The 122,905-nt window shown below is 41.0% G+C and overlaps 1 protein-coding gene across 9 annotated transcripts; it reads left to right on the forward strand.

The window, feature by feature from the left end:
* The first annotated feature begins 205 nt into the window (after positions 1 to 205).
* On the forward strand, positions 206 to 106,159 carry MBNL2 (muscleblind like splicing regulator 2). Of its 9 annotated transcripts, XM_058800000.1 has the most exons (10): positions 206 to 335; positions 37,193 to 38,020; positions 72,122 to 72,286; positions 75,281 to 75,481; positions 76,637 to 76,900; positions 82,496 to 82,549; positions 83,241 to 83,394; positions 86,587 to 86,622; positions 88,037 to 88,131; positions 103,230 to 106,159. In XM_058800000.1, the coding sequence occupies exons 2-10, from the start codon at positions 37,847 to 37,849 to the stop codon at positions 103,242 to 103,244; spliced, it is 1,158 nt and encodes a 385-aa protein (XP_058655983.1). In that variant the 5' UTR covers positions 206 to 335; positions 37,193 to 37,846; the 3' UTR covers positions 103,245 to 106,159. The 9 variants fall into 9 exon arrangements, with proteins under 9 accessions (XP_058655983.1, XP_058655981.1, XP_058655986.1 ...); XM_058799998.1 differs by lacking the exon at positions 88,037 to 88,131; XM_058800003.1 differs by lacking the exon at positions 86,587 to 86,622.
* The last annotated feature ends 16,746 nt before the right edge of the window (positions 106,160 to 122,905 follow it).

Genomic DNA, 122,905 nt, shown 5'->3' on the forward strand with positions numbered 1-122,905 from the left:
TTGTTTTGCGGAGGAGACGCTCGGGCCCGTCCCGGAGGCGGGCCGGGCTCCAGGCACAGCCCCGCGGGCCGGCCCGCAGCCCCGGGCCCCGCGCTGCCGCTGCCCCTTCCCCGGCCCCGGCGGCGGCCGGACGGCGCGGGCTGCGGCGGGCGGGCCCGGCCCCGGGGCGGTGCGAGCGACGCTCGGCCCCGGCAGGGAGGGGCCGGACCGCCCCTACGCGAGGAGCCGCCGCCGTCGCGGTCGCGGCGGGAGAGGTGACAAGCCGGCGCTGCGCGGAGCCGCCTCCGCCCGGCTGGGAGAAGCGGGTGCACCCGCGCTCCGCGCTCCGCTCCGAGGTAAGGCAGCCGCCCGCGCCGCCGCCAGCCCACCCCCGCTGCGGGGCGGCTGCGGGGCCGCGGCGCGGGGACAGCCCGTGTCCTCTGGCCGCGGGGCCGGGCCGCGCGGGGACGCGGCGGGTGCGCGGCGGCGGCGGGACTTCGGCGTGCCCGCGCCCCGGGCGGGAGTGGTGGCAGCGGTGCCGCCGGCCCCGGGGGAGCCTGGCGGCCGCGGCGGCCCGCGGCGCCTCCCTGCGCGGGGAGCTGCCGCCGCTGCCCGTCCCGCCGCACCTGGAGTCGCCGTTCCCCCGCTGCCGCCGCCGCCAAGGGCGCGGGAAGGCGCCCCGAGCCCCGCGCCCGTTCGGGTGCCCGCTGCCCCCGCCGCCCGCCTCCCCTTCGCTTCCCTGGGGCAGCCGCCGCGGCGTGGGACGGGGCGAGAGGCGGCGGACGCTGCTGCCGGGCCGTCGCGTCTGGTTCAGCGGTGGTTTATGGTTTTGTTAACTCAGCATTTGGCACGGCGTGCGAGCGGGAGAGCGGCGAGCGGGAGTCATAACTTTGTGTTACTTCTGGAAGGGAAAGGGAAAGGGCCCCGTGGGGCCGTGGCCGCCCCAGCGGCTTCCTCCAAATCCTCCCTCCCCGCTCCATGCCCGCCCGCTGCATCCCTGCGCCGGGGGCTCGCTGCAGGCAGCGGGGAATAGCGCTGGGCAGGTTCGTGGGGCGAACACGACACGGGACTGCCACCCGTGAAGGTGAATGTGACAGAGGGGGAAAAAACTCAGAAATTAAATGTTTTTCCTACTCCTGGTTTTGTGTGGATACCCTATATATTTATTCCTTGCACGCACATATTTGTCTGCATATGCACAGAATATGCACATGTATTTTTTGAACTGTGGGAACGTTGCTTATAGGCTTCTGTTTCCAGATGTTTTGTTTTCTGTTTCTTTTGGGCATATTTACATTTCTGCTGGGAGGCAAACAGACAACAGTAATGTGGCTGAATATGTATTTGAGCAGTAGCAAAGAATAACTTGTGTGCCTTTAATTCAGCTGCAGAGGATATCCATGTGGGATTAATATACTTAAGTGATCGTGTCACACTGACGTATCTTGTTCAGACTTGTAGATTTTTAAAGCAGTGTGGACTTGTAGGTAGTAGCGGAAGTGTAATTAATTTTAAACATGTGACTTGGCCTAGTGCTTATGATTTTAACGTGGTATTCGTACCTCGGTAAATATGCATAGATTTAGCCATCTGTCCTCTATTTTCCCTTCGTGTGTGCACGTACCACGCTGCACAAATGAAAAAGGTACCTGCAGTAAGCTTTAGGGCCAAATACATATTTCATCTCTTCTGGGAAATGCTCTAAAGTTACTCTCAAGGACTAGTGGAAAACATCTTTCATATAGTTTCTGAGTATATTTAAAGTTAAAAAAATAGTTGCTCCGGCATCAATTATGTCAATTTGTAGCTTGTATTTGGCACGGATACTATTTGCATTCGTCGAGTACAGTTGATACTGCTGCTGGAAGGGATGTAGTTTTTCCCGCTGTGGACAGGGCCCTTTTGTGCAGTGTAAACCTCATGCTTTTAGAGGATGCATGAACCTCTGGGTAGAGCCAGCCCTGTGGTTTCTCTCTCCCGTGGTAAGGTGATGGTGGGGTGCCGGCTCCAGTGGGGCTCGTTGGAGATCATAGCAACAGAACTTCTGCCACGGGCTGGAGCTCCCAGTCAGGGCATGCCAGTCCGGCACTTGCCATGGTTGCAGGCATACGCTATGGCTTATCTGCATGGCAGTGAAATTTGGAATAGCAGTGGGCCACCCTGGTGATTTGTACAGTGTGGGGGTCTGTCTGTCTGTCCATGCAAGGTAACCTGTGGGATGGTGCGTGTTTTCCTGCAGCTGAAGAGATGGGCTGTTCTGTTGTGGAATCCCTGCTGTCACCACAGGAGTGGTACCTATCTGCATTGTGCACGTAGGTGGGTGGATGATACAACACGGGTCACTTCAACATACCTTCTCCTCTGGAACTTATCTCCTCTATATTTATGGCCCTCTCTCTGAAGAAATGGCCTGGATTTAGTCAACAACAACTCTGCCAAGATCTCTAATCTTTGGAATTGGCATGTTTGGGATTGTGATGCTGAAATCTTCATCTGAGCATCATTTTCTTAAATTTGGCTTTTACAGAATAACAGTTGTCATAAGAAGATTAAAAATAAAGTCTACTTGCTGCTAACACTTGGTGGGTGAAATTTTCATCTCTTATACTCCAGATGCTCTGCAGTTTCTCTGCTGGTACAGTCTCTAGAATTGTACTGTGCAGTACTGAATGCTTTTTCTCCTAACCTAGGGGTTCTTAAACTGTGGTAATACCTACCTTAGAAAAGTGGTACATGAATGCTGCCACCAATGGTGTGTGACTGTTTGGGGAACTTTCTCAGTCTTGCTTTTCCTTGGGTTATAAGCTTGGCTACAAGGCACTGGAAAAAGTTCTGTTAACTTTTTGTCCTGATTTATGGCAGGAAGAAAGAAAAAATGTATTAAATTGGTATTCCCATTGCTGCCTGATGGTGTTAGATTTTTTGCATCCTCTGGGTAGCTCTTGGAATCTCAGCAACACTACATGATTATTTTACTCCTTATGCTGCCAAGTAGAATTATATAGCCTAATTTATTTAGATTTGGCATGTACTCACTGAAAGTCATTCCATGCTAGGTGAATGAACGGTTTTCTTGTTTATATTGCCTTCAGTCCCCTCTCCCCTTTTAGTAGGGCCTCACAGGTCTTACTATAGCTCTACTTGAGGATTTCTGAATTTTGTTGAATCTGGCAATAAAAATAGAAATAAAGAACTATGAATCACATTAAACTTGTTATCAAAGAAGGTATTTTCATGCTGTCAGTTACCAGGGTAGAAATATCACTCCTCATGGCTCCAGTCAGTCCTACAATCACATTTACTGCTCTTCTATAAATTTTTTTCTGACAGTTTATTGTTAGCTCTCTGTGGCTGAAGTACTCAGGACAGATGTGAACACACTGCCTTCATCTTTGAAGAATTACAAAGTCTCCTAATTGGCTTCCAGATCACACTGTATCTTTCTTCATAGCCCTCTATCATAATTCAGACTCTTCCATTCTACTTATTATTCCTTTCCAGATGTCTTTTAACAGTCGAATCTTTGCTGGATCACTTTTCCCCTGATGAATTTTATTTATTTTCTCAGAGGCACCTAAGAAATAAAATGACTGATGGATTATTCTTTTCCCCTCCCATTACCTTTCTTCAATATTCTCCCACGTTCATTTGCAAGTAGAGCTACTTAGAAAGTGTTCATTAAAATGTCATTGAAATGAAAGTCAAGGCAGAATGTTAATCAAAAATGCTTTTCAGTTTCACATCACTCATTTCTCGTGAATAAACCTTCAAAAACAAAAACAATCTCTTTCTTTTCTACTGCTGATACTTTCTTTCCCTGTGCATTTTGCTGTCTTGATCATTGTGGTTGGATTATTTGTGGTAACTGCGTTTGACACAATCGATTGGCTTAGGGCTTTAGAGAAACACAGTATCAAAACACTCAGCTGGCTTTGGAATACAAATATATGGCTCAATCAACTACAGGTATGAGGAAAGAGTAGATCTCCTCAAAAACCTTGAAGTGCTGAAGAACTCAACAGCTTATCTTGCCGTGCAGCTGCGTGGCGCCACGTTGGGCTCGCGCTGGGTGACTGTCAGGGCTGTTCCTCTGCAGAGCCCAAGGCAGCCCTGCTGGGGCCTCAGGGAGCTGTAGGACACTGGGTAGATGTTTGAGCTCTGGGAGGATGCAGCCTGGAACATGGGGGGATGATGGTATCACGCCGTGTTCCTAGGGAAGGACACAACACGCTCCGGAGTAATCGGATTTCCTAGATTGGAAGGCTTCATGGGCTGCCCATGGGGACACAGATGACTCTTTGCCCAGATAGAGCTGAGACAGCAATGCTGTTATTGAGTAGTGTTTCAGTATGAAAGTATAATGTCAGTGTAAAGTCCAGAAATACTTCTGACCTATGACCAGCTGGGATCATGTATCTTAAAGCAACAAACCTAGGGTCTGTCTGTGGCTGCAAACTCTTGACAGGGCTTTCCTCTGTTCTCCACTGAATTCCAGGTTTAGGTTTAACTTCAGCTATTCCTCCTTGCTTGGATGGTGCTGCAGTTGTTTGTGCTGAATGTTAAATAGGTCTGTTGTGTTTTCACACTGGCAGAATTTGAGACTGTTGCTGGCTAATTCACCTGGTGGTTTGACACTGATGTTAAAAACTAGTGTATAGGGAATTGAGCTTAGTTGGTCTCTACAGGGGAAGGAAGAGGTGATGTGGAAGCACCTTTCTACTGCTGCCTGTTCTCCATTGCCCCTAGTTTATCTAGGAAGGACCTAAACTGTATTTTTGTGGGCCCTTTTGAGGTATCCCCCCTGGAGAGAGACAAATATTTCATGCCTGATGGTATCAAAAAGGAGGTCTGTGAGGCTGAGTTTATATCGCCCCATACCTCCTCTGAAAAGAGATAATTTGAAGTATGGGAAGGTCCATGTCCTTTCTCTAGTTTGATGTCCCTGGTCTGTTCCATTGTGCTTACTGAAGTGAGCCAATAGTTGGTTTTGTTGCTTATCTTTTTCAGGAATGGGAGATTTGGCACTAACCCGTGGTTGCTCAGGAATGGTATATCCACCGTGAGTATCCTCGGCAGTGGTAGGACTGTTATGTTTTCAAGGAGGAAGAAGACTTCCAAGTATTTTGTTAATGATTTCAGACTGGAAGGAGCATGGTTGAATTCTCAGGTCTCAGAGAAAAAAAGACACGCTGTTTTAAGATTGGGTGATGTCTAAATGTGGTTGCCTTGAGCTGTGTAAGCTGGCTGTTGGTGGATATGGGCGAGGCACAGTTTTGTTTCCTGAGAGGGCTTTCCAACTGTGCGCAAGGTTTCACAAAGGGGAGTATGTCCTTGCTGTGCAGTACAACTGTATGGATGTCACAAGCCTTGAGCATGGAAACCCTTAGCATAGGCTTTGATTATTGAGCATTTATTGGCCATTTCCTCATTTGAGAGTTTTTGTCCCATGTCTGTGGTGAGATACTGACAGATAACATCAAGGTGATTGTTGGGTATGTCACTGGAGCAGTGTTTGTCAGGAGTTGACTGTGGTTTTGATCATTGCTGATGTGTGGTCCTGAGCCCTCGGCCCCTTGCCCTGCGGCTGTTGATGAGATCTGCAAGATTTTGGAGTTTCTTAGTCCTTACTCTGCTTAGGCTTTCTCCGGTTCCTGGGAAGCTGGCCATGCTTTCACTTCCCTGAATGAGGCAATGCTCTTTGCATAACTGCAGTGGTGTTGTGCTATCCATAATGTTCAACTTCTCTGTCAAGTGTCAACAATGTGATCAGCTTTGCAGGTTGTTCCAGGTGGGGTCTGTGAAGGTGCCAAGAGGACTATGAGGAATTGGCTTTTCTGAAAAAACACCAGGTGATAAGGTTTGGGGACTTCATCATGTTCAACCTTGTATCGAAGTATCTGCTGAAATTCTCAAGCTTTGTAATTCTGGGACATTCTACTACCTTCCATTGCAAGATATTAATGCTAGCCTTCCCAAAGCTGTTTCTTTATTGTAATCTTTGAGTGAATAAATTTTAGCTTTGGCTTTTCAGGTTAATGAAATCTAATAAAGATGCTTTAATATAAGCACCTTAGATTTCACATCTGCAGAACAGGTGAACAAAGTGCTTCTTGGTGTCTGCTTGTCTTGGACACTGTATTGTGAGGAGCAGGGAAAAAAGACATGGGATTTATATCTCATCTGGAGTGACCTTTGGGTGATGCAATGTATATCATGTATTTCACTCTCAGGATTGTGTGTTGCCTGTTGGCAGTTGGAGCTAGGTCTTACATTACTCAATTCATTCACTTAATTTCATAATGCTTTGTGCTCTTTGCTTCCTGTTCGTAGTGGAGAGTATTTCTTCTGCTTCTTGCAGCTACCAGAAAGTATCTGATTTCCCTGGTTCTATCCCTCTAATTCCTTGGAAAACCCAATCCAGTTTATACCATGGCAGATGAAGTGTGTCATATCATTTGGACTGCTGGGTCCCACAAGAGAGGCATGTGATTTGTCTTGGACGCACAAGCTGTTGAATCCTAGCAATGGTTAGACCTGGATATGCCTCCTATGGGAGCTGTGTTGAGTGTGGACAGGAAGGATGAGGGCAGGGTAATGTTAAGATTAAGGCACATTCCATCAGATGATGGTGTTGGTGGTTTCAGGCAGTAATTTTTTATTTTAAAATAACCTGTCCTTGCTGTTGTGAGTTAGAGGAAGGGAGGGAGAAGAAAAATCTGTCTGCTTCCTGAGCTGTAAAGGGGCCACTTGACTAATGGTGTGGCAATAACTGGAGGCCAGAGCTGGGTGGATCACAATACTCCTCCCTCACAAAGCAGCAGAAGAGTTTGGTCATCTGAATTGTGGTGATGGCCCTGGGGCTGACAGGAGGATTACTACAGCACTGTACTTGCTTTCTGGAAAGCTTACGCCATACTTCTTTACGAATTTCAAAGATGACTGAAGTGTTTTTCCTTATGTGGTACGAGCAGTTCCTAATCTGCTAGAGCTGGTCCCCACTTCTGCTGAGTCCCTGTCTGCTGCTGGAAATGTACTGGGGGGGGGGGGGAAATGTCATTAGTGCAGAACTGTGCAGAAGGCTTTTAGGATTGAGATAATGAATTTTCTAAACAGGAAGAATAATTGAAACTGCTGTAGTTCCACTTTGCTTACTCCAGCAAGATTTTGTCAGCGGGTTCTTAGTTATTTGTTGATTTCTACATAATAGACTGAAAAAGGAGCAGAATGAATGGATATCCATAAAGGTTAGATTTTTTGATTTGACTCTCCCTGCCCCCCCCTTTTTTTTTTAGCTGCCAGTATTCTTGAAGTTACGTTGTCTCAAAAAGAAGTCTTTAGAGATGGCCATAATCAGAAACATCTGGATAAAATTTGTGGGTTTTTAAAAGACCCATAAAGAACTCCTATAGAAAATAAGCACTAGTAATTTCATTTTTTATTGTTAGGTGGCTTGATTTTAGATACCTTTGTAAAATAGAAGTGCATTCAATATGCAGAATATCTGAGAGTACTGAAATAGAAAGGTCTGAAATTTTATGGACATTTCTGTACAGAATGCAAGGCTTTTAACATATCCCTTCTGTCAGCAGTACAAAGAGGAATCAAAAGAAACAAATGCAAAACATCTGAGTAGTAGTCCCTTGTATGTGCAGCCAGTAGTAAAGGGAAAAGCAGAAGTGTTTCTAGTTCATCCAGTGTTAATTGAGCACATGGTCACAGCTTTTGTCAAGGCAGTACTTCTAGCTCAGATGAAGTTCCATTGCCATGTCTAGGTCCAGTGAAAAGTTACTTTTATGAGTACTTGTCTAGGTTGAGGGAGCTGGGCTCATTTGTTACAGCTATTGGAGGATGATTATGAAAATAGTAGGACCAAACTGTGCTTTGTAGTGCCAGGTGACACCAAGGGAGAATGGCAATCAGTTGTTTCTTTGGAGATTCAGGTTGGATGTTGGAAAAATCTTGTTACTAGTTCAGCAGTGCAGCACACCAGCAGAGCGTCCAGAGGAGCAAGTTCCTGCCCTCTGAGCTTCTCAGGACTCATCAAGGCAAAGCCATGCTGACCCGGGCTGCTCTTGATGATAGTTTTCCTTTGAGGCAGAAGCTGGACTAGGTAAGAAAGCCCCTTAGGTTCCTTACAATCAAAGTTTCTAGGAGAATTCCCCCCACACCTTCCTTCTCAAATAAAGAATTTTTTGGACAACGTTGTACTGAGCAGACCATCTACTGTGGGATGCTTGGTGGTAAACTTACTTTCATGTAGTTCATCCAGTAATGTTTCAGTCTACTGTACTTAGATAAGTATTGTTCATCTAAGCATTTATGACCTGAGGATCAGCAGAATATTTTTGTCAACAGCCTTATTTTGTTCTTACCTGTCCCTGAAGGAAGGGACAGAACTCTTTGGTGGTTAATGCAATCCTGCCCTAACAGGCAAACCTCTCCTTGTGGGTCTGCTGAAGATAGCTTTGGGGCATGAGGTGGCCTTACAGTTGCCAAAAGGGCAGGTGGTCTGCAGTGAAATTTAGTTTCAAATCTTAAGTTTATAAGACTATACACCCCACAGCAAGAGACCAGTGCAGTCTTAATCTTGTACTTTTCCCCTGTTTTCCCCTTTCCTTAGTAGTACTACCTTTAGGTAAGCCAAAGGTAGCAGACGGGATATGTTCTAATTGTATTGTGGCTCTACTAATATGTGTTAGTGGTTTTATTTATCCTTATTAGAGCTGATATGAGGGGGAACAGCCAAATGAATGGTTTTGTCAATTTATAACACTTTTTTTTTGAGAGAGAGAGAGAGAGGGAAAGGGGAGAGTTGAAGAAAAACAGAGAATGGATGAAGTAGCTATGTTAGAAAGCTGGATGCTATCCCTTTATAGGCATTTCCCTACAAATAAACTCTCCTTTCCATCTCTGGGTCTCTGGTGAATGAAGTCCTGTATGCATTTTGAAATTTGAAGAATTTTTTTCTGTAATTTGTTTCATTTTTCTGGTGGTGGGATTAAATATTGACATGTGCTACTTGAAACATGCTATTTTCAGAGGTCATGCTGTTGGATGCCATTTTATCCCACACAGTACTTCTGCTAGAGGACCTTGTTTCTTGCCCTGCATTACTCATACTTGTTTGCTTATTTTTTTCTATGTGAAAACAATTCTTGTTTCTCTTTGTGTTTACAGCTACTTATTTCTTGGTTTTTGTTACATGACATTTGGGAAAACTGAAGGTTCATGTTCATGTATATAGTATTTTGTGGCAGAGTAATTAGGCAAAGATCCACATGTAATGTTTAAAAGCATTATGCAACAAAGTGTTCCTGACACTTCACAGTCATCAGAAAACAAGCTGAAACAAAGCAACCTCTTTTGAGGTGCAAATGGAAATTTGGTACAAAACTCATGACTGAATGCATCTAAGTCTAATGTTTAAAGAAAAGCTTGTCTAAGTGAGCACAAACTCATAGACTTCACAAAACAGAGCTGCCTGTTAACCAAAAGACTAGTTGCTTGCCAACAGTTCACTTGGCATAGCTTTCTCCTACCTGTCATCCATACTTCACAGAAAGAAATAAAACCCTGCACTTACATATTCCAGGCCCTCTCTTCTTGCCAAGGTAATGCTTTTTTAATTATATAGAGTCCTCTGCTCTTACATGTGTGGGTTATTAATTGCTGTAAAGGGGCGAGGGATTGAAAGCTGCTCTTACTGATTTTGAAAAACAAAAATTATCCAATTGGCTTTCATTTTCTGTGAAGTTTCCTGGAGCCTATTTTCTCTGCTTACAGTGGAGATTGCTTGCTGATTTTGCTGCATGCCCCTGAGCATCTACCCTACAGACTCAGGCTGTTAAGAGGCAGCTTGTAGAGAAATGGGAGGCAGCATCACCTCCTAAATTAGGTTGTTTTACACCTGTATTACAGTAGTGTGCAAAAACAATAGTGTAATTTTAATGAATTAGAAAGAGCAAGTTGAATTATTTTTGTGCTAATTGAAGATGGGAAAATTCAAAATGTAGCTTAGTTTCAGCAGCATTTTTTCCCTTTGGGTTCAAAATGGATTAATAAAATAGAGCTTTTGATTTAAAGGATAATTAGAGAGTTCTCATTGCATCACTCATTTAAAGATGCATTATTTGGAGCCATTGCTTGAGTTATATGCATGATTTCAAATATATTTGAGGCTGATAACTGAATCTTCATAGATTTAAAAAATACTGTGTTTGCATGTAGAAAACTTATTTGGAATACATCTCTCATATAGTTACATGAAGTGCTAATTTTTAGTCATTTACGAGCTTCTTGGTGGAAAACTCTTGCTCGTGTGTCTTCCCAATATGTTGGAAATCCCCAAGATAAGGAGCAGAAGTTTAGGATATGCATCCTCCACTACATTCCTTGAAACACAAGAGGGTTTTCCTGTGCCCACGTGACTTTGTGGCTGAGGTTAGTAGGTTTTATGAAAAGGTGATCTATCAAATGGTTTCCTCCTGTTGTGGCTTTGAATAGGAACTACTCCAGATCTGAGGCCAGAACAATGGGTATGGAGGAAATTAGTCATGGAGGGGTCTGAGGAGGAAGGAGCATGTTTTTATCAGCAATGGAAGAACTTCCCAGTACATGGGGGTCTCACTGAAGATGATTTATGCATCAGTGGGTAGGGCTGGATTACACCTTTGCATTGTTTCCAGCTGAGTATTAAAAACCCAAAGGTACAACACTTGCTTTCTTCTTCATTTGACACATTTGGGAAGTATTCTTTCTAACCACGTGGGTTTGTAATACATTTTTATGAAGGCTTAAGCATTTGGTGCTTATTTCAGCTGAAGTCAAGGAGGCTTCCATCAGGTAAGTCCCTGGCCCTGGCATGTATTGTACAAATGAGGGGGACATGAAGTCAGTTAGCAGAGAGAGATTTATCTTGAATTTATGATACATGTTTCTGGCTTAAATAGTGCTTGTACTTTTACACTGTGATTCCTTGTGATTCATAAAACATATTCTGGACAGGGTTCAGCAGCTGATGATAAAGGGTTTCTGTTTTGTATATAACCTTTTTACATTCTGCTGGAAGATTTGGGAAGATCAGTTCTGATAGGAATATTTCTGAGGAAATGGTTGCATTTTTGGATGGGTACAGGTATCTAAATATATGGCATCTAAAATGGCACTAGACAATTTTATATCTGGGACATCTGTGTGAGGATGGCAAATATAAGACATACCAGTAACCCAGTCCTCCCAGTGATGGCCACTGAAGGCCAACAGAAATTCCCTAGGCCGTCTACGAGAAGCTAGATGTCTGGGTTTGGATTATTAAAATTTCAGTTTTAATACTTCTATGATTTGGTGTTTCAGATGAGCAAACTGAAAACTGCTTTTTATTCAGCTGTCATGAAGAAAAACAGAATCACTTTCCTGAAAAAACTTTTGCATAAGTCAGTGTTCTAAGAGTAAGGCAGTGTAGGTGGTTTGCCAATTTATTTTTCTGAGCTTATTATTTTGCCAGTTTATAGTATCTGCCTTATAGAGTCAGCAAGATAATGTTTATTTTTCCAACCTTCCCTCTCCCCAAAAATGTCCCCTCGGAAACAAAGCAGGAAATCAAGAGGAGAATCCCGGTTCAGCTCCTCTTAGGTTGATTTTGTGTCCATCAGTTGTTCAGAGAAGGAAAGCGTGAGTGAGTGCAAAGATTGCTGTTCAGTCAGGGGAAAAAAAACCCTGGAACATGTTCAGCATAGCTTAGAGAACAAGCTTATGTAGCTTATATAGCAACATAGCTGGAACATGCTTATGGCAAGCTGAGGATTTACACCAAAGCTGTAACTGTACATTGTCAAAATACAGGTGTCCTTTAGCTCTATGCTAATGTCTTTAGTTATTTGAACTGATTTTGAAAATCTAGAGTGCTGTCCAGTGTATGTAACTGAAATATCTAAATATTTATGTTCCTAATAAGGCTTCTTCTGTAGTAAGATTTCATCTCCTACATGTTTAATGAAGGACATGCCAGAAGAAGCCTAAGGGTGACCATCTCAGGTAACCAATACAGAAACACAGATGCTTTTAGGGTATGATGGAATCTCTTAGAATAGCTACTTTGGGATAGGATGAATCACAGCCCACAAATGCCTATTTCTCTTCAGTGACTATAAAGAGAGAGGGGGAGTAGAGTGACTCAGTGAAATGTGGTTGTTTATATTTGGTCAAATGTATTTCTAGCTAAGTGCATAAGGCTACAATCCTGAGGCAGCTCAGCTCTCCATGGCACCTGGCGTATGTGCCTCAAACACTCAGCTACAAAAACCTGAGTGGACTGGATGTGAACTGCAGTTCCTCTCTGGCTGGTGCCTTCATCACCCTTCCCAGCTGGAGCCACCCTCTAAAGGAATTGTGCACATATACTTAGTTTTCATCCTGATGGGGAATTGGTGTCATCCTAAAATAAAGTCAGGATGCAGACTGGATGTGTGCCTGAACCCATGTGTTTGGATCTCACAATTTAGACATGGCTTAAACTCCTTGTGCAAGCAGCGGAAGGAGAAGGAAGCATTTGGAAAGCCTCCAGGAGCCACCTTAATTTTGGTAAGATTGATTCCTAACATGTGACTTGAATATGTGCTTGCTTCTGTGGAGTGTTTCCATTTTATATTTCTCTCAGCATATATATGATGAAAATAGTTTTCCTTTCTGTGCACAATCTCCAGTTTTCCTAGGTTAGGGAGATGTTGGGATGTCAGGGAGGTAGGAAATTAAAACAGTTGAAAAGCCAAACTTAAAGTTCTTGTGATTAAGCCTATTTTTAAAACAAAAATTAGACCCATTTTTTCAGAACCTGTTCGCAGTTAGTAACTTGAAATTTTGATATTACTCTCTAAATTTTTATCTTATAATGATTTCCACCATCCCTTCAGCCCCAATATAGGTATTGAGGTATTTTGCAAAAGCTGGCAACAGTGGTATTATGCATGAGTGCCTGGTTTTAAAATCTTGGCAGCTGCTTTGACTTTTCTTTATGCTGTCATTCAGACCATAGCTACCAAAGCTGAATTTTGCTTGTAGTAACAGTTGTGGGAAGTTACTAAGGGAAGAGTCTATTACTGACACAGGAAATGGCTTTACAGTTCTTTTTGTCATTGCCAAACTCACCAAAACGTCACTGTTGCCATAGGTCATCTAGACACAGCTCAAAATCATCAACCTGCTACAACTGAGTATCACATAAATTGCTTGGTGGCTTCAGTGCTAGTGTTATATATGTTCCATCCTTCTTGCAAAACTCCCTTTAAATTGACAAGTTTTGTTGCTTCTGGAATTAGACCTAATTGCTGTGATTCAAGAGTAAGGAAGGAAAAATAACTGTGTGGGTTCTGCATTTTTCAGTTCTCCTCCTCTTTATTACTTCCAAAATAGTTCACTTTTCTCCAAAAGTTGTATCCAGACCATTCAGAAAATTGTGTAACAGTCACTGATAGAAGCATTTTTCCCTTGATTCATTAATTACAGGAGCATATCAGGCAGAGCAGATGGCATTTTTTGAGTTGGGAATTTACCTTTGTTATTCTTTGTTGAGTTTGACATGTGAATTTCTCAGCTTCTCTAAGATGATATTGTTTTGCAATTAAATACGTAATATGGTTGTATAAATCAGACTGAAAATTGAATTTCTGGCCTTTTTCTTTGTAACTGATGTGAAAAATGAATGGGTACATGGGCACATCTCCATTTGAGAACTACTCACTCCTCAACGTACAGAGCAATTATTTTTAATTTATATTTTTTTTGCATGAATGAAGTCATGCCTTACTCTGGTACTACTCAAGTGCCAGTTCTGAGAAAAAAACAGACATTTTCTCTTGAGTTTTTTGATGAGTCTTAGCTAAAGGGTTCACAAATGGGATATGATGTATTTTCAGCATGCCCCATTGGGTTGAGGGTCTTCTGATCCTCTGTCATGGGAGAACCTATAACATAATAACCAACATGAGGATCTGGGTGGGTGTGTGACTGGTAGCTTTGTGTTTGTGATTCAGGAGTCCTAGGAATGCTGTCTGGAAGCCCCCCAGCCCCGTTTGACTGCAGTTAGAACTCTGCAGGGGCTGAAGGCAGTGTGTGCACTGTGAAGCAGTGGCACAAGAAATTGGGCTGTGCAGGCAGTGCTGAGCCCGTGCCTTTTCAGGAGTTGTGTTAGTAGTGACTTGCCTTGGGTTTGTGGCAGGGAAGGGTTGAGGGAGCTTGCAAGTTGGAGCGAACCAATGGGCCACAGAAGCTCTCGGTGGGGCTGTGGTATGGATGTGCCTGGGTCTGTGGAGAGGGCAGCCAGCTCCTGCTGACTGGGGCTGCTTGTGCTGCTCACTCGGCCTCGTCTGGCAGGGGCACCATCTTCCTCTGTGCTGTAACCTGCTCGCCTAGACCAGCCAGACCCTGCAACTATTCCTCCCTTTCCCTCTCATCACTGTCTCCCTCTTCTGCCCAGCCTCGTGGTGTGTTTTGGCCCACCTGCCCTTTGTGACAGTCCCCTCTGCGGTGTGCTCGGAAGGGCTCTTCTCGCGCACCAGCCGAAGGGTCACGAGAGCAACAGGCGAGGTTGTCTTCCTGCTGTCAGCTCCAATGTCTGGTCTCTGGCAGATGGGAGCAGCAGTTACAGGGGAAATCCTGCTAATCTCCTGTAACTTGAGCCCATTACATGCTCAGTCGCACTGTGGGGCTGGTGCCTTTCCAGCCACATATGGACGGATGGCTGAAGGAATCAGACGCTCGCTGCAGAACACTTTCCGAGATTTGGGCTGTAGGGATCAGAAACAAAAATTAAAAAGATGCTGTGAGTAAGCTGCATATTAGCAGGTTTTAAAGCTTTGTTAAATAGGAAAATATTTTCGTATGCATGGCAAAATATATAAAAACCCCTCCATAAAAAAGAAAAAAACCACCCTGAAAAACAACATCAAAAAAGCACTTTGCCAGATTTCAAGGCTGCCTCAACATGGGCAGAGGAGCCAGAGCTCCCCAGTGAGTTATAAGGATGGCAGAGCAACATGTTTTTGTCGAGGTTATCTCAGAAATAGGCAAACTGTGTTTTGGCAGAAAAGTCAATAAATCCTGCAGCAGATGTCCAGCATGGAAAATTTTTAACAAGGGCAGCTCAAGTTTGGCAGAGTCAAAAGAATGTGGAAAATCCTGATGAGATGCACCAAGGGCCATCGGGTGGAGTTACCACCCTTGTCCCCAGGGTCTCTTGAACCCACCAAAATCAACTATTTGATTTTTTCAGGAGGATTGTTTTGGGTTTTTTTTAATATAGGGCAGAATAGAGAGGAATGGAGGGGGTGATTGAACAGAAATTAAGGGCTGGCTGGCAGGAACCTTCTTGGCAGGAACACGTTTCAGCCATGCCTGGAAGGGGAGGGTTTTCACAAATTGTGTGGGAGATGGTGGAACCCAAAGGAGAGTTGCTGCTTGCTGGATAGAGGAATAATGGATTTTTGGGAAGCTGTGTTTATAATATGCAAAATAGTCCACACGAAACAATAGGGCCTTGGGACAGAGCTGCCAGTGAATGAGAGCTTTGTTTTCCTCTTGTCTATTCATATTTCTAAACTTTTAGTGGCATTTTAAACACATTTTACACATTTTTTGTGTAATGTCTTGAATTGCCTAAACTGCTGCCTAAAGTACAGTTACCCTGCAATCTTTATCCCTTTTTGGATAAAGATTGACTTTCAGCTTAAGCTCCTTTTTGTATTTTTCTTAATTGCAACTCTCGTTTAATAATCCTTGGCTGCTTTGTTCTCATGTTTTAAAACTTTAGAAAAATTTATAGGAAAACTGGTTGACAGCAGACCTTGTGTACCAAGCGTGTCGAGCTGCCCACAGCTTGACTTGAAAATGGCAACTGGTATCTTAGTCCTTATGCCAGAACCTTGACACAAATGAACATCAGTTGCAAGCTAATTGCAAGGACTCCAGTTTAGATGCTGCTGGTGGGATTTGCCTGCCATGGATATGAATTTAAACACCATCATACAGATTGTGTTTTCATTGAGGAGCATCCCATACCTGCAGCCCCTAACAACCGGTCTGAAATAATCAAAAAGATGTTATGGTTGTGTTGCTGTTAAATGCAGACACAGATTATGCAGTATTAAAATGAGAATATTGCTGCCTCAATCAGAGTGTGTTTTGGCTGCATGTTAAAATAAAAGACAGATGGTTTGATTTATTATGGTGCATGTCTCACCTTTGCAAACAAGACAGCACCACTGCAGTTTTGCAGTTTCAGAAATGTTGTTTGTGCATGCGTTTACGATTAGCAAAAGCTTTGAAAATCCTTGTGCGAGAAATGCTGAAGCTGCTGTTGCAGTGGAGGGAAAGGGAGTTGTTTGCTTTTGCTGTGTGTGTTATTTCACAGAGCTATCGCTTTGCCTCACCAGTAAAACTCCTTCCCTGTGCAAGGGAAATTCCTGGTTCATTGGTATGGATGCATTGTTTTTACACATTAGAAGTGCTGTGTTGCTGTGTCAATCATCCCGTTAGGATCAGTTTAAGAGCAGTAGGGCTGACGAAGCTGGGTGTGATTGGCTGCCATATGCTGGGAGGGCTCTGTGAGAAGGAAGGGCTGCAGTCTTTCAGCAACAGAGTTTAGGCTGTGTCTGCTTCATCATCTGAGGAAAAATCCCCCGATAAGTCACAAGGCTTTCCGAGAAAAAAACCCAAAACATTACAGGCTGCTCATCGTTTCGTGTGAGAATTAGTTACCATGATGCGATGGGGAAGATGTGGCTGTTTGTTTGTATCAGATGTTCCTGCTCACGTTGGGAATGTGTCGAATAGACGGGGCTAAACAAGGTAGGAGGATCGTTGTCTTTTATCCAATGTTTCAAGAGTTTGCTGCAGTATACTGCATACTGTATGTGTTGCTTGGGGGACTGAGGGAAACACTGTTTCTCCTGTGAATGGATTCTGTTTGGGTGAAATAGGTGGATTTTATGGTAACTTGTTTTCAAAGGGTATTAATTTCCAGTGTAAATAGCTCTCTTCAGAAATAGAACATGAGTATATGCATATTAAAACAAGTAAAAAAAGAAATAGGTCAGTGTGTTTCAGAAGTGCTGCTACCCTAATTGGATTTTTAGCTGGGTTGTTGTCTGGAAGTGCAGCCTAGCTTTAAGAAGGAGAAGGAGTCAACCTGGAAATCTGTGAAGTTTATAGCAGCTATGTTTGAAGATTTAGGTGAATTAGACTGGCTGATCTAAATAATTCTCTATCGGAAGCTTTAACTGAAGCCAAGACTGCCTGGTTTAGATTTGTAGGAGTATACAACAAGATTACAGTATTTTACCCTGTTATAAAACTATAGGGGTTTTCTGACTGTGCTGTGATTCCTTGTGCTCTTCAATGAAAGCCAGGGAAATTTTTCATAACGTAGTTTAGCTTATTGTAGTTTATTGTAGAAAACTGCCCTTTCCAGGTCTTTGTCTAGGCAGCAAAACAGAACCTGTACATGAAAACAAGGAAAACAAGGTTAATAATATGTGCTGCAATTATCTGATCTTTATACATTTTTAATGAGAGAACACACAGCTAGCAGAATAATTTAATGAGCAGGCTGGCTTTTAGAGCAATGATTTCACTGTGCTAAGGCACATCAACTTTCTTCCAGAGGAGGAGCCTCAGTAAGGAATGGAGAAGATTTATGTTAAATGCTCTAGAGAGAGCAGAAATCTGTAAAATTCTGGAAGAACAGAGTAGTTTTCAGTTGTTCCTATTATTTATTAGATAGAAGGCAAACTTTACCATCATGTTGCAGGAGGGCTCTGAGAGCATTTCCTCATCCTGTTATACGCTGAAGCCTTTTCAACTTTCTCACACTGCCATATGCATTGATGGTACTCAGTACCTTTTCAGGATGTCACCCAGTTAGTGACCCAAATTAACATGCTGACTTCAGTTGTGTTATAGCAGCATCCTTTATATGTACTGTACATATTATAGTTGGGTTTTAATTTTTTTCCCCGCTAAGATTACCTATTGGTGAGACAAGAAAATGTTGTATTCTTATTTTGTAATAGCCATGTACATTGCATACTTGTATTCAGCTAAGATGTTGATAGAAAAAATACTATACATGTATACATGTATACATGTACTCAGGAGGACTAAAGATCAATTTCTTAAAGAGAAAGCAGGTAGAATAACCTTTTGCTGCCTAAAAAAAACTTTTGGTGATGTAATTTTGGGGGGAAAGTTTCAAGATTTCCTTTATCCTAGGAATGAGTTACATAAGTTTTAACAGTGTTGTGGCAGGTAGGCCCTTCTAGCCCAACTGTCCATAGACCCACTGTCCATTGCCCCTCCCGTTCTTCAAGGAGAAGTACAGGACATGCACTCAGGACTCCTGATGTCCCCTCCCAACTCCTCACAGCTGACCCTGCTCAGGGAAGGTTGATATGACTTCCCTGCTCCCCGGCCAAGGACTTGCTGGACTTGCTGGAGATGTGTGGTGGGTTGTTGACATATACTCAGTTCATGAACCAGTGGCTTTTGAAGGCTACAGTCTTCTAAGTCAAAACAACCTTGTGTCTTTTGAGAATTTCAAGATTTGGTAACAAATGAAACAAATGTCAGGATGTAGAGCATTATTATTACAAATCCATAGGGTATGGATATATATGTTTAACTCTCTATCACTATTGATGCTTAAATGTGTTGTTTGTGTGCAGACTGTGTTAAGCATGCGAGGCAAAGACTGATAATTAGAAGCAAGTAAAAGAATCTTTTTCAAGAGATTTCTCTGTAAAATATGAGACAAATATTTAGTTATTGCAAATAAAACTGCTTTCATGCAGAGCTCTCAGAGAAAACTTTTCAGTTTCCTGTTTTGAGACAATCTCTTACTTTCAGAAAAATTCAGTGTCTGATTTCTGTGCCTTGTAGATCTCAATATCTGGAGTTATCTTGTTATGGCTGACTACCAAAGTGAAAATTTGCATTCATCACTTAGTCAAGTAGTTTGTATCAAACTACTGACAGACATTCAAAGGACAAAAGGATTTATAAAAATTATTTCCTGGTCAAAGTGCATAAATATTCTACTACTTTATATGATTAGGTAAATGAACCTTCAGCTTACAGAGTAGAGGTGGTAGTAAATATTCTGTATTTACATTTATTTGGTATTAAAAGTATTTCAGACCAGATTCTGGTGTCTGTTTAATTTAGTGATATCTTTTCTGCTTAATTGCTCTGTGTATTTCATCAGAGCTATTAGTGTGGTAACCTTCCAATGTGCAGTCTGTCTGTTTTCAAGGAATAATGACTTTGTTTAGAATTACTCTATTTTCCGAAGATAGAATTTTCTATTGAGTTAGAGGTCCTGAAGTATAGTGCTTGACAATAGAGCAATTATAAAGGCAAATCAACTTCTTAGTGTGTAAATGTACATTTTACAGAAATGTGAGATAATTATGTGCTACCATTTTAAATTTTTTCTTTCTGAGCAAGAAAAATGGCTCTTAATGTTGCGTGGGATTTCTGGCACTCAGGTATCACCTCAGCTGTGAATGAATTATCTTCTCTGTTGCTCAGAAATGTATCAGAAATAGTCTGTACTGTGTTTATTTGTGAAAGCTCTGTAAAATGTTCCATTTTTATAATACTGAGAGATGAGAAATAGAGTGTTTAATTGAAATAGATTATTTTACATACAGTTTTAACACATTGCTAATATTTAAATTTCACGTGATAGCTATTAGTGATACTGTGCTAGAAATTTCTGACTTTGAGGATTGTTTTTTCCCTTCCAGGGAAGAAACACTTTTTTAAAAGTCAAATTATTTTTTCCCTTTTTTGTGAATATGGCTGTTGCAAAATTGTAGCAAAAGATAGCTAAATCACTTTTTAAAAAATTTCTTAGTATGTATTTTCTTTTTAAAACCTGTGATTGTGAAGCTAATTTGATGTGTTTAATACAATGTATTATGGTTAACTAATGTGCACCACTGCTATGTAACTGGTCTGTGAACAGGCTGAAATTATAGCCTGAGGAAAATAAAACTCATTTCAAGAGAGTGTCAGTGCTGAAAACTAGTTGAAATAATAGCAGTATTAACTGTTTGACGAATTAAACTAATCTCCTTATACATTATTAGCAAATGCAGCGACAGTTGTTGGTTATTGGTATATAGCGTCTTCTTTTTAAAGTCTTTTAAAATGAAACTTTTTTGGCTCTATTTGGAGCAGAGAGTGCATGAGGAGAAAGAAGTTATGCATCCCCTTTCTGGGATCTGCCAGCTTCTTAATCGCCACAATTTTTTATTATTCCTTTGTAACCGGGCCGCTAAAACACCGAGCTCTCTCTCCGACAATGCTGGCAACGTCAAGTTCTTCGTTCCCTATTTCAGGAGTGCTAAAAAAGGAAAAGTCTGGGGCTCTGAAGATTGAAGAGCATACCTAACAGGGGATTATATGCACAATCCTTATAACTAACACAAAGAAATACTAATTATGTAGGGGACTCTTTGTGCTACTGATGATTACTAAAGCTGTTGAGAATTGCCAATTTGCTGCTGCAAAAGATTTGTAGGATTCCTGGAGTCGTAAGTCTGGCAAAAGACCTGGTGGGCTTGTGATGCCTGAAACTTTGCCAGCTAGAAGAGCTCAGCTGTAAACAAATTGATAAACACAGAGGTTCATGCTCTTTTTATTATTTATTTTCTTTTTTTTTCCTTTTGTTTTTCCTTTTCTTTTCTCCCTTCTTTTTCATACCTAGATATATGCCCACAAATACTTACACACATACATAATATACACAAACTCGTAAAAATAATTTTTCATCTTCATGATTTTTGTTATACAAAAACAATAGCTAATAAAGACAGTGGGAGGGATAAGTGATACAGTTACTGCATAAAGAAGTGGATCAAGAAATAGGAACAGATGGTTCATATCAGAGTCTATTAATTTTTTCTATTTTAGATCAATGATTTTTTTCATCAATTTCTGAGTGGATGATAAACATTTTGGGAGGCTTTTTAGGGAAGATCTGGGTATCATACATTGCTGAACTCATAAATAGAGACAAGGTCAGTCTGGAGGTTCATGAGCTGTAAAATCTTCTCTCCTGCAGGGAATACAGCACCTCTGATAGTAGACAGAATTAGAGAGTACAAGTAAGGAAAAATGCAGGAAGGTTTACCTGTGGTAGTTCTATGGAAGGAGAAAGCTAAGATTTGGTTAGAAATGCCTTTTCCTTTTTTTTGTGGGAATTCTGAAGGCAGCTTTTCAGTATGTTTTTATGTGTATGATTGCTCTTAAGAGGCCTGGCAAATAAATTTTTTGGTTTTTAACCCTCTAGTGTTCACTCCTATCCAAACTGAATACTTTTAAACTTGAGTTTCTGAGGAATTTTATGCTGTTTTGGTTTTTTCCCCCTACTGCCCTGTTATATATACTTCAGGTATGTTAAATGACACAGTCCCCCAGTCCCTAGTTTTCTGAATCTGTCATGATTTATGTACTTTACAGGTGTCATAGGCAGTGTTTTGAACTTAGTCTAAAACTAACCTACAATTTCCAAGTGACAAGTTTTCCATTCTTTTCTGTTGTTCAGAAGGATGATGTTTCAATGCTGGGTTTCTGCAGATCAGGTTTGTGCCTTCCCAGTCGTCTTTGGCAGCTCTCTGTGGGACACTGCTGCTAATGTCTAGGTGGGTAAAGTGGCTGCCTCGTTGGACTGGCAAAGCCCTATTTTAGTCCATTTAAATATGTTTTTGGTATTTCCTTCCACTTTTCACTATCTACAGTGCTGTTACCAGCAGCTGTATGCATATTTCAAACCTAGAGCTGCCTTGGTTTGTCAGCAGACCCCTCTGGCTGTGCCCCTGGCAGGACAGGCAGGCTCACTGCTGGCAGGAGCATACCTCCACACCCAGTTAATGATTCAGGACTTCAGCACTGCCTCACTCTTATTTACTTAAAAGGCTGTGATAACACGTGTGGGATTTCTGTGATGGCTGTGTTCACCTGTGGCTGTGGGGAGACCAGTGCCAGCTTTCTCACCTGCATCTCCTCACCCCGTAGCCAAAAGGTGCTGTGGCCTGGGGCACCTCCTGCAGCTGGCATGAGGCTTGTGCAGAGGAGGACGCCGGTGCGTGGGCTGCTGGTGCTGGGGATTGCGGTGCTGCAGTCCTTATTGGCATGCTGAGCATGCTCTGGCAGCACGGCGCGCCGCTGTCCTGGAGTCTAGTGCTTGTCTTTAAAAACTTTTTTGCTTTGTGTGTGGGTTTTTTTTACAATTCCCTTGTGTATTTTAGTTCCCCGCTGCTAATGCTGCGAAATGCTTTGGGGATGGATTACTTTATTGCCATAATTTTAAGGAAGTTGGGGTGGTGGCTAAAAACTTGAAGATTTTCTCTGTCACATTGTAGATGGCATGAAAGGCTTTGAAAGTAGCTCCACTGATGTGTTTATAAAGCCAGTGCACTTTCCACTTTCCCCCCCTTCCTTTTTTTTAAAGACCTCATTTAATGCTCAGGACTGTGCAGTGAGGCCACTTTCAAAGGCTTTAGTATCCACAGTAGCAGCTCTTTGAAGTGGAAACACCAGCGGGGAACAAACCTTCAGCTTAATCCTTGGTGTAAAAGGTCCTAAGTAGTAAGAAACCACAACATCCCTCTCAGTGGGAGGAGCTGGAGAGTGATACCTGCAACTGAATCTGTGTCCTGGACCTCATCTGTGGGGCTAGAACTGGTTGGACATTTCTGCAGGGCAGGAGGGATGCAGTCCCTCTCACCTCTCTGGCTTTTCACTCTCACTCTGTCCCAGCTTCTTTCCCCAGTTTCTTGAGGAGGAGGACACAACTGAAAGGCGAGAAGAGTAAGGCCTGAGAGCAAACATGTTTGTGCTTGGGTTTGTTTGCTCCCTCAGGTTGGTAAATCTTTCTTCTGGAGTGCAGAGCCAGTGGCAAAATCCAGCTGCTGGGCATTTGTCTGTCCAGTTAGGACGGTGGCTTCATGGTGCTTGTCTCCCCTTTGGCACAAGGAGGGTGAAGGAAATGGGGCTTTTTGGTCACCAATGACTCATTTAAGTGCTCTAAGCTAGGTGGGATGAGTCTGTCATCTCTGAAATACATTTGTTTGTTAGGGGATGAAAATGTTAAGTTTCTTGCAGTGGGGCTTGAGGATCAGTGTGTCCCTATGGATTTGTAGCCAGTCTTGGTTGCAGGGCTGGGCCACTTGTAAGGAGCTGCCTTCCAAAAATGAGGAAGGCAGAAGATGGCAGTGCCTTGACTGGCACGTGGCTTGAGCTACCAGGGGTGAGAAGCTTTTTGAGAAGGGTTTTCCTTCTCGAACATAGTAGCCATTGTTGATTCTGATGACTATTTAAATAATATGATTTTTAATTGAAAAGTTATTTTTTAACTTGTTGGTATTTTTGACTTTCAACACATCATCTGCCATTTAACTTCACCCTTGTGCTGTTTGCTGTGTGCAAAAACAGCTGTCTTTTCTGTGGCTTCCCCACTGGTAAATGACTGAACACTCCTTGCCTCCTAGTCAGAATCTGGTGATCCTCATCATCAGCCTGTATGAATTTCATATTCTTTCTGTTGTCAAAAACCTCACTGCTGCCTCTTTGTACATGTAAGCCTTTCTGCAGTGCTGATGGTGCTGTTACTGTTCTCTCACTCTTTTATCATTCCAGAGTTACATGCTCCATGTCTATACACACTAGTGTAATGCCTTTTTTTTTCCTTTGATAGTGCCAAATGTTCTGCTTGTTTTATACTCCATCAGCTGCTGAATATTTTGCAGAAGTCTTCACTGAATGCCTCTAATGTCCACATGATCTTTCCTCTGTAGCAGTGTCCTGTTGGAACCTAGTGTTGTGTGTTTGCTATTCATTATTTGTCTTTTTTCCCCCTCATCTGCATTATTGTGCCTATCTTTATGTTAAAACTGATGTCATTTTATCACCTAACAGACTCATTATCATGAGATCCTTTTCTAACTCCTCACAGTTGGCTTCAGTTATGACTTCGCAAAAATTTTATACTAACTGCAAACTGTCTTATTGGTTGTGGCTGTTGTTGCAAAGCAGAGAAGGAAGCTCTCTTGGCAAACCTAATTATGAAAATTACAGTATATTATTAGAAGTAAAACATGATATTTAATCTTGGGAGTTTGTTGTGAACTTCTGCTCTGACTTTAGTCTTCATACTGTCTGCAGTGCTTAGCACTTTTTGCTGCTCTTTTAAATTAAATTTCTTAAACATCCATAAGGCCTAAGTCATCACAATAACTGAGTTCCACAAAAATGATCAGGTTACAAAGATGAGATGATTAATTTGCTTTCATTTTACTTAATTTTGAGCATTTTGGGATTTGTATTTCCTAGCTCTTCCCTACCATTGTCACAATTGTACTTCTTAATGAGAGCTGGCAGTTGCTTCTAAACATACTTGTAGGTGGTAAGGTTGTATGAAATGCACTTGATGTTTTCAGATTTCCAGTGAAATGGGCAAGAGATAGCTGTGCTGCAGTGGCTTCTCTTCTTAAACTTGAAGATTCTTGTAATAGGAATTAAAACAGACTTAGTAGTAATATTCTGCTTTGATGAGGATAACCAGCTGTATCTCATCCATCTGGGTCTCCAGTCACCAAAACATCAGCATACTTTTCACTTAGGGGAAAGGCATATGTGATGATTATAATCTTTGGAGTGCTTCACTGCAAGGTAAAAATTATTTTCTTGAAACAGGACATTAAAATTTGTGGTCAGGTTTCGAATCTTCTGATTTCAAATTTATTTTTTTTTTAATTTGTGTGGCTATTTTGACTCCTGTTTTGCAGTTAGGAAATTTCTGGTACGTCATGCAGGATTATTCTTTAATTGTTTTCCTGGTGGATTTTGTTCATGTGGTGAACAAATATGGGACCTTAAATTGTGGATTCCCATTCAAATTTACAGAATCATAGTAATTAAATTGACCAGTCCCCCAATATGTAAATTGAGTGAACTTTTGCTGTAAGAAAGCATAGAGCTAGAATACCACTGCATCTTTGTTGTCCCTCTCTTTTCAGAGTATATTTTTTGGGGGGATTAGGGGATTTTTGGTGGTTTTTTTTGGCAGGGGCTGGTGGATTTGGTTTGGTTTGTTGTTTGTTCTTTTTTTTGTGGAGCCTTTTTGTTTGTGGATATTTTTGCTTTTGGATTTTTTGTTGGGTTTTTTTTGTTTGTTTCGTTGTTTTGGTTTTTTTTTTTTTGTTGAGACTTTTTGTATTTTTAGTGGGTTTTTTCGTTTGTTGTTTTATAGCAGACAGTCCTATTCAGTTGCTGTAAAGTGGTACCATGATTTCTGGTCTTTCAGGTCATGGGCAGAAGGATAAATGTGGAGAAGAGCCATTCAAGTAGGTTTTCAGGATTTCTAGAACCTATGCATTGTTATAAAGTGGTTATCTCTGTGAAAGCCAAATATTGATAGTGTAAACTTTGCATCCCATAAAGTTGTAGAGGATTACTAGAGGGCATAACTCTGACCTAGAGTGAGGTTGTTCTTTTTTTTGCTCTTTCTTTTTTTTTGTTTGGGTTTTTTTTCTGGTCTGGTTTGATTTTATGTCTCACCTGTTTTATCCTGGAAATGCTGTATGAAATGGAAGAAATTCTTACCAGGTATCTGGGATCAGAGCATGTACAGGCTGAAGGTTAGAAGTTATAAAGTCTCTTATTTACAAGCTAAGGAAATATTGCACTAAAATAAGGCACATTCAAAACACATTTAAGTAATTTTTAAAAACTTGTTTCTGGATTAGAAATGTGTGTAAGCATAGCAGAAACAGTTCACTTCTTATGTTTCTATAAGTTTTTTTTAATCTCTGAGTTGTGTTGATGATGTTATTTATTTGACCAATTCAAATTTTTTTTTTTCTTTTGCTATTTTTTCACTTTGTGACGCAGAAATTTTGACATTGTCTTTCAAAAATGCCAGGCTGTGCTTACCTGTTCTGCCACTGCCAGCAGGACAGAGAAATCTCTGTAGTTACCAGTAAGCAGAGATAGTAGAAAAAGGTCTGGAAGCGGGCTCTGTCAAACCATGTATAGGAAATGTGCTCATTTTTCACTGCAAAACATTGAAATTCTTTGTGTCAAAGCATGAAAGCACTTGATTTTTCAACTTTTTTTTCCCTACTGCTCTCTTCACAATAAATAGCTGAGTTAAAATAGAAGTTGTAATTTGAATATTGAGAAAATGTTTCATTTAAGGTGGGGACATGCCTGGCTCTGAGACATAGGCTAACACTGCCTAACCTGTATGGCTGCCTAAATCCATTCCCTTTCCAACTTTTAAGCAAAGAGAAATTAAAACCAAGACTCTATATGTTGAAGTTGCTTTTGAAAGATGCTGGCCGGAGTTTTTTGTTGTGGTTTGAGATTCTTTTCCCTGACATAAACCTGAATGTAGTTTATCTCCTCCACTGTTACAAACAAATTAATGATATACATGGTAGAAAAATGAGTATGAACTCATCCAATGTCCTTACTGTAGGCAAATAAACTTTCTGAGTTGATTTCTGTGTAGCCTTTCTACGTTTAAGTACTTTATCTCCTGTTAGTTGTAAATTAAAAAAAAAAAAAAGAAAAGAAGTTACTCTCTAAAATGAAACTGAGTTGAAAAGTAACTTTCTTCAAGTGGCAACGGGTGGTGAGCTTTTTGGACTGAGGCAGACATGTTACACAAATCAAAACAACAGATCGATGTGACCCATTTGTATTGGGTCAGTGCTTCTTAATTGGTGCTCAAGCAAAAGGGAAGGTCAGTAGCGGTACTGCACACCAAACCCAAAATTCGTCATCCTGGAGCTCAGGGGAAAAAATGTTTACTTGGTAGGCAATGTCTGCAGATGGTTACTGTGCACTCCTTCCAGTTGTAACTCCGTTATTTGCCTCAGTACTAAATAGAAGTATTCAAGACTTTCAGGAAAACAGACATTCACCACAAGTTGCAAGTCATATGAGAAAAGCTTGTCTCTTCTTTTCTGCCACTAGTTGCAAAAACAGTTTTAGGGGAAAAGCATTCTCCTTCTGAACTTGTCATAGCTATTTGACAGCTGAATAGTGGTTCACTAAATGCAAATTTATTTTATTCCAAAAAGAAAAGCTTGCAGAATTTAGCAGAATTATGTATTATCAAATAAAACACAGGTAGCCTTTGAAGTTTTATATGTTGGTTTTGTTTAGGGTTTTCTGTTATTTGTTTTTTCTTGTGGACAAATGCATGAATTTTGAAAATGAAGTTTCTTACTGTCATCTTCACATGGAACGTGATTAAATATTTTCTTTATTCACCTTGGAGGACCAAAGGCAGGAAGCCATCTCTGCTTACAACACAAAAAGGCAGTCTACCTTCAGAAGAGACCAATAGAGACCAACCTGTTAAATACTACCTTTTATTTCTTCAAGGCCATGCTAAACCTCCCCTTTCTGCTTTTTTCTTAACTGGGAAAGATCTTTGAAAAAATGGCTTTTAATGGGAGATTTCAGCTGCTGTTGGAATGTTAGTATAAAAGCACTATTTAAAAATATTTTTTTAAAAATCATCTTTGAAGATTAATAATTTAACTATCTACTATTCTATAGGTGACTTTAAGGTTAGGTTGCTGTTCCATCTTTAACTGCTGTAAGATATGAAGTATTCTGGCATAGGCACCAAATCAGGCTTTGCAGTATGTCCTGTGAGATATTTAAGCAGTAAAGCACTGAATATGTTCTGCTTCATGAGTATTCCTTTAGTTTTGGAAGTAAATAAAACTGGTGTTGTCTATTATGTGCACGCTACTAATGGAGCAAAAGGGGAATTGAATCCTTGTGATAAAATGGACTCTGGTGAAGGCTTGCTTGGCAACCCTCTGAGTACTAAAGATGCTACTGAGGTTTTTCTTTTCCCTGCCAGAAGCACTTTGCCATTGTGATAAGTTTGTCCTTCCAAAATATGTTTGAGATGCTTGTGAAATGCTTTGGGTAGGATGCAGGAGTGCCTTGCTTAGGCTCCTTTAGGCAGGCTGTCAGGTTTTCTTCCTTCCCCTTTGGGTTGCTGAGAAAGATCCCTGCTTCTGGGAGTGTTCCTAGGTGATGCAGCTTGGGGTGCAGAGGAAGGGGTCTTGGTGTTTCTTCCTCTTGTGGTAGCTTTTAAATCTTTTTCTCCAAGCTCCACTTCTCCTGGAGCTTGTAGTTTAACACATTCAGGAGCACAGGTGAAACAACACAGATTCTCTTGAAGTCTTTTGTAATCAATCGTCTTACTCTCCAGCTCCAAATGTGGTTTTCAAATTTTTGTGAATCTCCAAAGTCCTGAAGTGTTTCCTATCATATCCATGCTCCTCTCCTGAGAGTCTCTGCTTTTGTCAACAATTGTGAGAGCAGTCAGGCTTCTTCTTGGTATCCTGCTTTTCATGCACATTATAAAGGATATTTCTGACAGCAGCATTTGTAAAAGGGATTGAGGAAATCTGTGGAAGTAAAATTCAGGGAGACCTATTAAATGCAAAGACATCAGTTACAGGTTGTTGGGAGAAAATTCATGGAAATATCATGCCCTGCCTGCCCTGGTTCTGCACTCTTCTGAAGACATCTAGTATAAGTCTTAGTCACAGGCTGCATTTTGGGCAAGATGGACTCTGGCTCATCTGCTAGGGTCATCCTTTTGTGTATTGTTATTCTGTGCTCAGGTAAAAGGTGGAGGAAATGGCACAGGAATGCGGGTATTTTATCTCAGAATGGTGATGCTGCTTGAATATAGTGTAGGAAATCTGTTCACCAGGATGGGTTAAGCACTTAAGAGGCAGTTTGGAGTTAATAGCATTAGGTAGTGTACTTGCTGCCCTCACCTTAGGAGCTTGGTTTGGATGTGCCATGCAACTTCCCAGAGCCGGGTAATTTGTGGAGTATATTATTAATAATGCTGTTGGCCATCTTAAAACGTGTGCAGATTGTGAATTCAACATGTCATTAATTGACATGCAGTCTTTGGTTTATTCAGACTTATCCTTGTCTTTCAATGCAAAGGGGTGCTGTTTGTCACATAAATACCTCAGCAAGAGTTCTGCCTTCTTGGCTTAGAGCAAAACTGGACTAGAGAAAATAGAAAATTTACAACAGCCTGAGCTCCTTTAGACTGTGCTCCTGTGTAACAGCATGTTATCAGTCCTTTGGCAGGTGAGAACAGTCATTTGATCACACGTTCCCTCCACGCCAGTCTGTAAAAATTTCACAGTACATAAGCACACTTTTCTATAAATATTTTACAGTCCTAAAAAACGTAAATACAATGCATGTCTGCTGCTGGGTGTGAGTGGAAGCTCCTAATGCACTGGGGTACCCTTTCCTGGGGAATTGGGTTTCATTAATAGCTATTACATGTTTCACTCTGCCAAAAGCAAAACATTTGTGTCCACAAGAGGCCAAGTGGTAACGTCATTGCTGCCGGGGATGATTAACTCTGCTTGCCGAGGCACAGAAACAGAAATTGCTTTTGCCCTCTTGTCAAGGTGGGAACAGAATTTTGCGTATGAAATTCATGCACATAGAGGAAAAATCAGGTTAATTTGGACTTAGAAAGTGTTTAAGTTAAAAACTGTGAGAAAGTCCAAGCCAAGAGAGGAGGAGTAGAATAAAAACAAAATTAGTTTGCTAGAAAAAAACTCTTCTGCAATCGCATTTTAACTGAAGCACAATAAGCATTAGTTTTTCCAGCATGACTTCGAAGCAGTTTGATTTTTGAAAATACTCTTGTGGTCTGTAGTCATCCACTGACCTAAAGTTCAGCAGAAATATTTCACGGTCCATTAGCAAAGTAGTACAGTGGGTTGCTGAAAAGGTCCCAGGCTGTGTGGGTTGTTTCACAGTCAGTGGTACACCTTCCTCCTCACCTACTTCCCCAGGGACAAAGGACATTAGTGTTAGTATATTGTAAAGCCAGCTTCAAAGGGAAGCGGCAGGTTTTAACAAGAAGCTCATTGCCATGCTGTAAATAGGGAGGGACATACTAAACAGCCTGAACCTGGCACATTAGTGATCGTGACAAGGAAAATATGGCTCATTTAGCAAAACTGATTTGAAGGTCATGCTCAGTTTAAATAAAGCAGACTGGTGTTTTCTAGTCTGTCCCTGGCCTGAACTTCAGTCAGCTTAGCTAAAATAGTTAGGATTGTCTCTATGCTCTGTAAAGTGTTCATCTGAATTACAGTTCACAAGTGTTCATTGCTGGTTGTGTAACAGGCAAAAGGATGTTGCAATAGTTGATCTCCAAGTCAAGCAAATAAAATAAATAATGTCTTTTTTGTAAGTCCTGGCACTTCTGACTTGAGCTGCTTCATGTTGAATTAATACAAGACCCAGGATTAGAATTTTAGTATTTTTGGCTACCAGCCACCTGATCAAACAAGTGGGCTGGTTCCCTGATATGGCAGTTCTGGCTTCTTCCTCATTTGAGCAATACTGGTTTCCTCAGTGTGACATGGGAGCTGCTTAACATCTTAAAATGAAAAAAAAAAGCTTGAAAGTGATTAAAGAAATGTTTGTAAGTTTTGTTTGAAATTTATAGAAGAATTTATACATGCTCTACTGTAGTTGAATGGCTCTTCTTAAAAATGTTATGGTGATAGAAAGATTTCCCATTTGTATTTGCCATCAAAGAATGGATGATGTTTCATGGAAACCTGTCCTGTTTTCTCTTGTTTCTTGAATTTAGTGATTATAATTTTTTGTGACTCCGCAATAGTTCGGAGGAGAGCCAAAAGCCTGATTCTGGTTTTAATGCTGTCTTTTTACATAACGATGCAGACACTCCTAAACTCTACTGTGCATTGTTCAGTCTTAGTAGATATCTAGAATAAGTGTACATATAAAAAAGTATGAATGTTAGACATTGGTTTAATGAGAAGAACACAAAGCTGGCATAGTACTCACTGATGAATGATACCTCTGTACTGATGCATCACTTCTGGTCCTGTTTCCCTAGTTTGGAAAGCTGGTGGGATCAGAAAAGCCTATCTACTACAGGAGAATCTCTTGTATGTTCTTTCTTTAAGATGTAGTTTATTCAAATGTGATTAACTGTCACATTATTTGCCTGTAAAATCACTTTATTTTTTATTTAATTCATGTTGGCATATTTTGATGTAGGATCCTGTTTGTATTGGCTAGTGAGGAATAGGCTTAAACTAGCGCGTGGTGCCTGAGAGCCACCTTGCTTTCCAGGGACAGGGAGGATATCCTGTGGGATACAGCACTGCAGCTAAAGGTGCTTGCAGAGAGGAGCCAGACCTGCTGCAGGTGGGGTGCCTGTCCTGCCTGCTCTGCTCCCTGCTCCATTGGAGTGGGATGTGAGCAGCTGGCCATGTCTCTGTTGAGTTGGCACGTGCGAGGCAGGGGCATTGTGCTGCTGTGCCACCCTGCACCTGATGAGGCAGATCAGAATGGATCCAGCCTGGGATTCAGCTGCAGTCTTGCTTTCCTCAGCAGGGAGTTTGGGGGAGCTCAAGAGAGAACTTCACAGGGGAGTTGAGGAAATGGCAAGTAGCTGGCATTTAAAGTGGCAGTGGAGTGAGCTTGTGGGGTTGTGGCTGTCCTTTAGTGGGCAGCTTATCTTCTGTTTGGAGGCTTTGAATGCTATTTAAAGCGCAATCAACGTGGGGGAAAGGACATTTAAGAGTGTATATGAGGTTTAGTTGAAAAATGGAAGCAAAGTTCCACTGTCTTGTGGACTAAAGCACATGCCAATGTCTTCTAAACATATGTCTGTGTCCTCAATGATTTGAAAGTGGAGTCCACTATGCAGCTGCAAACAAGAGGTATGACTTAGTGAGATTTGAATGCCTTTTCCTGGAATAAGGGTAAGGGTTCAGTAGCTGTCAGTCTTCAAATATCTCTATTTCCATTGTTAACGTTCAGGATACGTAACTTGATCTGGTTACAGAAGCATTCCTATGAGTTAAACTTATGCAGGGAATCTTTCCACTGGTTTTGTCTGTAAACATAGTGAAATGCAAAACTAGTTTCCTTTGCAAATATGTCAACTGCTGAAGAAGCAACAACTTTTTGAAGGAACACAATTCTTGTCAGTAGTCTGAGGATGCATCTGTGTAGTGGGGCACATTGGTTAATCTGTGTTTTCAGATGTCCTGAGGCATCTGGAGAGGGTTGTGTTTTGTTCCACATCATCTGACCCAGGTAAAATCATTGATTCAAAACTAGTAAGTCCAGGTTGAATGAAATCGCTAAACTATTTTTTTTCTTACTGATCAGTTTATTTCCTGAACAAAAAGGAACATCATGAGAATCTGAGTCAAAGTAGTATGTGGTCAAGACACTGCTGAACTTGTGCTGTGGGATGTGAAGTTAGTGATGCTTATGGTTAACCCTGTCTAAGGGTAGAGCCTGTTTTTCTTTTTCTTCCAGCTTCCAGCCAGACCTTAAAATTTTGACATTTAACTCTTTGGGCCTGGTGTCTCCTGCAGGGTCATTGTTGTTGTTTCTTTGTTAAAAAGTTTCTGGAATTTAAGACATGATTTTCTGTGAGAAAGCAACATGAGATTTTGTTTATGTGTAAATGGATAAAAGTTGTAGAAGCAACCTGCTTTGGGCCAACAGCTTAAAATTGTTTCCCTGGGGTTAGAAAGTTGACCTTGGTTTTCCTGAAAAAGATCTCACATTTGGGTGAGAAAACAGTTTGTCCCTGAAGAGTGGCAGTATATGTGTGCTGGGTTTGAAAACTGAGTTTTCAATACATTGTGTTGGCATTGGAGTACCCAGCAGGTCATTTGTGGTGGCTGTAGATAGGTCCTGAAGGTTTTTCCCACCTGAGGTCACGTGTTTAACTGAATTTGGGCAGTAGTCTGTAAGTCAACATACTTCTCCCTGCTAGTGACCTAGAGAAGGCTCACCTTGCTTTCACAGCTTAGTGAGTCTCTGGGGTTTGAGGAGTGGTTTTTTTGGTTTTTTTTTTGGGTCCTTGTCTTTAAAACAGAGCATTGTTTACAAATTATCAAACTTGTATAATAATAGAAATTATCAAACTTGTACTTGGCTAAGTATATTTAGTACATCTCTTCTGTTTGGGAAAGAAGAGCTTATATACTTCAAACTGCACGGTCCCCTTTAAGTACAACTGAGGGTTTTCTAACTTTTTAATTCTTACGTTTCTGGTATATTTATAGAAGAAATATATGGATCATGTTGATAAATTTTGACAGTAGGAGCAACAAATTGAGACCCAGTGTTGACATCTCTTACTGAAGATTTTAATGTGATGAATAATACAGAGTGTTTAAACCTCAAAAAGTGTAAAACTGTTTTAACACCTTCTGGGTGGACTTAGTGGTTCCTCTAGATATCTGTGGTGAGATCATGTAGAAGACTGTGCTCCTTTACTGGATGTCATCACCTGCAGACATGACTTTTGGAGATGGGGTTGCTCATTACTACGTGTTACCTACTGAAGCATGAGTATGTCATGTCCAGGAAGTTTCAGCTTCACCATTAGACAGATACTGCATAATCCATTGCCACATGATCTGGCTGATAAGTAAAACTGTACCAAAGCAACTCATATTTTGTAGATAGTAAGAGCTCCTATTTTCCAGCTGAAAGATCCAGCTGGTTCATAATAGGGCAGGGCTTTGTTTTTGCTTGCAATTCTCAAATATGAGGCTGCCCTGTATTTCTCTGAGAACTTTTTCTCTGGGCTTCTAGTGTCTGTGTGCTTTGTCTTGTCTACTAATTAAAAGGATTTTTTTCTTAACCATGACAAAGGCCTTCTAGTCCTATGCCTTGCTAGCTTTCTCTGAAAGGGAATTGATGCTTATCTTAAAAGGGATCCAAAGCTAAATAACTTTTACAAATACATGTCTATGAATTTCATTTCACTTAACCTACAAAAAACTGCATTTGTACGTGTGAATTTTTGATCAATTCCATTGATTCAACTGTGTGAGAGACTGAAAATAAACAATAATAGTTGTAAAAAGACAAAAATAATTTGCTCTTATGTTAAGTACTTCCTTCATCTTCAGTAAGAATATTTTGCAGCTCAGTTGTTTGTTTGTAAGTTTTGATAGTTTGTTTAGCTACAGTGGTGGGTGTTGTCTTGAGTTGGGATCATTGATGGTAATAACAACAAAACAACTAAACAAAACCATAAGGCAAACAAAATCTTCTGCCAGGATAAGGGACACTTGGTGCTGAGGGCTTTATGCCAGTGAGGTACCATTGGTCTTGTCAGGACAGCTAACTTCAGCTGATATGCTGGGACACAATTAGAAATAGTGGGAAGAGGAGCAGAGTTTGCATTTGCAAAACCCACTGGTTTTCTCCAGATGGGTGGGTTTTGCAACACGCAAGGTCAGGGTTAACCATGATGTTAATAATGGTGTGTGACCTTGCAGGCATTTTATTGAGGATTGTTGTTGTTATTGTTGTTATATTTTCTTATAGAAATTCCATTCATTTCCCTTATTTACTTCCCTGTTTACTCAAACTGCTGGAGTTTTTTCCCTGTAACCCAGTCTCTTCTGCTTTCCTTCTAAAATTTCCTCTGTCCCTCTCTCTTCCAATGTTCACAGCCTTTCTCCACCTTTCTCCATTTGCTATGAAGTCTGTCCCTTCTTTTCAGTTTCACAACCAGCCATTTCCTTTTCTTACCTTCCTCTCCCATTTTCTTCCTTCTCTTGAGCACTTTCCTCATGTGTTGAATTCTACTTTTCTTGACTTCTCCAAGAAGAATAATTTTATTCTCTGCTTTGTCTTTTCTCTCCCTCCTCCTCGTTTTGTGTCCCTCATGTTGAAGTTTTCAAGATGGCATCTCTTCCTTCATCCTCCTGGTGCAGGTGATGGGCAGAGGAGGTATGACAGCTGCCTAGCATGTGGTTGTGAACACATAGGTCATATAAGTGGTAGAGATAAAGCACTCCAAATTGTTCTATCTTCACCATGTTTGAACTTGCCTCCTGCTGAAGGCATGGCCTCCTTCAGAAAGGAGACAGGACTCAGTTCTGTCTCCTGAGTTTTTACCAGGAGGAACTCCTGACGCACTTGATGACTCTTGAGAAATCACGTGGCATTGTTATGTTGGACAAGACATGGATTTTAGAGACAAACTTTTCATGCTTTCCTTTCTTTAGAAAATCTTCATGTAGCATGAGAGTAAGAAATAGGAAGATACTGTGTTTCACTCTTGTACCTTGCACGCCCAAATGCTTTTTGGTGTGAATTCTTGCTGTAGTCTCACAAATCTTGTATGTGATTCTGCTGTGCACTTCTTTTTTAAAAACCATGGTTACTGCCATTTCTATACTGTGTGCTGTTTGCTTTGCTGCCACGTGCTGTGTCTGGTTTTTTTCAGTCTTAACACCTACTACTTGAGAAACAACTTTGTCAATTTTATGGTGTGCAGCCCTGCAGAGTATTACTACTTGTGACTTTCAGCAGTGTGCAGTATAACATTTACCCTTTTCCCAAAATTTCCGTCTGTCTCCTACATCTATTACTGAAAACCGTTACTGACATTTCTGAATTGGAATGTGTGGCTCTAGGGAGAGTATTTCCTCTTTTACATTTAGCCAGCTAAATCATCAGCCCAACAAGCTATCAGCTCAACAAGCCCTTGTGGAGAGGCTCTTCTTGTATTTCCTCCTCTCTTTCCTTTTCATCAGTTATGAGTATTTTCTCACCTCTTTGTATGCTTTTAGCTTAATCTCATTCTTCATTGATGCTGTCAGATAACATTGATGGAATATTTAATTTGTGGAGTTTGTAATTTATGTGCTCTACTATAATTGCATATAATTATTTCAAAATGTACTGATTCTCTTGCACCTTGTTGTTCTTCATGACCAAGTAAAGCTAAGTGTCTTCCAGACCCATCTTACTGGACTTTGGACTTGAAATTGAATTTTGAGCAATTAGCATTGCATTGCCTTTATTCATGCTAGCAGTAGGAACTTTTGGTGGAAGTATTGGTCACATAGTAAAACACCTTTTGGTAGCATTGCTAAGTAGTAGAAAAGCTTTTTGATGCAAAGACCTAGAAGTCAGAACTGGGATCTGATCCTGAACTGGGTGTGAGTAATTCTTCCTTAACAAACAATACTGACTTCAGTTAAGGCCAGTGAATGCAAGCACAGAATGGTAATTGTTCTGACATGGAAAATCTGACAGTGATTTTAGAACTATTTTTATTGACGTATTTTAAAATCTCAGTTATTCCAGTCCTTCCCCTTTTTTCATGCACAAAAATAATCCATCAACTGTTTCTGGCTGGTATTTGCAAAGTAAAAGTTGTGTTCCTTTGAAGCTAAATCGAAGAAAACATCGTATTCATGATTTCACTATCTATGTATAAAATTTAGTTAGTGGTTAAATATTTTTGTAATATCTAACCCTTTGATTTTCAAATCTGTTTTTTCTGTAAAATATCCTACGTATTTTATAGTCCCCAAACAGTTTAAGTGCCATCTTGGAATCTGATGTTTTGATTCTGAAGGATGTATTTGCAGAGGTACACAAAGGCTAATTAAATCAAAAGAATATTTATATAAAGACTGCTTCATATTAGAAAGGACTCATTGGTGCACGGTGACTTGGTGGTTAAGCCCTTTCATGAAGCCCTTAGGGAACATCATCTGGGTTAATGGGAAAACTCACTATATTGTCTGCATTTGGAGGGCTTTTATTTCCTATAATTTTGGAATTATATTTTCTGGTTTCTTTTTGTTGAGAAATAGAGGGAGACGCAAAAAATCTGAGCAGAATACTACCATCCTGGTTTCTAAGGAAGAGCAAGTAATGAGTAACAATTTATAATGTAGTAACACAGTCTAAACGGCCTAGTGATAAATTAATGGAAACGGATTCTTGTATACAGTTTTGGAGACTAAGCACATTTGATTGAATTGTTTCACAACTAGTGTGCCTAATTATTGTGTCTGCCACATTCATCTATTTAAATCATTCCCAACTTTTGGATTGCTGCCTGGAATATTACTGCAGTACGTGTTTCAACTGGTTATTCCCCTATCACATGTAACTTCACAAAGGAGGATGATTTTTTTTTTTTTAAAGAGTGAACTTTGGCTGTATGTTTATAATATCTGATAAAAAGGGACTGTAGGTTTCATAATGTTGATTTGAATGAGTTGCACATGAACTGATGCTGTATTTGTTTTGTCAGGTCAGTGACTTAAAAAGTGCCTTTGCCAAGTCACTTTTACGAGCGAGGACTGCTACGCCCGTGTTCTCAAAATCCCGTCTTTGCCAGCCAGACATTGCCTTCACCTTACACCTGGCAGAAGATACCTCAGCTGTCTCCATTTGCCAATTAGTTGATGGGAAACTGAAAGCAGAAAAAGGATTATTATTATTATTATTCCTGGGACATGAACAAATGACTGCGTTGCTTTTCTCGTGTAATCAATACCGGCAAGCAACCATCAGAGGACTGCTATTCTATCAAGGAGTGCCATTGCATTGATGGACCTTGGCTTTAAACCAGTGCATCCGTGATTACAATCAACAAACCCACGTGTTTTACAGACAGAAATGCGACTGAGCATGTGTTTTCCCAGCCAAAAGTCTACGAGCGGGACTTAATGATTGATGAGTGACTGCTTGCTGATAAACTTTCTCTGCTTGTTCTGCTTTGTGTGCGTTGGACGTCGTTAATCGTCCCCCACTGTTTGTTTTTTTTAACTTCATTTTCCATTAGAATTGAAGTTATTTTTTACTGACTTCCTTCCCCCCCCCCCTCCTTTGTCATTAGTTTTGGAAATTTCTTCAGTATAATTCACCTGACAGCAACTTGCTAGCTCAAAATCAGCTTCTCATCATGGCTTTGAATGTTGCTCCCGTAAGAGACACAAAATGGCTGACATTAGAAGTGTGCAGGCAGTTTCAGAGGGGAACTTGTTCACGCTCTGATGAAGAATGCAAATTTGCACACCCCCCTAAAAGTTGCCAGGTTGAAAATGGAAGAGTTATTGCCTGCTTTGATTCCTTAAAGGTAAGAAAAAGAAACTGCATGTGTAGTGAAAATGCTACTACATCGTAGTGAAAGTAAAATAGGAAATGATGAGTGATTCGTTCCTGGTGAGATGTATATTGAAACAAATGTTGTTTATCATAATGTTTGTTTACTGAAGCTTTTAAGATTTCTTTCTAAGTTTTTTTTTTTTTTTTTTCAAATGTCACTATGTTATTTACAAAAATTGCATGTGACTGTGGGATACAGAATTGGTTGCAGCTGGTAGGACAATTGTATTCTCCCAAGTATATTTTATGAATTATAATTATTTCCTGGTAAATGAAAATACACAGTGGCACAATACTCTGCCATTCCCAGAGTCCTAAAGAAACAAATCATATGGAAAGAGTGCAGATTTTTTCATTTAGATCAACATAAGTGAGAAAAGCCTATCCATTAGTTCAGATTTGACACAAGGGTTATTTACTCTTGGTATTGGGGACTCAGGTAAATTAATAGCATTGGTAATTACATGTATGGATAGTGCAGATATGAGCATAAGTTTAGGAGGAGCAAAGGGATTCTCTTGTTTGGAGGATATTTAGCAATTATATTGTTAGGACATGAGCTTCTTCAGACTTCCTAATGACATCAGGCATGCTTTAGAAAACTATTTTTAAAAGTTCTGTGAAAACAGTTCATGTACTGCATAAAAGAAGATTAATGACCCCCTGGGATTTGAGGAGTACACAGTGTTTTCCATGATGATATATTTGTGTTCTCATGTTAACAGAAGGAGAAAGCTTATTTCATATAAATAATTAAAGGGTAGAATTGAGAATTTCAAATTTTATTTTGAAAGTTTTACTTATGGCTTTATCTTCTGGGCATGGGAGAATGTATTGGTTTGCTATTTTAGCTCTGAGGATCAAAAATTCAGTTACCAACAACTCTTTTACTGTGAAAACATCAGTCTGAAATATAAGAAAACTCAGGGTGGTTTATTTCCATTATAACTTTTTTTTTTTATGCAATGCAAGATATTGTGTTAGGCATCTGCCTTCTGTTTTTTCTCATTTTTTCTTTTCTTTTGAAGATTTAGAAGACAGTATCTCAGGGGAGACATTTATGCGGGGGTTATGTTCTGTAGATCTGTTCTGTAAGGCAGAAGAGCACCTTTGGAGTCATGGCAGTATGTCATAGAGGGCTATTAATGACCTTAATCCATGGATTACTGCACGATAAACTCTAACAGCTCCTTTGTAGCTGTTCTTGTATGTTGGTTGTCTGCCAATGGGTTTTTTTTTTAAACAAGCAGACTAGTGTCTGCAGCAAGTGGGCAATACTCTGATTTTACAAAAAATAAGCAGTTCAGTGGAAGGGGGTTTTATGTACTATTTTTATGTGCTGCAAAGTCTCGAGTCTGTGGCTGGGAGGCTGGAGATAAGCAGCAGAACTCGGTCACCCCTGGGCTGGCAGGACAGTGGCTCTGCAGTGAGGGAGGTGCTGCTGCTGCATCATGCTGGCCAAAGCAGTGATGCACCTGTCCTTGATGCCTGAGGACAGCATCGCTCTCCCTGGTGCTACCAGCCACTCACAGTGGAGTTGCCAGCTACTCCAGCTGGAGACTTTTGTTCAGGGATGGTTATTGTCTGCAAATAAAAACTGGAGTCACAGACTAAGCTAATAATACCATGAAGAGAAATCCTGAGGGATCACAGTGGCTAATTTACTGACAACCAGCATCATTGCTCAGTGGAGAGAAATCCAAAACCCTGTAAGAAAATGTAGTTAAAGCAAGTAGCTGTGTTTTCACCTAGTGTGGGAGGACATCTGTCCTGAAGGGCCAGCCCGCTCCAGCCCAGCTCTGGTGGCTGAAGTGGTGCTGCTCTGTCCCACTGCCCATCATCACCCTCTCTCATGCACCTGTGCCTTCCATCTTGCACCTTCTAGTTGAGTCTAACGGGTTAAATTGCTAATTGGGAAAGATGGGATTATAGCAAGAATTCAGATTGTGGCCTGAAGCAGCACAGGTTTCTTCCTACCAACTCTGCTACAGGTTGAGGGAAATCCAATAGTGGGATGACAGTGCCTTCAACTGCGGCTCCTTGGCTCTGAGCATGAGTTGGAATTGTGCATTCCCAAGTGTTACCTGATCCTGCTGTGCACGGGAAACCATTTGGGACCACTGTGGGTGCAGGGCTCTGGGCTGTCTGGTGTCCTCACAGTCTGGTGTCCTCACAGTCATAATCTCAGTTATTCAGAAGACTGCCTGTAAATTGACATTTCCACAGCAAGAATGTGTGTGCCTGGTTAGGTCAGTTTGCTTATATTGCCAGTTGAGGGACTTGAGGTTAGTCACATAAACCTATTCGGTATGTAGCTTTTGGAAGTACTGGTGTTAATCATACAGTTTCAGAATAAGGCTTTGGCATTAACAAGTGGGATGACTTTTCATGTAAATGAACAAGCAAAATAGTCTAGAATTATAGATAAAATCAGAATTTAATTTAAGAAAAACAAGAGCTATTTTCCTTGCTGAACATTGAACCACAGTTTAAATGCAGGCAATTTTTTAGCATTTATTTACATAGCATCTAGAGCTCTGGAGACTTAGCCTTTTAACTGTCTTGGTTTGGTATACCTGCTGTAAAAATAAATTATACTGAGTCTTTGGATAAACATCTTTCTACTCAGAAAAGACAATTTTATTTTTTTTTAGTCTGTGCTGGAGTTAGGTTACATTTAGGTGGTGCCTGGTAGTTACAGCTGCTCCCTTAGAAGTCAGTCAAACACAAGATACAGGACTCTGAGACAGACTTTCCTTTACACACTGACTGATCAAAAGAGTCCCTGTTCTGGATAGGGACATATGCTCCCCTGCATGCCATCTTCTCTCCAGATTTCCAGGGCAGACAAGGGAGCATGCTATCAGTGTCTGCCAGCTGGGTCAGACTACCAGAGCACCAGCAGGAGGCTGCAGGAGAGAGTCCAGTGGAAGGTGACAAAGATGATGAAGAGACTGAAGCATCCCTCTCATAAGAAAGTCTCAGAGAGCGGGCACTGTTCAGCCTGGAGAAGGCTCAGGGGATCCCCTCAATGTGTATAAACACCTGCAGGGAGGGTGCAAAGAGGACAGAGCCAGGCTCAGCTCAGGGATGCCCAGTGACAGGGCTCGAGGCAACAGGCACAACCTGAAACACAAGAGCTGCCTCTCAATGTCAGGGAACACTTTTTCACTGTAAGCACTGGCCCAGGTTGCCCAGAGAGGTTGTGGTGTCTCCATCCTTGAAGATCCTCAAAAACCGTCTAAGATATAGTCCTTGGGCAGTTGTCTCTTGGTGACCCTGCTAGAGCAGGGGGTTAGACCAGGTGACAGCCAAGAGGACCTCTTCAACTATCCTGTGACTGTGGGACCAGAAGCACCTTCACACAGACGTTGCTGTAGTTTTAGGATTTTTCTCAGCTAGAAAAGCTGCCTTTGGGACCAAAGGATGTAATCCCAGCCAGGGACACTTGCCTCTAAGTCCTATCATGCCTTCCTTTGTGCTCCCACTGCTGTCTTTGTGATTGTGCAGTGTACCAGGCTGGAAACAGAAGTTGTTGCTGTAGTTGCTGCAGAAGAGAAAAGGGCTATGTGGCACCAGCAGAGCACTGGGTCCCTTCTGCCAGTGACAGTGCTGTGGCCTTAGGCTGCCCTTTTGGAGTAACATGATTGCATCATAATCCAAATTTTCCTGTATTAAAGAAGTATCTTTGTAGTTCCGGTGGTACCAAGTAAAAGGTCAACAAAATTTAATGGACCTTGTTTACTTTTAATTGAGAAGGCGTTTTTGGCTCCCAATACCTATCCTTGCAATACTTGACTTTAGACCCAGCAAAAGTTGCAACAGCAACCCATTGGACAGATTACAGCTTTGAGGAGCCAAAATGCTCACTGTGGAAGACTGTCTGGGCTCTGAATATCCTTCATCTGTGAGATGCTCCAGGCTAGACAGAAATAGCTAAAGACTAATGAGCCTGGGTCAGATTCAGGCCAGAAACCTGCTGGTTTCAAGCCAGCTTCTGCTGTATGGGCTTCTGAGAGGCAGCTCAGCGTTTGTTTCTCCCTCTTTGGTGAAGGACAGAGTCTGCTGTGTTCTGAACAGGGCATTTGTGGGTTTTTAGGAGAATGCAGGTGGATCATCCCTCTGGGGTGGGTGTAGCAGTTGGACAGATGTGTGCCCATTAGGTGGCCACAACGTTGCTGTCAGCAATGAGGCTCCAGCTAGGAGAGGCCCCACATGACTGGGTCACCAGACAAACACACCCGAAACTGTACTGGGCAAGTGACCTTGGTGAGCTTAATGTGAGGATGAAAGTGTCTCTGGGCTAATCCGGGTCACTGTGCTTGAGGTGAACGAAGGGGACCTTTCCTGGCGGGGCCTGAGCCCTGGTGGTGGGTGGGAGGATAAAGGGGCTGAGGAGACACTGCCAGAGCCTTGTCTGCTGCCATAACCATCCTGAAACCTTTTTGGGGCCCGTACAGGCTCCCCTTTGGATGCCCTTGGAAGGGTCTGTGAAGTGAAGTGACCTGTCTAACACAAAAGTTTGAATTTCAGAAACTGCTTCATTTATGATTTTATACTTCTCCCTGGGTTGAAGTAGCTTAATGTAAAATTGAATAACATGCATGTATAACATTTAATATATCACATTTAGATCCCTCCAAGTTGGACACTATAAGCAAGTCTGTTTTCAAGGCTTTCTTGTCCTGGTAGTAATAAAGAACAAAATCCTTTCAAAGGAATACTAGTATATAATATAATGCATGAAGACAAGAACATACAACACTTTGCTGTATTTGAATTGGAATAATTAAAAAAAAGACACATTAAAACAAATGGAGATGTTTAGGAGGGGGAAAAGGGGAAAGTTTGACAGATAAAATAAAATCATGTGCATTTTGCTTAGAGTTAACTCTTCTGTTTGCAGACATGTCTGAATTTTCAGTGCTGGTGTCATTTCTTGACCCAGATTTGTACCCTTTCTGCCGGGCAGCTACTAGAAGGATATGTTGTCTAAGTTAACACAGGTAACAGAGATGGTATCTTGAAGATACTGTTGTTGCAAGTTTTATGGTGGTAACAAGGAAGCAAAGCTTCTTTAGGAGCTCCTGGTAACTTTTTAGGTTTTTCATTAGTCTCTAAGCCCTTCAAACTCTTCTATTTATTGAGCCAGCAGACTGTTGTGAACGGGTCATCTGCATTTTCATGAAAGCCTATAAAGAATATATCTATCTGGTCTAATTTGGCACCACAGAATAAAAAGTACCTGAAAGCTGTGCACAGACTTGCTTACCAGATTAAAAGGTTGCTGGAGAAAACAAAAAAAAAAAAAAAAAAAAGGAGAAATTTTAGGAACATCCTCTATGTTGAAAGATCTGGAACTGAAAACAATCTTCTTAAGATGGCCCCAGCTTTATTCAGAAAAGGGGGAAAATAGGCTTTGTAAAGTGGGCAATGTGTTTGTACAAGGATGAGCTCAGAGTTGGGAGGCAATAGGTGGTCATTTGTCTTCCTGTAATTCTTTTGTGGGTCTCTGAATGTTTTACAAATGTCAGGGACTCAGGATCATTTCACAATTTGAAATAAGTGGTACCTGCTCACATTTGGCAGGTGAAGCATTCTGAACAGACTATAGATGAGCATGGAAAAAGGGGATTAGCTAGTTTTGTCTATACTAGAAAGCATTTAAATGAGTGTTTATAGTGTCCTAGCTGGCTGAATTTTTGTCCATCACTTGGTTATATGGTGTGACAGAGTTCAAAGACAAGGTGAGTTCAAGGACTGTGCCCACAGCTGGTGGGAAAAAATGCCTGAAATGGGCAAAGTAATTTCTCTTGGGCAACAGAGTGGCTTATACCTCCTGGGCCCATGAATTCTGCCTGCTTTGCTTCACAGTGACCCAGTTTCAGCAGGATGTTAGGGAATAGGCTGCCCTTTTCAGTAGTTGTGGGCTCTGGGGATGTGGAACTTGCAGGGTGTAACTTTTCAGATGGAGGATACAGAATCCAGGTCTCATTTTTCCTGCAGAACAGCTTCCTTTTTCACCCACCTCTGTTTTTTCTTGTAAAATGTCCAATAATCTCTAGGTAGTCTGAGAACACTACCTGGCAGAAGCTTTTGTGTGTCTGAGTTACTGCAAAGTGTGGGCTTGAAGAGAAAGTGCCAATCAAGGCCAGTTTTAGGTAACTATTAACTCTGTGGAATTAATTGTGACTGAATTAACGCTGTGGGCTCCCTCTGTGTTCAGAATATCAGTGGCCATCCTCGGGCCAACCAAAGCCCCATTTAGCCCCGTGACCCAGTCATGGCCAGTAGTGGGTGTCTTGGAGGGGGTGTGTAAACATGCAGTGGCTTCCTGGAGTGCTCTGCTGGCTCCTAGGGATGTGATAGCCAGGGACATTGAGAGCCAGACATGTATGCTTGTACCTAATAGCTCTCAGTCACCATCTTTCCACTGGATTTGTCCTGTTCTTTAACTATGTTCACATTCAGCATGCACAGCAGCCTCCTTCACAACTCTGTTATGTACAGCGTGGAAGACAGCTTCTGTTCTTTTCAAACCTCCCCATCCCATGGATGCCCCCAGTTCTTGTACTGCAAAACAGAAGAAATTCTCCTCTGACTTGTCCTAAGGGTGAAACTGGATGGGTTTTTTTCCACTGACTTCACTCTGGAAGGGGCATGTTTCTCCCGGGTGACTTCAAAGGAAGCCTTATGAGAGAAGGTTTTAAATCTGCTCTGTGAAAATGCTGTTCTCAGGACAGGTACAATTCCCAAAGGCCCTGCTTTTTCAGGCTATGGCAATTTTTGCACTCAGAATAAAGTGCTGCATGGAATTATGCCATTCTATTTCCTGAGACTGTATTTTATCTTATACCAAATCCATGCAACTGTGAACAGCTGCTAAAAAGAGGTGGTTACATCCAGGCCTATCACAGCTAGCTCCCCATTTTTATCTCTGTTCAGGTGGTCCTGCAGCCATGCAACTGGAGTTGATCCAAAGGAAAGGGAAAAACTACATTAAATATAAGTTGAAACTACACATTTGGGCAGCACCATCTTGCATAAACTGAGGTAAAAGGGATTTAAAAATGGATAAGCTTTTTTTGAAGACCTCTCCTTTATCTCTGAGCTTAAGGACTCTTAGTATTCCTTGTTTGTTTAATCACCTGTTCTTGTTTGTTTTCTGATAAAAACTCTCCATGTTCCCCTGTAGTCCTCAGCAGGCACAAGTTCCTTTAATACTTCCTTTTTCCTGTTTGTCTCCCTCGTATCTATTCATGCAGCTGTTTCCATGCCAGCTCTTCTGACTTCAAAGGGTTAAAAGGAAGGTAAAATTAAAAACCAAGTAGCTGAACTGCTGGGCTGACGTACTTAAAAATTCATGAGCTTGACTTAAATTGGTAAAGAGAGAAACTGCAATAAGCCTTTAGCTGTTGTATTACATGGTGTTTAGCTTTTTAATTTTTTTTAAATCTTATTTTTTTAAAGGCTGTTGATCTCTGCAGAGGGCACCATGTTCTTTGCTAGGGTTTGTCTCTCTGCTGAGAGGAACATTTTTGATTTATCTCAGAAGAAAGTCTGGAGGCACAGCTCATCCCAACCACCTGTGGTGCTTAACCTGCAGGAGCCCTGGTGAACTGCTGGAGCTAAGCCAAGGGCTGGCCTCTGTGGTAGAGGGCCACTAGCCATCAAGGCAGCTCAGAGGAGCAAGTCTTAAGGCAGAGACAGGGTTAGCAGGTTCAGACCCAGGCTGTGAAGAGCAGAGAAGTTAAAACAGTTGAAGTTCATTACACAGCCTGCTACAAAAGCTGTGTCTCCTTCAAGGCCCTGTTTTGTTTCCTCTTTTGTCTTTCTCAGCAGCAGCACCAAGAACACAAAGCCATCCTGGCTGTCACTGCTATTACCTGTCACCACCTGAGCTGCCAGATTTGAAAACTGCACACCTTGTTTTAACTTAAGTTCCATTTTCAAAGGAGAATGCACTTGGATACTGAGTTACCCAGGCCTTCCTTCTCTCTGAAGTCACAGACAAAGTGGCTTCCCAGTGGTGCAGTTCAGCGGCAAAGCTCTCTGTGGTCAGAGAGGCGCTTTTCACCAGCAGATGTGTCACTACAGCCTGTCATCCTCTGGCCTGTCAGGGCCACCTGATGAGAGGCACAGAGGTGTTACCAGTGCTGTTTCCAGATGTGGGCTAGGGAGTGTTACCAGTGCTGTTTCCACTGCTGGTTTCAGTGTGTTAGAGCTGGCTGAGCAGGTCACCTGGCCTGGGGATGAGGATGAGCACAAGAAGCAGAAATGGTTGAAAAAAAACGCAGTTAAAGAACAGTCACTAAGGGAGGTAGTACAAATCTGTCATCCTGTTCACTGAAGTGTGTTATCCTGAAGGACCAAAGGAGTATGTAGCAGGTCCTGGGCAGTGGTCTTGCTGGGTTACTCTTGCAGCTTCCTGCTTCCAGAAGAGACTTGCAAAGAACGTTTGCAGGTGCTGTGCCATACCCCTTCACATCAGAAGCAGCTGCCACTCGGTTATCAGTCTAAATCTTATTAGGCGAAGAAGAGCAGCAAGGCAGATTAGTTATGGCCACAGGAAACCTTGGATGAAAGGGCATGGTGTTTGCCAGATGTTCTTCAGATTTTCAGGCACTCCGGGGTGTTTCATATACCCATCAATTCACTCTGTAGATTTTGTTGCTGCACAGATCCATGCTCCCCTAAGCCTTATAATAACCAGTTTGTGGGTGTAGTGAAGGCAAAATTCAATCAGAGTCTCTGACTCATCCCATCACTAGGATTTTGAACACAAGAGCAATTGCTCACTGCCCACTCCTCCTCCACGCTCCCTATTAACTCAGGTCACTCACTGTTCCCACAGGCTTGCTCTCTCCAGGTCTCCCCACCTACTCCTTTATTTTTCTGGCAGGTGGCTCCTCTTTCATTCCAGGTGCTTTTTTTTTTTTTTTCCCTTGGCCTTGTATACGTAGCTTTCGCTCAGCTCGGGCGTCAGCTGTTCTTCCCAAGCTGTTATACTTCAACTGCATCATAAAATACAAAAGACAGGGTTGTGCTTGTCTGATGGAGAAGCCTAGCAGAGACAAGACCTGTATTCCTATTGGTTCAATTCATCCCCAGCATTGGAAAGATATTTAAAAATCTAAAAAATCAATACAAGAGGAATTGGGGAGTTTATCTGCAAGTCTGTTTGACAACTGTGCCCTCTCCCAACTTACCTCCTTATATGAGGACTGCCACCTTTTTTAGAGGAGATTAACTTCATTGGAAACCTATTGCAATAAAAGGAAAACTGTTGTGGTTTTAGAGATTTTGGAACATCACTGAAAGCCCCTTGTGAGATATGAGTCCCACAGCTGAATTGCAAAAGGCAATTAGAAGTATCCCTTTTCTGTGACCTTGATGTTTGTCTTGTGGCTGTGGGCGTGGTGTGCCACCCATTATTAGATTCCTGCAAGGTCTTGACCACAATAAAGAAGAAATTAATAATGGTGAAAATAAACTGTCTTCTCCTCTGCTTTGTTAATGAATTGTGTTACAGGGGGATGTGAGCAGTGCCTCCAGAGTCAGAAGGCCCTAATGCTTGGAAAAATCAAATCATCAAGCAGTAAAGACAAAGAGGTGGGGAATCAGTGGAATACTGCATATGAGAAGCATATGAGGGCAGTAGCAGCTGTGGTGCAAACCCTGGTGTGTGCTTGCTGGCTCAGGGGCCCCAGGGAGGTGTCCTGTTCCCTGTGTGCTGCTGTCACCCTGCAGACTCACACACTGCTCCACAGCCCGGCGCTGGTGCCATGCTCCTGACTGACTGACCTGGTGCAGTCACTGCACTGTAGATCTTCCCTTTCTCTTGAGGTGTTACAAGTTCTCAGACAGCTGCAGGGATGGCCTGGCCTGGCAGCCCACCAGGTGTGCTGCTGTCACCTCACCTGCATGTCCAGTAGGCCAGGCAACTTTTAAACTTTGTAAAAACCCAGTTTATTTACTCTAGTTTGAAATTCAGTTTGGGCCCTGAACATTCCACAGTGAAGCTGTGCCTCTGACTGAATGGTTTGTTTGCCATCTTAGATGTTGTCAGGAGAGGAGCTTACCCAGTGCAGGTGTACAGATACTTTGTGGCCATAAGAAATGGCCAGCTGTGATTCAAAGCCAGCTGAGCTGCTGGGACCTTCTCTTTTGGTTCACAGTGAGCCAAAAAAATAAAATTCAGCATGTCAGACATTGAACCAAGCCCCGCTGGCTGTTACCAAACAGGCCCCTATCCTTCAGCCCCAGCTGGGTAAAATGCACAACAAAAGCAGCTTTTTAAGCTAGATATAACATATGAAGATCAGGAGATGTATCATGATTGTTTGAGGGTTATTTCAAGGATGATTTGCTAAATTAGGCCATCACTTTAAAATTAATATATATTTATTTGCTGGGGATAGGATATGAGTCTTTGGGCTTGATTGAGCTGCCTAATCAGAGGCATCTGATTCTATTTGAGATGCCCTGGATACTCTTGATGGCTTTTCAGTTGTTCGTCAGAGACACTTCTCTTGTCAGAGAAGTGTCTCACCTTTGTTGGCACCATGCAACATTCCAGGATATCTCAGGGTGCTCCAAGTGGTCCTGCTGACTTCTCTGTGGTAACAGAGTGAAGCCCTTCTTGAGAGGCAGTGTTAGCTCTTTTACAAGCTGGAAACTCTGGTATGAACTGCTTTGGGTAAAAAGGTGGACAGTGCATTTGCCATAGTGATGACCTGGCTAAGAAAAAAGCTGGGATATAGGCCAGACTCAGGAAAACCTGTCTTCTGTAGCAGAAGAATGCCCTTGTGGAGACCAGGAAGGGGATGAACTAATGAGTAATTTAGAATTCACCCTTAGTAACATGAACAGCAAATGTCATTTCATTGGTTTGAAATGGTTGTGACCCATGTAACTGGGCTCATTTTTGCTACCTACGAGAATGGTAAATCTATGAAAAAGAAAACCTCTCTAGAAATGTTATGGCAGTGAACTCAGCCTGTTAAAAATAAAAAGATGGACAACATTTTGCAAATTTAAATTAAATACCAACCATTACTACTGCTTTATGAAGATTTTAAAGCTAGAAATCAACCAGAATATGCGTTTGAAAAAAACATGAAATTTACAACGAGGAAGTCTTGTTCCTCTGAAGTATAATTCTCCCTTACTTCATTTGCAGATGTGAACATATGAACATCTGTCAAGTGCAATCAAATATGCATGTAGTTTGTTGATTTCAGATACAAAAGAGAGAAGAATATTTCCTTTTCCAACAGTATCTTAATGGTAATTTTCCTAAACTAGTGGATAATAATGGATACCATGAAAATGCAGGCTATTCCCTGCATGCATTTGGCCTCACATTGTTCTTCAAAGCACTGGTCATACCATATGTGTAAGCATCACTAAAAATGCAGGCATGGGATTTGCATGTGCAGAGTTGGAGGTGTGTGGATATTGCAGTGGAGATACTGTAAGCATCTTATCATGTGAGTAAATTAGTGTTGGTATGAAGGAATATGAGGGTGATTGTGTGCTTCATGCTGAACATGTTGATGCTATTGAAATTCCAGCCTGCCACAGTTCTTGGTTTAAATCAATATAAATATTAATTTGCTGCAAAACTCTCATTCCTTCGGTGAGAGCTGTGTTAACTGATTAGTATGCATGAACCAGTTTGTGTTTGAAGTGCAGCAAATGTCTATGAGTCTCCTTCTTTAATTGAACCTTCTGGCTATAATTGTTTTTAGCCTGGATTCTTGAGGAAATGAGGCTTACACAGTCAGTCTGCTTCTCTTTCCCTCCTCCCCTGCTAACTTGTAAACCCACTGGCCAGTTTCAGTCAAATTTGACAGAAATCATAGTCTCAAGGATAGTAAGGTTCATAAAAGTTTTTTAAAAACAGGTAGCCTAATACTAGAGTGGAGAAAGAGAGAGATCCATAAGCTCTCCCTCCTGGAAGAGGTTCTTAGAGCACGCAGACAAGGGGAAAACCTTGAAACTCAGTTAACCACAAAGAAGCTGGGGTTTGGAATCTGCAATCAAACCTGTAAAGCCCTGCCTTCATTCAAGCTGATGTTTGCAGCACAACCCACTTAATGATAGTAATGGTGTTGGGCAGACATGTGGCAAAGGACTGCCTACAGCCATTCCCCCTTACCTTTAGCCTCTGCTTGCTTCTTGAGCCTAGTTTTCATGATATTTTCCATATTCAGTCTTTTCAAATAGCAGATTTATCTTACTGAGTCGTTGGTATTCTTACCATGACTTTTTTTTTCTTCAGGGAAAAAGGAAATTTCCACTAGGAATGCAGATTTAGGTCTTGTAGTTGTGCAAGGCAGTGAAAGGCTGCCTGATGATAGGTGGGGAAGGTGACATCCCTCACTGACACTGGCTGTTGTATAGACAGCACCACAGAAATTCTGCAGGCAGTAAGAGAGAGCAGGAGAAGATGTAACACTAGAGTCTGTGGGGAGTGCTCATCTGGAAGGAGGAGGTTTGCAGGTACCATCCCTGCTGCCAGGCTTCTGGAGGCATTTTTTTCTTTAGACAGTCACTTGAAGGAAAAGAAATGGAATACTGTCCTGGAAATAAAGGTGACTGTGTTTTATGTAAGAACCATATGCTGTTTTGTCCTAAGCTCATAGCGTCTCCATTTGGTTTTGGGGCAGCAGCCCTCTAGGGTTGCTCCTGTATCCTGCAGGAGTAAGCTGGTCTTCTGCATCACTCAGGGCTGGTGTAAAAGATGGTTACTCTTACTGTCTTTACCCAGCCTTGATATTGTTGCAGTATAGTTGAAATCCTCTACTGTTGGACCTGTAGACAGTGTTTTAAATGAGTACTGCTATTAAAAATCCCATTTATCCAGCTTTCCTTAAAGTACCAACAGTACTATAAGCAGGTTTTCCCTTATCAGATACTTCAGTATGCCAGCTGTTAAAATATATGTAATGTGTTTAACGAGAAAGGGAGTTTATTATTAGGTAATTAAATAAGGCTGTTCTTTCTAATTAGTTATTTGCCTTTCAGTTCTGGATGTTGCAAACAGATCCACTGTGATTTGTGTCAGCTGTATCTTGGTGTGCAATTTGCTATAAAGCAGCTGTGCATCTCAGCAATGCATGTGAGAATCAGGGGTGTGAAAGTAGCCAGCAAGTTTTTAATGTAAAATGAGAAATGTTATCACTGGCTAATTAAGTAGCAACTGAAGGTTAATTAATTCATAATATATCTGTATACGTGGCCAAATTCTATTTAGTGGATCAACTTACTAATACAAATGTGGAAATATCAAATGAAAAGTAGTGCAATAAGTTAATAAATGTGTAGCGTCTTTAGAAGCCATAAAGAAATGGTAGCAAATTGATTTTTGGTTCAGTTCAACAGAAGTTAATTAACTGCTTATACCTAACAGGTTGTGTTGTTTCCAGCGTCCTTGGGATCCCAAGCGGATTTATGGCTTGAAATGAGATGTGGTTAGAGCGGTTCAAAGGAAGAGAGGTTGACACTGGTGAGGTAGCAGGGCCTAGCAGTAGACTCTGGAGCTCTGTGCATACCAGAAGAAGGCCACAGAGAGGACAGCACAGTTTGGAAAACTGTGTTGGTTTTTCAGTGAAATTCCACGGAATACAGCAGGCACAGAGAAAGGGGAGAGCTGCAGACAGATGTGCTGCTGTTGCGTGTGACACAAGGCAACCTTCTCTCTAAACTCATTGTTTCCTGGCATGATGAAAAACCCACCAGGTGCAGAGAGCATGGGAATACTGGGGTTGTTATGAGGATGTTTAGATGGTATTGCATGTTCTCAGGTTTGGCTGTTTCGTTCAGTCTGGCTTGGAGAGCAGCATTATCATATGGAAAAAAATTACTGTGCAACTATAGACAAAGAAAATGAAAAAAAAGCCCTCAAGTGGTCCAAACGGAAGGCTGAAACTTTCTGATATGTTATCTGCAGGATCATTATTTAAATTCAGTTTGATTTTTTTTTAAATTTTGCATTTCTTATGTGCACGCTGTGTCTAATTAAAAACCTAGTTTAAATAGATAACCATAATTTATCAGTATAAATACAGCAACTTTAGCATGCTTTCCCTTCCTCAAAGAATGTGGAGAGGATGTGCTCCAATTTGATGTGATTACAATTTCCTAAAGGTGATACTTTTTTCTGTTCTCTGTTTAAGGCTCCATTTGTCTGATGATGCAGCGCAAACCTCTTGAAAATCTGTGTAACCTTTACAGTATTTGTAAATCTTAGTTATAATTGGCAATGACTGGCTTTCTCTCATATTAATCTTAAAATTTATGAGTAGTAAATGAGAAGATATCCATCTTATATTTCAACACACCTCTCTTGCAAAACACCTGAATCTGCCTGTTTTGAGCTGAAATAGTCAGTCTTCAGTCTACAAGTCATAATAAGCACTTGCGTCATGGTTAACCTTGGGTATTAGAAGATGTTTTTTAAGTGATGGTTTTTGACATTATGTTCTCTGTTATTTGAAGGAAATTGTTTAACAACACTGCCCTGTTGTTTTCTCCTTTGTGAAAAGGATGCAGCTTGGGGGGGGGTTGGTTTTTTTTTTTTATTTTTTGCTTACCCTCCCTTTTTCTTTCAGAAATAGGAATAATTACTAAGCTGTTCAAGGTTAGTAAGGAGAGTCAAACCTTTCTATTAAATGTGCTAACATAACTGCGGAAAAAGCAGACCAACTTTTGTATTTACATGTCTTTCTTTGGGTAATATTTATAGATCATCTTGGAAACAGAGAGCGTGCCTGTCAGTACTCACTTGTTAAAAAAATGAGAGTATTTAAAAATATGTGGAAAAAGCTGCATCTCTGACACAACTTATTATGCACCTAGGAGTCCATGAATTTATAGCTCACATACATACATACAGATACACAGATGAAATGTTTAGTGCATGCCTCTCCTCAGCCTGTGTTTAACTCAGTCAAAAAACCCCTCCACACTCTGTTTCTGTGTTTGTAAGACAGTCTTTCCTTTCCCTGAGTCACCTTGGCAGCCCTGGCCCATGTCTGCTTCAGGTCTAACCCAGCTGATTTGGACATTGGTGACCAGAGCCATGTGTGGCACTGCGAGTAGAGTTGCCACAGGACAGGAGGAAGCCTTGCTGCCCTTCCCCAGCAGTCATGGTTTGATACATGCCTGGGGCTGTGATTGCCTTTTCCATGGTGTGTCACTCCTGTCTCCACCATCAGGCAGCAGCTGATCAATGCATCCATGATGTTCTCTTCTGCCATGGCCAGCTCCCTCTCCAGGTTATAGCTGGACGCCTTCCAGTCTGTGTCTGCACTTATGGGTGGGGCTCTTTTCACATCCTAGAAATGCTCTGCTCTTTCATGCTGATTCTTGCTCTCTGAATTTCAAGTTCATCATCTTCTGTCATACCCTGATGCTTCTGTCTTCCCATTCCCAAATAAGCAAGAGTCATTACCACATTTCATTAGCTTAGCTGGAGCTTCTGAGAAACATAGATCTAAAAAACATGGATCTGGTGTCCTGGAGATATTAAGCTTGACAGTATAATCAAAGTAGTTGGTTCCTGCATCTCTGATTTCATAGCTCTTCCAGCCTGTGTCCCCATGGATGACTTCTGCAACTGATCCCATATTCAACTAAGCCAACTGTAAACCTCCAGTTGATTTCATGGGGCACTTCACTGTCCCCACACTTTATGTACTTTTTAAAGTGCATCCTGGTTTGCCTATTTCTTGTTTAGTGCCTCAATGGTTCTTGTCTGACCCAGGGAATTAAGTGGAGCAGGCTTTCCCTCTGACTGAGGTGTATACTTTTTGAAGATGTATTTATAAATCCATTAATTTTAATTGTTTGGAAGCTTTTGTCTGGGATTTCATGATGTGAATCCCTACCAGTAGATTTCCATGAGGGCCTTTTCACAAGAGAAAAACCATTGACATTGATAGTCAAGGGTTCTTCAAAATTAGCTGCCCAGTGATGTGCATCACTGTGTACTTACACTGGTTTTTTTTAAATAGCAAGTAAGTTGCTGGTTTTTTTGTTGCTCCTGAGGGCTTCTTTAAAAAAGAATAAAGAAGGAAATCTGTAAGATTTATCTTCCTCTCGGTTCTCTTTTTATTTTGAAAGGAATGTTTCATGCTTTTGCAAAGGGCGTGTGTGTTGGACTCCTTGTTTTCTTTTGCTTTTTTCCCCTCTTCTGTCAAAATTCCATCTCTGTTTTCCATCAAGAATATGTGAAAAATATTTTCAATATATATCATTAAATAGTTTCCTTGTTCTTATACTACTCCCTAGGCATCTGCTGCTGACTGCTTTTGGAAACAGGATACTGGGCTTGATGGACCTTGGTCTAACACAGTACAGCTGTTTTATTTTCTTAAATGCTGAAGCATTTGTAAAAAAAAAAAAGATTTCTATTTATTTACTTGTATGCAGCTGCAGTGGCTCTTGAGAAGCAGAGTCTGCGGTTTGCTCTCGAGAGTATGAAGACAAATTGTACAGAGGTGTACAACAGCTCATCTAAGTAATTATAGAAGTGTTCCTAATTGTAACCTTCTGTCGAGTGCAGAGGCAACGAGCGTGTGTTGTAACAAAGTGAGTGACTCACAAGAATTCTGGATGTCTGAGAAGAGCTGGAGACCACAACAGCAGAGAAAGAGGGCAGCTACCCCAATTTGCACTCTGAGGAAAATACAGGGTGATAGAGGGGAGCAAAATCTGCCTCAGTCTTGGTAGCTGTTGTTGCCACTGCTCAGGAAAGGAAATAGGAGAAAACTGGGAGAGAGGAGGTGTCCAAATTCCCTAATACCATATCAAAATTGTTGGTGGTAAATATTTTATTAAATAGTCAGCTTAGCAAGACTATAAGGGCCCATAGCTAGAACCTTTCACACTTCTTTTTGAAAGTTCTGTTTTAACATTAATTTTGATACTTACATGTAATAAGAAGTTAGTGGTTATGCTGTTGCTGTTGTTGTTTGGTTGGGTTTTTTTAAGAAGCAGACAGAAACGTGAACTCAGTTGCCTTATGATATTCATTTTTTTGCTATTCCAAATTTATGTACCACTGAACTCATCAAAGCATTTGTGGTATGATGCAGTGAACCCACATGTGGTTGTTGTTAATGACACTGGACTAAGGAAAATGATCGTACAATGAGAGCTTGAGAGACAAATCTGAAAAGATTCCTGGGCATTAATTTTACCTGCTTATTTGGCCATATGTAAATATGAAAGTTTTATTAGGATTAGGATTAGTGTTTCCAGAATTTTCAAGCAATTTCTACATTTAGACACCAAAGTAAGACTTCTACTTTACTGTCACTGTACTTTTACCCATTTTATCATAGTTAATGGATTTTGTAATGAAGTACATCATCATCATCTGATTTAATTATTTTCAAGACAGTTAGTGTTTTTTCCTTAACTGAAATTTTATTGTATGATGCATTCACCTTCTACCTTTATGTTCTTTTTTGTATTTTTAAAAGGAGCTAGAGATTTTGCAAGCCTTGACCCTTTCTTTATGTTATTGTCAGGGCATTTACAGATACTGGGCTTTGTTGACTTGTTGCTCTGGAGTTAGTTAAAGTTGGCTGAATAGCTGTCCTAAATACTTCCTGGCTGTAGTACTTGGAATAGCAATTTCCACTTCTCTGGTGATGGTGCAGTAGCCAACAGGCAATATATTTTTATCTGACTCCACTGTCCTTGAAGCACTTTCATTTTAAGGAACGCCTACATGTCTTTTTATTTTAGGTTTAAACAAAGAAAAAAATTATCTTTTAGATTAAGAATTTATTTTTTTCCTCATTATACGGCAGCCTAAAGAGATGTAGGGATATCAGTGTTAGTCCCTGATCTGTTAATGAACATGATCAAAAGACAAGACTGGATGCAGTTTGTTTTGTATATAAATTATCTTTCCGAATGTAAGACGATGTTTATCTGAAGTCCATTAAATAGGTGCTTATGTAGCTAATTATTTGAACACACAAGTCCAGGCTGGCTCACCTCATGTTTTGTGGGAGCTGCCAGTGCTAAGGTACGAGAAGTTGGGTTGGGTTGGGTTGGGTTGCTGGCTTTTCTGCTGGTTCCTCAGAGATGGGCATTGGTTTGTAGCCAGCACCAGCAACCCCACACCTCTCAGCATGGCTACTCAGAGCCATCCTGGATAATACTGCTGTCTTGGGGGAAGAGGCAGTGAGAGCTGGGGATGTTGAGTCTTTGTGTGGTGCCGGAGAGCTGAGGGACTTCACCAGCTTGCTGCTTGTATCCACGAGCCATGGTGCCTGCTTGGGCTGTGCGTGGGCATGGAGAAATGTTGCAAAGTGAGTCTCTTGCTTCCAGACTGACAAATCTCAATTACCTGTACTCTTCTGCAGCCTTAGGGGGTTTGTGGGGTTTTTAAGGGTGTTGGAGAGCAGTGGCAACCACCATGTTTCCATCATTGCAGGATTGTCATCATCCTCTTAGCTGCAGTCAGAGATCAGAAAAACGCGTCATCATCCAGGGTCTAGTGTGTATGGGTGACTTTGTTTTTAACAACACACATAAAAGGTAGATTTAAAGTGTTGGAATCATGGTTTTGAGATGTTTATGGGTTATCATCTCTTGTGTCTGCAAAAAGTAGATGATAAATTGGCAGACAGCTATTTGATGATATATAAATTGTTGTCTGGTACTCAAGTAGCTTAACATTTTCCAACTGTGATCAGATGTGTCTGAAATTATTCAGCTTTATGCCAGGAGAGCTGCAGTTCCTCATTAATTCTGGTACTCCATGAGTAGTTAACCAAGTCTGTGTAAGGCTTTACATTTCCAAAGAGCCATGTTTAATTGCCTAGCAATTGGCCTTTATGTTGGTGTTTTTTTATTAAATGTTGAGAAAATTTCTTTGTATCAGACTCTCTGGTGGTTTTGCATTGTTTCCCTGCAGTCTCCAAACTGGAAATTCCACTTGTTAAACTGGGTTAGCTTTTACAATCTCCTTTGTTGTGGGATTCTCCCTTGCTTCCCCCAGTACATTCCAGAAATTGTTTGCTTGCAGGCAACTCTATTTATAAGCTTGTTTCATTTCTGTTTGATGTTTGAAAAGGTTTTTCATAGCTCTTACCTTTTCTTTGGTTTCTATGATATGCTAATCATATGTTCTTTAACTAGTTAAAACTGAACACTTCATTTGTTAAATATAGCCAGCCAAGGGAGTCCTTCAGGCATGTATCTCTATTCTTTACTGTCTCTCTTTCATTGTTCTCAGGATTACAGCATGGGAAAACGAATAAGGTATGGTCTGCAGTATGATGGGTGGCTGTAGATATGATGAACCTTCTACTGAGGCCTTCACGCCTTTAAAATTCACTATGTTTCTTCTTCTTAAAGCACAGCTGATTTTAAAACTGATTTGATATTTTCTATCCAGTAAAACTTTAAAACTGAAACTACCATTGGTGGGAAGAATTCAGACACATACACTCTGACGAAACACTGGGTTTTCAGTGTGGGAATGTAAAGTAAAATAAATTAAAATCCTGTTTATAAGTACTGAAGGAGACAATTTCCTTAAAAAAGTGTCAACAGCACTTCTGTAATCTTAGTGTTGATTTTAAATTAATTGAAATACTTTTCCCCCATTGGCAGTTTATTCCTTTGTTGTGAAATTGTCAAGGAAGACTGACATTATTTACTATATTCCACATTATGTTTTGTAGGAAGGCAAGATACATGTAATCAGTCTGCTTTAAAGGTATCTAAAAATCTAAAACCAGAGGAAACTCTATAATTGTAAAGCTAATAACGACGTGCTTGGGGTGCCTTCATGTTTAACTCATTTCCAAAGCAATCTCTGTGTCAGAAGCCATATTTTTAGAGAAGTAGAGGTACTCTTTATAAAGCAGTTTGTATGTGATTGGTCTGCCTATATATATCATCCATGGATTCTGTAGCATTTGGCTTGCCTACCAATGAAGGGAAATGAGTGCAGTCCTCCCAAGCTCCTCCATCTTTTACCTGTGTGCTCACAATCGATGCAGCAGTGCCTTGGGTTGGAGCTTTGACCTCATAGGAAGATGCTCCATCTGTCTCACAGGTTGTCTAGAGGATCCCTAATGACTTCCCATATTTTTTTTTTAATGCCCTCTTACCCTACAGAACAGTTTATGTGCCCCCAAGAGTGGCTTGAAGATGTAAAAACACATCTGGCAACTTTCTTTGGCTTTTATTGTTTTATTTATTTGCTAAGTAGTATAGCATAAGGATTTAATAGCCTGAAGACTAATATTTTATAAGCTGCCCTGTGAATGAGTGGTGGGAGATAAATAATAGCTTGTATCAGGAACTGTATCTTTTGGCATGATTTTAGATTGCACTTGACAAAGAAGAACTAACTCTAGTCTTTGTCTATGCCAAAATAGCTTTTATTGCTACATACTCCAACTTTCATGCAGTCACTGTTGATTGAGAGAGTCCCTCTCTCTGCTCTGCTGGAAATAGGCTACTACAGCCTGGTTTAAATGGTTATAATGTTTAAAATTTGTTTAATATGTTACTATTAAATTGAAGAATCCTCTAAACTCCCTCCCACCCTCCCTCCATCCAGACACCGAATCCCCAGTGATTAAACAAGGGAGTTGACTAAACCCTGTCTAGTCGCTGGTTAGTGATCTCATATTTTGACTATTTCTCCTGATGAATGGTACCCATCCATCACAATTTTTCTTTGCTGAAAAGCAGCAGGATGGGAAAAAACACTGAATTGGCCATTTAAATACTTCTTTTCCAGACTGTCTGCAATTACAAAGGCTTTTTGAAAAATCTGAATCAAGATGGTTTCAATTATGAGTAACACTTCTAACCATACTGCATTCTAACCTGTATGTCCTTTAGGTTGAATCTGACATGCCACAATTATTGTAATCACTTTATGATGTGCACATCAGATGAATAGAATATAGAAACAAATACTGAAGGGTTTCTGGCTGTGAAAGAGCCACTCTTGTGGAAAGCATAAGATCATTATACATTTTTTTTCTTCCATAAAACTTTGTTCTGGTTTGTAGAGTTTTAGTTTACTGTGTTCTTCAGCCTTGTGACATTTATAAAGAATATTTACTCTAAATATTCTCTAAAGTAGCTGTGATGAATGAGTTTCCTGGGAGCAGTGAAACATGGTTCAGCCACACTACCAGGCCGGGTGATGAGCCGAGTATGTTCTCAAAGTCTGAGTGCAATTTTGAGGTCTTGGTGGTTGTGGTCTTTTCCTTCCTGCTCCAGAGAGGAAAGTTCTCAGCACTTCTGGTCTCTCTATTCCCACTTGGGAGCAGAGAGGGAGAGGGCGATATAATCTTCACTTAGAGCTTCTCACTTGGTTGTTGTTGTCGCTTTGGCATAAAAAGCAGTGACGGAAGCCTTGGCTGTGCTGTTGGCTCCTGACCGCATCCTGCCTCTTCCCTCCCAGCACCCAAACAAAAGGAAACATTTGACAAAAAGAGGTTTGATGGGAATCTCTGTCTTGTGACTCCCGCACAGATAAGATGCGGGCAGTGAAAACACTTTACCCACAAAGGAAAGTCATAAATTATGTCGTACTTCGGTTCCTGTTTGCAGAAGAGTATTTCAGGCCATGGGTTTCTCCTGAGAAACAGAGGAGTGTGGTGCCAGACCTGTGAAGGCTTCCAGGAGATAGAACACTGAAAGTTGTCAATTGGCCACTGTTGCAGTGTAGCCTGCTTGTCTCCCATAGAAACTTTAGGAGAAAGGAAGAACAAGTAAACAAAAGTGGTTCCTTTTGCCAAGTGAGTTTGCACATGTCATACTAGATGTTGTGAGAGCCTGTTAATACTTTATGAACATCTTTTCCCTGCTAAGAGCTAAAGGTGGGAAGGTATCATCTTCAAAATGCTAAAAAAAACAAAGTAGACCTTGTTCAAGTCAAATGGGTCAATTCAAGTCATGAATCTTTTTCTTTCTGTATAAATCACTGTGACTTTGCTGTGACCCTGGAAAGTCTTGGTACACTGGTACATGATTCCTTTCAATGCAATTTAAAGTAGAACAAAGTGTTTGCCTTGAAATTATGTTCATGTGCTTATAGCATTATATTCTCCAAAATGCTGTTTGGTAGCTCTTTATTCTGTCAGTGGAGTGCATCAGCTTTGAACATAGAACAACTGCTTGTATTCAAGTATTTCTGGATGAATGGTCCAACAGGTTGTCTGGATGAATGTTTTGCTTACTGCCATTGTGCTTAAATACTTTTATTGCTCCATAAATGCTTGGGGTTGCTGTGATCATTAGCTTTTGGTCAGGCATGTTGATGAGGCACACATGAGTGTTTTATTACCAACAAACAGTGCGCCATCATCATCACCTTTTAATCTTCCCCACCACTTTCCAAATAATATCCTCCTTTACTGTGGTTTCTAAGTCTCTCAAAGTGCAATTATCTGGGCTGAAACATTTCAATTACTGACTCAGAGTGTTTATTTAAAGTTTTGGTGAAACACTTGAACCATCTTTGAAAAACAGTTGAGACGTAAACACCTTGGTTTTCCTTCCAGTTTTTTTAAACTGGCTCAATAATAAACTTGATTTCTCATTGTTTATAGCTGAACCTTGAGATCCATCATCACAACTGCTGCTCTGATATCAATAATTCGCCTTCTGCTATTTTTGTGAAATTTCACCCAAACTTGGTCATTTTGCAAGTGTGAAACCTCACCATCCATGCACGCCTAGCAGGGGCTGTGTGCAGGCAGTCAGGTCCCACATACACTCAGCTGTTTTCAGACCAGTGACACAGCTCTGTGTGGTGTCAGGTGCTGGTGCCAGGAGCAGGGAAGAGGCTGAAGATGAGGAAATGGAGAGAGACAGGGGCAAGGTCGGGGTTTGGCCAGGTGAACTGGGTAGGAGCCAAGAGTTGAGGAAATTGTGCTGGAGATGTGCTGTCCAGGCAACATTAGTGCGTGCTCTCTTCCAGCCCTGTATTTCCCTGTGCCTCAGTGTGAGATGGCATGTGGAGGGGTCAGGTCTCTGCCCAAATGATGCTGGTGCAGCAAGAGAGGCAGGCAGTGGCAGGGTTGGCAGGAGATGGGCTCTTGGTCAGGTGTTTACCTCTTCCTCTGGAAACCAGTGAGTGGGTCCCTGAAACTGGCATCATAGCTGCTAGCCATCAGGTGGGTGGACTCCCAAATCCCAAGGGCAGTAGGTGTCTAGTGAGGCATTTGCATGTGCCGCATGGATGCAATGGCAAAGTGAAAGGAGGACAGACACCTGCAGCCAAAATCTGCAGGCATTTCTCAACTGTTTAACCATATTTGGTCTCAGTTTATTCTGCACAGAGTGGGAGTAATGCTGTCTAGTATCACAAGAAGACTGAGAAATCCATTAATAATTTTAACAGAGCCATTGCTAATGTGATCCTGTAGAGCCAGCCCTATGCATGGGCCCAAAAGGGAGTGAGTAGCTTGCACTCAGGCCAGGAGGTAAGTCAACATGTTGGAGTATTGACCACTGACTGTCAGGGTTAAAAGAAATACCATTTGACTGCCTATTTGCTGTGTGGAAAAGGCTGTGCAAAATAGTAGGTGTAGTTATGCGTTTGAAGTTGGTATCACTGCTTTTACTGATGAAGACAGGTACCATGGAGATTATCACAGTATTCCAATGTCATTGCTATGTAATAAATGCTAGGGAGTCTAGCATGTGTGTTCCTCCCAAAGTCATGGATATATGCATTGGAAAACCTAGAGGCATTATTTTAATTTGAAATTAACCTAGAATTTTATTTAGTCAGTGCTGAATCTGTCTTAAGGAAGAGAATAATTATCTGCTCCTTCAACACAGTGTTGAGAAGGTATAACCACTCTCAAGACCACAATCCCATATTCTAGTATTGGAATGAATATAGTATTCAGGGAAAGTAATAAGACATCCTAATATGTCTTATCTTTTCTTATAACCATGATTTAGCTGCCTAATTCCATAAGCTACCATTTCAGATAAATGTAACTGCATTATATTTCTTGCTATTTTTGCTAGATCTTCTGGAAGCTTCCTAATACCTGGTGGAAGGGGCTAAAAGCAAAAAAGAAAAGGGGGTGGAGGGGAGGTTTAGCTTACTGGAATGCCAGGGCTTCATTCTTTCTCTTGCTTGAGTTTATGGACCTTTTACCATTGTTCTTTCTCCTCCACCTTTTTTTTTAAGCTGATTTAGTTTGTTGATTCTCTGGGTATTTCTCACTGCTAACTCTTATGTCCTGCTGCTTCAGAGCAGGGGTCTCACTGGCCCTTTTGCTAGTAGTGCTGTTTTCCCCATTCCCTGAGGAGAGAAATTCAAGGTGTGTCAGACTGCAAGAAAAGACGGAAACTAAAATGTTTCACTGATGTTAAGAAACCAACTCCCAGAAGAGCAGGAGCATGAACTGGGTATAGAAAAGGTGAGGAAAGGTACCCCATTTCCCCTTGGCTTTTCAGGTCTGGTATACTTGCTTCTCTCCGTAGACAGCCCCACAGAGATATGGTGTCTTTTAATGTCAATAATTTGTTTGCTGCTTCTCAGAAGTTAGAAAAATTAAGAATTTTATGTCTGATTCTTCCTTGAAAATGCATATATATATATATATATTCATTTTTAGGTGTTTGTTTCTTTAATTTCTATTTGTTCGCAGGAACTTTCCAATCAGTTGAGAGCTGGTGTCAGACTCCAGCCCTTGCTGGCTGGTCCTAGGAGCCAGGCTGATGATTTATTAATAACGCAGCTGCGGTGCCAGCGCTGCCACTGGGAGTGGGTAAACACTCCTCCTCTGCAGAGGGACAAGACTCTGTACTTTTCACCTCTGCAGTTATGTAAGGTGTCCTTGGCCATCTGTGTGTTTAACTTGGCCCTTGCTTTTTCCATTTGTTTACAAAATGATTGGCTGTGAAACAGGGAAGAGTCCCAGGAAGCCCCAGCTGGACTGGGAGCCCGAGCAAATAGAGGGGTGCAGGGTGGCCTGGCTGGAGTGAAAGCATATTCCCAAGGAGCAGCACAAGGGCTCACCAATGACATACCAGCTCACCTGGTGGCAGTTCCATGCTGCTGGGAATCCTGCTTGAGAGCGGGGGGCGGTGGCATGCTGGTGTCCAAGGCAGTCACTTGCTTCTGGTGTTCATGAAGTCTGCCCTTCTCTGTAGCACACCAGTGGATCCCTTAGTATGGGGACTTGGTACACCATACTGATGACCTTTTCCATTTGGTGACACTATTCCAAGTAATGGGCCTTTTGCAAGTCACATTTCACTCGCTGCAACTTGCAAATGAAGCACCTTCCCAAGACTTCCTTGGCCAGGTGAATTGCTGTAGGAAGCCAATGGAATCACTTTTATAGCACTCTACTCCCATTTTCTTTCTGATCCAGTCAACCAGGCTCCTCAATGCCAAGGCATATCTTCTGCTCATTCTTGATGCCACATGGGTTTTATGGCTTTTCCTGAGGTACATTAAGATTCCTGGTGTATTGCTGAGGGAACCATTGCCAGCATACAAGCCCATTGCCTGGTCCTGGCTGGGGTGTTCATCCTATGGGCTTAATAGGCATCCCATCAGCAAATACCTCTCCCCATTACTCACTATTTCTTTTCTAACCTGGATATGGTGGAGGGTATATGCTGTGGACATTGGAGTGTCTGTGTGCTGACCCACAACACCTTTCCTTTACAGGCCACTGAGAGAGAAATATGGTGTCTCAGGGCTTGACTGTCAGTTCTGCAGTTACCCTTGCCTACCTTATCACTGCAAAGTGGTGTTTCCAAAGCAAGGGACTTTAATCTCAGTCCTGTTCATATGAGCAAGCTTGCATTAAAGTCAGCACATGTCTACTTGAAGGTTTTTGTGGAAACTGGAGAGGAGGTGGGGAAAGGGATATGTCAGGAAGTGGTGCTGTGCCGTACCCATCTTCTTGTTCAGTGTTTTGCTTCTCTGCTACACCACTGTTACTTTTTCTCTTGCCATCTGCCCTGCAGCCAAGCAACTTACCTCTCTTTGTGTTATTAATTCTGAAATTGCTACTTTTGAGATACTGAGGTACTCTTGAAATACTGAGAAAATTTGAAGAAAAATTGCCTCTTATCAAGCTCTTATCTTCTTTAACTGTTCAGTCAAGTTAAATTTAATGGTGTAGTATGTTGTTTACCAGCAAAATTCTGTGTCACCTTGACTTACTGTGTGGTCCAGCCCGCAATTTACACATCTCTCCTCTGTCTTCCACAAAAACACTCAATCCTTGAGATGAGCAGATGTGTGAGAGCTGCCCAGCTATCAGTTTACTATGTGTAATGCTCTATTCTGAGACTCTATAAAGGTTTTAGACATATTTTCTATAATGCATTTTCTTATATAATGCAGGAATCAGTGCATATGTTGACTTCTCTGGCTGGGCAGAGTTGGAGGGCTTAAATCACTGCTCTGCTTTTGAAACCCAAATTGAGTCCCATGGCAGGCTGCATCTAGTCCTCCCACAGGGGAGCTGTGTTGGAGACCTGCACAAGGGAGCTTCACACCGTGTGAAGACTCACCACCCATGTAATAGAAATCTGACATCTGAGGAATTTTATCTAAATAAGGTTATGCTTCCCTCCACTGTCGTTATGTTCATTCTGTTGGGTTTTTCCCTTTTACCTGTTTGCTGCCTCTCGTTCCCTGGAAGTTGTCTATGTGAATTAGAGCGAAGATTTATTTCAAGGATTGTCCACAGTTGCTTGTGATGTACTGCTGATAGATGCTGGTAGCCAAACGATGCTAAGATAAAAATTACTGGTTGATTTTGAGTGCCAGTAAAGGGGGAGGAATGGGAAAAGAAAAACAAAATGAGCTAGATAATTTGTAAAGAAATAATCTCTATTGCCCTATTATTCTCAAATTATTTTCAAGGCAATAAACACAGAAATAAAATAAATTGATATTAAACTGTTGTCTCTTTGTCTGAGTGTTCTTCTTATTTGTTAGAATAATCTTGAGGATGTTGTCAAACAACTTAGAATTTTGTACGTGGTTTTTTTTTTGAGTCTGCTATATCTGCTTGACTTCTTTGTCTTCTGAGCAATTTAATATTGAGTATGCTTCCCTTGATATTGCAAGGGAAATTATTAAACCATTCTCTATAGCTATGTTCAACATTTGTTTGAAAGAGCATCTTGAGAGACTCAGAGCTCTTTGTGCATTGCAAATGTGCTCTTCAGTAGAACATTTTGTCTTTTTCTATTTAAATAAATACCTCCTATTAAGTCTTTAGTGGTAAGACTCTTACATCATTTAGACATTCCATCTTTTTGTAAGGCTTCCATTTTTGTTCAATATTTTTCTATTTTTTCTGTCAGTTACAGGCGGTTCTTGTTCTCTACTTTTATGAATAAAATGATCATTTTTATTTTACCAGCTTACAAAAGACTGAAGTCATTAAAAGAGTAGCTAATGGATTTTCTTAGCTAGTTGGAAACTGAATCAAACTGAAGTCACCTGAGAATTTTTTTTCCTTCTTTCTTTTCTACCTTAAGGTAGGAAAGTGAATTTGCCTTCTACTTTTTCTTGGAACGGAAGTGTGTAGGTGCGTATAAATATGTATGCACACTCACTAACTTTGGTGGGTGGACTTGCAAGGTGGCTTTATAAATACAGAACTAAGTTCTCAGCAATGTTTCAAAGTTGGTTTTCAGTTGTTTTTGTGGGTAGCTTTTGTCTAGTTTTTTTTCCCTAGGAAAACAGATCCAAGAGCCGAACCATTTCAAGTGTAATGTAAGAGATGCTTGTGTGGTTTTGAAATATACTTTTTGCTTTAGGTTTTTGTGTTTGTAAGATGTATGGCAAACTGTAAAGTCTGAGGTATTTGAACTCACCATCAAAAGCTTAATATTTCTATTAGTAGTACAGTTTGGTCCTTTTGAATTATTTTTCAATTTCACAAATAGTTCAAGTGTGCCCCATTTTCAAGATATATTATTCTGATCTCCATTTTTTTCTATGAAATTATGTAAAATTCTGCTTAGGCTAAAAAAAAGTGTTTTCATAAGCATACATGTTTGCAAGGCAATGTACTCTAGATGTGAAATTATGCAAAATTAATTTTTTTTTATGCCTTAAGGAAGAAATAAAATGCTGCATTACATTTTTTAAAATCTCTGACTAGTCATTCTTAAGGCTTAACTAAATCCCCTAAGTCCTTGGACATATGCATAGCTCTATGAGCATGTATAGTCCTACAGATTGTGTGAGGTGGTGCATATTCACAGCAAGTGCAAAGGGAATACTTTAGTGGAGCTGTGGTGTCTGGTTTTTTACTTCCCGAGTGAAGTTAGGAAGCAGATTGACCTGCATAGGAAAACTGAATTCATGGATCGTGATGTTAGATGGAAATGCTTTTTAATTCAGTCCAAACTGGAGTCTGAGGGTTTTCGATGACTGTTGAAAGTGCCATTGGTGGTTGAACTCTCATGTACTAAAATATGTAGGGAAATGGATGCATTCAAATCCTGTAGAACAAGAGGAATCATCCCTCTCTGTGTATGAACACAGTGTTCTCTGTATTGTTTTGGGTTTATTTTTCCTTTTTGATATTTCTGCATTTGAAAAATAACTTCTGAACTGGAAGTTTTGGTCTAGTAGAGTTAATGTGGCTGTCTATGCATAGGAGCAGAAGCTTAAGTATCTCAAAATACCTGCCCTCCTATTGACTGGGTCTATTTTTAGCCTCAGGGAGCACAGGATTATCACTATTGAAAAGTTCCTGGTTTATGTAATTCTGAAATTTTTTAATTGATTGGGTGAGGCCAAACATGTTCCCAAACAGAATTTGCTGAGAGGCTGCTGAGGAGGAATCCCAAAGGAGAAAAAACAGTTTTTGCTGTTGACAGAAACTCTTCCAAAGAAGTGTTTGTGCCTTAGGTACCACCCCAGCTGCTGACACTGCTGTCTTTGTGGCTATTCTTGCCATGTGCTGCCACCACCCTGGACAGTGGCCTGTGCTAGCTCTCATTCTGCTGGGATTTTGACAGTATGAAATGCTTCCAGTAGGCAATGTTTAGCTAACCAGCATGCCCACAGCTGCAAAGGCATTACTGTTTTAAAACGTGTTCTGATCTTTACAGGCATGTGCAAGGCGTGCAGAAAATTGCAGAAGTTTTTTTTTGAGTGGGAGAAATAGTTGTGGCATTAGGTGATTATTACTTTTTAAAAATTTGTGTATGTCTTTTCTGACTCCAGCAAATGTTTAGGTCGCATAGTGTCTATCCGGAAACCAGAAAATCTTCTTTTCCCTTGTAGAACGAGTTGCTCAGATGCCTTCTAAAACCATTTATGTCTTGGAAGTCATATACTTTTCTTCTTTTCTCATTAGACTGCAATTCAATCTTGAGAGTTCATACAATTTCATCTGCATTTTAGGTTGAGCTTGTTTTCTTAAGGAAACAGGTTTTGCATAAATGCACTGTCTGTATTTTTGCCAGCGTCATCCTCTCACCTTAATAACCTCTGAACAACGTAGCCAATTTCAAGCAAAGCTGCTAGAAGCAGACATCTCAAAGACATATCTCAAAGTTCTTACTGGTTATGCAAAAATCAGTGTCTGGGTAGAAGCAGATGCAAAGTTTTACCCAATTAAGGAAAAGGCAGGAGCGGGCGCTAGGCCTCTCCCGAGCGCGGTGTGCCGGCAGCGTGCGCACCTTGGCCGCTCCTCGGGACACACACGGCTCCAGCCTGTTGTAATTATCCTGTGAGTGGTTTCCTGGGCATAATTAGGGGAGGTGGGAGGAGAAGGGGGAGAAGGAAGGAGGGAGCTGGGGTACAGTAGGAAGAGAGTTGAGTAGGGGGAGCTGGAAGCACCCTGAGGAGCGACGTTTGGAACAAGGGACAGACGCCTGCGAGGCAGCAGGCCTCCTACTTTCTGCTTCTCATTGGAAAACCTGGTTTTTAACAGTGTGCTGTGAGTAGGGGGAGTCATGCTCTGTTATTTCTCACTAATAGCATCAATAAATTAATTGCCTGAAATTCTGTACCTGAGCAAAATAGTTCTAGAAGCTTTAATTGATTCTTGCCTTAAGAGATAGAAGAAACATTGTTTTGCCTTTTTTTTCTGTTTAAGCATCTTACTTTTATGAAAGATAATTTTAATAAGTAAAACTAACTCATTATTACACATAAACAATTCTCAAACCTGAATTACTTATTATTGTTACTATCAGAGCAACTGTAAAATACTGAGAGAAGTTGTGAATTTATGAAATATTAAAAGACAGGAAATGGATCCCTATGTGGATCCTTTGCATGTGTTAACATGCAAAGTTATGGGGTGTTACTTTTACATTCACCTAATTTTGCTTATTTTAAATGTAAAATTCTAAGCACATATCTAGCTTTTTCATATACGCTAGTCTGTGGGCTGTCTTGTGGCATTGATCTTAGACAAACTACCTGTTGTTCTTAATGGGAAAATCTATTGATTTAAAAAAAAAAAAAAAGCCAATGGTGTGACATGGCTTCTTAAGGGATGTTTATGAAATTAAGCTGGTCAGGCAGCAGCTCCCCAGACCATTGCCCCTGTAGAAGTGGAATCTCTCTTTCCTGTGCTCTGGTGTTGGACACTGAAATCCTTTGAGTTCCCAGCTCCTCGATGCACCCTTTCCCTCTCTCACTGCTTTGCTAGAATGAAACCTGTGGGACAGCCTGATGCAAGCCACAGCATGTTCTAGTCCAGATAATTAGCGGTAGAAAAGTAGTTTTCTGTTCAAACTTTCCATTACCCGCCTGAAACGCGGTGCTGGGCAGTAGGCTGGACAGCTGTAGAGGACAAAGGCAAAGAAATAAAAGGTCAGAGTTAGGTACCATCCTTCCAGGATGAGGGGAGTAACAGACTGCTGGGAATGTGATCTGATGTCTGTTCATTGTTTCTAGCCATTGCAGATAAGGAGACAGCTCATTGACAGTGATTTTTTTGCATGAATTCCCATGGGAAGTGCACAACCACTTATGATGTTCTTGTTGATAACCTTCACTTCATGGGTGACAGGAGTTTCTAGGGACCCAGTTTCAAACCAACCTGTCTGTGCCCTCGGTTTCAGGACTCTGACTCATATCTGGGAACAGGTTAAAAGTTGTAAGAAGCAATTATTTTTCCCTGCCTGAGTTTGTGCCGTCCTGTGCCAGAGGGACTGAATGTCTGTGGAAGAGCTCCTAAACTGCTGTGGTTTTAAGATGAAGCAAGCCTTGCTACAGAAGCTTTATATTGATGCACCTGAAAGTTAAAGTACCTCTTTTTGTCTCTGCATTTGTGATGATGTGGCCTTCTAGCATATTAGTTTTTTACAAAGTGGACTCATAGGTGGTGACCCAGCCAATACATTGAATACCCCTGCATGTTGTATATAGTTGCCTGTTCTGGTTTTTGGTTGATATGTGCTGTCATGTGAGTTGAACTTCGTATTTGACTTTTTAATAAACAAAAAATTTCAGGGTCAATATAATTTCATTTGACTGAAATGATATTACAGGTTTGAATTTTTGTTTGTGCAGTGATTAGTAGCTGGGAAATGGAGCATATGGGAAAAAAGGAATGAGAAATTCCTCTAGATGTTTTCCTACTGCCATTGTAGGTTCAAAGAGTAAAAAAGCCAGTCTCAGAATTTATTTAATTTTGGTAGTGAGGGTGGATTAATTTACTCACTATTTTCAGTGCTCATTCCACTGCAGTTTATTTTGGGTCATTTAATTTCAACAAGGCTTGATCTGTTCAGAGGGCTTTCTATAGCAGCGTGGTGGGACCACACAGCTCTTTTATAGTACGTACGTTCATTGCTAACCAGGAGCTCAAAGAACTGGTAAACGATGCACAGACATGAATAACTTCAGAGAGGACAGTACATTTCTGTATGGTTGGATTATTTTGAAAGTTTTCAGAAATAACCAATCTTTTGTGCACTGTGGGTTGCTTTGCAGAGCTAGAAGTGATGGTATACAGTAGCTGTGTGCTTTCAGAGGTAAGACTGGAGGTCTGGCTGAAGGCACTCTTCAGGTTTAAGGTGCTTCAGAAGCTACTGTACATGGGAGTGCTCTTAGTCCTTGTTTAAGGAAAAGTTTTTATTCCACAGGTTGATATTTCCATCAGATTCAGTAGTTTGATATGATTTTGGTTTTTTAAATTTTAGATTTTCTCTAGGAGCCATTGATATACAAAATAGGCTAAGGTAAAATAGATATCAGTTAAAAATGTCTAAATCAGTTGGCCTCATCAGCCAACAAAAAACCATATGCTCATTGTCTGTGCTGGATCTGCTCCAGTTTAGCATTATGATGGTAAAAGCCACATTCCCCCCAAATGAAGGAGCCAGCTTTCTTTCTTGTCCATCAAATCACAGCTATTACTGGTTCTGCTCATGCCAGCTGACAGAGTAATGTTCCTTTTGTGTAATTCATTAAATCAGGCAGCATTAGTGATTCTCTCAACAGAAGGAAGGCCTAATGTCCTGAAAGTGGTTGCAACTGTACTAGGAGATTAAAACAGCACTGAGACCATTGTTCCTGAGTGTTGAGACCCTTGCTTGTTCTTAAATTTTTAACTTTCTTGCATTTTCTGGCTTCTGCTATTTATCATACTCCCAGCAGCAGCCAGGGGCAGCTCAGGAAAGGGCTGTTCTCAATAGTTTCATAGTGTGGAAAGGGCTGTTTGCATTCCCATCAGCCTCGACACAGGAGGAGCTTCCTGACCATGTTTAACTCACCCCTTAACAGTTAGTCATGACGTCCTTGTAGCAAATTAGAGGCAGAATCCACTCTGTTTTGGTGTGTAAGTCAAAAGTATAACAGTAACACTGGTTTGGGGACATTTGAAGCCCATTGAAAGTTTTGCAGCAGTGTGTGTGTGTGCATACACAGAGTCAGTGTATGTCTGTACCGTGTGATATTCCTGCATAGGGATCTGGATGCTTTCTTGACTATGGAAGGATACTCCTGCTTGTCTGCAAATAGTAAAGCCCTAATACCTGTGAATGGGAAGTTTAAAAAACGCTTCTTAAAAACATCTCTATTTGGAAACAACTTATACAGGTTGAGTGTATCCAATGCACTTTGACTAATGCTTTAGGCCCTCTAGTCACAGCTCTTAAAACTCTGTGGTTGTTTGTGAGCCGTGTCATCAAGGAGCCTCTGATCTCAGCAGGTCCTGCCCTGCAGCTGCACAACCTCCTGGTGCACCCTACAATTTGCCTTTCTGGGGGAAAATATATCAGTGCATCCTATGCTGCTCTACCTGTGTTTGTGGTCAGCTTGTACGTCCATCTCCTCTAACCCAAGCCACCTCAAGATGACAGCCCACCTATATTTTTAGTCTCTTATTTTCTTGTAACTGTCTAAAAACTCCTCCTTTCATGTTGATTGGAGCTGTCCTTTTGCTGTGTACCTTCAGATTTAGGACCATGCACTGCTTCTAAATTTAGGCTATAAAACTACCACCTTTACTTCTTTTATACTTGAATGGAAATAGTTCAAAGTTGTGCTGATGTAATAAAAACAGGAGGCTAGAAGGCAGTGAACTGGAATAAGGGTGAATGTATGAGAGAACACAAGCAGTGAGTGGCAATTTTAGATCCTCCCTGTCATGATCACACAATTATTTTTAATAAGGCTGCATTTCTCTTAAAGAAGGTTTCAATTTGTTATTCATCACGTGATGTCATTTAACAAAAACCTTTTATGTTACAGTAACACCAGATACTCTAGCCAGGATGTCATGAGAGGCAGTTCAGGCAGTCTGGGCCGTTTTGAGATCATTAATTGTATGGCAGTGATCTATACTTAACAATGAAAATGCTGATTCACAGCCTTTCTCCCTTTTTTTTTTTCCAATGGCTAATAGCCTTAATGATGAATCAGAGGTGGTGGGCTGAGGCAGAGCTCAAGGCCATCAGCTCCTTTCAGCCCTCTGCATAGTGTCCAGGAAACACCCTGTGTTTCATTAGTTCTTGCTTAGTTTATGATGTAATATTTTGCTCAAAGGCATTGAACTATCATCAAAAGCGGCCGACTAATTACTGTGACTTCTTTTTCCAGGGTCGTTGTACAAGGGAGAACTGCAAGTACCTTCATCCACCAACACATTTAAAAACTCAACTGGAAATCAATGGCAGGAACAACTTAATCCAGCAAAAAACTGCAGCAGCAATGCTCGCCCAGCAAATGCAGTTCATGTTTCCAGGGACACCACTACAGCCAGTGGTAAGTATATTTCTCTGGTGGTCTTGATGGTAAGTAAAGTTGAAGACCCTGTTGACCTGCAAAAGTTCTCTAAATTGTATCAATAAAAATAGTCCCTGTCTGTTTATTTAAGGAATAGTCAAGATGCTGGAGGTATGCTCATTTATATTTGCATTTCAAGATGCAATGGAGTGTTGCTGTAGACTTGTTTTATTTTTCTTTCATTCCATAATGATTTGCATTTTTTTCCTCTTTTTTTTGCCCCTTAATGCATTTCATGTCATGTTTGCAAGATTTTTACCTATTAATCCTTCTGGAGGTGAAAATTTGTATAATAACAATAATTTGCTAGTAAGTAATTTGAGTAGGAACACAGAGTTTCTCAGGAGTCTATGGGTCTGAATTTAAATATTATTTAATCCCAGTACCAGGAACAAAGGTTACTGATTAGCATTTTCTTACTCTGTTGAAGTCTGAAGTGTCTGAGGATAAGCCAGAGAATTGGTGGTGCATGCACTTCACAAACTCAGTGTTTTGTCTCAAGGTGATTCATTCTCAAGGTCTCAAGGTGCCTGAGACACTTCATATCCAGGAGGTGATATAGAACTAGAGTCTGGCACGCATGAGCAGCATCTTTGGGTATGCACTAAAGAGATCAGTTGCTCTGGGCAGTCCTTGCAGTTGGGCTTCTCAGTGTAGCAGACTTCTAAAGCATGGTTTGGCAAGTAATCTGAATTAAACTTTTCACACCTGGCTGCTAATGATTTTTCAATCTAAATTCCTAGTGTAAGGCATCCCACTAGAGTGGGATTTTTTCTCTAACTTGAGGCATCTGGAATGTTGGCATCAACTTCTGCAGTGAGTTTCCAACGTCCATTTATAGTTTATCAAAAGACATTGGCACTCCTAATTACTATTTGCTTGGCTTGTTCCAGACATCAGCATTTGGATTAGATGATTAAGTTTTCAAAGTGCCTTTGTCTTTCCATGGGCTACCACAGAAGTGTAGGTATCGCAGAAGAAGACATCTGCATCTGGTCACAGGAAGCTCAGCCCAGATGCCTTTTTCAGTAATGCCTTTTTATACTCAAAACATCCACTGTCAGGTGGGATTGGGCATTGAGTGTCAGGACTCCCTGAATTTCTGGTACATGTCCATCAAATTGTATCTGGTGATGTTGGCCTCCTAATGTGTCTTGATATTTCTTGGGGATTTACTGCTTGAGTTTTCACCAGAAAAAGTTTTGATGAAGTAATGGATTCTATCACTTAATATTGTGAGAAAAATTGAAGTGGCAAAATTATACTTTTTTCTTCTCATCCATTTCATCATTTGAACTTTACAATTTCATTTACATAATGTCTTCTCTACTGATTGCTGTGATAAAAATGCCAGATCTGTCTCACACAAATTGCCAGATTAAGATGACTCAGCCTTGACCAAATGGATAAAAAGTGAAAGAAAATTTTATAGAAGTCATTTGACAAGTGGATTTTTTCATGAAATTATATCTGACACAAAGCTCTTATTTTTTATTTCACATAACATGTATTGCTTTCAACATAGTCAAACCATTGTTTCATATAAATGTTCATTATTATGCTCTTCAGAATTTAGCTCATATTTGACATATGAACTGAGTTGCTTGATACCAAGCAGATTTGATCACTGATTAGAACACAGCATAATATATTTTTTAACTCTTAAGTGCATTTAGATGCCATTTCTGTATAGTTGGTTATCCTGGTTAAACTGTATACTCAGTGGATCTTATTGCTGCTAAGTCATATCCATTTATAATTTAGCAATTGGTTCCAAAGACAAAAAAAAATCCCAAGAAAACTAAATACAAACAAAAAAGAAAACAACTGCCTTCTAGCTGCTGCATTTTCTCTTGCGTATTTTCTGCGTATTTTATGTCATGCAAGCCACTTTAACGAGAAAGACACTTCTCCTTTGTTAAAGTGTTTTGAAGCCTTAGTGTTGTGCTGTTGTGGTTCTAGCTGCTGGCTTATTTGTGAACCTAATTTCTGACAAAGCTGATCAGAGATGTGTCCTGTTTTTCCACAAAGTTTTTCCTCACTTATAATTATAGCTTCACTCTCTGGGGTACTCAGCTCTGCAGAACTAAAGCACTCTGCAGGTCTGAGCATGAGCTGAGCGTGGTGATGTCCTGCCTCCATCCCCTGGGGAGCTGGTGGTAACAAACCCGCTATTCTGCCTCATCACGGCTGTCGTAGCATCACACAAATGCTCTTTCTTCTGGTCATGACTTCACTGGCTCACTGTAGGAAGAAACAAAACAAGATTTTTTTAGACCCGTATCATTCCCTCCAATCAAAGTTTTTCGTATGATGAACTAATATAAGCTTGAATAATCCCTTTCTAAATATTGTGTCCAGCTGAGATTATAATATTTATTCTGCTTGCCACTGGTGACAGCTGAGCACACAAACGTTTGTGAAGTTGTGTTTTTTCAGTGTATAAGACACAGTAACATACAATTGCAGGAGGTGGCAAAATACAGTGTGCAAACATACTGAAAGTTACATGCCAAAGAGCTCATTATATATACTCTTATTAGAAATATGGCTTTAATATAGTTAATAATGCTTCAGCTATGAAATCTGAATACTTTGAAAAACAGCCTATTTTTCCAAGCAAAACAGGTATTGAGAAAAAGCAATAAAGTCTATGTTATTTCTATATTTAGGTGTGTAAATAAGCCTGCAATGTAAGCTGGACCTCCACACTGATTCAGGTTCAAAGTAGGACTTCCTTTGCATCTGCAGACTCTTTTCTAATAATAGAGTTACAAAGGTAGTTCTTCATGTACTGCTGGAATGTGTTACATGATTAAAAGAAGAGAGGGTGCTGTGTATTTTGCCAGCTGTTTAAAGTTTTTTCAGCAAGAAAATGAACCAGTGCCAGAAAGAACAGCAAGCAAAGAACAACTAGTAAGCTATTGATTAAGGAGTTTTTGTTTCACCTTGGTGTGTGTTTTCCTTTTCCAGCCCACATTTCCAGTGGGTCCCACAATAGGAACGAACACGGCTATTAGCTTTGCTCCTTACCTAACGCCAGTAACACCAGGAGTTGGCTTAGTCCCGACTGAGATCCTGCCCACGCCGCCTGTCATTGTTCCTGGAAGTCCACCGGTTTCAGTCCCCAGTTCAACTGCTACCCAGAAACTCCTCAGGACTGATAAACTGGAGGTACTGTAGACACCACTGTGACTAGAAGCACAATCTGTGTTAGGCTGTGCGAGAGATCTTGGAGGATATGACTGTTGTTTTAGAAGCAAAGCTTAAATTTAGTTGCTACAGATAAAAAACTTGTAACCAGGCAGGATTTCTGCACTTGCAGCCAGTGGTAATTAAACACTGGTATTTTTAAGATAGTTTTTGCTTGTATTTAATACACAGACATCAACATGAGTTTTCATTTTTTTGCAAAGTTCATCATCTCAAAAAACCTGAGGTATGCGCGTAAAGACATCCCTTGATGAACTATCTAACAAGCACATTTTTTATTTCAGTAATAATTGTGCTGGTTTTTCTGCACTGATAATAAGGGAGTTTTATAGCTTTATGGATTGGTATTAGGGGAATGGTGTAGCACTTCAGCCCTGAGCTCCCAATGGAGATGTGGAATATTACCAACCCTGCGGCAGTCTGAAGGGACAATCCCTCAGCTATGTGCAGAGCCTCCCAGCAGTTGCTGGATCACTGCGTGGCTGGACTCAGTGGAATCTGTGATCCGAGTACACAAGGAGGCCAAATGGCTCTTGCAGAAATGAATATCCTTTCCCAAAAGCCTAAGCACCAGTGTCTTGAGCATATTTCTTCTTAGGAAAATAAGTGTGTTCATTCTGCCTATTTTTGAAAATTATTTTTAAGTAGGCTCTCAGTTTTGTTTGTAGGCTCCATAAAAAATGCAGTGCATCTGATGTGTATTTTCCCTGGGTTTCAGCAAGAGGAACTCCTTCCCTACCAGCCCACCTGCAAGAATACAAAGTGTAGTCAGAAAGAGACAAAATATTTTGTGATTCCCAGCTAGTTTTGCAGGAGCAGTTACGTAAGTATCCTTCCCAGCTGCTTTTTAAACAGGAAAAAATGAAAGGCATTTGGGAATGCTTCTGTTATTTAACCACAGTACCAGAGAGCTACCTAAGGACCCAACAACATAAGGATAAAATAGGCGCATTCCCCTCACCCACCGAAAGATGCAGGGTTTATTAAACTGAAGTTGCTGTAAAACTTGAACTAGCAGGGGAAGGGGGCAGGCTGTCTTTTGGGGGCGTGGGAGCCTCCCTGCCCTTGCAGGCTGCAGCGCGCTGTGCCCTGCAACGTGTGTTGTTTTGCGCGTAGGTGTGCAGGGAGTTCCAGCGCGGGAACTGTGCGCGTGGAGAGACTGATTGCCGCTTTGCGCATCCGGCAGACAGCACAATGATTGACACAAATGACAACACCGTAACTGTGTGTATGGATTACATAAAAGGTCGTTGCATGAGGGAGAAATGCAAGTATTTTCACCCTCCTGCACATTTGCAGGCCAAAATCAAAGCGGCGCAACACCAAGCCAACCAGGCTGCAGTGGCAGCCCAGGCAGCTGCGGCAGCTGCGACTGTGATGGTAAGTGCTGGCATGTATGGCTGCCTTTTTTTGATGCCTATTTTGCTGCAATTTAATGCTGTTTGCTTATACTTTCTTTTCTCTTTTGCCTCTTTTTTTTTTTTTTTTGGTGAAAGATAAGAATTTATAAAATTATTACTATTGCTTGATGGGAGGAAGCACTTTCTTTTCTTTATGCCCTTGTTTTAATGCTGTATTTCTATTCAAGACAGTGAAGCAAATGACACTCTATACCACTTCTGTTCTCTGCCTTAATTATATGTAAATTTGCCCCTCATATTTCCAAACAGAAACAAAACTGATAAGCTTCAGTGTTCCCAGGAAAACAGGGACACATATGCTGTTTTAGCTCTTTGATGGCAGATATACGTGTGGAAATTTGGAAGAAAAGCAAAGAGGGAGTGTTTGCTTCAGAGATCAGTAGCAGAACAGAAACCTGTATTGAGATCAGCACAGTCTGCCTTAGAAACGAGACAACCAGCCAGCCACCTTGGTCTCACTGTGCTGGCAGTGTAGAAAAACCAGGACACTCATCTGATGTACCATTAGTGTCTGCCTGAGGATGAGAAAGAACTGCCCTCTGTGGATCTACAGCTATCCCCAATGACTAAAAAGTGTTTCCTGTATATTTTTAAACTTTGGTTAGACACATTTCATGCCTAGAGACTTCTTGCCTCTCCTGCTATTATGGGCCAGGTCCTTGAATCATGAGGTTTTAAAGTAGTAAACTGTAATGGGAAGCATTAGGAAAGAAACATTGTGGCTACAGACAGAAGAGAGTGAGTGATCATAAATCTGATTTATTTTCAGATATTTGAACCTCTTACTTAAAACTCTTCAGACAAGACAGCCCACCCCTTCACCAGGATTGGATTCCTCTTACAGTTGCTACCAGGAAAGTTGATGAGTTTGCAGTGGTATTAATAAAGTTAAATAAATTGAACATCCAGGATCTGACTTGAGAGACAAAACTGCTGGCAGCAAATCAAAGAGTCATTGTCCTCATTGCTGTCAGTGGACGAATAATTAAGCAGATGTGGTTTGTGGACTTGTGGGCAGTGCATACAATAGTTATAGACAATACAGTTATTCTCTGGTTTAAAGGCCTACAAGAAACACAATACAGTACAGTACATAACTACCCCAAGCTATTGTATTTAACACATTAGAAAAGACCAGACTTTTCTGAGCAACAAAGGGTAAGTTATGCAAGAAAGTAAACCATCATACAGAAGAATATTTCTTAAGTTTCAATATTCTTTCTCTAATAGCATCACAGCCTTTGTTTCAAATTGGATGATTTTTAGTTAAAGTTTCCCGTGCTTGCAGAAATTGAATACCATCTGGAAATTAAAGCAGAGAAGATTGGGTTTTTATTCTGATTAGCTTCTGTTGTGCAATATTTATTGTTCATTTAGAGAATGTAATATTTCTAGGCACTATACTAAATAAGAAAGGAGAGAGATGAGTGGATTAATTTTTTTTGCGCTTTGGTAATGGTTGCAGATATATATCCTGGGGTTTTAAATAAGGCTTAATTAGAGTTGCATTAGCCTCAAAGCAAGATGAAACACAGAATTGAAATGTTATCAGTCTAATATCACAGGAGAAAGCAACAGGGATCTGTAATTCAGGATAACATTTTGCAGAGAAATATGTACAAAATATTCCAGCCTGTTTCCCTTGCTTAAGCAGGGGAGCTAGAGGAGATTGCCCAGGATATGCCTGTTTGGTTTACTAATGTCTCTAAGGATAGAAACTCCATAACTTGAAAGCCCGTTCCATACTTCCAGTAAAAAGAAATGGTGTTGTATTTTGGGTTTTTTTTTTTTTTAATCTTACATTTAAATGGAATTTCTTTTATTTAAATTCGTTTCCATTGCCTCTTCTCCTGTCCCTGGGCACCACTGGCTCCGTCTTTACCCTGGAATCAGGTATTTGTATATGCTGATGAGATTCCCCTGTATCTTCTCCAGGCTGAATACAGTCCCTTCATCATGTTTCAAGTCCTTTATGGGAGTGTTTCCTAGTACACCTGTATTTTTCTTGTACTGGGGTGCCCAGACCTGGACAGAGGGCTCCATATGTGGCCTCACCAGGGCTGAGTGGAGGGGAAGAATCACCTCCCTCCACCTGTTGGTGATACTCTTCCCAATGTAGCCCAGCATTCCATTAGCTGCCTTTGCTTATGAGGACACATTGCTGGCTTGGTGTCCACCAGGATCTTGAGGGTCTTTTCTGCCAAGCCTTTGTGGCCCCCAGCATGTACTGGTGCCTCATGCTGTCCCTCCCCAGGACATCATGGGGGGGGGGGGGATGATATTTGTTGGACTTTGTGAAGTTCCTCTGTGCCCATTTCTCCAGATTTCCTAGGCCCTCTGAGCAGCAGCAAGTCTATCTTGTGTATCAACCACTCCTCCAAGTTTCACACCGCTGGTGACTGGCCTCCAGCTGGGCTCTGTGTTGCTGGTCACATCCTTTTGAGCCTGGCATGTGAGACAATTGTCAGTCCCCCTCCCTGTTTCCCATTTAGCCCATGATAAATAAATCTGTCTGTGAGGATGAAATGGTGTTGAAATCCTTCCTGAAATCAAGAGAAACAATATCCCTTGCTCTCCCTTCACCACCCTGCCAGTCTCATCATAGAAGGATGTCAGGCTGGTTAAGCACAATTTCCCTGTCATAAATCTATGGTGACTACTTCCCGTCATTGTCTTGGCTTTCAAGTGTTTGCAGATGGTTTTCAGGAGGATTTGCTCAATTGCTTTCCCTGGGACTGAGGTGAGGCTGGCCAACCTGCCAGTCCTCAGACCTCCCTTCCTGCCCTTTTTGAAGATAGGAATGTCATTTACTTTCTTGCAGTCTTTGGGAATTTCCCTGAGTCACAGGAACCTTTCAAAGATACGTGAGAGTAACCTTGCAGTGACATTGGCCACCTCCCTCAGCACCCAGGTTGCATTCTGTTAGTTCCTATGGCTGTGTGTACATACAGCTTGTTTAAATGTTCTCTAACCTGATCCTCCTCCCCCAAGGGAAAATCTTTTTCACTTCGGACTTTCCCACTGGTCTCCCACTGGCCTGAAAGCCAGTCATGCCAGTAAAGACTGAGATGGAAAGGATTTTCCTAACCTCAGCCTTCTCCATGTCCTGTCACCAGGTTGCCTGCCCCACTGAGCAGTGGAAACACATTTTCTCTAGTCTTCTTTTTGTTGCTCAGAAGCCCTTCTGGTTGTCTTTCACATCCCTTGCCAGATTCAGCTCCAGGTGATCTTTGACTCTCCTATCATATCCCTGCGTGTTCAGGCTGTGTCCCTGTTCCTCCTGAGCCATCTGTCCCTGCTCCCACCTCTTGTGGGCTTTCCTTCTTTCATTTGAGTTTAGTCAGGAGCTCCTTGCACATTCATGGAGGCCACTGCTGTGTGGATCTTGTTTGTATTCCAGGAGACATTATAGCATACCAATGTGCTGTAAGGCAGGCAAATACTATGCCTTGGAAGTTTGATCATTTTCAATATTATCCTTATTTCCTTTTTGTACCCTCTTCCTCTCCATCCGGTATTGATTAGTTGGTTGTTAGTTATGTAGATCAAATGTTAAGAAAAAGATAATCTGATGGAACAAAAAGAGGCAAAGGAGGTGTTACTAGCAGGATGAAATAAAAGAAAATATTAATGTAAGAGAGCAAAATGGGCAGTTTGAAAGCTTGAAAAGAATGGGAGACTACATGGAAGCAAAGTTGATGAGTAGGTTTAGAACAGATCAAGCCTTTGGGTTGGGAAGACTAAGACTGAACTCACTGGGGAATATGAGGGGAAAGCCAGAAGAAAGCTTCAAAGTAGGGAGGTGATGTTAAGAAAAATTGGAGAAAGGCAATAATAAACAGAGAGATAATAAGTTAACAAGTGAGATTAGATAAGATCTGTATTTGGATAAGAAAGGTAATTAACTGAAACACTCTACTCTTGGTAAAGTTGATTTGAACTTGTGCACTTCATCATGGCATAGTGCTGAATTCAGTTGCACTGCGTCACCTCCGTGTGGATTTCCCTCTGGGGTGGAGGCAGAGCAGCTCTGACAGGGCTGTGCCCAGGCAGTGCAGTGATGTCCTCTGCAGTGGTACCTGCTCAGTGTCCTGCTTAGACAAAGTCTGTGCAGATCCCCACTTCAGACTAAGTGTTTCTTGGTGTTTCTTGTTGTGTCTGGGTCCTGGGCCCAGAGAGATGAGCAGATCCTGTAGATCAGGGTATGTAATCCAGAAAAGTGCTAAAGAAGAGATGTGGAGGGCACGGACAAGATTCATGCTACATAGACAGGTACAAGGAATAAGTAAAATTTTGAGGACTGCCCTGCAGAATACCCTGTTGGCAGCTGATAAACTTATGACCACAAGGTGTTTGCAGGCATTTTGTGCCTTGTCCTCTTCCTCCACCTCAACTTTTGTTCCCTATTTCCACATACTGATTTCAAGGTAGACGAAATCTGCATATTCTGAAAAGAGCTAAATATCAGCCTGTGCTTAAGAATCAAAAGTAAAAATTTCAACTTCTAAGTAAATTTCTCTTTCCTTTCTAAAGGTTTGTAGGAAGTATTTACACTATAAAACTTGAAAGTAATTTTTATATGAGGAATTTTTTACAGAATGCTGTCATATCAGCCATAATTTTGAATTTACTATGAAAGAATACATAAATGTATATGCCTATGTACTATGCCTAAATACTTTCTTTTGAAAAGATAATAATGCTAGACTAGTATCATAACTCATATGTTAATGTTAGCTTATGAACTGGGAGCCTAATTTTAATCCCTGCTCCTAAAGCTAGTACTGAAGGTTGTAGCAAAATTTAGAAAGTATGTTTTCAATTCTGAAAGACTTTTTTCCCTCTCAATGTAATGTGGTAAGTTACAAGATTAAAAAAATCTACAAAAATGACCCAGCTGTAGGAGCAAAGAAAAGGAATTAATGATAAGTTAGTGTAACTGGACATCCTCTGCACTGTGTTTTGTATTGGTGAATAAGAACCACTCTCATTTTGACCATTGAATGTTTCTCTTCTCTAAATTAAAAGACAATCATCACCTTGATATTAATAGTATTTGTAATGCACTATAACTTTCACTAGTGTTTTGTATTTGAAAATGTAACCTCCGAAATCAATTTTCCCACTTCAAAATGTGACCGAACTGACTTATCAGGAATTCCAATAGGTGTATCCTTAAAACTTTCTGCATCTCTGTGTTTATATGATGCTTAATAGTGTCTGCAAGCTGCTGTTTTACTCAACTTTCCTGAATTTCAAACATCTATATTTTACTCTCTTATATGCTTTTTAACTAAGGTATAGTAGATGCATTTTTGCTTTGGTACTAATTCAAAATGTAATATTCATTTCTTTAGAAGACATTTTTGTTGTTGTGCATGCCTAGTGTTTTGTATGTTGTATATTGCATTCAGAATATTTTTTTCCTTCTCACCTATCCACAAATGCAATGCCGTTCCCATGACGCACCTCTGCTTGCTGTTTACCTGTATGTTAATTCGCTTGACTCCCATTGGCCCACTGCCATCATGTGCTCGCTGCCTGTTATTAAAAGACTCAGTCGACTGCCAAAGCAATGAAGCGACCTCTCGAAGCAACTGTAGACCTGGTACTTTGACCTTTCACCTTTTGCTTTGCATGTAGCTTTTTTTAATTTTATTTCGATTTATTATAATTTTTTTTTTGTTTTTTTTCCTTCAGAGAAGCAACTAATGAAATTTGTATCGCTTTACTTTTCAAACATCAACCGGAAATGATTTCACATACTCATTAATTTACCGGAAGCTCTATTTATCCATCTCATTCTCATACGTAATAGACCGCAAACGATTTAGTTTGGTTCCTAACACAGTTTCATCTTTTTTAAATCTCTCATGAAAAGTCGAATTGAGATAAAACTGCTTTTGTAATTGAAAATGCATTACGTAATCCATTAATCTGTATAATAATAGGAAATGATATTTAAATTTAAAAATAAAAGAAAATACTTGGCAATGAAACACAAGTGGTTTTTTCTCCCTGTACTATTTGAAAACCTACTTAAAGGCAATGCCATTTTCGTTGCTTTAAAGCAAACGTTTCTTTTCAGTAGTTGTGCTGCTGCAGTTCTAGGTGAATAGTACCATGCTTTTGCTACCAATAACAAAATTTCACTCATTTTACATTGCTGTGCTTTGAGTTAATATGCATGGCGAGGCATCCTTAGCCGCTTTAAAAATTACTAAGTTTTTATATTTATGTATATGTTATGGACAAGTTTTTAAAAATTGAGCCATTTTAACTAACTTTCTTATTTGCAGGCCTTTCCTCCTGGTGTTCTTCACCCTTTACCAAAGAGACAAGCACTTGAAAAAAGCAATGGTGCCAGTGCCGTTTTCAATCCCAGTGTCTTGCACTATCAACAGGCTCTTGCCAATGCTCAGTTGCAGCAACATGCAGCGTTTATCCCGACAGGTATGTTGTATCCACATTGAAGCAGTTTAGTATCCCTAGGTAGCCTCTGTGTCAGGCACTTGCACTTAACAGAAGGTTTTGTTATGCTCCCTTCCCCACTTGAGGTGAAGCCTGCACAGATGATTGCACATTATTTTAATTCCTCTTGCAAAGGACAAGAATTCAAGCAGAAATTTCAACATGCTGTTAAGATGCTTTTTTGCTCATTCGTAGCCTTGCTCATCGTTCTCCGGAGTTTGCCCCTTTTTGCCTACTGTAAATTGGCTGGATTTTGACTCGTATCTGTTCCCACTAACAAAACTGCTGGGAAAAGCATCGTGCTTCAGAGATGCCACAGCATCCTCCCGCTCCCTCAGCTGCTGTCTCGCAGCCGTGGGGATTTCCCCAGCCCCACACAAGCACCCTGAGAAGGGGAACACCAGCCATAAACTTCCAGTCAATACCTGCATGGAAGCACTGGCAAACAACATCACTCCCCACAACTGCACTTAAGGGTTTTCAGGCATCAGATGCATTTTCGTGGTTTTGGAGCACCACCAGAACTTTTTCTAGCACTTGTGGCTCATAGCTGGGGTTATAATTCTTGATAGAGATGATCTGAAGATGAGTGAATGTAATTTGCATTTCAGTGCTTGGAGCTCTGTGAAAATCAGAGCGTTCAGCGATGGCTTGACCTGCACCCTGGCTGGTAGCAGGTCAAGAGAAGGGGTGTACTGGGTGCTCATGTAAGCAGTTACAGCACAACCCTCTAAATTGTGTCAGTCAGCCCCACTCCAACTTCCCAAAGGAGAATTTCCCTCCTAAGGAATTCTGTGATTTCATTCATAATTAACAAATTACATATTTTAGTGTCAGGGTGTTCTCGAGTGTGAACTTCAGAATAGTTTAAAACCACGTGTTTGCAAATGTGCTTGACTTTTCAGCAATGTTATTTTAGTTTATAGAAATAATGTCGGTTAAACAAGGAATTAAAAGGCAACACATGATGATTTCCCAATCTATCAGCGTTCCCATATGTTTTTAAAGATAAAAAACAAACACAGATGGCTTTGACTTCATGGAATTTTTCTATAAGGCCTCAGTAACAACCTTGGAGCCTGCCCCCATATTTGTAATAGTAAGTAAAAGCATAGCCTTATTTTTAGCACATTGGTGCACCAGAATATGTGTGGCAGAAAACACACTGACATTTATGGGAGTGTTTGAAAAAAAATAAATAAATGGTGAGACCGCCTATTTGGTCATGAATGGAAGACTGCCCTGTGCTTGAAGAACATACAGAAATGTCCACAAATTTATTTTACATTGAAACTATGAGAATTTGTAGCATGATACGTATTTTTCCTTCCTAATCACTCCCCTTCCTGGCTTATTGCTCTTATTTGCAATTGACAAGGACTTCAAATTAACTATAGAAAATGCAGTAGTTTAAACCATTTTCAGTGAGAAACCATATGGATATTTTACAGACTTTTGAAATGTTCATGCTTCCTTAAGTAGCTCATTTTTTGTACTTTTTATTGTCCATCCCTCTTTCCAGCTAACTGTTGTAATTCTAGTTCTAGCTGACCAGTTTGTGGTGGTAGGAAGGGTAGATCTTGAAACCAACCGTAAGAGCCAGGTTGTTGTCAAGTCCCAGCAAAGTGCATGAAAAGAAAGAAGAAACAGTGTATAAAATACCAGATGGAGACCAAGCCACAGAGTAGAAAACCTTTCTTAAAGTGATGACAATCCTGCTCTTTTCAAACACCATCAGCTCCAAGGAAGGATATTAAAGAGTGGAGTGGGGTATGGGAGGAGTTCAGGAAAGAGAACACCCTCTATAAGAATGGATGTCATGAGCTTTCCATTAAAGATGATACATCTGATATTCCCACATTTCCTGGGAAGGTTGGATTTGGTGGACGTAAGGACTGTCATGCAACCCACATCTAAGGAGCAATGCATGACATCATCTGTTGGATTTTAAATGATTATGTGATATTTTCTAAACTGGTATAATTTTCAAATGTGTTCCTTGTGTGTGTGTGCGCGTGTGTGTTAAATTTTAAAGACAAGTTTTGCTGCTGGAATATATATAAAACTTAATTGTTTTATATAACTTCTCTGCTTTATTAACCACTGGCTCCCCTAATAAAAAGTGTGGGGCTTGACTTAGCATGGCTTACCTCCGAAGTTCTGCACTTTGTTTGTTTTACATCAGTTTGATTGCTTTGTCACCTTCTCCTTATTGTTCGGTGAACGATCTTAAAAACAGCAGATCTTTTCTCTCTTCCCATTGCTGTTTGTTAGTGTTTCTATAGCCTCTAGCGGAGGAACTTTGTGTATTCTCTGGGGACTGTTCTTGGGTAAGGTCATTCATAGTCACACGAGTCCATACGGGGCTGCAGTAGTAATTCAGCAGGAATACAGGAAGCATATTCGACTCTGTGTCAAATATGCACTACCTTGCACTGGTCTCCTTACCTGCTTGCCGTCACCAGCTTGCTGTATGCACTGTGCTGGAAATAGGCTGATCTCTTTCTTGCATTTGGCCTTTCCAGAAAGGTTAAAGGTGGACTAGGCACCAAAAGTAAACTGCATGGCAGGTGAGCAGTCATCCCACAGCATCTCTGAGGTGCACCGGGAGCCTTCTGCTGGAATGTTCCACGCTTTGAGGTGTTTAGCTTGGGACTTGTCAAAGTACTGTTTTCTTTGTGTTAAGAATGGGTAGGGTAACATCAAACACAAATTTGGCAAAACCCCGGCAGTAGAATATTCCACTTTCTTTTCCTGCCACATGTCAAAAAATTGGTGAATGTTGATTGCACAACATTGAGCTGTCTGAATTGTGCAATGAGCTCTAAAAGTCCCAAATACTGTGGTCTTGAACCACTGATGTTTTTATAAACAAAAACCTGTTGCTGCAAAAGCACTAAGTGAAAGGATAACATCAATAACTAAAAAAGTTTATGAAGTATCTTGAATATGTACAGAAACTTGCCAAAACCCACACAGTATATGCAGGAGTTTAGTAAGAACACAATAAACCTCTTTGTGTTTAAGCAAAACTGTGAATGACCTTACAGTTTCATTTAACTAACTTACTTCTCTGTGGTTATGCTTGAATCTCACTTTGAATGTTAACTCTAAACAGCTAACCTGTTTCTTCCCTTTATCCACTTTTTTCACCTATCATTGCATGACACGCAGGGTCAGTTTTGTGCATGACACCCGCTACCAGTATTGGTAGGTTCCAAATTTCTTTATTGATCTCTTTTTTTTATACCGTATATGATGTATATTAACTTGTTTCAAAAATTCTAGGTGAGATTTAGTCACTGACTAGAATTAAAGGTTTGCTTGTCCTTCTGGTTGACTTTGCAGAGTGTTTAAATTTGTAGATGAAAGCCGCAGTTTAGACATGATATCACCTGCTATAACAACTACACTGCAAAAGCATAATACCATGAATTCCAGTCTGCTTTTCAGTTTTCAAAGTTTTATTTCTCTTTATATTTTATATTGTCTAGTACTATAAAATCATAAAATACTGGAAAAAGCCAGCAAATTTCATCAGTGTTTTAAAGTTTCATAGTGGTGTGCCTATTTCTCCTTTGCTGTGTGTTAGAAAGTTTTATCAGCGTTTCCCAGAAATGCCTACTTTGATGCACAGAGGTTCAGTTGAAACTTGTGATCTGAATCGAACTCCTTCTTTAAATATATTTGCAACCTGAAATTAACATTTTGGGCATGCTAAGTGGAAGTCCAATGCCACAGCCTCTGAGACAGAAAAGTAATCTTTCTTCTATTGCCCTATCCAGCGATTTTATTTCTGGGTTTTGGGCCTACTCACATAAACAGTTAAAATATCATGTCTTTAAAGCATCAAATTAATAATTCTCCTGTGAAGATGCTGATTAAAATTCATTCTCAAAATGAGCAAAAGCAGTGTCTTTCACAAAATCGATCTTGCTTTTTTAGATCAAACAAAGTAGTATATGTATCAGGCTAATCATTATCATCCCTCTCCTGATTTTTGCCTCAAGCAGATGGTAATTTAACTCTGATAAAGTCGAACAGTTATGCAGTGCTAGTAGGAAAAAACGCATAAACTGGATTATAAAGAAAGACGGCGAGTATCTAGCTTACTTCAAAATGAAGATACATGAAAATAATTAATTTTTAATTGTGTTTAAAAATTAAGATGAACATTTAACAGTTTTCTTCCCAGTATAAACCACTGGGTTTTTTTTAGTAGGATTTTATTTTGAAGTGCATTATAGCTGTACTGAGGGAAAACAAATTACACATGTAACAATCCGCAGGTAATGGGCTATTTTGGTAAAGGCCTCATTTGCACAAGTAATCTTCTTCTTAGAGACAGCACTTGCATTTTCAGTGGTCCTCACTCGTTTTTTTCTGGGAATCGCCGATTGTGTTGACAACCTTCCTTTAATTGTACTTGTAATAAGCTATTTTCCCTTTTTTTTTATTTCTCCGCCACGCTTTCTCGCTTTGCACTGTGATTGCATGCCATCTGCCGGTTTAACCCATGACGATGGCTTGCCGCTCTTGATATTCACCATGCCAAAAATACCACTTCTCTTACCATAATGCTGCACCCTCCTGTTCATTGCTTCCATGGTTCCCCTCCTGAAAGTACCCATGATGCACAACGCTACGGCCGCCACTGTCTCTGCAGCAACAACTCCTGCAACAAGTGTTCCCTTCGCCGCAACAGCCACAGCAAATCAGGTTTGCTCCTTTTAAAGCTTTCTTTCACAAGATCCTGAACTCTAAATGAGTGCTGAGATTTTTATTTTATTTTTTTTAAACAAAAAAAATTCTCACAGAGAATTTTTTTTTTATTTCTGTGTTTACCCCATCAAATTTTACTTTTATTTTTAAGTCGTTTATAGCAAGTGTTTGTGGGACAGGTTGCACTTATTTAGAGTTAACATTTGTTGCAAATAATGATGTAGCTGTGTTTTGTGTTGCGATGTTTGTACCTAATTATTGTGTGATTAACCCAGCTGGAGTTAGAATCACCGTAGCACTGGACTACTTACAAAAGTCTATTATTAACTCCTAAGTTCAAAAGGAAGATCATCACAGGTTTCAAACATTCAGGTGTGTTAATGTAGCTATCTCCATGAGGTGTGGAAGTGACTAATTTGTAAGCATGGAAGCTGTCAAAAAATCACAAGCAGGACAAGGCAGCTGGAAAAAAATGTGAATGTTTTGTGTAAATACTAGTGATCAAAACAGCAATGAACATATTTATGACTATGCCTGCTTTATATTTGAAAGTGTGTCTTTAACCTGGGAATTTACATTTCCCTAAGGAAGAACGCTGATAAAAAGAATCCCAAGGATTGTTGTCTGAGGTAGGCTAGGAAAGATGATACTTTCTCCTCTTCTACTGCAGTTTACGTTAATGGCAGTTTTCATTTTGGCTGGGTCCTGTAGGACCTAAGTCCCAGGGAAGACATATCTATTGCAGCCCTGGGTGTGTAGCTTTGACTCCTCTGTTGGGGTGGTTCCCACCCTGATGTGCCAAGAGAGGAGTTTGCACAGCTCTTGGATCACTCTGGCTTTTCCCATGCTCTGGGACCATGCTCAGGCACTTCCACCTGAGATGTGTTCCCCTCAGGTTCTGAGAGGTCAGATGGAAAAGCAAACAAGCAGATTTGCTCAGAAGAAACCAAAGGGCTATGTCCCCATCATCTTTGCTTGTGTTGCTCCTGGACAGAATGACAAGCTGTCGCAGACCCAGTAGAAATGCTGTCCTGTTGGTTCCTTCCCCTCCACTTACCAAGGGCTTAGAAAGAAATATGTGAAAGTGTTTTGTTTAATAATGATATACTAACAGGTTTATTTTTTTTTTACTGGCATTCCCAAAACTATTGAGGTATCTCATGGAAAAATACAACTTGCTGCAAGAGTTTATTTTTAATAATTTAGGAAAAATATACTACCTCTGAAATACATCCTACTTTCTTAAAGAAATACAAACCAGTCCATTTTCTTTGGGTTTTTTTAAGGTTCATTTGCCAACATTGAGATGTTTTTGCTTCTAGCATTTTCATCAAAAGAAAATTGTGGTTTTGTGCTTACTTTTCTGAGAGCTAGCTTGTGAAAAATGCTGGGGTTAGGGATGAAAGTGCAGCAGGCAAAATGTGCATTACACAGTTCTTCCCAGAACAGTATCTACAGCAGAAAATTGTTTGGTGGTATCCAGTGTAGTTTTATGATCTCAAAGTGGTGACAGAGGGACTTGAAGATGCTAAGGGGCTAAGAGAAAATGGGATGGTTTGGGGAGAGGTTGAGCCAGGGACCCTCTCCAGCCCAGGAGTGCAGCTGGGGCAGCTCCACCACCTGCACCCCTGAGTGCCAGAGGGGCTGACTGGGCTGAAGGTAGAATAAATACATGGATGCCTACAAAAGGACCAGTAGGCAGGTGGGTTTTTTTAAGTTAATGGGAACACTTTCATGCAAGTAACTAGTGCCCCTGAGAAGACAAAGGTGTGCCTTAATGCTCTTCCTCATCCATCAGGATGGCAGGCAGAGCCCCTTCTTTCCCAGTGCAGATTTTGTTTGCATTGGAGGATTATAGCATTTTAAATTTAACAGGAATTGTAGAAAGTGTCTGTATTAATCTAGTTGCATATGTGTGTGTGTGTGTGTGTATACATACAATTCCATGCTGAAATTAATGCATGGTTTAACAGGAGGATGGGTTTTCACTTGTTTAACTTCAGCCATTTGTAAGTCTGGCATCTAGATCATCTGCTTTTCTGGAAGTCTGTGTTAGGACAGGGAAAGTTGTCCTGGAGAGTCTTGTCTCTGTCCCTTGCCTGTAGAATGAGTGTAGGTGTGCTACCAAAGCTCTGCACCACTCCACATGGAGGAGATTAGTCCCACCTCAGGAGCTTATTGGTTTCTGTAGCTTGTGCCATCACAGTCTTCTTTTTTCTCTCTCCTCTCTTTGTTTTAGTCATTTTAAGTCTTTAAAAGCTACTGTTAAAAAACCATGTATTTCAAAGTAGAGAAAGCAGTAGGATTTCATTCTTCTTTATAAGAGAATGAAAACTCCAAGTTTTCTGTTTATTTATAACATCCTAAGATTGGAGACAAAGCTACAATGCTGGGAAAGCCCCACAGTAACTCTGTGGCTCAAATTCTCAGTATTTCTTTAGCCCAAGAAACATAGTAGGAGCAGGATATTAACTTGGTAATTAGCATTACTTTGTTCATGGTCATAGCATTCTTTGTGTCCTGTTGTATGGGTTTAAACTCTCCTGAGTATTTCAGAAAAGGACTTTTTTATTCCCAACCAGATAAAATTTCCTTTACTAGTCTGTACCACGCTGCTTTACATATCTGTGACGTACAGTTTCCTCTCTCCAGTGTCTCTACCATAGTTTTTTTTTACAACCTGCAGCCTTCAGCTTGTTCCATTTCATCTCCCACAGCTTCTTCTCAATTCTGGGCATGAAAAGAAAGTTTCAGCAGGGCTTAATAATTTATCTTAATATCATTTGGTTTAGTATTCTGACCTGGGGAAAGATTGCGGGTCTTCCTGGGACTGAGTGTGATCATCCCAGTGTCTTTGAAGCACAAGTGGAAGGGAAAAGTCAACATCCCAAAAGTTATGGAGTCTCAGCTGATGGCTAATAAAACACAGTAACTCCATTGGGTCCAGTAAATTATTTAGTATGTGCTGTCAGTGTCTGTTTAGAAAAAATAAGTCACTGTGTCTCATGTCTTCTGTACATCCTTTCTTTCAGAAAATAACATGAGTAAGAGCTCAAAGTACACCTGCATGGGCACACACTGTCAGTGATGCTTGGCCAGCAGCTCTGGGCATTGTGTGTTCAATGTGTGGCACGATGCACGTGAAAAGATTATGTAGACTTAAAGGCTGAATGTACTGTGTACATCTGTGCAGGGTGACACCAGTTAAGAACATATGAAAAATTTGGCATCCCTTGCTTTTTCTGACTTACAAAAGTTAGGTTTTAAAAATAATTTTCTTGCAGTGTAGTTCAGAGAGGAAGAGAATTGCTTTGGTGCAATGCAATGCAAACAGGATGCTGCAAAATGCCCCACTTACTGCAGCTGCCAGGCTGTGGTGAGAGGGAATGGAGGGGAGGGGACTTCAGCTTTCCAGTGAAAGCTGGCTGGAAAGGTACATGTCCATCCAAGAGCATGACTGGTCAGAGGTAAAAGGCCATTCCCCTTTTCCTTCCTCTGCTGTTCACAATTGCTCCAGCCATTCCTGATAGGATGTGGCTTGAAGCCTCAGCTGCTTAACCCCAATTCAGCAGCAGATGCTTGATGAACTTTCAGTTCAGTTGTTTGGAGATGCTGACAGCGTTTTCTTGGAGCAAAGTTTGAAACTGTGTGAAATGATGGTGAGAAGCAGCGTTAGAATGTGAATACAGAGGTTTGGTCCTAGCTCCCTCTAGTGCATGCATGTGGACAGAGATACGGAGGATGTCCTGCTTAAAATATTAATACAGTCTTTGTGTGTAAATATGTCCTTCAGAGATCTTTAACAAAGCTTTTGTTACTCCTTCAGCTAATGGGCTAGCAATACTCAAGCAAGCAAGGAAACTGTTACCTGCTGAGCTTCACTCACAGGTAGACTCACAGAATCATTTAGCTTGGAAAAAAACTCTAAGATCATTGAGTTCAGCTGTTAACCCAGGACTGCCAAGTTCACCACTAAACCGTGCCCCTAAGTGCAGCAGTCTTTTAAAAATCTCCAGGGATGGTGACTGCTTTGGGCACAGTTTCAGTGCTTGACAACACTTTCCATGAAGAAATGTTGCCTAATATCCAATCTAAACCTCCCCTGGTACAGCTTGAGGTGATTTTCTCTCATCCTATCATTTGTTACTTGGGAGAAAAACCAATCCCCACCTTGGTACCACCTCCTTTCAGGGGGTTGTAGAGGTGAAGAGCAATATTTACTGACTGTTTTTTAGGCTAAGAATGTACAGTGCTGCAATTTCAGGATGATATAAAAGTCATAGATCTTAAAGAAAATTATTTTGGAAGGTTTTTTCCTCTTCTTGTTTTGCTGTTTACTTTATGAGAAAATACAGGATTAGAAACTTGGGGAAAGATTAGATGGAGCCTATTTGGAGATAAGGATGTTTCTATTAATGGAAATGCAGTCAAATGTGACTTCCTCCACCCTGCACACCAAACGTAATTTAACAGAGGATGGTTTATCCTGACATTATTTGAGAGAGATGTTATTCTGACTTTTGGGGCTGAAGTTCAGTTTTAAGTAATGGCAAACAACTCCTTGTGGGGGCTTTAAATTTCTAAATTAGAAAGCCTCACTACTGTTCCATTTATATCTATTTATCTTGGTGAGTCCTACAAGGATTAGAAGGTTAGAACTCAGCCCAAAATTAAGACACTTAAGTGTTGGTGTCTAAGTATGGGTGTCTACATGCAAGATACAAGTTTAAGGACCCATTGTAGACAGTGAAGTTTATCAGCCCAGTCAGATGAAATCTGGAGAGTAGCCTGGCTTGTCCTTCAAAAGTCTCACAGGGCTTGGTTCAGTTGCCTAAACATGTGTCTGGTGATGTTTGAGATTGTCCCAAGATAACCTTGGAAGTCTGCATTACCCAAGATATTTTCACAAGCTTGGCAAATGCAACACAGGACCTGCAGACAAATTTGCACACCTACTTCTGAACTGGCAGTGGGATGACAGGCAGGAGACATTAGCCCTTAGCCCAAGTGGTGTCAACCCCTGGTGAGCACATGGCCCAAGCCTGCACTTGGTGAGCACATGAAGGGATCTCCAGGCTGTGCTGGCTTACTGACTGGGTTGTGTCACCTCAGTGAGGGTGGCAGGGGGTTAAGACACCAGCATTCCTGTGTCCTAATCTGTGTCCTCAGGTTCAGTGAGTGTTTCCATAGCTCCTGGTTATTAGAGGACATATACCAAATTCCAAGCAATGTGAGTCTTGCTCACATCACATCAGTTCAGAACAATTCATGGCTTTATTTTTTGTACCGATGAAAATGGGCAGAGACTGATAGTATAAAAATAGCATAATAGAGAATGCTGCTCAAAGACGTTATTTCGTGACATTATTCTACTGGTTATATGACCTTTTATCAAGAAGGAAATAGTAAAAAGCATATCCAAAAGAAAAATTAAATACTTAGAGCCTGTGTCTAAAAAGAAATAAAAGATCAACAGGCTGTCTCATGGTAAGGCTTGTGATTATCTGGCACAGCTGCTTTAAATTATGCATCAGCATTTGCACTGAATTAGGTGGCAATTATGCAGATATTAATTATGAAATCATTCAGTAGCCTTCAGTTCTGTCAAAATCTGTTAGAATACAATGAAGCAAAAATAAAAATAGTTATGTTTTGAGTGTCGCAAACAAAAAGACAATTAAAATATTTGCCCCAGAATTCAAAAACTAGTTAACATAGTGTAAAATACAAACATGCCAAGCTTTTGGGATTTGGGATGCCATGTGTGGTGGCTTTGTCAGGAGGGAGCAGAGCTGGGACATGCAGCAACAGAGCACCTGTCCTTGCCAAGGTGCCTGCAAAGGCAGCAGCACTCCCAAGGGAGGCAGGTTCTCCTCAGACCAGAACGTCTGAAGGGGCACTGACTGGAGGTGATCTCCCCTTCTGCACAAAGCAGACATGCCAGATGCTCCCTTGTGCAAATATTCCTTGGTGTCCCCAGCAGGGCTTCCTCTCCATTGCTCTGTAACCCAGGAGGCTGTCTGGCAGGGCAGAGAGCTGCCCATGGCACTGCTGACAAGGCTTTTACTGCCTCACGTTCCCTTTCTTCCTCATGGAAACCTGAAAAGTCGCAATATGCTGAGAAAATGAATTGAAAAATCTGGTAAATAGTAGGAAATTGACTATTTTTGTGGTTGTTTAAAAGCAAGCTTTTGAGAAAGAAGGTGGGAAGTTGAAACAAATGTTATTTACATCCTTAATGCCAGTATACAAGAACATTATAAATAAGACCCTATGCGAAATTCATAGAAAACCTTTAATTGCAGTTTCTGAGGGAATGAGGGAACAGGTAAGAAAGCACTTCTTCTGGGAATAGTGAGTATCTAAATCATTTTAGTTTTGTTTTAGGTTTTTTTCTGACTGAAAGTTTTGGTCTAAAAGTTCCCTAAAGTTCCAAGTTAAATGCTCCTATCGAAAATTCCGTTCCAACAACAGAAAGAGTGATTTGAATCTGACTTGGAAAAGTCCAGAAAAGGAGACAGAGGAACAGGTTCCATCCTCAGACACATCATCAGAGGGAATACTTCCAGAGAGCCAGCTCAGAGGAGAACAGTGCTGGGCATCTAGCGAGCCCATCTAAGGATTGACCATATTGCTTTGTACCTGCACCAGGCTGGAAAAACAAACCTAAGTGACCCTTGAATCATTTCTCTAGAGAAGATATTTAAATAGCAATAGTTTATCATAGTAGGAAGGGCAAATAAACTGCTTGCTGCTTCTTCCATGCTAGACACACAAGAATCACAAACCTCATCTCACTCAAGTTATTTCGTCTGACACAGGTAAGTAGCTGGGTCTCACAGACTCAAGAAGTGAGAGTTTCCAATATTAAAGCCCACAGCAAATCTTGAACAGTGTCAAGAAAGCATCTTTTGAACTGCCTTGAAGCAACTGATGGTACAAAATAAGTGGCAAAACTATTTTCTAAGGCAGGAGAGAAGCAAAACTAAAATATTACCCTGGAAAACACAATGGAACTCTATTTTAGTTTCATGCAAACTTTACTGAGTCTTTGTTTTAATAATTTTTTTTGGCCTCTTAACATAGCATGTTGTTTCTTTGTAGATTATAAAAAGTTCCAGCAGGCTTGTATATAGAACTTTAGATTGCATGTCCATATACAAGAAGCCAGTGGGGAAGAAATGGAAAAATCTCAGCTCTGTTTTGGGTTTTTTTTAGAAATTCTCCCATCATACCCCTCTCTCCTGTATAGGACTAAAACCTGACTTCCTCTGGTATCCTGCTAGATGGCAGTGTCACACAACATCAGCAGTAAGCAAAGGCTTCATTCTTTATATAACAAAAACCAAAACAGATTTCCCTTCCCTGTTACAGAAATTTAAAGAAAAAATGTTGATGTTTGATATGATAATCTCTTTTTATGTTCTTGCATTCAATTATTCAACAACTGATACTTTGACAAGTGGAGTAAAAGTCTTTTGGGGCATATATTTATTATTTAAACATAGAAAATTTTTTCTGAGGTCCACCAATTTTGTAGGCATTTGGGGGAAAATGAGTTTGTTTCGTGGTTTATACACACAGCTCCATGTGAGTCTGGGTTTTTCCATCATGAAATTTTAACAACACAGAGCAGTGTGGAGCTCCAGATGTACTTGTCTGGGATCCTGTCTTTTAAAATAATTGCATCTGGACATCTCTAGGTGCTCCAAGTACTTTCCCTTGAATTAAGCGAACATCATATTTTTATCTTGGTGTATGATTTATTGCCTACTAGAAATGCCAGTCTTTGGCTTTGAATGTGCAGGAGGCTGCACTGGAAACATCTATATATTTAGTTTTGTTATTTGTATCTGTTGTGACTTTCAGCTGGATACAAAACTTTGCTGAGTTGCCTGACTTCATTTTTGGTGCAGTGTTACCTGCCATGGCTCACACTGGTATGCTTGGCTGTTTATGTGAGAGTAATCAGATAAGAAGAAAATTAAGGAAGTGGTAAGTAGTCAAAAGTCAGGAAGGTTAAGGCTTCCTCAGAGAAGTTATGAGTATAGTGAGTTTTATAAAACCAATTCAAGGTCTTATGAGTAACCTTGATCAACATAAATTTGGTCCTTTCCTGTGTTCAAGTTTAGTTCTGGATGTTGTCTCTTGCTCTCAGAAGGGAGTCTGAACTGGAGTGCCAGGTTTTGGGAGAGGAGGAGTTTCAGAGTGGTGATAACTTCAGACATGCCAGCTGTGCTCTGTTTGCAGTGGTGCGTTTGCCTGAAAAGGATGCTGTATGTGTATTGGCAGCCTCATGTTGCATAGTGTGGGCATGCTTGGTGTCTAAAAGGAAAGTGCAACGCAGGTTTTGTTAAAAAAAAGGCTAAGTGAGGATGTTGGGGTGGAGAAGTAACACCCCTGCAAGAGAAATATGGGCACTTCCACAGATAATGCACAACTTGTGCTTGACTGTCACTCATTTGTGCTCTCAGTTTCTCTGGGCAAGCCTATTCTGGTAGTTTCTAAAATTCAAGAAGAGGAGGAAAATGACCTAAAAGTAGGAAATGAAAAATACAGATTATTGCAGTAGCTTGGACCTGCTAGGAGGTAAAATTGAGTGGCTATCCAAAACAGTCACTGCATGGGTGCTCCTAAAATACTACAGCAGTGGTTTTCTCACTTCTATATAGTCTGTCTGCTGCCTCTGCAATGAGTTAAAAATAGATTTTGGTAGAATATATTAGCGTATGTTATGATCAATTTTTAGCACTGCATTATTTATTACTTTAAAGAAGAATAAATAAAGCCAGATTGCTTTCATTTCTAAACCAAGTAATGCTCTGTTTCTCCAGAGTGAGTAAATACTTATTAAGTTGAACTTAAATATTGTACATTATTACTTGAGTAAATACCTATTGAAGCTCATAAGCAAGCTAAGGAGTTGGCAGCACAAGTGGCTTTGGTCTCTTCTCTCAGGACCTTGTGACAATTAAAAGAGAAAAATGGTGCTGGCTGAGACCTTGAACCCTTTGGGATCCCATAATTGCCTTGAATTTTTTTTTTTAGCTCATCATGAAGAGCTGGATTCAGACAAGGTCTCTGTCAGCTTTATGACACTCTAATGGCCAACAGCTTGTGCCTGATGGAATGAAAATGTGCAAGCAGATGTGTCCACTTCAGCATGGACATCTGACCCTCAGCCATTTCCAGAGGCATGTCATTAACATATGGGACAGGCAAAACTGTGCACACTCAAATTTAGGGAAGAAAAGAGAGGATGGCACAGAGCACCAGAATTACCATGTGAGGGAATGGCCTATGAGAAAGCCAAGGAAAAAGGACCTCCATCCCTCAGGAAACACCTGATGCCCCCATATTAGACCCTGTATGGGCAGGCAGCCGTCTGTGGCCCGGACATCTCACTTGCTGTGTACAAATCAGAGGTCATCTTATTGATGAACAAAGTAGACAAATATATTGGGGCTGAACTGTATTAATGGAAAAGCAATAAGAGAATACCCTCCTTCAGCCCTGGATTGAAGAGAGGACCATGGTTAGTGAATAAAACAAAGCACATATCCATTAAATGATGATATGCTGGAAATGAGAACAAGGTTTCAGGGGAGAAAGAGTAGCAAAGGAAAAGTCCAGGCTGCATTTAATGCAAGCAAGAGTTGGAGCTGGCTCATCTGTCAGTGGTTGAGACAGGGACAAAACCCATTCCATGGGACAGTGTTGGTGGGACCCCTGGTGTGGGCAAATAGAATGTTTGGGATGGTGCTCCATGGAGGTGCTGATGCAGAATTTGTGGGGGAAAGGAGGGGGAAAAGTCCATCTATAAGGCTATGTAAAAATTAAATAAGACCAGGCATAACTGATACAATAGGGATTACTTTCAGTAAGTGTCTGAGCATTTACTTTTCTTTTTCCACTACTAATTAAAAAAAAAAAGAAAAGAAAAAATAAAAGTTGTAGAAGTATTTTGAAGAAAAGGAACAAGACACATACCACAAGAGAACATTCTAAGAGAAAATGAAAAATAAAGACATGGAGTCATTTCCCAAAGGCATGGGGAAATAGAAATAGTCTTGGGTTCCTTGTCATAAGGAAGAAATACTTGGTGTTGCTTTTATTTTTAGAAAGAGGGAGAAGTTATGAGACAGCCTGATATGAGCCAGCTGTCTGAAAATATCTGTCATTTTTAATGTATACCCCAGCTATATCTGACCAGTCTGCTACTCGTGTGAAAAACATGCAAACAGAAAATGTCACTGTGGAAAGGTTCATCTATCCTGACCCAGGTGTTCAGAAGTTAAATACCTTGGTGCAAGCTGTTCACCACAGACTCTCATTTGATGGAGGGCAAAAAAGCATCACGAGTTGATAATCTGTCTCATGCTAAAATAAGTTGCCTGAGGTAGCCTAGGAAGATATAAAATGGGTGACTGGCTGAGACATTCGTGTCTGAAATGCTCTGAGATAAATCCTGTTTACAAGAAACTCCTGTTACTACATTGCTTTCAAAATGGAAGGCTGGGCAGACCAGAATGTTTGCTATGTCTGAGTTAATTTTTGGAGGGGTAAGTGCTTTGTAGTGTAAAGATCAAATACAGTCTTAACATCTTCTTAAAATATATTAGGGCTTATAAAGCACAGTGTATTTTGGAGTAATAATTCAAAACTTCTGAAAAAGAAACATGTCAGTGTTAGATGCAAAGTCATGTTTTCCAGCTGATCCACTGTGACAGGTCTTTAGTTGAACAAGAGTTCATGTACACTGAATTCATGCAGAATGGTAAATTTTCTGTATTCATCATTGTATAATAAATCTGGAACTGGAAAATGCATTTAAGTCAGAGACTATAAAGAGGCTTTGTGAATTGTAGCTTCAAAACAGAAAATCTCAAGCCAAACAGCGTTCTTGTAATTCCTAGAACCTAGTCATGATTCTCTGTAATTTGGTCAATTCTATGAACTGTATCAAGTAAAGCAGTAACCTAGGTGTCAGAAAAGAGTTCACAAAAATGGAATTTCTACTTCAATTTAAAAAGACTTTCAATATTACTTTTTGAGTCTTGAGACAATGACTGATCACAGCCACCTTTGCCAGGTCTGGGGAACTCCCAAATCGATTTATCTGCACTGGTAGTTGGTGAGAAGCTGAAACCATTGTCAGTAATATCTCTCTTGGTTGTCATTCCCCTGGATGACACTGCAGAACTGTACCACCCTTATGAGCAGCCCTGAATTTTGGGATGTTCTGTGTTGCACAAGGGGCTTAATGACCACTATGATCACTCAGAAGTCCTGAAGGTAAAGGTCATAGAGAGGCATGCACTGGTAGGAGAGAAAGTCTTGACATTTAGGAGCTGAAAATGTCACATCTAAAGAGCTGGAAAATTTTGAGTAGTGAGTTTAGAAAGTAGTTTGCAGAAATTTAGTTTCACTTGTGTTACTAGTTTCAGTGAGGTCTGTTAACTGTCATTGGCACAGTGTGAATGATTTTAATCTAAAGGGTAGACAGCTTTCTGCCACTTCAAACATATGCCAAGAAAGAAGATGATGGAGAGGGTACCTTTGTCTGTGATTACCTCAAAAAAATGCTCTTTTCTGTTATTAAATCTTCTGTGAAGTACTATGCAAGGCTCTAAGTGCCCAGCCATTTTGCTTATGCTGGAATTAGTCTTCTTATTAGATCTTTTACTGCAGCAGCAGAAGGTGTGTTTTCTGGCGTGTCTGTATCCACACCTGTGGTTCTTAACCATTCAGAGCAGGAGAAAATGCATTCCCATGCTTGACCTGTCTTTTTATAGTCTTGTTTTTCAGGGTTTTTTCTTATATATACTGTAGTAAAAGTGTCATGACATTGCATCCTGTTGCTGTGAAGTATAATGTTATAATAGTACCAGAGCAAATATGACAAGTCATATATATGTGCATTTGAGATTCTTCAATGAGTAGTGAACATGAAGGTGGCTGGACCTATTTACAAGTAACAAGGGAGTGCAGACTCTGTAGAAAGTGTTTGCAGGGATGTTCCTTCTCCAGTACAGCTTCTCCTTTTTCAGCATGCAAGTGATGGAGCAATTAGCAGCGATGCAGACTTAGATAACCTCTGCCTTCCATCACAGTTTATTACTTCATTTGTAGATTAAACAGGACAGGTTCACAGTGTGTTTTCCATGTAAAGTAGTTTAGCATTTCATGTTTCTCTGTCAGACACAGCGAAAAAAAAACAGTGGCAGAAGCTGATGCCTGTGTATGTAGCTGTGGCAGAGTTGTGATATCTTTTGAGAAATAGGGTGTGAACATGCAATTAAAGACTACGGGAGACGTTTTACACTTTGTGGCTAAGGTTAAAAAAGAAATGTAGCTCCTCAGTTCTGTGATGCTGCACTGGAGAAGCTTGTTCTGAAGGAGACACTTGAGGGTTTTTTCCTAGGAGGACTCCTACGTGTACTAGAAATAGCTGGGTGCAGCATGCCCTAGTTACGGCCCTTGTACAAGGGGCGGCACATCGAGGATGATGCGGTGGGAGCAAGCCAGCTCCACAGCCACTGGCAGCAGGGGAGGCATGGCAGTGACAGCTCCAGCTGCTCCTCTGGCACCTGCAACCCATAAACAGGACATGCTTGCCCAGAAAAGAAAGTGCTCACATTGTCTTCGCTGTTTTCCTGAGTTGTGACAGGAGGAGAGAAAAGGCAGGAATAGGGACACAGCAGTGAAGTCCTTACCTTGGGCTTTGCCACTCACCAGGGCAGGGAAGAGAAGGGGTCTCTGCTCTTCCACATCGCCCAGAACCCCTCTGTCCTGCCTGGATGGTCCACAGCAGGATGAGAGGCACTTGGGTTAATCACAGTTCCAGTCCTACCATTTTCCTGAGAAGCAGCCTGAGATTAGGCCCTCTGCCTTCTCTGTCACACATTTTGGGGGAACTGTGAACACCGGTCTTGTGGGACTGTTTGACCAAAGTAATCTTGGCAGAAGGAGGTTACCTGTCTCCCTGTACTCAAGAAAAAAAGCTATAGGAAATTCAAGTTTATCCCCTCAAGAGTTGGCAGATGATGTAGTCAGCTGCAGTGCTGAAATTCTGAGATTTTACTGAGTAAGAAACTTACTGAGTAAGTTTCAGGTTATGTCCTATTAAATGAGACCTTAGGATCTTTTAAATACACTTGTGTGATTATGGCTAACCCAGTGTAGCTAAAGCTGCTTTATTAATTACATTAATGTTGGGTTGTAACATGCTAAAAATACTAGTGCTGAAAATCTTGGTCATTTCTTATTTTCAGCATGGCTGTGTTCTTTATACGTATTGTCAAATCACTGTGCTGGAGCTGGACCAGGATTATCACAGACAGGGCTTTATTATTTGAGCAAAGGTATTTCTTTGTTATTTCAAAAGGAAACAGAAGATAGGCGATAAGCTAACAAACTCACAATGGGTGGAAGTTCATTAAAAATATATGTCCTTGTTGTGTGCATGATGTATTTAGATGTTAAGTCGTTTGGAGCAGCAGGTGTTTGTACAGTGTCATTACAATGGGGCCTCACGTGTCACCAGATTTCCAGAGCTGATGGCAATCAAATATGGCTTTTTGGCTTGCTGGCAAGGTCACTGGGGTCAGGGAGATGGTGCTTGTGTACAGGGAGAGAGGCAGTGAAGCTGTGAGGAGCAGTGGGATGCTGGGCAGGGGACTGGGACGAGCGCCTGCCACGCAGAGCCAAGTGTGTTTCTTTTTGGTGGTGTGTATGTCAGAGGTAGTATGTTGCTTAAGTTACTTTCCAAACACTTTTTTCCCCCTTTTTAATATAAATATTGCATAAAGCAGTGGTCTAGCTTCATAATACACAAGTAGGTCCAAGTGCTGTCATGACTATCTTGCATGCCACCTGCAGATACAGCTAAAAATATGCCACATGCCAAATGAAGCAGGAAGAGCAGGCAATACATTCTTAATTCCTTGACTTGTGCTTAAGTCTGGAGCACAGGATAGCAATGGTGTGATAAAATATCAAACTTCTGCCTTTTGATATCACTTTCACTGACAGCCATTTCAGGCAGGTGATGGGAATCTGAACCATTTTCCAATACTGTGCGCAGGTGGAGTTGGTTGCTGAGCACACTGTGCATTTAACCTTTGCAATATTGGAAGCACAAGTAAAATACACCTGTAAAATGATTTTTTCACCCTCCATTTGAGACACCATGAAGGTAAAGCAGCAAGGTTAGTGACTAGTTAGGTGCACAGAGGTACCACTATAGTATTCCCCCTGGAATCCTTGCCATAAGGAAGCGTGATAAAACCTCTCAAGTTCACTGATCTGCAGTTAAATTTTTTACAGAATAAGCATGCTAGCAATGCTAGAAGTGCATTGAAAAGACACTTTTGCTTCATGAAAACACCCAGGCCAGTACATCTTTTTGCTTGTTAGTGGCAAGGAGCCCTGCCTCCACTGTTTCCCCTGGTCATTCCTGACTTTCTGGGAGCACAGTGGAGGTGAGAATGGCCCCGGGTGCAGATGCACTTTGAGCTTCTCTGGGAGGTGCAGGGCTTCCACCTCCACTGATGGGCAGGGCACTGAGAGTGCACACCCACCTATGGCCAGGCCCTGGGTGCAGCACTGCCCTCCAGGATTCTGACACATAAAGCACCCCCTCTGCGTGTTCTCACACGCGTGCAGGGGATGACACCGGGTGTGTGAGACACAAACGCCTCACAGGCAGCCTGAGGACACTGGACACTGTCCCACAGGGCACGTTTTCCCACATGGGATGCTGTCCCGCAGGAGATGTTTTCCCACATGGGACGCTGTCCCACACGGGACACTGTCCCACAGGGGACATTTTCCCACACAGGGCACTGTCCCACACGGGACGCTGTCCTACACAGGGCACTGTCCCACACAGGGCACTGTCCCACACGGGGCACTGTCCCACACGGGACGCTGTCCCACAGGGGACGTTTTCCTGCACGGCACACTGTCCCACACGGGACGCTGTCCTGTGTGAGCTGTGCCTGAGCCCAGTTAGGCCAGCACAGGCCAGTTGGGTGCACTGCTGTCCCCGCGTCACCTAAAAGCGCGATCACGCTTTCCCTTTCTCTCCACAGATAATCCTGAAATAGCCGGCAGGAGCGGGACGGAGTGTCACGAAGCCTCCCTGCGGACAGCCAAGCACGGCTACTGTACATACTACCCCGTCTCCTCCTCTCTAGAGTTGCCACAAACTGCATGCTAAGTCAAGAATTTGTTCTTATGGACAAATCAAAAACTCAAAAAAGCTAGTGCTGCTATGTCATATATGAATATTAAATATGGTATGCTTACTATACTCCAACCTAAAATAGTTAACTACCTGATACCAGCTGTGATGTTTCAAGACATAAAGGATAACATTTAGTTTTAAAGGTTTTCTAAGCATAGTTTAATTATTGCAAATATTGTCGTTTCTCCATAACTACACCTAACGAAAATGGTCCAGATCAGTTCGTCTCGTGAGATTCCATGTTTATGAATCTTTCGAGCTCAGCAATAATTGAATTGCATTGACTAAAAACTTTCCCCAGTTGCAGGTTTAATTTTCACCCAAACTATGATTCGGGGTTTTCTTCTCAGTTAAAAAAAAAAATCTTGGTTTTGCTCCCTTGGTGAGTTGATTCCAAGACAGAAGAGATGAAACGCAGCCCGGTGTCCTGCACATCATCCTGCCAATCTGATATTTTTAGCCAGAAGTCCAAAGTAAAGCACAAAGTCTTTAGATGCACATGGTTGGTGTTTGACTTGTATGGAGAAGTTGCATTTGAATCATAGCAGAATAGCAGAAGAAAATTTTAAAAATTTTGCACAGTATGAACTTCATACCCCTTTCAATCCCCAAAAGAACAAAGTCTTGAGAATATTATTTTACGAGTATATTTATAATGTTTTTAAAATAGACTTTGCAGAAGTGCCTAAATTTTGTCACATCAGACTTGATGAAAGTGAGCCTGATGCCAACAGTCAAATCTCATCGGACGTGAATAATCTTTGAAACTCATAGTCAGGTTACCAAAAAGATCCAAGCTGTTAAGAAGTAATTTCTACAAGTGTAAAATCAAACAAAACAAAAAAAACCAAGACCAAACTAACAAAAGAAAAGGCAAAAAAAAAGCTGTAGATTAAGAGATTGTATGATACTCTAATTTAATTAAAATTCAGTTGAGTCACTGAGACTTCATAGGTGACTTTAATCTAGGCTATTAACTGAACACTAAGAATGTAGAATGAGATTCAGTTTAATAAATCATTACTGTATTTGCATTTTTTAAATTGGATTATAAGATTGTAACCAGATTAGAGTGGAGAAAAAATAGTTCTTTTAATTGTTTTCCTTTAAAAACATATTTTATGTCACAAAAGTATGAAGATATCTTTAATACAATTATATACATGTTATATATACATACATACATATATATGGATGAAGCAGATTTTAATGTTGTTTACTTTTTTAAATACTTTGTTGATTTACAAGGTAATTATATATGTATAATTAAAATTTCATTTGTTTGATTTGAGATTTGTTTCAAGCACTATTGTACCAAATATTTCATATTTCACATTTTATATGTTGCACATGTATCACATAAATGACATAGTTTTTAAATTATTGTTTAAAAAAACAAGACAGCTGTTATAAGTGGATATTATGTATAATTGTTTGCAGCATAAGTTTTCTATGTGGACATTACTAGTGATTGCAGTATTTTAACTTAACCTCTTCAGATTGATTGTAAACTATTTTAAACTTTGGCAGCACTGCCTGTTCTGAACGACTGAAGGCACTAACCATATTATTATTTGTCTAGGAAATTATTTTCCAGGCTAAATCTTGTTTGTCCGATGTCTAATTACTATCTATTTATATATAAAGCTGGAGATTTGATCATCCGAAAGAAAAACAAATAATCACAATTTGGTTGTAAAATTAACATAGTGCTTGTAACGTTGCATTAGTTTAATTTGTGGAAAAATAATGTATCTTAACTTGTTATTTAGCAGTTAAGGTATCACCATTATATACTATTAAAACACTAATATTTGTAGACTTTCTCAGTCATTATAACTAGGTAGTTGACACTGCAACTTGCCTATATCTGTCAAAGTTGTTTTTATTTTTTTATAATAGTTAATTTAGGCATTTGGGTAGCTTATTGTATAATACTAAATGGTAAATTATCCATGTTTAAATATTTTATGTAGATAACTCTTCAAGACATCATTTTGTGTGAACTTTTTATGTTTCAAAATTACTATTATTCTATGTTTTTTACAATTAATCCAATATTACTATTTTTTGCCCATGGATGACGAAGCTTCAGATACATCAGGTCTTTCATCCAGATAAACTGACAGACAAAAAGAGAAAATGTATTTTTAATAAGAGATCCACTTTCCGACTTTATGACTTTGTAATATTCCTGAAAACTGTACAAGTACAAACTTATGCTAACAGTAAGGAGGCAATTACAGAGATGTGCAAATACGTGTACAACAGATTCTGCATTTTATTTATTTATAAAGTAATTTTATAGACTATTTCAAAATTTGGGAAGATCTAAAACTATTTTTCTGTATAAATATTATTTGCCAAAACTTTGTTTATATTTTAAAAAAAAGTCTAATGAAAATGATTAAATTTTAAATGCTTTGTTTAATTAAAAAAATACAACAAGAAATATAACCCCCTAAAAGAACCATGAGATGGGCCAACACGGAGACAGTAAATACTGTAGCTGGGACATGGTTTCAAGTGACTTGAGATGTCTCAGTGCTTATTTTCTTCAAAGGATACAGCACCTCACCAAAATACCTTTTTGTTTGCCTCTCTCATCCAGCATAATTGACGACACGTACAATGAATATTTCAGTAACAGTTAAAAGAAACCCCTCCATTCACTCTTTTCCAGCATATATAATTACTAGTGGTCTGTTAAATAGCCATTCTATTTCTGTTGTGACGTTAAATTCATTCACCCAATGTACAACCACTGAAATAAAAAGAAGCATTTTAAAATGAGAGTGGAGTCGGGGTGATCCTTTCTTGTGGCGCGCTCTGGGAAGAGGGGCCTGGGGTAACAAAAAATAGGAATCTTTAAAAGGTATGTATTGCTTTAATTTTATTTTTTCCTTAATTGCTTGTTCAGGTAACAAGCCCTTAAGTTCGGTCCCCAGGTGCAGGACATGCAGATGCTGTGTGAGGAAGCCCATGCCCTTCTCCTGCACCACATGCCTCCAACAGCCATCCCAAGCCCTTCCCGCCCATCCGTGCATGCCGGGGTGCAGACCAGGCACTGGTTATCCCAGGGGCTGGCTCACAATTGCCTGACCATTGTGGCATATTTTTGGTGGCACCTCTTTTGCATCTTTTCTTTCCTACATCTTGAAGAGTGTTACAGCCACAGATAATCCCTGTTATCTGCTAATTCCTCTGGAGAGAGCAGTCACAGAGGAGCTGTGTACCCACAGGCAGGGACTGCATGGCAGACTAGTGACAGAGGAGGGATTAAATTAAACACTCTGGCTGGCAGCTCTGTGGTTACTTCACACTGCCTTCTCTGATTTATTTTTTTTTTAATGCTTTTAAAGAAAGGAAATACAATCCTGCAGAATCAAGAAGAGTTTGTGTCATAAAGTTGTCTACGCTTCATCAGCACAGGGCTGCTTTGAAAGGAGCCCAAAGTCACAAGTGATGAGGAAAACCACCAGGTCAACCAGTCCATTTGGATGTATCACAGGCATACTGAGCCAGAAGCCTGCTGAGAATGAGTATGTGGGATGGAGAGGAGAAATAGGATGACTTGCAGGGACAGGGAAGGACTGGAGCATTAGAGAGCTGCAAGGGCATTGTAGAGCAGAAGCAGCAAATGATTAAAATTCAACTCCTAATGACTCAGGAGCGGGAAGCCTGTCTGTTGACACTTTCTTATGTTAAACCCCACCCTGGACAGTTGTCAGCTGCCAAGAAGGGTCACTTTTCTTGTCTAAAAGCTGCTTTGTTTCTTGTCAACTTTGACACTTTCTTGGCATTGGAGAAGTGCTCATGGACACTGTGAGCCTTCGGGGGCCACAGCAAACCCACAGTGTCTGCATGTGTCCATGTGCAGAGCGGCCCCCCTTCAGATAACATCAGAGTTTCCAAAATGGAGCAAGTTACTTCTAGAGAACAGCCTTCAGAAACCTTTGGTTTTCCCCCTTGCCATGCCCCTCCCCTGGCCCCACGTGGGGTAGCCATGGCCATAAGACTTATTCTCTATGTTTTACTTGGTTGTCAGTTCAAAAATCTGAAGTAATCTGAGCACGGAGATGTTCTCGCAATCCACTGGAATTAAAAGCATGAAACAAAAGGGGATGCGACATTTGAGGGATCAGAGACTGCTGGGATAGTTTTGCATGTTTGTATCCAGCAAAGGAAGCCAAAACTGGTTGAACCTTGTTCACTGGGTTTTCTTTCCAAAAGACTTGCTTCACTCCAGAAGAGAGCTCAGGCAGGAGCGACCCAACATTTCTGTACTGTAGGTGACAATAGATAAAAGGACTGGTGAGCAAGGCTGCTCAACAGTGCAGGCATTGAATCTCCTGCTACTGACATTTTTTCTTGAATTCATGGGACCAAAAAAAATAACTCGCCTGGAATTGCTGAACACCTTCCTTGGCATCTGATCGTATGGTCATCTGAGCATACCATGCTCTTTATGCCTGCAATCAGTTCTCTAGCCAAGCCTTTTGTCCTGTAGCCTGCCTTTCTAATGTCATATAATTGACAGTTCTGGAGGCTTTTTTGCATGGGTCAAGATGATGTTTATTGCTGGAGTGGGTGTGTGTGAGAGCAAAATCACCTCAGCTGTTGCATTATTGCTGGTATGTAATATATTCAAGCATAAAGGTATGCAATAGATAGTTTGATTATCTGTGAATGGATAAATTATGGAAATTCATTCTAAAGTGTTAGTCTTCTAATTCTGTAATTATAAAAACCATAGAAATTGTCAAAAATAAATTACATGTTTAATTACATGAAAATACCTTCTGCTGTAACAGGGGGAAAAGTGCAATACTAAGAAATGTGAAAGGAAGGTATTGGTGTGAGCTGCTTACTCAATGCTGGGTTGCAGTTGCATTATTTCCATTAAGGCTTCTTGCAATGTGAGGAAGACACTCGGCTTTATGATTTAGGAAAATCACTACAGGAAAGACGCCCTGCTCCTCTCATCTTCAAAGGGCTGGATTTGGATACTACTTTTAAGGAAAACAAATTCTGATGACTGTCTTCCTTAGCCTTAATTGTCACAAAACAGTCAAGGTGTGGCCTGTGTGGTTCCTCAGAGGGCCACCAGACCAAAGAGATGCCAGGATGTGGAGGTGGCGAGGGTGACCACAGTGGTGTGAGGTTCACCTTGTAGGAACAGCCCCCAGGGATGGCCACACAGGTGCTGCCCGTGCTGAAGCTGAGCTGTGTTTGCATTTGCCATGACTGTCTCTCCTTTTCACACAGGGCTAGAAGGAGGAAGTGCTTTTACTTCCTTGGGTTATGGTTGTAGCCACTGCACTGAATGCCAGTGGAACACATCCAGAGATTCTGAAGTTGGTAGCTTACAGCACAGCTCAGGACTGTGAGTGGGCAAGTTTTTCACACTTAGAAAACTGCTAGAGTGGGATCCAGATTTCTGTCTGTAGCTGTGGAGTCTCAGATGGGACACTGCAGAGTACCCACTTGGCCTAAAGCTGCTGCTATGGAGCAGCACAGGTCTGGATAAGTATGTTAAGTCTGCCAGCCCCATGCAGGTGTCTCAGATACTCTACAACACCTTAGATGAGTTTAGTCAATGAATCCTGCCTGTTTTCACAAAGGAAAATGGTTTTGATGGCTTTTAAAACTCCTATCATGCACAGAAGTCACAAAATCATGAGATTGACTGAAATTGTCTGATAGTTAAAAATCCTGATCTTTTCTGTAGGTATTCGGAGGCTGTTCAGCTTGCATATTTAAGCTTTTTCTCTCCTACTATGGTACCTAGAAATTTTTTTCATGTCACCTAACATGTTCCTGTGCTCACAGATGTAAAGCTAGAGCAGTTCACAAAATTCTTGAGAAACTCGTGAAAATTTACTACAGAAATTCAAGCAGTTCTTATGTCTTACCACATTGTAGGGAGGAGTGACAAAATACTGTAACCCTTTAGGATGTGATATGATTTCTTCAGGCTTAACTTCCACATGGACATTATTCAGTTATTGTGCCAATGAAGGTGTGGTGTTATCAGTACAACATAGGCTGAGTGCAGTTGCAATGGGATGGGCTGTCCCTGCAGGCAAATAAATTGCTCTGTTTAACACGTGAAATGACTGTACCCTACTCTAACCAAATTAGTTATGTTGCTTTAATTTCTCTAAGTCTTGATAACAAGCTTGTTTTTGGACAGGCATTGGTAATGCCTGCACGTTCATTTCTAGGTTTAAGATAAATGATTATGAAAGGCAAGAGTCCTGTTTTGTGTCCTTCCTCAAGCCAGATGGGCTCAAAAGAAAAGCTACATAAACAACTACAGGTGAAAGAGAACTCACATGGAAAAAAGTGGTCAGCCTTAAGCAGATTTCAGTGGACTTTCTAACTACAGAATTGGACAGAAAGTTTTCCTTTTCTATTGACCTTAAAAGTGGCTACTTTATACCCATTCCAGAGGAAATAAATGAGGTTGAACTATTCTAATAGAAAATCAATGCAGTCCTCAACGAGTGTGAACTTTGCAGGAGCAATCACTGGAGGAAGTCCCTGGGCTGATGGTACTGCCCATTCTTCTGCTGTTATCTCAGAATTCATTGTAAGTGCTTCTGGGCAGCAGTAGAAGCATGCTGGCAATTCCTGCTGTAGCAAGGGACTTCTCATTTTATTTCCTTTTAATTAGACCATGGGAGAAGCTGGACTTGAAGAAGTCCAGTTTTGTCTGGAGTTGCAGGCATGTATGGGAGCTTTTGTTTGGTGTTCTTCTCACCAACTTGTTAGATTGATTGCTCTGGGGTTCCCAACATAAGGAGGATGTGGACCTGTTGGAGACAGTCCAGGGAAGAGTCACAAAGATGATCAGAGGGCTGGGGCACCTCTCCTGAAGGTAGGCTGAAAGAGTTGGGGTGATTAATTGGAGAAGAGAAGGCTCCAGGGAGACCTTAGAGCACCTTCCAGTACCTAAGGGAGACCCATAAGAAAGATGGGGACAGACTTTTAGTAGGGCCTGTTGTGATAGGGCAAGGGATAATGGTTTTAAACTAAAAGAGGGTAGATTTAGATTAGATGTAAGACAGAATTCTGGTTTTTACAATGAGGGTGACAAAAAACTCAAACAGATTGCCCAGAGAAGTTGTGGATGCCCTATCCCTGGAAACATTCAAGGCCAGGTTGGATGGCACTCTGAGGAACCTGGCAGAGTTGATAACAAGCTGCCCATGGTAGGGGGTTGGACTAGATGACACTGAAAGGTCCCTCCCAGCCCAAATAATTCTGTAACTCTATACAGAGAGCCTATAAAGCAAATGAAACGAAATTAAATCCAATTGTCAGCCAGCTCGGTGCTTTCTTACTTGCAGCCACTCTATTTGCCAGATGTAGCACAGTATGGATTGCCTGAACAGTGGCAACAGTTTCTTCCTGAGCATCTTTTTCTGTGTGCAGGTAGAACAGAAACATGCTTTTACCACACTAAGTGCAGGCCTTTTGCATTCAGCCCCAGGGTTCTTGTATACGCAAAAGAAGAGTGACTGAGGCTTTGCCAGAGGGTAACAACATTGATCTTGTAGGCATTGATCTTCTGAAGCCTTCCCAGCCCTGCTGCCTACAGAGGTGCCCAGCGTGACCCCTCCTCCATCAAGCTGGGACACACAGCAGGGTGCTGTGCATTCCCAATCCTGCCTGCAGCTCCTTCTTGCTCTGGCTTTCACCCAAGCTTGTCTTCTAAGCACATATGCACCATGGGAACCCCATGCCTCCTGCTGGCTTCTGTGCCTTTATTTTTGTCTGAGGGTGGTTGTTTTTTCAAACCATCTTGTTCCCCTTTTTTTCCTTTGACTCTGGAGATGATGTGGGCTTTTACAGCACCATGTGGCTGGGGAGCACACTGTGGTCCTTGCACCACTGCAGGACTGCAATGGGTACAAGGAACTGATTCATCTTGCCCCCACAGATTGAGAACGCTGCCTGAAAGATGAGATGATTTAAGTGATATGTTCTACAGTAATCAAACACCTCTCCCCACCACTACACATACACATTAATGTGAACCCTTTACTGTTTAGAGAGACTTTAGGGGGGAAATGTCCTTTTGCTTCTTAAGGGGGAGCATTAGCCAATCCTTTCTTAATTTGTGCACAGAGGCTTTATCTTCACCCACCTGATTCTGCTGGCCTTCCTTGGGAGATCCATGGATCCAAATTAAGGGCCATGCTGTTCTTGACCATACAGAAAAGTTCCTTGCAAGGTTATGAAAGCCTTTGTGAGTCAGTTCCCATGGAATTGACCAAATGAACTTCATAACTAAAGAAGGAAACCACAACAGTCTGAGCATTTAAAGCATCATTTAATTACAGATTTGTTTTGCATGGAAGGTAAAGTGGTGTAAGCCTTCCTAGAGAGGACCATGAAGGCCATGTCTCATCTGCTCTGTCCAACATTTTGTGGTCAGGAAGAGGACAAATGAAGCAGGCTGACTGCAAATGAGTCTCCACCTCAGCAGCAGAAGCAACTCTCTGCTTACTATTATTTGGCCAGAGAAGTCTTCCAGTCTTTCCCAGTGAATGCTGTCCACAGGAAAGGTTTTGATGAGAACTCCTTAGGTATGATGGAAATCCCATGAAAAGCAGAAGGTGCAAAGCAGTGAGGGGACATCACGTGGTGAGAAGCCAGTTGGTGGAAGCCAAGTGCAGCATAATTATTCTCTTATTTGCTTTTTACCTCCATCTACATCAGATGTTCACTCTAAAAGGCATTCCAACTTCCATCTTGGTGAAAAGGACTTCCTTTTAGACCTGGCATTTGGGAGTTTTACATCCTTTCTTATTTGTTTCCTCTCCCTTTGTTTTAATTTTAGCCATAATGCAGATGATCCAATGTGATATGAAATCAGTCTTTGGGCTTTGGTGAATGCAGCAGAAAATTACTCCTGAAGAGGAATATATCAGAGGAACTGCTTTCAAATCCAAGTTTCCTGTGCAATGTAATTACTCCTATTTAAATAAAGGACTTCAGCACTTCTACTCAGCAGCACCTCTCTATACAAAGTGAGGGTTGTTCCCTCTTGACACGTTTTTTTTGCACTTCTCAGAAAATGACTCTATTAAAACCAAACATTAGTCCATCAAAGTGCCTAAAATCAATGGCCATTTTATATTCAATGGAATCCTTACTTTCTAAAAAATGTCACAATGAGACTGGTCTATTTTCCTTCCCCTTATTGTTACTATTATTACCTCATGAATGCTCCAGACAGAAACAGCTGCATCTCCTTTAATTTTCAGCTTCTAAGACTTAGCTGGATGTGGCTTCATGCTCTAAGAGTCAAGACTCAAGTCAATTTGCAATAAAACTAATGAAGAAAATGGCTCTGATAAGATGTGGCATTTGTAGAACTTGGACTTAGTTTGCTCAGTAATGTAAACATTTCCCAATGTGAGTTTTACCTAGAAATGCATGCTGCAGCATCATGGTGTCAGAAGCTCCCATTCACAGGGGCTGATACCAATTGAAACAGCCAGAGTTTGTGGTGGGGTCCCTCAGAAGCAAGACCTGAAGCAGCAGTTGGGCTTTACTGGGACTAAACACTTATTACTGGAGCTGGAGGCACAGCTGAAAGGAATGGGCTCAGGCTGGGTTACTTGAGCAGGGTGTTAGGAGAAGCTACTGTGTGGATTTATGGACACTGCCCATGCTCTGCAGGAGCTGTGGGTAGCTGCTCACCAGTGAAAAGTACCCTGTCTCACAGAAATTGAAGTACCTCATCTTTTTAAACAATGTTTTTCTTTCAGGATCCCAAAATGTGTGTCTGTCTGTGGCAATCACTGCAGAGATATTTAGATTGGCTGTCAACAAGCCACAGAAGGTCTCCTCAGATGCCTGGTGCTTTGTCCAGCAGATTACTATATTTACCACAGGAGCACCCTACAGCCCTCTGGTAGGGCTGAAGGCAATGGGAAGGCCCAAAGGAGAGGATTCAGAGGCACAGACTGGGGGATGTGTCTTAATTTCTTCAATACATCCTGTGCCCAAATCCAATCAGCGTCACTAGCTATCTTGCTCCTGCACATGAAAAATGGCATCACTGTAAATAAATAAAATCCAAAGTCCCCTAGCCTATGGCATCAGAAGTAGCAGGACCTCTCTGAGAAATTAGTAAGTATGAAGAAGGAAAGTCTGTGGCATCTACAGTAAGTCCTGTTGGCTTCTCTTTCTTAGGATTTCTTCTCCCAAACCTCTGCTGTAGGCCAGCACTGGCATCCCCTGTAGCCATCCCCTTGTGCCAAGTTTCCTTCTGTCAAAACACGGAGGAATTGCAGCACATGCAAAGACAGAAATGTAAAAATGTCTTTTTCTACCACACTTGGAAGAAACCATCCCTGTGGAGGACCTGAGGGAGCAGGTGAGTTTTACAGGGCCTGTTCAGCCAGCTGGGTTACAAGGGAGTCTCCTCAGCTGCAGCCCCTCAGGGAGCCTGAGGCTATTTTTAAATCAGTAAAATTAAGAAGTCTGGGGGTTTGGGAGGCTGATTAGCTCCACAGGGCACCTGCAGATCTCAGAGGCAGCTGAGGTGAGACAAAGCCTGCCTGCAACACACCTGCCTAATTCTGCCCTTGAACATCCCTTGGCCACTGATGGTCCCTGCTCAGCCAAGGGGCTGCCAAAGCTCCCTCTCCTTCAGAAGGGAGACCTGGCTGGATCTGTGTGCTTTAGGCTCTTAACCCCATCCCATTAATTTAATGCTGGTGACACAGGCTCACATGCAGCTCTTCTCTCAGCTTCAAGCCAGCCTTCCAGCAACTGCTCCTCAGCCTTTCCTGGTGTCTCTCCACACACCTTTACCCGCACAGGCACAGGACACAGGGCTTAGCTCACTGCATCTTTCCCAGGTCAGAAAAAGCCCAAGACTCTTTTAGAGCATTTTATATCTGTTTAGAGACAAAATTTGCATTTGTTTTGATGAAATGAAAATAGCTGGAGGTTTATGGTCCTAGCAGCCTGCAGCTATGCCTGCTAGTGCAGCAAGCCTGCTTCAGGGAAGAATGGCTCTGTGCTCTGCTACGCCTGCCAGGAGCATCCCTGGCACCTCCCAGACTGCTGCATTTTTCCACTGGATAAAGCTTGGATTGGCAAAAAGTGCCAACGTTTATAATCACTGCCTTTTCTATCTCAGGGGAAAAAGAAAACAATTTTAAACAGAACAATTTTCTTCAGGCATTTACATCCATAACAATTTAGCCTGCCCAGCTCCACCCCTGAGTGTCCATCCACCCAACCCTGCAGAGGGGCACGTTGCACAGGTAGAGGTGGAGACCATTTAATTTGTTTTGTCCTGACACAAAGGAAGCATCTGTGTGGGCACAGGGGCACAGCTGCAGCACTGCAGGAGCATTTCTCCACCTGCTTCTGTGTCACTCCATAGGCAAGTGAGGGGCTTGGAGGAACAAAGATTTCCTGTCATGTCAGATGTTCCTCAGAAGGGTTTGCCCCTCACTTAGCTCTGGAAAGCTCTGCCACTGCCTCTTTTGTCCACAAAGTGCATTTTTAATGCCACAGTAAGGACACAGCTTCTCTCTTCATCAGTTTCCATCTGCAAGATGAAAATGGCAACAGCCTGGTGAGGGTTTTGCTGGGGACAGGTGCAGAGCTGCTGAAGGCTCCCTTAGCCCTGCTCTGCTTCACATGATGTTGCTTAAATCAAGGAGTAAAATGTAAGCATGGAGCCAGGACTTGTACCAAAGGCATTATTTATTTTGACCCTGGCAGGTTGAAGGCTCTGGTACTTACACAGTGGTCCCACAAATCCCAGAGGTCACCTCATTGGGTCACATAAACTAACACAGCTTTAACCTACTGGAGTTTATGCCAATTTATAGGAACTGAGACACTGGCTGAAGGTTTTCAAGTCCATGGAAAACACTGCAGCAAAGACTTTTTTTTTTATCTCCTTTCTGTCTTAACTACATGCACACACACACAGATACTTAGACAACACATGCAAATTGAATTATCACTTTTTAAAACACTATACCAATTTTTCCAGCATCCCCTTAATAATTTTAAAACTTTGCTTATAAGAGTGTTTTATGAAAAGCTAGTCCTTAACTAGACAGGTGGTACCTCATTTGTATGGTTTAAGAGAACATTACAGGGCTGCAGTACCACTAATTTTGCTCATGTCTCCCTCTGCATAGAGAAAGCCATCATATTACCTAATAAAAATACATCACCTAATTGATGATTTTTTTTTTCCAGAGGCATGACTAGACACTAACCACCTTGAGAAGATTGTCATGGAGTAGTTCTAGCATTTTCCTCAGTCATCTAATATGCCCAGTGTGTTCATCCCAAACCCACAAGGAAATGTTGTTGGAATCTGTCCCAGAAAAGCTATCCTGATAAAGTTAATCTCTGTGCGGTGGGGCCAGATCTATATGAAAGTCCCAAAATAATTCTGGAAAAATTTAACAGTATGGATTTGTTTGGTGCGTTGTGGGTTGCTCCCAAACTATTTTGCAAGCATCTACCTGTAATTGTATCAGCTCTCACTGAAGGCCCAAGAGAAAATGCCAAGAGGGGCAGGAGCTAATTCTTTGTATTATTTTCCTCAAGCAAATGAGCTGTGGTTCCTAGAGTAGGATATGCAGATTTCCTGCTTGCACAGACCTCCCACTGTAACACACCTCTGAAAGGCTGCTTGAAAACTGTAGTCACAGTGTTACATTCACATACAGCACTGAAGACCTAAAGAAGAGTATGAGAGCTTTGTACACCTCACGAACTCAGCTCCTTTTAGATTTTCCTTGCATGAATTTTTTCTTTAGCCTCAGAATGATTTTATCATAAATTTATGATATTGGGTTGTCTTAAAGCATCAGCTACTGGCATCAAAAACATGAGATTCCTGGTTTCTGTTAAAAAATCCAAACAATCTATCACAAAGCAGCAAAAAGCAACAATAACTGAAGAGCAAAAGGCAAACCCAATAGTCAATGTCAGGAAGCAATTATTTTCAGGCCCTTAATGTTTATCTCTGAAGGCCAGCAGTCAGTAGCTCCTATGTTGATAAAGATCATATATAAACCACATGATCCTGAAGCATCAAGTTAAAACTTCCACTAATTAAGAGGTTGGGCTCCACAAGCTCTTGCAAGTAGAAACTCCAGACCTCCATGCAGAAAGACACAAGTTACTGAACATTTGTCCCCCTCCTTGAGTACACAGACAGGGTCAGCACTTGCTGGTAAAGTGGCAGCTGGGTCTTGTCACACTCCCCAGGCAGTGAGCAGCCCCCTTTAAACCTGCCTCTCCTCAGGGACCCTCCCCAGCCCCTTCCCACTGTGACTGCCTTGCTCGGCACAGCAACCAACTCCACCAGGACAGATGATGTAAATCCAAATATTCAGAACAAACCCAGCCCTTTGGATATGCACCAAAATCAACTACTTGGTTTTAGTTCATGTACTAAATTGAATTCATCCAAGTTATGATTAGATTATGTGAAATCAAGATTAAATGCTTCCCCTTTTTCTGTGAAAAGCATATTGGAAATGTTATTTTAATTTACAGTGTAACTCAGAGCAATTAAGAGACCTTACAATTTCAGTTCTGAATATTTTGCAAAAAATAACCACATAACAAGCAAATATTATTGTAAATGTAATATTTATTGATGTCTACAAGTATAATGTCCCTGATGCTTATACCATTACTATACTATAAAGAAGGACTTACTATTACTATTATTCTATTACTATAAAGAAGGATAAGTCTCACTCAGAAAAAAAGGCTGACTTATGACAGATATTGCAAAACTTTTGTATCTTAATAAAAACAGACTATCATTATGTTAACTTTCCCTTAAGTCTGGTGATTGAATTGATTTATTTTTAAACATCATAAGAAGAAAGAGTGACAGAGTCAAATAGAATAATAAATTACCTGGTTTGGGTTTATTTTGCTGTGTTTTTTATACCTTGAAATTGACTCCCCCTGTTTTTACATCTGAACAACAGCTATTTAACTTAACTTTATTAGTGATGAGTATTTCTTACAAAACTTAAATATGCAGTGGAAGTTTTAATTAAAATTAATTGCACCATCAAGGTTTCTCATTTGCTTTATGGGAAGCAAGGAAAACTTTGTTATGAAATGCCATAATACATCAGCAAAAGTCCACCAAAACTACTGAAAACAAAAATAAAATAAGTAAAAACCAGGTCACAAGCTAATTCATACTATTTTCACTTTGATTTCCAGGCACTTTGGGGAATGGTTTATCAAATTTTCACTATTAGTAAAAAGAGGGGCCAGGAGCAATTACTCTTTTTTTAATTTAACCACCATCTTCAATTAAACACAATGACCTTAAAATACCACAGGGATGGGCAACTGACTGCATAAAACAGTTAAAAACTCATCATTCCTACCCCTCAACAAGTGATCCCCTTCCTTTAACAGTTAACCTGCAGTGTTAGGAAAGATCAATGAGAAAGCTGTGGGGATCTGCGGACCTATCTAGTTTTGAAATAAACCCTTGGGACTGAAGCTACCTTAATGCTCCTTTCTGGTTGGAAAATTAAATTATGACTGAGAGAAGACTTTGGTATGTCTAGTCCTATTGTCTCCATCTCTTTCAAACTGTAAAAAACCAGAAGAACCCAAACCCTGGGGACTGGATCACACAATTGAAAGTGGCAGGTACAGCAATTTAATGAGTATCTATTGGTGGAGCCACAGTAATTGTGTTCACACTGGTTGTCCTCTCTAGTTGTAAGGGAAAACACATTAATTGAATCTCGTTCTGCTGGAATGTAATCTCATTTGTTTTCCCTCACAACACAAAACAGTCTCTTGGGAATCAATAGGTGGGGGTTAAACTGTTTTAAGTTGAAGATGTTAACGCTGTGAGAGTTAACAGAGTTAACTCTGTTCTTCTTTCATGGCTGAGCCCCTGGCAGCTAGGAATTATAAAACTATTTGTATTCATAGTCTGGGTTCACTTTCTACAGATTCAGTGAGATGAAATGGCCCAGCACAGGTGTCAGAGGGAGAAAGGCAGTGTGGGGTTGGGCAGAGCTGGGGAGGTAACAGAGCCAGCTTCCAGGGTCTGCCTTCACCCCTATGGATCACAGCAAGTACAAGAGACCACTTCAGATTTTGGCTCTCTGACTCTAAATGTGCTTAAGTGAAGGCTGTAAGCAATTAAAACTGAGCAGAAAAGAATTGCCCAAAGAACATTTCCAATCATCTGGTTTAAAATCTCCTCACTCAGCATGCTTGGCTGCTGGGAATCCAAGTGCTAAAGTCCCAGTTTTGCCAAGAATTTCCTAGAGCTTACCTCAGCTTTGTGAATTCTCCTCCCAAAACCAGGCACCAGAACTAAAGCATAGCAATACTGATGACCATCACACTTGCTACCCTGGAAGATCAGCCTAATTTACCAGCTTAGGGTGCTGAGCCCAGGACGGCACAGGGGAGTGAATCCCTGCACACAGGGAACTGTTAGCTCCAGCCAATGCAGACAGGTAATGATGACTGCAATTCATCACTGCAGATTTTGACTTTTCCTTACAGTGAGGTCTGTAGAGAGCTGCTATCTCATCTTGGCACCCCTGACTTCAGTGAGGCTAGACACAGAGACAAAAGTCATGCACTCAGAGCTCACACAAGGCTTCACCACTACAAAACCAAAGCACACTCACCGTACCTTCCAAATCAAGGGCTTAGATTTGCTTAAGAACAAAACAAAAAGCCCCAAGCAGTGAAGTTAATGAAACCTTGCTTCTGTAACATGCTCTTCCAGTGTGGTAAATTAAATCCCAAATCCTAGTCCCTCCAGCAGGCTGGAGATGGTGCTGGCTGTCACTGATGGGCTCTTGGGTGACCTGAGCTGCCACCCAACTGCTGCCAGACATGACAGAGGAGGTCCAGCCTCCTTCACCTTTACAGGTACACCCAGATAGCTCCTGCTCTCACCTGGAAAGCAAACAAAGGTGTCAAACATTTATAATTTTGCACTTGGTTAAGGAAGGGGATAACTTTACTGCTGGTGTGAAAGGGAAATTACCAGCCTGACCATCTGGTAAGGTGCTAAAATGCTACCACCTTAGGACAGGGTTGGCCAAGTCAGCCACCTTCCACTGCAGCTAGCTGCATCCTCAATTTGCTAACAACTTTATGGGCAGTATTAACAAGACTATTTATCTAGCAAGAAATATTAAGGGCTAAACAAAATCTTAATCCTTAACACTTCCTAAATACTGCAATGACAAACAGTGAGGAGAAATTGACAGCCTGAATGTAAAGACATGATGGTAAGCAAGGACAGGAAATCATGATCTTCTACTAATAAGCACTTAAAAGAACACTTGACCATGGAAAACAAATGGACACCAGAACAGTTTGTAGCACAGACAGCTTTATCTCACACATTTTCTTGCACTTCAGGGTCAGAAGCCCATCATCAGCTCTCAGAGGGAGGGAACTACAGCTTCCCCCATTTTTCATGCTGCTACATCTTGTGACTGATACTGTTAATAGTGAAGAATTGGCAAACCCTAGCTCTAGAATGGAAATAGATATAAGAGGCTATTTTCCTCTTTTAAATACATACCCTAATGCACAGTCACAGGCTACAATAGCTAGCAAAAAAATTACAAACCAGTGTGTTGGTTGCTGTGCAAGATAAAAATTCAATATTTACTGAGAAACTCCAGGCTACCATAAAAGAGTGCGGTAAGCCGCAGGCCACTGAAGCTTGAAATAAGACAGCTCGATACAAGACATAAAAAGACTTGAGAAGTGAGCAATAAAACTGAAGTTTCTAAATCCTAGGAAGCCAGCAAAAGCCCAGTTGTACAGCACAGGGGGACTAGATGACTCTGGAGTCTCCTGTGAGAAGCTACAAAGGAAGTCATGCTGGGAAAGCATGCTGTGGGCTGAGATATTTGCCTGGCAAGCCTTGCCCGATTCAATCTTTTATGGCAGGAAGTTTCTCTTTCCCTGCAATTTATTACCTCGTTTTTTTTTCTCCCATTCTCCAGTAAGGAAGAACAGAAGTATAAGCAACATGCAATAAAAACAGACTGGCAGTACCTAAATGACCCCATGTTCTCCACCTCACTATAAATAACTCCACATAACTGACACTGTATTTGTTTTTAGGGCTAAGCCTCCAGCACTTATTAGGTGAATTTTCAGTGCTGTTGCTCTTGTCAGATGAGTTACAATCAAAAATGAAGTTCAGAAAAACAGCACTGGGCAATGACAAGATGTTCAGCCTCAAAACAGATATGATGAGATCCTCAGGAACACTCACACCATCCAGCACCTCCTCCTGTTGACCATCCTACATTTTCTTTTACATCCTCCATACTCCATATGCACTATCCTTCTGTATTTCCAGTTTCTACATTTTTTAGGTCCCTGCATACACTATTAAGCAAAATAACATTTTGCAGCCCATCCAATATCCAATCTAAGAGACTGAACACTTGGTGTAAATCTCCTTAGTGGGAGCATTCCTGGTACCTCTTTCTGAACTGTGGCCTTCCCACCCTGCCCATCATGAACAGCAGTTGACAGCTTTTTTTCTGCTGAACATCAGGAGGTTGCTCTGGTCTCAGCATGAGTTGGGGAGGCTCAAAACTCCTCCCTCCAACATTGATCACTTAAATCTGTTTTGTGTAATTACATATAATCTTCCTATTCTGATGCACAACACATTTTAAAGCCTGTTAGGTAAGTCCATTTTCACTGTTCTTCATGGAAAACAAAACCCTCACTGCACTGAGACAGGGCTTCGTTTTCTATCTAGTTATTATCAGTTTAGATCTGTGCTTTCCCATCAGTGTTGCTCATTAGGTTAAATGCCTACTCACTTGAGCCTGACCCCACCCTGCCTTACTGGTTACTCATAACCCTTCCCTGCATTTGCTTTTCCTAGGTTAATCCAACAAATATTCCCAGAGCCTCTTGTAGATAAGCTTTGTTCTCGTCTCCAGTAACCCTCCCGGAAGTACTTGTGCACAAACTGCTCTTTCCTGGACGTGATTTATCAGAACTGGATACAGTAATGTCTCACCAGTCGCCCAGAAGCCTGGCTGTGTGCACACCACTGTCACACTCAGCTTTTTCACAACCACGTTAAACTGGCAGCCTGCTTTCATTGTTGACTAATAAATCCAGGTATTTTCCCATTACTCTGCTGGAGGGTTCCTGGATTCACACTACAAATAGTTATTAATCTGTACATTAGTTACAGTTAATTAATCTCTTACTGTTAATTAATTAGTTACAGTTATTTAATCTGTACAATAGTTATTAATCTGTACAGTATCTTGTATTCTGTGATATTACACATTCTTGTAGGCTCTTTTCTAATACTTGAAGGCCTCAAGTCACCAATAGAAATTAGGTCATTCGTTGAAACTATTACTCAGTTCTGACCAGGCTCCGCATTATTTACAAATGAGTTCTGACAGTCCTGTAAAAAATTGTCTACCTCTTTGGTATTGATATATTTAAATCACTCAAATATGTGTGGTTTCCAGTTTACTTCAGCAGCTTTAGACATGGGAACTGCAAGAAGCTGGCAGATAATCTTCTTTCTCCTCAATGCACCAAAACTATCGCCATCCTACTAAGAAAAAAAGCCAAACAGAATACCCAAGCAAAACACTGCAAAGCTTAAAATACTGCACTTGGCAAGCATTTAACTGGAAGACTTGGACAGGGACAACTGTGCTCCAAAAAGCCCTTAATACGTCTGCCACTGTTAGGTTTGGAAACATGAAAACAAGCCAAAAAGGAAGAGAAAAAGGAGAAAAAGAAAAAGACAAAAAAGAAAAAGAGAAAAGAACCAGACTTGCTTGGAAAGCAGGCCGGCACCTCGGGCCTTACTTCAGATGCAGTGGGAAGAACAGCACAACAAGAAAAACACAGCACCAGGTCTGGGCTCATTTCTGACAGCCAGAAAGCTTTCTCAGAAAGCATCTGAACAGCAGAATAAGGGCTCTGGCTGACCTTCAACCCTCTAATGGAAACAAAGTTTTTACTCCCTGTATCAAATAATTCTAGCCAGTTATGACTGAGGAAAAAAACGAAGGTAAAAAAGAAAAATAGAAGCGTTAAGGAGACTGCCTCATAGCAGACAGGCAAGCATACAAGTGTGAGCAGCTTTCCGGAGTGGTATCAGTTCCTGGGAGGAACTGTGAATTCTATCCCATCAATCATCTTCATTTCCTATCTGTTTTGATGCAGCACTTTTCCCAAACTGTACCACCACTTTTTCTGGCCCTTTCTCTCTATCAGAAGGGGGCGAGAAGGCTGGCAGGCACCCAGTGCCAACAAACACGTCCGGCCGCCCCCCTGCAGGCGCAGCCCAGACCGCAGTGCGCCCACAGGGATCCAACGCGCGCCGGATCACCGCCACGGGTTCGATGAATCCCACTGACTTTTACACGCAGCACCGGGATCCACAGGGCCGGGAAGCCGCCAGGTCCGGAGCGGCCCGAACTTACCGCG

The sequence above is a fragment of the Ammospiza caudacuta genome, chromosome 2, assembly GCF_027887145.1.
Source record: "Ammospiza caudacuta isolate bAmmCau1 chromosome 2, bAmmCau1.pri, whole genome shotgun sequence".
Taxonomy (NCBI): Eukaryota; Metazoa; Chordata; class Aves; order Passeriformes; family Passerellidae; genus Ammospiza; species Ammospiza caudacuta.

Bases quoted from the DNA above. Each gene is read 5' to 3' on its own strand.
- MBNL2 (XM_058799998.1), top strand. From the start codon at position 37,847: ATGGCTTTGAATGTTGCTCCCGTAAGAGACACAAAATGGCTGACATTA. The intron at 75,482-76,636 runs GTACTGTAGACA...TTTTGCGCGTAG, and splicing joins TCAGGACTGATAAACTGGAG to GTGTGCAGGGAGTTCCAGCG. The intron at 86,623-103,229 runs GTAGGTTCCAAA...TTCTCTCCACAG, and splicing joins GACACCCGCTACCAGTATTG to ATAATCCTGAAATAGCCGGC.